This window comes from Xenopus tropicalis, chromosome 5 (genome assembly GCF_000004195.4).
Source record: "Xenopus tropicalis strain Nigerian chromosome 5, UCB_Xtro_10.0, whole genome shotgun sequence".
NCBI classification, from domain to species: Eukaryota; Metazoa; Chordata; class Amphibia; order Anura; family Pipidae; genus Xenopus; species Xenopus tropicalis.
The window spans coordinates 78,736,444-78,880,622 of NC_030681.2; the positions used below are offsets into that span (position 1 = coordinate 78,736,444).

Below are 144,179 nucleotides of genomic sequence, written 5' to 3' on the forward strand. Positions count from 1 at the left end.
GTGGACACAATTCATTTGTTTATAAGTCTTCTGTATGAAGGCTTATTCATTCTTTTGGACTTCAGCACCACCTTTATGCTGATGACACCCTAATCTACCTCTCTATTGCTGACCCAGTGTCAACCTGGGGTGCTAGGGGCCACCGGGCTGTCACTTCAAGGGCCCCCCACCCCAATCATGAACCTTCCCTCCCCAAGGGTGGCCCTTTAGTGCTGCATTTACCTAATAAGATGGGCCCCCTGCTGTTAGTGAGCTGTAGACTTGGGAAGGTAGTCAGAAGCTCAAGTGCCTGCATCTTCTTTCTACTACAAAGCTTTCAGGATGCTCATTTGTCAATTTGTCAAGTCACAGAGATTGGATTTCGTCCTTTACTAAGTTACAGAATGCCTTTCTGCTATCTCCACCTGGAAGTGACAGTGCCACCTGAAACAGAATTCATTACAGTTCGTCCAGCATCTTCCCTTGTCCCTCAGGTTTCACTCAGGTTTAATCACCTTATAACCACACAGGTAAGATGCATAGAAATTATCTTAGACTTCGCACGTCCAAACACTTGCCAAATCCTGTATTCATCTGTGCAGTATTGCCCAAATACCACCTTATCTCAGCTTAGATACAACTAACACACTAATTTAGTCTCTTATAAAGATGAGCGAATCTGTCCCGTTTCGTTCCCCATAAAATTCAAAGCACATTTGTTGCCCAATTTTTTTTGTCACCCACATCTTTTTTTTTTGTTGCCCGCACTTTTTGACACGACAGCGCCCTTTTTGACGCAACTGTGCCCTTTTTTGAAGTGACCGTGTCCAGTTTTTATGTGAGACTGTTGTGCGATGGATTTTGTGAAAATTCGGTTCTTCAAGTTACCAATGGCGACTTTTTGCCACCCCTGGTAACTGGCTGCTCTCTGCCACCTAAGGCAATGTTCTTACATTGCCTCATGGCAGGAGCGGCCCTGCTCTGATTGATCAGACATTAATTTATCATAAATCACCAATAGTTTCCATATTCCTTATGTCCCAAATGCACCCTAACCCTTTAGATAGTAAAATGTTGTAAGAAGAACCCATGTTCATTTTAAAAAAGCACTGCATAACTTGTTGGTGTTATATAAACAAATGACGGTGATGAAGATGTCAATATTATAACTCTCATGTCACATGTAACATTTCATATTATATTAGTAACAATATACCAGAAGAATGGAAAGTGACTTAGACCAAAATCGCACGGATAAACTATATGTTAAATAAATTTGTCTGTTGAATTGTTAAGCCATCTTCCCCCAATTTTTTAGCATTTAGTGAAAAAGCCCCTAACTTCATACTTTAATTGATAGCAACATCATGTTTACAAGAATTAACTTAAAAAAAAGAGAATATTAGTATATGACTGTAGACTCTTTGTGGGGTTCTATAGAGTATTCTGGTTTTGTGGAGTCAAGTCTCTGGTTGCCAATATTAGGTAACCACACAATACACTTCTACTTAAAGGCTCAAGAAATAGGAGAGGGAGTGATTTATTATTAATATTAGCTTCCATTGTTTATGTTTAGCTGACAGAACTTTTCAGAGATTGTCCATCATTCACATCTGTTCCTATCCCAATGGAGCTTACAATATACTTAAATAGGTGTTTAATGTAACCCTTAACAACCAATTAGAGCTGTGCTTTTGTTTTCTAACTTGTAGGGGGGGTAATCAGAGTTTATTGCTGATAGGTTGCTATGGGCAGTTTAAATTCTGAAATTTAGCATCTGTGCTAGTAAATTAGCTGTGGAGATTTCAGCGGTAAGCAATACTACTGTCCACTATTACTATGGAGTTCAAGGATCTGATAAGCTAGACAAAAGCTGAAAACAAAAGTGGGTACCAGTAGCACCGCATAAAAGGTATTTTGCTCTTAATAAGCATTTATTTACATTATATGGTCTCTTTTCCCTGTAAGTAAAGATCAAATAGTCTTCAGTCATCAGCAACTTTTTATTATTAAGAAATTCTCGGGTAGACCATACTATATTGCTGCCTGAGCTAAATTCGCTGACAATTTATTGTGCCAAATAGCTGCAGTGCCATAAAAATATTGAATTAATTCTATTAAATGTTTTTATTGCTTGATTTTTATTTATTAGTGCCCTTTCATGTCATAACAGTGCTTAAAATGGATTAAAGTGTAATTTCTCCAAAAGTGTTTTTGTTTCCCTATTAATAGAGAAATGCTGTTTCTATGTAAAAGTCTCTAAGTTCCTGCACTCAAAAATATCATACAGTCTAAAGTATGTAAAAATGTATGTAAACATCTATGTAAACATGTATGTATAGGTCACATCAGCCAATTAACGGAAAAAGTTCTGTCTTTTACTCGCACACTTCTCCCTGTTACAATTGGAGATGCATTATTTCCTGTCAGGTGATGTCCGAGGAAGAACACAGACCATCACAAAATAGTGGTTGATATGGTAAAATTATTTAATATGTCACTTACTATGATATAAATGATCTGTTGGTTAATATTAATTCAGAAGTTACAATTTTCCTTTACCATCTATTTTAAAAAGTAAGTGAAAATGGATTGCGCCACTTATGCCAGAAAGAGTGGTGGTCATGCAGTAATGGTTAACATTTTTCAAAAAGAATATTACCCAAGATTCCTGTTTGTTCTTGTAGTAATATGTAGTATATAGGATCTCTGTGCAAATTTAGAAGGCTGTCACAAAAAGAAAAATGTCTTGCATATGTGAAGAATGCCAAACGCTCTGCCTGTTGAATATTTATTTTATATTTACTAAAAATGTTTCACATTGAAAATGAGGAATCAGCATTTTCTTCCATCCATCTCAGGCACTCACTGTTTTAGACTTCTATTTTCGGCAACTTGCCTCAGGAAATATGAATTTACAAAAGTTGATAAATAGAAATAAAATATGCCTAATTTCTGGTGTTGTCAGGCAGGTCCTTTCCTTAGCAAGAACTGTCTCTAAACACACAACTGGCGCATACTGCTGCATCTTCATTGTACCTTTAGGGCAGAGAGGCATCTGGGTAAGAAGGTAGGTGCTGGAAGTGAAAGTACAGTATAAAAGCCAGGGTTGCCAGGTTGGTGGGGTTTTTTGCCACACTGAGGTACTATTTTAAGGCTGCAGTGCAGCCAAAATACAAACCTTGCAAGGTACAGATTTGTTTTTTTCCCCTAGTGTACCTGGCCTTCTCTACCTCTCTTTGTATGTTGGGAAATGTAGTTTTTGTTTTTATCTATTTGTAGGGATCCCCAAGATTAGGGCCCCTTAGGATGGGTCCCCTTAGAATAGGCCCCAGAGGGTGGCACTGTGGTATCGGGACACCTAAGGTGGTCTGGGATGTTATTAGTTAAAAAGTGGAGTTTCCCTGTAGTTCAGGAAGTAGCCACTGGGTGGTGTGTTAGGTTATAAAAGGGGAATGCTCCCATGTTCAGCAGGTTTTCTAGCCCGGGACCTCCCTCTGCAAAGAGGTGTATAACAGACCAGTGCTTAGTTAGCAGTGGATGATAAAAGGTCATTCTAGAAGTGACAGGCAGGGTTAACTAGCCGGACAGATATAGCCCCAACAGGAGCAGGAGGGGTTAAGATCCCCCAGAATTACATCGCTGGAGTTCAGGGGGTATAGAGGTCAGTTAGGTGGAGATCCAGGGGTTAGGTGGAGATCCAGGGGTCCTCAGTCGTGAGTACCGGGGTGAGGTCTCAAGGGAGTGTCCGCCTGGCGGGAGAGCCCTATAGAGGGTCTTCTGGCGAGAGTACTGGGGGGAGCTCCCAAGGAGGGTCATCTGGCGAGAGTACTGTGAGTAGCCCCAAGGAGAGAGGTTCTCCAAGAGAGAAGAGTGTACCCTGACTATTACGTGCATTGCTTCTGAATATCCTGCCTGTCTGCAATAAATAAGTTCTACTGGTTCAACATCATACCAGTGTCCTGGTCTCTGCCTGAACGAGAAGATCCTCAACTGCTCGGTAAGCAGTTACCCCAAAGGGAGGGGCAAGGTACCGGGAGTTGCAGGGAGTCCCTGTCCAAGGAGGACATTACAGAGTTTCCCAGGGAGGGGAGTTATAGTTCTACCTATCCCTACCCTGGGTGGAGGCACGCCATTCAGTAATATTGTACCTGTTCCCCCATAGTAAGCGGTGGCTCAGGGCTCCTGTAGCGCCAACAGCATTAGAAGTAGCAGCACTGCAAAAAAGTGGCCTACATACTTCAAAGGTAAACTATGCCCAGCATGCAATGGGACTGGCTGGAGTGTAAACTTTTCTTTTTCTTGCAGCAGTTCTAGTGTCTCTGCCCCAACCTATCTACCTACAACCTTTTCTTGCTGGCATCTCTGGGGTTAATTCATTACTTTGAATTCATTTCTTGGATACCTGGATGTTTTATTGTTTTACTGTCAGTTGGAGTTGACAGCATATGTTGAAGTAAAACTACAATAAACTGCATCCTAGTATGACACTGGAAAGTGGGCTTGGGAGGGCTAAAAGAAGACATATTTTCACATATATATTTTTTTAAGATTTTTTTTCATGCTGTGCTATTTCTGGGCTACTTTTAAAATGGCTTTTGGTCGGTTTAAATGTGTCTTAGGGGTTAATAACTATTTTACTGATATATCGAGAAGCTGTGCTGTGGGTTAACATGCTGACACTTGGAAGGGGGGTGGGCAGAAAAGATTGTTCCAATATTGATTAAATGGTCAATCCAGCCCAGCAAAAGCTTCAGTTCCATTACTTCCTATATGTATTTGGCGAAATACTGAATCCTCTGGAAAAGATTAGTCCAAATCCCAAACCAAGTTTATACATGTATATGTATACATTCAGTCTTCCAGAGCCACATTAGTCACATAACTGAAACTGTTAGGATTCAGGTCAGCTAAACACAAGGGGGTTATGTAAAATAAGGTGCAAGTTTTGCTTCCAACCTAACAAATAATCAGCAGGTAGAATTTCCTGATCATCTGTTTAAATGCAAATGCCCTATTGATTGCTATGGGTTATTGCATCTGGGAAAACTTTGAGCCTTTAATTACATTACAATCACAAGGGTTAGGTTTTGTCCAAATCAAATTCAGTAAAAACTAAACAAATTCTGCTGCATCTGTATTAAGACTAGAAGGTTTAGGGAGGGTTTATGTCACCTTTAAGAAAGCAAATGCTATCCGTTAACATCTCCGTTAAAGTGGACCTGTCACCCAGACATAAAAAGCTGTATAATAAAAGCCCTTTTCAAATTAAACACTTAACCCAAAGTCATTTTTTTATTAACACATCTATACCCATTATATAAGCATTTAAAAATCCCAGCTGTCAATCATATATTGCCTGCCCCGCCTCTATGCCTTAGGCATAGGGGTGGGGCAGACAGTTACTTTCACTTTCAGTTCAGAACTTCTTAGCTATCACTGCACTCCTCTCATTCCCCCTCCCTCCTCACCATGTAATTGTGTAACCAGTGTATGGATATGGGCATCAGGTCCCCCCATACTGGCACAGAAACAAGATTTTAGCAGGATACACAGCTTGCCTTAACAGTGTCCACAAAAGGGAGCCTGCCTGTTTTCTGCAATTGTGAATTCCAGTGCTGAAGGAAATAAGTTTAAAATAATTTATATAGTGTAATTGAAGTTTATTTTGCTTGATAAACACAATAGAAAATAATTTGTAATTATTTCTTAGGGTGACAGGTCCCCTTTAAGATTTCACATCATTATCTATAAAACTAGGACATTGATGGGCAGATAATACTTGCTTTTTTGAGTAATGTCACAATTGTGTTATAATATTGTTATAAAATGTTGTCGCTCTGACATTGAAACTGTACGATTTTACATATGTTAAATATATATTACACAATGCGCCATGTAAAAGGGACCACTTATGACTTCCTAGGTAGTTGGCTAAGTAAAACAATTGGTGCATTGCTCCTCCTTTTTCCCCACTAATAAAAAACTATCTTTCAATCTTGTAGAATTGCCTCAGATATCTGCACTGGGATTAGCACTATAGTCACTATATTTGCACCATGCCTTGCACTTAGTAAATAACCCCTAATGCTCTCAAAATGTATGATTAATGAACAATTCCATTTGGGGATACTGATCTTGTGTGATTTCTCAGGTCATACATTTTGGAGACACAATATGACTGAGTAATGCAATGTTTTCCCATTAATAATTAATAAAAGTGTTTTTAGATGGGTTAACACTAGAGATGTAGCGAACTGTTCGCCAGCGAACTAATTCGTGCGAACATCGGGTGTTCGCGTTCGCGCAAATTCGCGGACTTTTGCCGATGTTCGCCACTTTGGGTTCGCCGCGGTTTTTTTTGGCGCCGCATTTTTTTGCCTTGGTTTTTCCGCCGCGTTTTTCGCTTCGTTTTATCGCCTATGCATATACATAGGAATAGCTTGCGTTTTTTTTTTTTTTGCGTTATTTTTTTGCGTTGTTTTTTTTTTTTTGCGTTTTTTTTTTTTGCGTTTTTTTTTTTTGCGTTTTTTTTACAAGTATTTTTCAGAGAAGTTTTTGCCCTTGATCCCCCTCCTGCATGCCCCTGTCCAGGTCATGGCACCCTTTAAACAACTTTAAAATCAGTTTTCTGGCCAGAAATGGCTTTTCTAGGTTTTAAAGTTCGCCTTCCCATTAAAGTCTATGGGGTTCGCAAAGTTCGCGAATATTCGCGAGTTTTGGCGAAAGTCCGCGAACGGGTTAACACCTATGTTGTTGTGGTCCAATCTAATAATTATTTAAGGCATAGGTTTCATGCCCTACAAACTGGACATGGCTTTAGTATTCCCTTCTAGTTAAAAACATAATTAAAAACTGATAAAGAAAATGAAACCTTTGGACCCGCATACCCACCCTGTATGTGCTGTTTATAGTTTTCTCCAGTCTGTCTTTTAATCAGTTTGTAACCATGTAGATAAAGATCTCCCTTAATTTATAAAGAAACCTCCTATGTGGCAGCATATCAAAGGTCTTTGCACAGTCTCCAAAAACCACGCTGACCACACTACTAATGTCTAAATTACAACGTGTATTTATAAACAGCAAGTAGATCAGTTTGGCCTACTCCAACTGAAACCACACAGATTCCTACTGCTGCTAGTTGGCTTCTTCTTACAGTGGACTGTATCACCTCTAAATAGGAGGTACATTTACATGGCATTTTTTCATATTAAAACAAAAAATACATTTATATAAATTAATTTTAATACAACTTTTACTTTTTTATAAAGAGTAGCTGTATGTTGTTGGCATTAAAAAATGCCAAAGGGTTGTAACCCTTTTAAACTCTGTTGTTCTAGTAATTTTCTATATTAGGCTACCAATTGTCCTCAGTCAAACTGGTTAAACTGGTTGTTAAACTTTAAATTAACTTTTAGGGGCTGATTTACTTACCCACGAACGGGTCGAATGGAGTCCGATTGCGTTTTTTTCGTAATGATCGGTATTTTGCGATTTTTTCGTATGTTTTGCGATTTTTTCGGATTCTTTACGAATTTTTCGTTACCAATACGATTTTTGCGTAAAAACGCGAGTTTTCCTATCCATTACGAAAGTTGCGTAAAAAGTTGCGCATTTTTCGTAGCGTTAAAACTTACGCGAAAAATGCGCAACTTTTCGACTAAGTTTTAACGCTACGAAAAATGCGCAACTTTTTACGCAACTTTCGTAATGGATACGAAAAACTCGCGTTTTTACGCAAAAATCGTATTGGTAACGAAAAATTCGTACAGAATCCGAAAAAATCGCAAAACATACGAAAAAGTCGCAAAATGTTCGTTTTCAAGTCGGAACTTTTCCAATTCGGGTCGGATTCGTGGGTTAGTAAATCAGCCCCTTAGTATGATATAGAGGGCCTGATTCACTAAAGTGCGATAAAATTTATTGCACGCTTTTTTGCGTAAAATTAGTCGCGATAATTAGTGCACGATTCACCATAGTATTATCGCGTGTGTTAAGTCGCCATATCGCATGCGTTATTTTTCGCGCGACCGCATGTGCTAGTTTTAACGCATGCGCTAATTTTGGCGCTGAAAAGAATACGATCGCATGATTCACAAACACTTAGGCGCACTAAATATCGCATTGGTCTATGCGAAAATTAACACCTACTACAGGCAGGCGATAAATTATAGAAAAGTACAGTAAATGAGTTTTTGGCAATAAAATATGGACTTACAGTGTTATTTATTCAAGTATGTGTCTTTTTACTAAATTTTACTAAAGTCTTGGCATGTATGGAATTTCGCTACTAATATACAGTACTATAGCGGTAAATATTTAGTCGCCATAATATACAGTACTATAGCGGTAAATATTTAGTAGCCATAATATACAGTACTATAGCGGTAAATATTTAGTCGCGATAATATACAGTACTGTAGCGGTAAATATTTAGTCGCGGTAATATACAGTACTATAGCGGTAAATCTTTAGTTGCGATAATATACAGTACTATAGTGGTAAATATTTAGTCGCGATAATACAGTATACAGTACTATAGCGGTGAATCTTTAGTCGCCATAATATACAGTACTGTAGCGGTAAATATTTAGTCGCACAAAATACATTACTAGGTATAATAATTATAGAAAAGTACAGTAAATGAGCTTTTGGCAATAAAATATGGACTTTGCAGTGCTATTTATTCAAGTATGTGTTTCCCCTAGAGTGATTCAGCCGCCAGTTTGCAGGGAAATGGTCATTTTTAATACAGTAATTTTCCACAAGTATTGGCGTGTATGGCTAATATGGCGTGCGTTTATTCGCTAAAAGTGATGAAATGTTTCGCCAGGCATGGATTCGCAGCGAATTTTTGGATGTGCAGCAAATTTTTCCGCAGCGAATTTTTTCATGCGCTTCGCAAAACAATCTGCCAATGGCAAAACGCATGAAAAAAGTTGCCACGCAAAAATTCACCGCATGTCCAAAAATTTACACAGGCATCAAAAAATAATAGTCGCGGGCAAAAAACAACATTTTTGCCGTTTCGTGGATCTTTCGAAAGATTCGCTAATTTTTCACCAAAGATAACCAGAACACATTTGCTCATCACTAGCGGCTAATATTTATATACACTATTTATATGCGGCGACAATTTATACAGTATACACTATTTAAAGCTACTATTTATATCTGGCGACTAAACGCGAGCGTTATTTAGCGCATGTACCGGCAAATACCGCATTGAAATAGTCTTCGCGAGTTAAATAACGCATGCAATATCGCACGTAAAATAGCGCAAGTATGCTTATAGTGAATCGTGCGAAAAGTTGCGAAAATTAAGACGCAATAAAATTTTTACCGCGCGTTATTTCGCACTTTAGTGAATTGGCCCCAGAGAGTGCTATTCTAAAACAGCTATGAATAGGGGAGAGCTGAATAGAAAGAAAAGTAATAAAAAGTAACAATAACAATAAAACTGTAGCCTCACAATCATTTTTGGCTGCTGGTGTCAATGACCCCCATTTAAAAACTGGAAAGAGTCAGAAGAGGAAGGCAAATAAGTTAGAAGACCTGTTATTCAGATTTTGGTCATTTGGATCTTTATACCTTAAGTCTACCCAAAAATAATTTAAACATTAATTAAACATTATATGATTGTTTTGCCTCCAATAAAGGTTATGCATATCTATGTTGGGATCAAGTACAAGGTACTGTTTTATTATTACAGAATAAAAGGAAATCATTTTTAACAATGAGAATTATTTGCTTATAATGGAGTCTATGGGAGATGGCCTTCCCATCATTCAGAGCTTTCTGGATAACTGGTTTTCAGATAACGGATTCGGTGCCTGTAAATCAAAAACAATACAAAATCTAAAATGAAAACCAAATGAAAAGTTGCTAAGAATAGGCCATTCTATAACATACTAAGGGGCCGATTCACTAAAGGTCGATAAAACGAGTGCTATTTATAGCATGCGTTAAAAATTATATCACTTCTTATTTTTTGTGACTTAAAGGGCAAGGAAAGGCAAAGTCACATGGGGGTGCCAAAATGTTAGGCACCCCCAAGTGATTTTAATCGCTTACCTTGTACCCCGGGCTGGTGCCCCTGTTAGGAGAAAACAGCACCAGCCCGGGGTACCTGTAGGAAGCGCTTCCTCCTTCCTTTCGCTGCGACTACACAATAGGCGCATGCGCAGTAGAGTGAAGAGCCGACTTCTCTGTTAAAGTTCGGCTTTTCTCTCTACTGCGCATGCGCGCGCGAGCGATCCCGGAAGTAGGAAGCGCTGCAGGTACCCCGGGCTGGTGCTGTTCGCTCCATATAGGGGCACCAGCCCGGGGTAAAAGGTAAGCGATTAAAGTCACTTGGGGGTGCCTAACATTTTGGCACCTCTAAATGACTTTGCCTTTCCTTCTCCTTTAACACTTGATTCACTAAAAGGACACATCATAATTAAGAAGTGATGTTCTTTGCATTATGTAACTCGCGATGAGCGTTTTTCTTGTGTTATTTTCCGCCGCGTGCGTTAATTCCCACCGCATGCGATATTAGCGCACGATATTATGCACGTAACCATTACTTTCAGAAAACTACTGTTCTGAAAATTACCATTTCCCTGAAAACTGGAGGATGCATCACTCTATGGAAACGATCACATACTTCCGACTGCAAACTCCATGTTGTGTTGCCAAACGCTCACAAACCGCAATGTTCTTAAGTACCGCCTACCCCAAGTAGGTGTTAATATTCGCACAGATTAAAGCGATATTTTGTGCGTTTAATGCTTAAAATGTGTTTGTGAATCATGCGTTAGTACTATTTCTATTCGCTAATTAACACAATGCGTTAGAAATAACTATTTGCGATAATGCGTTTTTTTGCGCATGAACCGGACAGCCCAGTTTTTGGAAGGCCTGTCCGGGTCAAAACCTCCTTCCCAGTTTCCCAAATTAGGAATTTGGTCAGGACTCAGTAACATTGTGATGTTACGGCCCACCTCTTCCCCACCCCGCGACATCACAGTCCCTCCTCTACATCAGAAATGGTGTTATCATGAGATTCATTAGGTACAGGCAGTCTGTTGTGTATGTAAGTGCAGCGTCCAGATAGACCCCTGTATTATATCAAGACAGGAGTTTATTTAGGCCTCCCTTGCACCTCCCCGTGCTTTACCTTATACCTAATACAGCAAAGGGATATTTTGCCGCAAGATTCAAGGAACATGTATGATGCAATATCTTTGAATAGCATTTTGATGAATCTTCCATGGTACCCAGTGTCATTTCCACCATAAGGCAAGACAAGGAGCTCAGGTCAGGCAGCATTTTACCAGGGGTGTGAAACAGTCAACCCCCGTTAACCTTTAGAGACACATCACTATTGTTAATTTTTTAATGGTAGAGGGACATGATCCTCACAGAAAGGAGGTGTTAGAATGAAGAGCAAAACAGGCTGGTTAAAGTATGCACTGGTATTTATGAAACAAAAGGGTATTCTCAAATGTACAGACATCCAGGAAATGTACCCCAGCCCACTTTCCAAAATACAAAGAAATGTACAACATAACAATATCGTTCTTGTGCCTTAAAATTCCCAAGTGGCCTGTGAAAGCTGACTTCCCCAGCGCTAGAAATGTCATGTGACCACACTAGCACTAAAGTGGTTAACTGCTTTCCATGCACATGATGGCACCTTTCAGACTGTGGGACTATAAGGAATAAATGCAAGTCAGGATATTTTCTGAAGAATCATGGGTTATCTTTTAATTCTGGAAACATTTTGGATATATCTTCTGTTCCCAGCAAGGATCAACATTACAACCTTGGAAACATGAAACATGAAAGAAAGATACTGTCATTTGATATAACAAGCCATGAAATCATAGTTGAAATCATGTTAATAAATAAAGAATAATTTCTAAACAGTAGCTTAAACTGTTAAGTGATTTTTTTTTGTACAAAGAAAGCTATAGAAATACAGTATATACAATAGTAATAACAGTACACATACACTAGAAAAGCTTTTATGCCCAAAGTCTTCCTGCACAGAATGCCGTTACATTGAATTCACGTCTTTTATAAAATACACGTCTGCTTCAAACAGCAGACACTGTGCAGAATTATGTGAGCACATGCTTTATTAGAATTGGTAAACATTTACACTGGATCACAATGTGATTTTTTTTCTTTTAATGAGACTTTTGAAAACCTGTATCTAAAAATAAAAAAAGTACATTACATCAGCTCCGCTTTTTTTTTTTCATTTTCTTTCAGTTTTTTAATGTTCAGTGCCAGCATACATGCTCTAAACTAGTGTAATTTTGGACTCTTGGCTACATCTGTACAAGTGCACACAAGTTACTGTGAATTCTACCCTGTTATCCTCTGACCAGTGACTGAGGATTGAATTGCACATTTCTCTTAATCAAGACAGAAGTAAGCAAACACTGAAACAGAATATCCAGCAGGAAAAGAGAGTGGGTTGCACCACAAACAGGGGTGTCTGGGGAAAAAAAATTCCACTTTGTCCCCCATTCCGTCACTGGCATGCCCATACCATTCCAATTACTATGAAAGGGCTCTGTATATGTGGAGAGATTGTCTTGCTGGTTTCCTGGATCACTGAAAACTATCAGGGGTGAAATTTCATCCATATCTCTTATGACGCTCGGCAAATATTTCTCCCTTCCCCCTTGGATTATTTTACACCTTAAGGGAATATTGGTCTTTCGCTTAACGCTTTTTACTCTGTTCCTGATTGGGGTGCCATTTAGGGGGAGCTTGCTAAAAGAAAGTGGAGGAGAATAAACATTTGCAGATCTCTTTTGCCATCTAGCCTGTACAAGAAACCACAATATAAACTATTCATTCTACTCTGTACTCTGCTAAGAATTCAAATCCATACAGTCTAACACTGAAAATATGGCATTCAGTTTAAAGGTGGCCTTTCTTTGAAAAAAAAGAAAAAACATACAACATTAGCCAATAAAACGTTTAAAATAATTTGATTAAAAGTGCATTTTGGGTAAGAAAGAGATGACTTTGAAGTGTTCCTACTTCAGTACAAAACCTTTTACCCTTTTAAACAGTTCCATTAACTAATGCAAAGTACAATTTTCATTGTAGCAGCAAAACAGTCTTTAACAAAAAAAAATTTGAAAAAAGGCTGACGTTCACTTTTCTTCCAGTCATATGTTTGGAACAATGGCATTGAGAGGATGGGTACTGTGTTGGTCCATATGCTTGAGAAAAAACACAGGGTAACATAAAGGCAGGCTCACTGGGTGGCTAGTGTAAAATGAGGAATGATCATCCTATGAGTCCAGATTGAATGGTTCTTCTTGCAAAAAATCAGGTGATAGGCAAAAGCTGCAGAAAGCTTTTTAGGCAGAAGGAAAGAAAGTATGGACCAGCTGGTGATGTTTGGTGGAGTTGAATGGTTGCACTGCTCCCTTTATGTATGCAAGATACTCTGTCAGTCAGCATCCTAAAAGACACAGACAAGTAAAGATTAGCAAAAAAATATATTAAAAAATAGACCTGCTAAAATAAATATGCAGCATTTCTTGTATTAAATGTTTTAAAATGTGAAGGGCAAGTTTCACTAACACAACATACTCAGGAGCTTTAGTAAGAAAGCAGGTTGCTTTTAAGCTCCAGCTCATTAACATACACCAGTAAGTAATTCCTTGTCCTAAAGGCTGAATGGCAGCTAAAAGCAATATATGGCTACAATTGTGCACAAAACAAAAAAAAAAGTCGCCAGCTCTCGGTGTAACCCATTTTGTGATGTTGACCAGCTGCTAGAAGCACTCTTGTGCCAGGGCCCGGTCTAACCCACATTCTGGAGTTGACCCACAGCATAGGTTAGACTAATCGCTGGCAATTTCTCTTTCCAACTGGATGCCCTCCATAACTGCGCCTGCTTCAAATACCAAATGCTCCACCCCCAATGCTAAATACTAAGCCCCAACTATTAACCCCTGTCTGGCAGTTTGTCCCACCCAGTCATGAGCCCTTTTTCAGCAATTGCTGTATCGGGCTTCCCTTTCTGTGCTTTGTATACAGAACTTATATGCAGTATTTTGAAAGCATATTAGAAACACTACTTAGTACCAGTGTCTATGTAACAGTATATATATGGTTGCCACTATGTCCGGACAGGGGGCTGGTGTTAGGGACGTAGCATAACATTAGGGGTAGGACGATGATATTTAAACCAGACAACCCGTGTCTGTTCATTCTGTCAGGTTCAAACACACCTTACATATATTATATAGCTCACTCAGTTGCTAAAAATGATTAAACAAAAGGAATGCAGGACAATGCAATTGCAATGCAAATGTTTTGTACATGTTATTAGTGCAATTGTGTTAAAGCTTATTATAACATGATCAGACAAACATACTGTACACATCTTTGCTTGCCTATGCATTTTTATGGGGGCAGCACACTATTGCAAATTCAGAGATGAGTAGAAAGCAAAAGTTAATATAGTGTTAGCTTTCGCCTTACAGTTATTTCTGGGGTTAATGCAGCAAATAGAATCCAGTACAGTACAGTATATCCATATCTTACTGTGGTATAACTAGCATGTATGGGATCAATTAAATACATATGTAAATGTATTAATGACATGGCTGGATTTAATGCAAAGCAGAAAACCCATTTCCTGTAGTAGTATTACTAGTGTGACACATTTTTCATATTTAATGCAGTGCACTGATTCAACTTCCCTTAGTCAATAGTCAATAGGCACTAGGCAAACTTTTCTGTATCAGGTAAGCCAGGTATTGGAATTTTAAAAATGCAAGAAACATAAGCTGCTCTGAGAAGTACCTTCAGTTAGTTTATATCAATTATTTTTTTTGGTGTATATCCACTTTAAAAAAAGGGGTTCACATAAAAAATTAACTTTGAGAATGATGTAGCTAGCAATATTCTAAGACAATATTAAACTGGATGCTAGGGAAAAAGTAATAATTTTGTATCACTTATCTTTCTGTTTAGAGCAATTCCTAAGCATCTTCCAGTCTACCATTTTAGTAACTACCTTGAAGGACCCTAGCAACTAAAACATTTTAAATTTGGAAAGCTGCAAAGGAATGCAGCTGCTATCCTGTGGTATCGTACTATAAAAAGGTGCCCCCAGCTTTAACTGGGCCAAAGCCAACTTTGCACCTAATATTATATTACCCAGTAAATGTCCCTAGGGACCCAGGCCCTGACTACATATGAACACAGCCTGTCTGCAAAATGAAGAGCACAGAGCTTAGTTTTAAAGATATAGGGGCACATTTGTCAAAGTACGACAGGTCCGTAATACAAAAAAAATTGTATTTTTTTTAAAGGTTACAACTGTTGCGTATTTCCTGCAACTTTTTCCTACATTAGTGCAACTTTTTCATACAAAATCATATTGTTGCGCCGAGTACGAAAGTTTCGGATTCATTCAAGCTTCGATATTGTGACTTTACTTTGGCCAGGTTGGAGCTGCAGAGTGCCATTGAGCCCTATGGGAGACTTTCCTTGGGCCAGGTTGGAGCTGCAGAGTGCCATTGAGCCCTATGGGAGACTTTCCTTGGGCCGGGTTGGAGCTGCAGAGCGCCATTGAGCCCTATGGGAGACTTTCCTTGGGCCGGGTTGGTGCTGCAGAGTGCCATTGAGGCCTATGGGAGACTTTCCTTGGGCCAGGTTGGCACTGCAGAGTGCCATTGAGCCCTATGGGAGACTTTCCTTGGGCCGGGTTGGAGCTGCAGAGTGCCATTGAGCCCTATGGGAGACTTTCCTTGGGCCAGGTTGGAGCTGCAGCATGCCATTGAGCCCTATGGGAGACTTTCCTTGGGCCAGGTTGGAGCTGCAGCATGCCATTGAGCCCTATGGGAGACTTTCCTTGGGCCGGATTGGAGCTGCAGCATGCCATTGAGCCCTATGGGAGGCTTTCCTTGGGCCGGGTTGGTGCTGCAGAGTGCCATTGAGGCCTATGGGAGACTTTCCTTGGGCCAGGTTGGCACTGCAGAGTGCCATTGAGCCCTATGGGAGACTTTCCTTGGGCCGGGTTGGAGCTGCAGAGTGCCATTGAGCCCTATGGGAGACTTTCCTTGGGCCAGGTTGGAGCTGCAGCATGCCATTGAGCCCTATGGGAGACTTTCCTTGGGCCAGGTTGGAGCTGCAGCATGCCATTGAGCCCTATGGGAGACTTTCCTTGGGCCGGATTGGGGCTGCAGAGTGCCATTGAGCCCTATGGGAGGCTTTCCTTGGGCCGGGTTGGCGCTGCAGAGTGCCATTGAGGCCTATGGGAGACTTTCCTTGGGCCGGGTTGGCGCTGCAGAGTGCCATTGAGCCCTAAGGGAGACTTTCCTTGGGCCAGGTTGGAGCTGCAGAGTGCCATTGAGCCCTATGGGAGACTTTCCTTGGGCCGGGTTGGAGCTGCAGAGTGCCATTGAGCCCTATGGGAGACTTTCCTTGGGCCAGGTTGGAGCTGCAGAGTGCCATTGAGCCCTATGTGAGACTTTCCTTGGGCCGGGTTGGAGCTGCAGAGTGCCATTGAGCCCTATGGGAGACTTTCCTTGGGCCAGGTTGGAGCTGCAGAGTGCCATTGAGTCCTATAGAAGACTTTCCTTGGGCCAGGTTGGAGCTGCAGAGTGCCATTGAGCCCTATAGAAGACTTTCCTTGGGCCAGGTTGGAGCTGCAGAGTGCCATTGAGCCCTATGGGAGGCTTTCCTTGGGCCAGGTTGGAGCTGCAGAGTGCCATTGAGCCCTATGGGAGACTTTCCTTGGGCCAGGTTGGAGCTGCAGAGTGCCATTGAGCCCTATGGGAGACTTTCCTTGGGCCAGGTTGGAGCTGCAGAGTGCCATTGAGCCCTATGGGAGACTTTCCTTGGGCCAGGTTGGAGCTGCAGAGTGCCATTGAGCCCTATGGGAGACTTTCCTTGGGCCAGGTTGGAGCTGCAGAGTGCCATTGAGCCCTATGGGAGGCTTCCAAAACCATGCACAGAAGGATCAAAGTCAGAAAGGTTTTCCCTCCGCTTACGATCATTCGGATATGAAAATTTAGTGACTTTTGGATCGCCAATGCGATATTATTGTGACTAATACGATTTTTCCGTAAGCATTTTCGTGATATTTGTGATCATCAGAAATTATCATATTCAATCCGAATTTTACCCAATTCGAGATTCGAACTCGTACTTTGATGAATCAGCCCCTTAGTCTACTAGTAATGTACTCAGCATCCAATGTATATATATTATAAATTTTAGGGGTTAGTTCTCCTTAAATTCCATATTGTTTATTGAAGTATCATACTGTCATTAACGGTGTATTTTCAAAGCAATGTTTAAATAAACAGGTAATCCATTATACAGGTATGGAACTTGTTATCCAGAATGCTTGGGACCTGTAATTTGGATCTCCATAACCTAAGTCGGCTAAAAATCATTTAAATCGAATAAACCCAATAGGACTGTTTTGCCTCCAGTAAGGATTAATTATATCTTAGTTGAGATCAAGTACAAGGTACTGTTTTATTATTACAGAGAAAAAGGAAATCATTTTAGAATTATTTGCTTATAATGAAGTCTAGGGGAGATGACCTTTCCGTAATTCGGAACTTTCTGGATAATCTTTTAAGACCATAATGATTCATAAACAAAGACAAATGTGTAGAAGTGGAATCATCCAAAGGATGCTCAAAAGGAGGAAGATTTACTAAATTCATATATTATACTGCATTGCATAGGCTGAAAAACGTTATATGTTTTCCCTTTGGCGCAGCAGTGCCAACAATAATATGTGACAGTCAAGGTCTGGAGCTTCTGGAAAGTCTTGGAACAGAAGGGCTACATAAATGTTATGTTTGATAAATGAGGGGTGTCTGAAATGACCTGCAAACTGATTAAATAGGAGGGAAAAACTTTTTAAAATGTATTACTGTACTTCACAAGAAAAGAGAATTTAAATGTGGTAGGACAGTATTCTAAGTTTGTTTTACATTTCAGCAACCATTTCATTTACTCACCAGTACAGGCATGTGAAATGTTATCCAGAATGGTCAGTACCTGGGTTTTATTATATAAAACCAATAGGGCTGTTTTGCTAAAAGTATATCTTAGCTTTGATCAAATACAAGTTACAGATTTATTGGGGGATGGCCATGCCATAATTCTGAGCTTTCTGAAGTTTGAATAATGAATAATAGATCCCATACCCATACTTTAAATACATTTAATGCTGTATTTATTGCTTAATAGAATTTACAAAGCTCTGTATAATAGGGCTGCTGTGGCTTGGGCTATATACCCTGGTGATGAAACACTATCATATGGATCAGTATTCTTTACCTGTACAGTGTTTTTACATTGACAATATAAAAGAAGAATATCTACCAGATGTATATGTGTAGGAGCCATTAAAGAATGGATAGACATAAAATATTAAAATGTGAACTGGCTTTTTGTCATTAAGTAGAGAAATATTCAGTATTGGTATTTTAAAATTAAATTTTAATTATTTTATTACAATTAAAATTTCTTTCTTTGTGTCTGTTTGGGACATTGGCCCACCACGTACCTATCATACAATCCCAAAATGTTTCCTGGTCATTACAGGGAATGGATTATCCCCCCGCCCCCCCCACCAAGCACATCCCAAAAATAATTTTAAGCTAGATTTTCACTTTACAAGTGATCCTGATTAAAAACAGATTCTCTCTACTACAGAAAGTTAGTCAGTGGTATTTCAAAATGATTATTATCTAGAAACAATGCTTTGCTGTTTGCCAGCCTGGCACAGTTTCTTTAAATAGATGTTAATTAGCTTTAATTGCTTCATTATGTGTATAACTGGAAAGCAACATTGTATAATGCTGGTAAACAACAGCAATGTGTAATTGCTGCTATTTTTTTAAATAAGTAGTGACAATGCATTGCCCATTATTACAGAGTGCTTTGTATAAATACATGGAAATGAGGGACCAGATTATTGCTTCCAGTAGATTCACGCCCTCCAAAAACTATATGTGCTTTGAGGCCATCTTTGTCTAAGCTAGGCTTGGCTAGGCCATAAACAAATCCTGATTTCCTAATTTTCTGCATTAACCAGGGCATAATATTAGCAGCAAACAGAATGATTAAGTTATAAGCTCTGGAAGATGCTCAAACTACAAACTGACATGAGCAAATGCCATGTGTAATGCTATCTCTTGAATGTATTGAGTGAGACTGCCCATAAAAAAATATTTGCTGTAGCTTAGGGGCACATTTACTAATCCTCAAATCCAAATCCCGAATGGGAAAAAAACGGATTGGAAACGAAAATTTTGCGTTTTTTTTATCGCTGTTGCAATTGTTTCGTATTTTGCGCAACTTTTTCGTCACCGTCACGACTTTATCGTATTTTGCGCTACTTTTTCGTCGCCGTCATGTTTTTTTTCGTATTGAGCAATTGTAAACGGCGGAAAAAACAATCCAAATTTTTCGCAACAGCGACGAAAAAGTCGTGGAAAATATACAATAAAGTCGTACCAGCGACAAAAAAGTTGTGCAAAATATGAAAAAATTGCACCAGCGACGAAAAAATCGCAAACATACCGATCATTACGAAAAAAACGCATTCGGACACTTTCAGACGTTCGTGGATTAGAAAATGTGCCCCTTAATGTATGTTTAGAGAGAGTTTTTTGCTGCCCACGCTGCATGAAGCCATCCGTAAGTGTATTCAATCTTAACACTGTGTTCATACATCTGAACATTTGAAAAATGGATAAAAAAAAGCAGTGCATAGTGCAGTGAAATTGTTTTTAGACACATCCATTGTTGTGGCCACACCCCCTAAATACCACTCCCATTTTCCAAAATTTGGCAGGTTATATAAAATTTGAACACATTTCTAGGGGTTTGGGGGTCTTGTTTTATGCTTTATTATAGTTTTGCTAATGAAGGTGAAATTAGGATGTTACATTTTTGCTTCCTCAAAAATGTTTCCCAATTATGTGTGAAAATACTCACAAATGGGAGATGGTGCCCAAATCTGCAAACTCCTTTGCTCTGGAGCCAAAGAACTGTCAACATATATCAAACTGTATCAGAGGGCACTCAAATGAAATCAATGTGCTAATAACTTTCTTGTTTATTGAGATCTCTGCACACAATGTTTCGGAGGATGCTCCCCCTTCCTCAGGTGCTCTCACAAAAAGTTCAAAAAGAAACAGATATATAAAGGGAAATCCCCACCCCTTAGTTATGCCAATAAGAGCACTGGCATAGGACATTCATTACATTAGCATATTGGTAGAAATAGCATATTGAATCTCGCACTTACATCAATGAGCCATTGACTAGAAGAGGATTTGTCTATAAAGTATTGTCTTTGTTTGCAGGGGCTCTGTACTGCAATTTCAAATTGCTATCAAAACCCTATACAGGTATGGGATCCGTTATCCGGAAACCCGATATCCAGAAAGCTCTGAATTACGGAAAGCCTGTCTCTCATAGACTCCATTTTAATTAAATCATTCAGATATTTAAAATTGATTTCCCTTTTCTCTGTAAATATAAAACAGTGCTTTGTATTTGATCCCAACTAAGATAAAATTAATCCTTACTGGATGTAAAATAATCCTATTGGGTTTAATTAATGTTTTATTGATTTCTTAGTAGACTTAAGGTATGAAAATCCAAATTACGGAAAGACCCCTTATCCGGAATACCCTTGGTCCCGGGCATTCTGGATAACGGGTCCTATACCTGTATATCAAAGTGATAACATAAATATTTTGCAGCCCAATACGGCTGATTGGTTCCTTCAAATACTTTATATACAAACCATGTTATTTTATCAAAAATGCAAGCTTGAATTTTAAGAGTTGTTTTTTTTTTTTATTGCAAGGTTGTGCACTATTGCAGTGGAATCTATTGTATAATAATACAATAAAGTCTGAAATATCATGTATAACTACCATGGAATTCTGTGAATTTAACCACTGAATTTGCATAATTTTCTTAGTTTTTTAAAACCACTTTTACAGCTGACACTGATAAAGTCGCTTATCTGTGAAGCACCTAACAAGGGCATTCTGCCAATAAAGCATCACAGACGGCACAAAGAAGTTGATTTATTTCTCCTATGTAAAATGTCTGCAAAAGGAGAGCAATAGATTTGTCACAGAGAAACGTCCTGTTGTTCTCAATCTGTGAAGTCGATTGGACTGGGATTATAGCCAGTGGGCTTCACCGAAAATGAAAACATTTTGCCTTATTATTGATAAAAGTACATGCTTTTGTACAAACAGAAGTAAATTTTGCCTTGATAAGTTCCTTGTGGGCTGTCTATTCACTGAGACACCCCACATATTACAGAGACATTCTTACAGGACTTGTCTCACATTAATTTTATTATTACTGACCACCTACCCATAAAGCACTACTTTAGCTCCATTTTTAAATGTTCCCTGCATATAAAGTTTAAAAGTTGCCTGCATATTTATTTTAATTTTTCTTTTGTTTTTTGCAGGATTTACTGGCTTAGCTTGTCATTTCATTGTAGTGAAGAATTCTGTTAGATAAAAGCAGTGTAGAAATCTATTTGGGTCAGAACAATTATTTTCTTTATCATGACTATGTAGGTAACAAGAAAGAATGATATAAAATGGTGTAAAAATAAAGCCAGCTCAGTGTTTATTTTGGGGGAGAAGGTTGTTAGTAGGGAATTTTTATGTACTGAAAAGGTTAACTGAGCACACAGTACATACATAGTTACATAGTTACATAGGGTTGAAAAAAGACCAGAGTCCATCAAGTTCAACCCATCCAAGTAAATCCAGCACACACAACCTATACTTACCAATCTATAGACTCACATACATAAACTATATCTACAACCACTAATACTAACTGTAGATATTAGTATCACAATAGCCTTGGATATTCTGATTGTTCAAGAACTCATCCAGGCAGTACTATATCTTGTACCAGGAGCATAAATGGTACATTATTCAATTACACCTTAATTAAATATCTCAGCATTCTTAAAGAATAAGCTTGCGTGGCATTAGCCTAAAGCATGCGGGGAGCTGCTTTCCAGAAGTATCAGGGTTGTACCCTTAAAGCAATATTGCTGATTATACATTTCTTGGGTGAGCAACCTTATCAATGTGCAACATAATCATCCAGTTTAGCCGAACCTGATCTCTGTTAATTGGGCTCCATGTTCTTTGTTCCTATAAATGGAGCTGAAATCATTCAACTTCCTAACAACTAAGCAACACTGGGTTTCAGCACTGGGCAGTAACTCAGCTTTAGGTTAATAAATGAGCACACACATTTAATTGGTTGCAATGTTTTACAGCTGATGTTTACATTTGCCCAGAGTTGATTAGTTCAATATAACAAGAATGACAAAATAACATGTGTATGGCACATCAAGATGACTGACATAGGGCAGGTAATCAGCATTCTCTGTGGTAGGTTATTATGAATCTATAATTATTTTTTTTCAGTAGATTTCTCACTAATGAATTATCTTGCATGTTAGATAATTATGTTAAAATAATTAATATTTTTGCCAACTGCTATAGAGAACTAGGGGGCGCAGTGGGACAGGTTTATGGTTGGATATAGATCCCCTTTCAGTTCCTGTCATCTTCCTTAGAGAACTAGAAGGGACAGTGAGACAGTGCTATGAAGGGTTTAGATTCATTTTTAACATTGTTGTAGCCTTCCAAAAAAAAAGGAGAATTAATGCCAATTCACGATTGGAATGATGTTTGTCTCATACTATTGAATGCCACCTTTTGGATATTATTTACCTTTAAAGCGGACCTGTCATCCAGACATAAAAAGCTGTATAGTAAAAGTCCTTTTCAAATTAAACATGAAACCCAAATTCATTTTTATATTAACACATCCATACCCATTATAAAGGCATTTAAAAATACCAGCTGTCAATCATATATTGCTTGCCCCGCCTTTATGCCTTAGACATAGAGGCAGGGCAGACTATAACTTTAGCTTTCCGTTCAGCACTTCCTAGATGTCACTGCACATCTCACTTCTCCCCTCCCTCCTCCTCATCTAATTGTGTAGCCAGTACAAGCATGGGCATGGGCATCTGGTCCCCCATTCTGGCACATACACAAGATTTTGGCATGATACAAAGTTTGCCTTCATAACAGTGTCCACAAAATGGTGCCTGCCTGCTTGCTTTGATTGACTAATTCCAAGACGGAAGGAAACAACATTTATATTATTTATATAGAGTAAGTAAAGTTTATTTTGCTCAACTAACAATATAGAAAATAATTTGGAGTTATTTCTTAAGGTGACAGGTCCCCTTTAAAGGAACAGTAACACTAAAAAATGAAAGTGTATAAAAGTAACTAAAATATAATGTGCTGCTGCCCTGCACTGGTAAAAGTTGTGTGTTTACTTCAGAAAATCCACTATAATTTATACAAATAAGCTGCTATGTAGCCATGGAGGCAGCCATTCAAAGGAGAAAAGGCACAGGCACATAGCAAATAACAGATAAAACACTATTGTATTCTACATAGCTTATCTGTTATCTGCTATGTAACCTGTGCCTTTTCTCCTTTTTTCCAGCTTGAATGGCTGCCCCCGTGGCTACACAGCAGCTTATTATATAAATTATAGTAGTGTTACTGTAGCAAACACACCAGTTTTACCAGTGCAGGGCAACAGTGCATTATATTTTTATTACTTTAAAGCTCTTTCATTTTTTGGTGTTACTGTTCCTTTAATATGGTGTGATGGTCCCATGGTTGTTTTGAATAACCCAGCAGAAAAAGCTTTAGTCTGTTTGCTTGCCATATCACAATAAACACAAAGGTACAAAAATCAGGTTCAGACTGGGTAAGGGCTATGCAGATGTGGAGAGTAGTCACCTAAGGCAATTTTGGCCTACTTCGAAAGCTGGAGTGATGCATATGTTTCCCACTGGCAAATTACATTATTGCCAGTGAGAAAACATTTTCAGGAAATTAGTTGCCTGCAGCAGAGGAGATTTATTGTGGGTGACTAATCTCCATGTGTGCTATCTCCATGGCATGTGTGCCATCACCCTTATAGTATAGGTCCCTGATAACATTATCAGTTAGATTTTTAGTGCATAGCCTGTAGCACACTCAGTGCATCAACCCCTATCAATGCAGTCCTACTCTCAAACATAGTCAACCATGAAAACAAGCAAGGGGAAACACTAAACAGGCAAATAGCTGTTGCACTAAATTGCAAATAGCTGTTTATTTTAAAGTCACACACACAACATGTTTTAGGCCCCTCAAATCCTATAAAGCAATAAAGGTCAATTGAGGGGCCTAAAATGTTATAAGTTTGCCACTTTAAAATAAACAGCTATTTGCAGTTAAGCCCCCCCCCTGCCAATTTTGTGATTGCCCTGATCAGAGCTGGGCCAAGTCATCTGGGTGCCCCAGGCAACCCAGCCAGCCTCCTGGTGCTGCTCCAGTGCATGCTCCCCCCCTGCAGCATCATGGCATGTATGCATGCTCTTTAGTGCAAGTGGGGTGGGGGAGCATACACTGGAGCAGCGCCTGTTGTCTTGTGGGAAAAGAGGCAGTGGCAGTAGGGAATGAGGGCGCAGACTAGGGGGGAGGTAAAGAAAGCTGTACATGCCTAGCACATGCTTCTTCTGCCTACCCCTAGTTCTGGCCCTGATAACATAATGCGTTTAATGACATAGTTGTATGTGCAAGCCACCAGGAGCTACATATAATGTACAGCTACATATGATGCACTGCTCTTAAAAACTATTATAGGAACATGACAATATTAGGAAATTAATAAATTATTTCCACAAACCTTTACTTATTTTGATTTCGAATACGGAGACACCTCCTTTTCAATGGTGGCTCCAAATCCTCTGTCCCTGTACTGAGAATTGGTGTAGAGACTATACACGGAGCCATTCCTGTCTTTTCTGCTGGTTTTGGCACAGGCTGAATAACACAACCTGTTTTAGGCAACATTCGCAAAGCATAAGCATGGTCCTCATCTGCAGGATTATTAAGGTTGGGGTCTTGCTTGTCACCGGTTGTGAGGGACTCTTCCACAAGACTCTTCTTGCTGGCATCAATTTCTAAATGACAGTTTGAACTACAATTGTTTTCTTTAACAGATTCCAGCTCACTTACAACTGGTTCCTTGTCTAGCAGTGTCTTTTTTTGCTCATGATGTTTTTCATAGTTCTTAGTGCCTTCTGCACTCTTTGTACCATTTACAATGACATTACAAACTGTTGCACTGGGTTCATGCCCAGGAGTGCTTGAGGCAACGGAAATGGGGTCACAAAAAGATGGATCACTAGATGGAAATGTTTTTGTTTCTCCTGGGCTACGACTGTCCCTGCAGTCAGTACAGTTGTTTTTATCCATTTTACCAAAGGCCAGGTTAACAACACTGTTAGGTTCATGTTCAAGTTTCAAGTGAGTATTAAGGGCTCTATGAATTACATTGTGAAGTCTAGATCTGTGTGCCATGGTTAAGTCTATAACTCCATCCTGGGGTACCTGAAGTGTATTATGGAGGCTAAGCTTGTTTTCTGGGCTTGCTGTCCTCGTTGTCAAATCCACTACTTCAGTTTTAGTGTGCTCTTGAAGCATAGGGGCCTGGTGAGAAGATTGCCCTGAACCACCAGATGAGGAATCAGAACTCTTCATAGACCTCTGCTTAGAATCCCTTGAAGGCAAAGTTGTATCCTTTGGCTTTGCCCCAAGAGTGTCATTCGATGAATTTGGAATGATGCTTTCACCATTACTGGAGAAGTCATTAGGGGGTTTGGAATCAACTACATGAGGAATGGGAATAGGAATAGGTATTGGAACAGGTAAGGGGACAATGACAGGGTATGGCACTAAAAGGGTTGGTGGTGGCACCAATGGAGCAAGTGATGGTAAACCAAAATTTACCATCTGTGGCATATGCATAGGGCCATTTGGCATCATGCCCATTGGGGGGAAAGGAAGACTGGGTAAAGGACCTCCAGGTGGATGTGGTGGAAGCAACCCTGGGGGGTTTCCAGGAATAGTAGGTGTTGTAGCTGGATGGATATGAGGTGATAACATTGGTCTATGCATAGGGCTAGAAGTGGGGCCCAAAACTCTGGGACCACCTGGTGGTGGCCCCATACCAGGAATCATTGGATTGGGCAAAGGGCTGTTAGGATTTGAGCCATGAGGACCCCTAAGAAAAGGTGGGCGAATTTGCTGCATAATTTGCTGCTCCATGAATATAGGCAAAGGAACTGGTCCTCGATTTGTCATTATCATTGGAGGACTTCTGGGTGGCAAGCCCATAGGAGGCACAATACTGGCAGGTGGTGGAACAGGAACTGAGGGAATATTTGGACAATCATTCATAGGAATGGATTTGGGAACTGGTGTAGGGATTTTAGTAACAGAGTTATTGGCAGTTTCAGATGGGGAGGCAGTGGCAGATGCTGATGATCCAGGTCCTTGAATTTGGCCTGTTACAGACACCGGGGAAGGAACCTTTCTGCGTACATCTGTCAGCGGTATATTCCAAGAATCTGGAGTCAGCAACTGTACCCCGGTGCCTTCTGCTTTATTATCAATTGAAGGATGTAATGAGTTACACAGTCCAGCTGGAAGGTTAGCTTGTGTCTCTTTATAAAAAATGTCCATTTTGTATTGATTTAGACACTTTGCACTGCAGAACTGAAGTCTTCTTTCCCCGTCCCCAAAATCCAGATATTCTTTAGTATGCCTTATATGCTTACACCAATCACATACCTAAAACAAGAAAAATAAATGTATTTATTGCATAAATTACAGAGTGCAGAAGATATTCATTGCAAACTGTTTTCAAATACATTACAGACAGTTAATTTGGAAATAGCCGTTCATTTAACCAATACTTCTCTCCAAAAGCACATAGATTTATAAATGTGTGTATTTTAATTTCACAAATTTTCAAAATTTAGCTTCTATTGTAAAATAAAAACAATATAAGAAGTAACAATGCAATGATTTGCATGGCTATATAAAGGCCACAGGCATTACAGACATTTCTAAGCACATTAAGGGGCAGATTTATTAAGACACGAACACTCCGAGCGCATTTTCACCAAATTTTCCGTGTCTTGCGCAACTTTTTCAACGCCCGCGAGACTTTTCCATACACTTGCGTGACTTTTCCGTACGCTTGCACGAAAAAATCATAAAGGTTTTCCCACTGTTTACAATCGTTTGGTACGAAAATTTTGTGACTTTTGGATCGCCAATACGATATTATTGTGACTAATACGATTTTTTCGTAAGCATTTTCGTGATATTTGCGATCTTCAGAAATTTTCGTATCCAATCCGAATTTGTCCCATTCGGGATTGGAACTCGCATTTTCATGAATGTGCCCCTAAGAGTAGTGATGAACGAATCTGTCCCATTTCGCTTTGCATTAAACTTTTTTTTATCGCTTGGCACAAATTTTTTCTGTGGAAAATTTTTGCACCATTTCACAAAAAACGTGGAAATTTGCTGCAAATCCATGCCTGGTGAAACATTACACTCATCACTGATTAAGAGTTATTTCAGCATATAAAAGCAAGAACTGTCTATATACATTCCAATACCATTTCTAAGATTTAATAAGAGAGCTATAACTTCTAATATTACATGCTTTGTGGTTTGGATGAATAAAAAGAACATGTTTTGAAAGCTGAATTTAAATCCCTTAAAACATTACATATTGCATAATGTACCATCTATAGAAAAATATAAGGATATTAGGTGTAACAGAGATTTTATTGCTCCTATATCCTTGTATTTTTAACAAGAAGGGGAATATTATTACTTTATAATAGACAAGTAGTAATCAGTGAAATTTTTTACCGATTATGGATTCATGCCAAAATTCTGCATTTTGCCGTCAGTGAATATTTTTAGGAAACCAACAAAACGTCCATAGACCCCAATGTATTTTGCACAAAAAAAAGTTGGCTCAAAAATGAGGCTCAACCTATGCATTTCTGATAGGAACCTAATAATACCATCAGCTTGAAAGAGAGTGGTGTTTAATAAGTGGAAGTCCTTTAATGTCAGGTGCATGTGGTTTCCAAAAGGATACTTATGGCCCATATATTAGCACAAAAGCATAGTAAGACATCTACATTGCAATATTATATTGCTCACAATCATGACATTTAAATTGCCTGCTCACTGCTTGGAAAAGTTGAACAATAATACCCACCTAGAGTATCCATTTTGTTTTGCTCTGTGGTGTAGAGTTGTCCATTTAGCTACATTTTATTTGCCATAAACAAGCTAGAGACCCTGGGTTAAATCCAATTCCTTGTAACCTTGGACAAGTTCTTACATTTTGACCTTTTTATCCTTCATGCGGCACTTACAACTATAGATTGTTCTACCTGAAAAATTGGCTAACTAATTCTAAATGCTCTGTTAAAAGGTTATCAAATACAAAATACCATCTATCATTTGTCTATAAGCAAATTGTTAACATTTCCGCCACTGTCATTTAAGCTGCTATTTTATTAGAGTGAAATTATTATGATTTCATTAACACATTACTTTTGACACACCATCAGTTCCCACAGATGGCGAAAGCATGATCTACAATTCAAATAACGCTCTTGTTTGCACTAAAGCTTTTCCCTCACATGGCACTTTGAACAAGAACTAATCTTGCCATTGCTATAAACAGATAAACAGATGCCAGCAGTTCCCTTGATACCTTCTATTTTTTGCATAGGAAATCATTTCAAGAATAAGAATATTATTTCACAACTACTTTCACATTACTCTCCTAAGATATAGAAATATATGTACTTCTACCCTCAATAGTGTGCAGATAAGTTTGGTGCCAAAGGAAAGCTAGGCAACTTTGTCAGCCCCAAGAAAGCCCTGGGAGACATTTATCTTGCTACATTTATTTGCATACTTGAATAAACTTAAATGCAAGTGCAGAATTTATTGCATACAATTTAATTTTGCTCTAACACATAGAAGCTTATTTGCACCACACCATATGTTTCTAGACTTCAAACCCCAGCATCTCCCAACAGCCAAAGGCATATAAAGAGGCAGGGAGTAACAGTTAAGATCAGCTGGCAACCCACATACAGTAGGTTAGGTTGTTTGTGCAATTTATAGAAATGTGTGTTTTAAAGTTGACATTTTGTATCCAGTGATGATGAAATATTGATTGTATAATGAATTAATCAAATCTACTTCTCGGTTATCTGTTATCTGTGAATAGGCTGTCTATTATTTTAGGTATTGATTTCCATTATCTTAGTATTTTAGTGGCATTAAATACAGTAGGGTAGCAAGAATTTATTTTTATTTTTATATTGTGCTGTGTTTTTATATACTGTAACTAATCAGATTATTACTGACTACTCTTTATAGTGTTATAATTGGTTTTTAATTTTTTATTGCATTGGATTCATTTTTGAATGAAAAAACACAATTTTAGATACACTCTCTCAGACGAGGACATGAGATTAGTGTTGCCTAATGGTTAAATTACATTATATCTATGGTTTTTACTGCTTACACTTAGGGGCAGAGTACGAATCCCGAATGGGAAAAATTCGGATTGGAAACGAAAATTTCTGAAGATCGCAAATATCACAAAAATGCTTACGAAAAAATCGTATTAGTCACGATAATATCGTATTGGCGATCAGGAAGTCAAGAAATTTTCGTACCGAACTATTGTAAACAGCGGCAAAACCGATCCGATATTTTCACGCTAAAAATATGGAAAAGTTGCGTAAGCGTCAAAAAAGCTGGAAAAGTCACAGAAAACACGATTGGACCGATCGAACGAACACTCGGAGCATTTGTGGAAAAGTAAATGTGCCCCTTAACATGGCAAAACTTAAACCTTAAATATTTTCATCTTCCAACTTTCAAGTCCTTCAAGTAAAATGTGTTGGAGGAAAAGGCACTACTTCTCACAGAGACCTTTTATACTTTAATGAAATTCTCCCCATCTGTAACCTGAGACACGGGCTGCAGCACGGGTGGGGTTTATTTAAACTTGTTAGTTTTCCTTATTACAGATGGTGAGAAGGGTAAAAACTAAGCAATGATCTCTAAGTGTTTTAAAATAAAAAAAAATAACAGAAATGTGGAAAAGACAGGATACATTTTCACAAGACCTGCAGTATTAAGTGTGCTGAGATACCTGGGTGTGGAGATTGGGAGATTGGTTCCGTCACTTAAACTAGGATGGAGGCAGCACTGCTAATGTTTGTACTCTAGCCTGTGGAAGCATTGCACTGCTCATAGCCAATTTTAGTAAACGGACGCCATGAATTGGTATAGTAATACAGGTATAGGTATATTCAGAATGTTTTCTGGATAAGGGACCTGTAAATTTGGTCACCACACCTTGAGGCTGCTGAAATCTTTTACATGTTAAATAAACACAATAAAGCTGGCCATACACGTGGCGATCTCACGATGTTTCGTACGACCGTCGGTCGCACGAAACATCGTCAGATCCGCCACACACCATTCAGGGCTGAATCGGCAGGTAAGGAGGTAGAAACAATAGGATTTCTACCTCCTTCTGCCGATTCAGCTCTGAAGGGAGAATTTTGGTCAGGCGCCTTCTATGGCGCCCGATCAAAATTTTCTAACTTGGCCGATCGGCGAGCCGACCGATTTCAGCAGCTTCCTGCGATATCGGTCGGCTCGCCGACATGCCATACACGCACCGATTATCGTACGAAACGAGGTTTCGTACGATAATATCGGTGCGTGTATGGCCACCTTAAGATTGATTTGCCACCAATATGGGTTTTTGCAGGTTAGTTGGGATCAAGTACAAGGTACTGTTTTATTATTACAGAGAAAAAGGAAATATTAAAAACTTCCCCAAAGATTTTTAAAACATGATAATTATTTGATTTAAGTGGACTATATGGACTTCCCGTAACATGGGGGTTTATGGATAACAGATCCTATACCCATATTGACTTGTTCCAATCAATTATTAAAACATGTTACCATTTCTTTAATTTGTTCAGATGACATCTCCTGAAAATCTCATATAATTTCCTTTTTGGAAGGGGTTCCTAGCTAAAACCAATCTTTAATAGATAACTATAAATAAAACACTTAAAATGTACAACTACGTAATTTAATTGTATAAACGAATCCAATTGACATTGAGGCTATTTATATTTTAGTGGCTTGTTGCCAGTGTAGTACTTATAAGCTAAATGGGTTTGATCTCATTCAGTTTCTTTTCTGCAGCAGATTGTACTCTGTTAAACCACATGAAAGGATGGCATCAGCAGAAATAATACTCTCTTTTGATAGGAAAAATCTAAATCTATGCCCATATATTTTTCTTTCCATCTTGTATGGCTTAAACAAACAGATCTTGCAGTAATTAATTGTTTCATCTAGATATTATTTAATGGTCTGGCTAAAAAGGAAAGCTTGGATTACTTCTTAACACTTTTTATTTTTTTAAATATTAAATAGACTGTTTTGTAGTTTTTACAGAAATCTACAAGGGACTTACACAGGGATGGCAGTGGTGACCTCTCATATATATAAGGAGAGCTTTACTGAGCTAAAGTACTGAAACAACAGATATCCTTTATACAAAATCATCTATTTGGGAAATAGAAGAGTATTTAATAAAACATTTGTAACACTATTTTGGCTATGTAGGGGTTAAACCAGGCTAGAAATGATGTAGAGCAGTGCTGTCCAACTGGCGGCCCGCGACCCCCCTCTGTGTGGCCCCCCACCTGTCTGGCTGCTTTGATGGCTTACTCTTGTGTAAGCTTTAAATGGTATCAGTACTAACTGCCCCCCCTGCATGGTTCTCACCTCAGATTCAGGCTGTAATCAGGCTGTATTGTTTAAACATGTAATCCCCTGTGTTGTTCACACCTTTTAATCTCTGCATTGTTCACCCCCTGCAGTGTTCACACCTCAGGCTCAGGCTGTAATCACCCCCATTGTTCCCCTGTTCACACCTCAGGAGCAGTAGAAACCCACAAATAATCCCTGCACACTACAAAAAGAACATATACTGAGGTGGTACTGCAATTAAAAAGTTTTTTAATATATAGTTATTGTGCAGACTGTAGGAGCAGTGCCAACATTGTGTCACTGTAGGCTGCCTGTGTGTGCCATACACACAGGCATCATAGGGCAAGCAGAGTATGGCACACACAGGCAGGGTAGGGAAGGCAGAGTATGGCACACACAGGCAGAGTATGGCACACACAGGCAGAGTATGGCACACACAGGCAGAGTATGGCACACACAGGCAGAGTATGGCACACACAGGCCAAGTATGGCACACACAGGCCAAGTATGGCACAAACCAGCCAAGAATGGCAAACACAGTGAAAGTATGGCACACGCAGGCAGGGTAGGGAAGGCAGAGTATGGCACACACAGGCAGAGTAGGGCAGGCAGAGTATGGCACACACTGGCCAAGTATGGCACAAACCAGCCAAGTATGGCACACAGGCAGGGTAGGGAAGGCAGAGTATGGCACACACAGGCAGGGTAGGGAAGGCAGAGTATGGCACACACAGGCAGGGTAGGGAAGGCAGAGTATGGCAGGTTTTTGCTGTACTACAACCATTAATATGGGTATGGTCATGTGATAACATGGGTGTGGTTTCAAGTGGGTGCGGTTTCAAAAAGGGGAGTGGTCAAAACTGGCTTCCATTATCGGCCCTCCACCACGTAGGTCGGAAAAATTCCGGCCCTCGGTACAACAGAAGTTGGACAGCACTGATGTAGAGCATGTGTTACATGCAACCCTCTTTCTTAAGATGGGCCTTCGCTAAATGGAAGAAACCTGGATAGGAGCTGAGGGTGTAGTTGAACTACAACTTGCTGAAAGTCTGGGCAGGGAAACACACCTTTCAGCCAATACCCTTTTGGAGATAGTCTGGGTAGTATCTGCTCCTTCAGGTTGATAACCTCTAGCATATGAGTCCTCCGGTGAGTAGGGATCAGGGTTATTCTAGCCCTACACTGAGGCAACATTGCCGGATAGGAGAAATACTCCTGGATCTAATCTCTCCTTGATGGGGCTATTAAGACTGCCCTTGCTTGCTAGAGCTGACTTTCCTGGAAAGTCCTATTAAACAATCCGCTGTGCTGGCTAATTCCTCGTTCACGGGGCCCTGTCCCCCAAGTGGATGTTATCACTTCTGGGGCCTACTGTCTGCTCCCAGACTCAATGGAGTGTTGCTTGGAAGGCAGACTTCAGCCAAAGAGGAAGTCACACCCTCCTGCTAGACACTATATCAGTCTGCAGGGGGTGTGAACAACCTAACTAGACCAATAGGGACAGTGGTTCTAAACTGTGACCTGAGTACAGAGGGCTTCGCCCAATAACAGTAAAGGTGTGAAGCGGTAGGTATAAAGCCATAGGGAGCTTAACCCTATGGGTCCCTACAAATTTTTGGAAAATGCAGATGTAGATCACACAAGAATGGGGGCTGGGTTCTATAATTTATCATGCTAAGCTTAGCCATGGCAACTGTATTAAAGGGAAGCATAACTAGGCAAGGGTATAAGCCATCCCCTCTTTGGCAATTTGAAAATGCAGCATTCAAAAAAAGGTATAAAAAAGTATAGTTTTGGGGTGAAACTGTTATACAGCAGTCTGACTCCTAAATATGTTTTGTTTTTACAGGATTCTTAAGCATAACCTATCAAATACAGGCCTTCCAGTCCCTCCCCTAGTGTGCTATTCTCAGGCTCATATCACACACAGTAAAATATTAGTAACTGTTGAGCAAAAGGAATATAGGAATAAGAAATATAATTTTAAAAAGAAATGGAGATTCTTCCCAAATGAAGAAAGAAAACATCTCAAAAGGTGGTAAAGGAATGCATTTATACAAGCTTTAAGAACAAGGACAGCAAGATGGCAATTGGCAACATAAAATAATGGAGTTGGTTTGAATAATGCGCAAAATAAAGCAGGACTATGTGTATCGCAATGTAAGAATTCAGTACACATTAAAAAAACATTTATATATATATATCTTTTTTTAAAAGATACACTTTAGCACCTTGTATTGCACAGCAACAAATTTCAAATTCCTTTTGTACATTTTACTTCTATAAAAAGCATTATAATGTTTCTGTCAGCCTATGTTGCTTTCAAACTAAAACAAGCAGTTTTTGGAAACAAATATATTATTCTCTCAATCTGTACATAGATATTTATATACAGTATGTGTCCATGTAAAATCTTGTTATTGTTCCACGTTATATCCAACACACATATAATTAATGACCAAGAAAATGTTGATGGCAATTTCTCATTTAAACTGAAGTGTACTTTTTGCCTTGGGCATAGCTCGGAGTCAATGCCACTCCAGCAGGGACCAATTCCCACTAAAATACCCATGTTTCCTTTTAATCCTTGAAAACTAAATGTACATTCCACATAGTCTGTACTTAAAACTGCAGCTAAAGGGTAATTTCAAGTTAAAAATTAACTCAATGGACACTGCTTAGTAATTGGACTAAAATAATCCAATCTAACTTTTTATAATCCCTAGGGGAGAGCACTGGAGAATATGCTGACACAGTGCTGTCCAACTTCTACGGTGCCGAGGGCCGGAATTTCTCTAGCATACATGGTGGAGGGCCGCTAATGGAAGCCAGTTTTGACCACTCCCCTTTTTGAAACCACACCCACTTCAAACCACACCTATTTTATCACAATGGTGGTAGCACAGCAAAATCCCAAATGCTTGGTCCTTACTGTGGGGATATCAACCATCATTCATATGTGAAAGAATTATGTCATATTAAGATATACCCTTAAATTCCATATGCCTCCTCCTCCCCTGTGGATAGCAGAGCAACCCCCAGTACATAATTACACACCTTAGGGATCATTTAATGGCTATTTCCAACTGCTAACAAACTCCCACAACAAACCCCTGCCAGGTTCACCTCCCACAAGCAGCATAGGGCTGCCATACTCTGCCTGTCCTACCCTGCCTGTGTGTGCCATACTCTGCCTGTCCTACCCTGCCTGTGTGTGCCATACTCTGCCTGTCCTACCCTGCCTGTGTGTGCCATACTCTGCCTTCCCTATGCTGCCTCTGTGTGCCATACTCTGCCTGCCCTACCCTGCCTGTGTGTGCCATACTCTGCCTGTCCTACCCTGCCTGTGTGTGCCATACTCTGCCTTCCCTATGCTGCCTCTGTGTGCCATACTCTGCCTGCCCTACCCTGCCTGTGTGTGCCATACTCTGCCTGCCCTACCCTGCCTGTGTGTGCCATACTCTGCCTGCCCTACCCTGACTGTGTGTGCCATACTCTGCCTGCCCTACCCTTCCTGTGTGTGCCATACCCTCCCTGACCCTATGCTGCCTGTGTGTGCCATACTCTACCTGCCCTATGCTGGCTGTATGTGCCATACTCTGCCTACAGTACCTATGTCTGAGGTGTGAAGAAGTGAACAATGGGAGTGATTACAGTCTGAGCCTGAGGTGTGAACACTGCAGGGGGTGAACAATGCAGGTATTAAAAGGTGTGAAAAACACAGGGGATTACAATTTTAAACAATACAGAGGGATTACAGCCTGAATCTGAGGTGAGAACCATGCAGGGGGGCAGTTAATCACAGTACTGATACCATTTAATGCTTACTCAAAGGTAATCCATCAAAGCAGCCAGACAGGTGGGGGGCCACACAGAGGGGGGTCGCGGGCCGCATGCGGCCCGCGGGCCGCCAGTTGGACAGCACTGTGCTGACACATTAAAAATGTATTGAAAGGGACACTAACAAGTTATACTTTATCTCGTCTTGTCCACAGGATCTGATACAATGGGGATGACATTTTCTTTTTTTAAATCCATTTTCTCAGGGGTACATCTGTCTTACATTTATCTGCTGTGGGAAAAAATTGTGTCCTGGGGATGACAGCATCATGACAAATCTAAACTTGTCAGTTTCCTTTTTTAAAGGGGCAGTACACACCTATATATACATTTGTTCAACATGATAAATTGGACTTTTGTTGTAAATCCGTTTTTCCTATTCCTTTAAATAAATCTATATTTTTCTAATTTTTTCTATTAGAAAACACAGAGATCATTGTTTTCTTTGTAACTGTATTTCCTTCACCCCTCTCCCGCTGCTGTAGTGAAGAAAGTGTGTTTAATTAGAGATAATGAAATCTGCATAAACAAACCCCTCCCTCCTGCAAGCTGCAGCCTGTGTCAGGATTTCAGACACAAAGCATTTTATCATACAGAGGGTTTATCAATGGACTGGTAATTTGATTAACTGTATTTTCCTCCACCAACATTTGCTAGGAAGAACCACACGGAGCTGGAAAGTGAAACTGTCATTTTGGTGCAAAAAAAACAAAAAACCTGAGACATTTTTAATTAAAAAATCAATTAAATAGTTTAATTATTATTAGTTTAATAATACATAGCTGCATAATTTCACCGTATTTTAATGATCAATATTTTGTCTGTGGAAAACACAGAGTGCATTACTGTCTTTTTTCTTTTGATCCTACTTGGGTTTGGACCCAGAGCCGTGTGGAGAACAAAGTTTTTCTAGGCTTCTTTAAAAGCAGACATTCTCTAACCTAATGTATCTCTTATTCATATTAGCTCATATCACCTAAAATAAACCAGCTCCCTACAGGTGTGTAATATTTTGCATTTTGATGGGCCTCAAAATACAGGCATGCTAAGGTTATTATTACATACTGTTCAGCTATAACTGATTCATTAAACACAAATGTAAACAGATGCTAGGTCAGGGCTTTTTCTGCTTTTTAAAATGAAATAGTATGACTTCCATCTAACAAGTTAGCCTGCTTCCTAACAGTAAGGCACAGTTTAGGCAGATAAAGTGTATGGCAGTAAGTTTTCCACATCCACAATGAGATTAAGAACACAGCCATACCAGTTAAAGACAATTAAATGTATCCTATTTTCTTTAATTCTGATTATCAGCACATTTAAATGGAAGGCAACTAGGGATGCGCCAAATCCAGAATTCAGTTCGGTATTCGGACAATATTCGGCCTTTTCTAGCAGAATTCAGTCGAATCCATGGTCCTGGCTGAACCAAATCCAAAAACTCATGTGTCTTTTTGTCACGTAAACATGGAAGTTGAAATTTTTTTGCCACACACTGCACGCGACAATATTTGGATGCACGGCAAATGGTTCCGCCAATGGTGAAACGCGGAAATTCACCACGAATCCATGCCTGGCCCATCAATAGAAATAACCCTTTTCGTTTCCAGCACCTGCCTTTTTATTCAGGGGAGGAACTTGCATCAGTAGTCCCACCCTTTTAATATAGCACTAACTATTTGATTCAGTCTAAGTCTGAGTTTAAACCAAGAGGGACATTCACCCTGAGTTCAGGATACAATCCTAGAATGAACTCTTGGAACATTGTTGGGATTTAATATATTTTGTCATCTTGTGCATAAACATTTGACACTATACAAATTGAGTTTGCAAGTTGTAGAATATGTTCCATTCAGTTTTGTTTCCAAATTAGTGCTTTGCTGTTGCATCATAAATACCCCCAATAATCTGTTGGAAATTTTAGTAAGTTTACAAAGAACATTTAAAAAATAAAACTGCAACAGTTTTTAACAGCACAGTTAAATGCAGCTCCAAATGCACAGCGGAGAAGCTAATAAAGTAGCATATTTTAACAAACGATTTAAGGGGGATTGTAATAAAAACCGCACATGCTGTGTAAAATGACATTTTTGCGAATATAATACTGTTAACTATACATTTATTACATTACGAATGTTTAACACCTGCTTGAAGATAGCCGTTAAGAAGTTTTATTCCATTCACTGTGCTCATGCACAAACTAAAAAATTTGCACTCACAAAACACAACACAAACTTCTGTCGCAAGAAATTAAGTAACTGTTTATTTTTGTCGCACAAATGCAAAATTTGTTGCAAAGCGACATTTTGGACCCATTGCAACCATTTTTTCTGTTAGAGATACATGTTACAATCTGAGGGTTCTGTAAGATGCCATAGGCAGTCACTATTTATTGGGCTGGCGGGGGCTGTTTAGGTCTCTGTGTACTTGAAATGCCAGGGCACATTTTGCCTCCCTGTCCAGACATTTACCTACTTGCCATTTTAACCATGATTTCATATGACTGTTTGGATCCCCTAAAAAAGGTTAAGAAACCCTGCTCTAAATTAAATGGCAGAATCACTTTTTTGATCCAAATATTGATTTAGAACTAGATATGTACCTTGTCTTAATGACTGTCTCCTAATGTAGGAGGCAATTTTACTGTATTTGGGGGGGGGGCATGCAAACCAACTTTAACAAGTATAGGGACCCATTTTGGGGCCCTAACCTATAACGTAAGAATCACAGGACTGATTATCACACTGGGGTTAGTTGATATCTCTGCCATCTGCCTCTGCCACTTCTGGTGACATCCACTCCTTGGGCCAAATGACAGATCAGTGCTTTTCACTAGGCATAAAACTAATTATCAGCAAATGGTGTCTAAACAATTAGTGTAATGGCAAAACCAATTATTGCCCACAAACAGAAGAATAATTCTATGGCTCAGACAAATGAAATGGTTTTCTGCAACTAAATATCTATTTAGCTTGAATCATGTAGTTTAATGTCAAATGATTTTGAAAGCAATAAAATATGATGACTGCTAAGTTACAAAGGGACGATAATGCTATTGTGATTTGTATTCACTAGCATGGCAGAATAGAAAGCAAGAGAATACAATATAAATATATATATATATATATAGAAAAGACTGTTTCCTAAAATATCAGCATGAGTTCTGGCACTATAGGGAGTTCCCCAGACTACCGCTGTGGATCCCCTCTATCCATCCTGGCAGCTGCCTCAGAGCACATACATTCTGAGAGGCAGAGGCTGTTTTTCTTGCAATAAACAAGACAGCAAAATAACCAGCCAAACCCCGAAGCTAAGAAAGCACTTTGTTTCCTCTTCGCTTGAAATCTTGCTTGACAGGCCATTAGTACAAGTTCTCTGAATTGTACCAGGGAGAGCCTCTATGGATTTAATAGACCTCCAAGGAAAAACTGAATCAAGTTTTTAGCCCTACTTATATTTCAGAACCATACTCCTTTCCTTGTGAAAGTCAGGAAAGCAAAATATGCATGCAACTAAACATTAATTAAACTATGGGCCAATACATAGGGGTCCTAATTAGGGGCAATTGCCCTAGGCTCCACAAGTACTGGTGTCCTGCATTAGAAGCAGCTGTAGGTTGAAAAATGTATGCACAGAAGGGCAACCTGGCATCAGTGACACATTACGTCAGTGTTTCCAACATGTTATGGGCAAATCCCACCACCCACCAAACATCCAAAGCCTGTTACATTTCAGTTGAAGGGCCATAGGTCATTAAATATTTCCCAGTCATCACTACAAAAATCCCTGTTTTATTTCTTCAATGACAGGGTCTCCTTATGAGGCCCAAACATATATATATATATATATATATATATATATATAAAACCCTCTTTTCTTAAAGGACATGTAAAACCTACATTTTCCTACTATGTATATAAGTTGGGCATATCACCCTCACCCAAACCACACCATTTCTACCAAATATATCCCATTAGTTCACCAGCACCATCACATTTTCGTAAAACAAATAGCAGCTTTCACCCAGCTGCCATTCTCCCTCTGACCTCATCAGCGACATATACATCTGCAAACAGAACAAGGCGGCTGTAAATGCAGGCTCACACAGAGAATTTACTATGATAAAAAGTTAATTGTGCCCTGTAACATATTTCTCCAGTGCACAGCTAGAGCTGAGTTCCTATGGAAATCACCAATACCATCTCTTCATTGACTGCTACAATGGAGGGTGTGTTTAGAAACCTTCAGTTGAGAAGAACTGAGCATGCCCAATATCCAACAGCCAAAGTAAATTCTTAAAGGAGGGGGCTGAGTGGGTTAGAGGAGAAGAAGGAATCCTAAGGGGATGCTGCTGCTGCCTTACTATTAAACTTTTAACAATTAATGTGGCAGGTATTTAAAGATTTAAAAGAGAGTGTTCACTGTTTCAGGTTTTTTTGTAGGGTGATCTATATGTCCTTTAAAAACAGAAAAAAACTGCTTTGATGGTGGCATTAAACCACAAGTATAAAAGATTTTGTATCAACCTTTTGTGCGTACTATGGGTGTGCAGAGGGTTTACAAAATATGATTAAGCCAACATTTCATCTGCAAAACAGTTACAGGGGTTTAAAACTCCAAAGGCAGTTGTAAACTTGCCAAGCACTTTCGAGAAAACATATAGGTTATAGTCTGGATAAGATTAATGTTGCAACCCTTCTGTCCTAATCCATGGGGTAAAGTAAAAGAAGTGTTAATGTTTTCCCCATGTCTGGTAATCCAGAGCAAACAAGCAGCAAATTTAATTTACTAGTCACCTGCTTAAATTCAGGTTGTCAGGTTGCTATCAGTTACTAGACTTTGGGCCTGAACTGGCTGTAGATTCTGGAAAATGCCAGGGGAACTGCTGTTATATGCGATAGACAGTCGCTTATTGGGCTTGTGGGGGGCTGTTTGGGCCTCTGTGTGCTTGAAATGCTAGGGCCTATTTTGAATTCCACTCTCGGTCTGCCAGACTTGCTGTAAACTTACTGCCCTTACCCCTAGTAATTGCAATTATTAAATATATATTTCTAAATGGACCAACATACCCAGTGTATTACTGTTTGAAATATTCTAATCTGTTTAACAAGACAATTATTTAACAAATATCATTTTGATCTCAGGGTGCTTGCAGGTTAGAGTTAAGATCAGTATATGTTGTGGTAGCCATAATTTTAAAGAAAAGTCTGAGGACACCCAGGGAGGAGTGGCCATATAGCATTTAGAATAAAAAATGCTATAGGTCACACCAACTATTTCACCACTCCCCTTTTAAACCACATCCACTAAATGTCATAGCCCGAATTAAATGAAAATCGGTTTGTGTATATTTTATCCAGAGAGGTTAAAATGATCTCAATTTAATTTACAGTCCCTATATGGTATCTTTATATTGTACCTGGGAGACATTTAGTGATCTGCCTGACATTGCCTACCTATCCTATTGCCTACTGCTTCCCACGCAATCCAGCAGGAAGAATCCCTAATAAAATGAGGTAAAAAGAGGAGAAAAAAATATAAGTGAAAACAAATTTGACCTTACAAATTTGGCCCTTTAGTAATATCTAGGTCAGTAAATAAGCATTTACTTCAAATCTCACCTTAAAGGAACAGTAACACCAAAAAATGAAAGAGCTTTAAAGTAATAAAAATATAATGTACTGTTGCCCTGCACTGGTAAAACTGGTGTGTTTGCTACAGTAACACTACTATAATTTATATAATAAGCTGATGTGTAGCCATGGGGGTAGCCATTCAAGCTGGAAAAAAGGAGAAAAGGCACAGGTTACATAGCAGATAACAGATAAGTTCTGTAGAATACAATAGTGGTTTATCTGTTATCTGCTATGTGCCTGTGCCTTTTCTCCTTTGAATGGCTGCCTCCATGGCTACACAGCAGCTTTTTTATATAAATTATAGTAGACTTTCTGAAGTAAACACACAACTTTTACCAGTGCAGGGCAGCAGCACATTATATTTTAGTTACATAGTTACATAGGGTTGAAAAAAGACCATTGTCCATCAAGTTCAACCCATCCGAGTAAACCCAGCACACAACCTATACTAACCAATCTATACACTCACATACATAAACTATATATATACAACCAGTAATACTAACTGTAGATATTAGTATCACAATAGCCCTGGATATTCTGCTTGTTCAAAAACTCATCCAGGCCCCTCTTAAAGGCATTAACAGAGTCTGCCATTACCACATCACTAGGAAGGGCATTCCACAACCTCACTGCCCTCACCGTGAAAAACCCCCTACGCTGCTTCAAATGGAAGCTCTGTTCCTCTAATCTATAGGGGTGACCTCTGGTGCGCTGATTGTTTTTATGGGAAAAAAGAACATCCCCCAACTGCCTATAATCCCCTCTAATGTACTTGTACAGAGTAATCATGTCCCTTCGCAAGCGCCTCTTTTCCAGAGAAAACAACCCCAACCTCGACAGTCTAACCTCATAGCTTAAATCTTCCATCCCCTTTACCAGTTTGGTTGCACGTCTCTGCACTCTCTCCAGCTCATTAATATCCTTCTTAAGGACTGGAGCCCAAAACTGCACTGCATACTCAAGGTGAGGCCTTACCAGGGACCTATAAAGCGGCAAAAATATGTTCTCATCCCTTGAGTCAATGCCCTTTTTTATACAAGACAGCACTTTATTTGCTGTAGTAGCCACAGAATGACACTGTTACTTTTATATACTTTCATTTTTTGGTGTTACTGTTTCTTTAAGAGCTCTTTAGATGTTGCCCTGTTATCTAAAGTATTGGCTACCCATAGGGTAGCAACTTTGAAAGTTTGAAACCAGTGATCTAGGCAACTATTTCTACCATGTTGTAGTTCCATAACCTGAATATTTAGATCATGGGCGGTAAACATAGAGGACCACATCCGGCCCATAGGTTTTTACCAGGACGACCCTATTTTTTCTTTTCATTCAAAACCTTTCTACATTTTGTGCTGTGACAGAAGCCACTGGGCTGTGGTATATACTGCCTTCTATAGAGCTAAGCATAAGAAATACAGGCATATGCATATGTATGTATATGCATACATATGTATGTGAGTGTATAGATTGGTTAGTATAGGTTGTGTGCTGGGTTTACTCGGATGGGTTGAACTTGATGGACAATGGTCTTTTTTCAACCCTATGTAACTATGTAACTATGTAACTATGTAATATGAAATTTAAAGGGACAATATGAACCTGTATTTATTATGTGTTTAATAAATAGGGCTTGTAGTGGGCAAACTATGTGTAAATTAAAATATTTTTTCTTGCACTCAAATGTGCATAACAGTAAAAATGAAACCACTTTAGTTTATGCTGAGTCCTACCTCCTTTTATCTTCAGAATAAGAGTGGGAGGATGAGAATATATATAATCAACTTACCCTTCCTAGTTGAACTCCTTGTAAAATAATGCTTCTGTAAGCCTGACACTGACAGGAACTGGAGAAGAGAGGGGTTTGTTAATACAAAGCTCATTATATTATTTTACACTAACTCTGCTGCCTCCAGGGGGTGGAGAAGGAGGTAGTAAGGGTAAAAACAAAACAACAATCCATTCATTTTTTTAGAAAAAATAATAATAAGATAATATATTGCTATCTTAAATGAAATAATAGGCAGACGACATACAAGCCCTATTTATTTGTCCTATTTTGAATGTGCAAATTAAAAAAACTTTTTAGTAATTGTCCCTTTAAGATGTCCTACTTGGCCACTCCTGTACAAGTTGGCTTCCTATTGGTCCATGTATGGGGCTTATATGATGGTATCTTAGACTGATATGTGTTGAAGGCTGAACAATCAGATCAGCCTGATTTGAGACATCACATTTCCTTAGGACTTGGAATTTCAGCTGCTACTATAGATGTTGTACATGTCAGATATGTAATCTATTAGGCTGGTGAAAATTATAGTGTATAGTGTAGGAAGGAAACTTCTTTCCTCTAAAACATAAAGGTAATGTAGAACTCACTACTAAGAGCTAAATTGTAAAAGCAATATATGCTGGTTGGTTTTTTAATCCACTCATATTTCTTTTTGCTCTGAATTTCTTATTACCACTGAAACATATCCTGAATAAGTCTTATTGTACTTTTTTAAATGGAAAAATACATGCATGAAAGTTCTTCTGCTATTAAACAGCATTTATGACACTGACATCCATTCTATATAAATAGGTTATGATGCCCAGAAATTACTATTGCAGTAACCTTTGTAATCTGAGTTTATTCGTTAGTATAAAAACACAGAATTCATAATGACTGTGTAGTCAAATTTTAAATCTACGTAGAAGAACCACAATTTTCATTATGATAAAGTGGAAAAGTATTGAAATATATAACCGTAACTGTTACAAAGATGAACATTTTATGTGAGTTTCCTCTCCTGGAAAAAGAAACTTTCTAAGCACAATCAATAAAAATCAAAACATATCAAATACATCAAACATAAAAAGCCTCAACATCTGTCTCTCATGCAGGAGTCAGAGTCTAATAATTTAGTGGAGGGACTCCCTTTAACTAGAACAGGGGTGGGCAAACTTTTTGGCTCACGGGCCACATTTACTTACCCCCGGGCCAGACCGGCCCAGGGCGGGCAGGGCCAGGCCAGCGTTACGCCCCCTTAGTCTGTTTAATTCCGGCCCGCCAATGACACCAAGTCTCGCGTGATGAGACTTGGCGTCGTTGGCGGGCCGGATTAAAAAGGCCAAGGGGCCGGATGTGGCCTGCGGGCCGTAGTTTGCCCACCCCTGAACTAGAAGATACATTAGAGCTGACTGCTTGAAAACTACTCCAACACAGATGCAGAGTTTTTGTCAAATACATCTTTTAAAAAAAGAAAGGCCCCAGTTATGTATCTGACCTAATTATCCATCAAAATCTCACTCTGAATCCTGCATGGAGACTAATTGCTGAAAGGGGTATAATGTAGAGTACTTATTTCAGAAATGAAACGGAATTATTGATTATATTTATAAAGTTTCTTATTTACATGAGATGAAGCTCATATTAATTATTTTGTCATGATAGTTCCCCTTTAACAGTAAATTATAACAATCTTCCCCTTATAATAACAGCACTGTATTTTTGATAAGTGGGGGAGTAATGTAGGCACTCCCCTCTAGCCCCCTAACTTGAGCATCATTCAGACTTGCAATTAAGGAACACCTGTGGGTGCAGACCACAACAGAATCCTCTACCTCCTGCCTGCTCTATGGCAGGTGATAGGATGCTGTTACTACACTGCTGATGTTTTTATCCACCACGAGGTACATAGCTCAGCCAGACCCACAGAAGTGCTCTATGAATGAGCTCTAATGGGCATGCTTTTGGGCACCTTAGTGTTAAGTAAATTACCCCTTTAAATCAGTGGCGCTATCCTTTACCTCAGCAGTGCATACCATTGGGGCAAAGGTTAGGCCATAAAACCACATAAATCCCCCTGGATATATGTGCTGCTGACTGAGGGAGGCCTGACCTAGCTCAACACTACACCAAAACTGTGAAGAAGTGTGGCAATTTGAACAGCCAGTTCTCAGCCAAAAAGTCTTATGGCTCTGACTGGTGAAGCATGATTATATAATGCCCACTTAAAGCATGCCAACTTAATGTAAGCACAAATAATTGGGCTCATTTACTATTCTTGTTGCAGTGCCAGATGCTAAAATGAGTGCTGAATTGCAGACAATAAATATCATACATAAATCACTTGCACAGGCAGAGCTCTACGGTGTGAGGGGGCACCATACCTACCAGCTGTCTTGAGTAGGTGGTAAATAAAGAAACCTTTTTTTGCACTGTGGCCAGACTCTTTATACTTTGCATCATTAAAATAGTGCACAACGCAATCCATCCATGTTAGTGGATATCTCCAAAATGCATTAAATGCAGCAATATGCATAAAACATATGTACTGTAAGTTACAAACCTGCACAAATGTACAGTATGTGCTTCCAGTATCTGAAACAACAATTTGTGCAGGATTACAGCACCTGCAGTATAGCTGGAATTCTGGGAGAGTGTAGAAAACATGTCAGGCTTCAGCAATATTATGAATACCTCATTACTTTAGATTTGGCTGTATACCAAACTGAACCTGAATCCTAATTTGCATATACGCAAGGTAATAATGTGACAGAAAGTCACAATTTTAAGGATTCTGATTCAGTTTGGGCAAAAGCATGGATTCAGCCAATTCCTGCTGAAAAGGCCAAATGTTGGGCGGATCCCAAACCAAATCTTGGATTCGTTGCATCCCTAAAATCAACCCTAAGTTACAAATAGTTACTCTTATTTGCCTAATTATCTTTTTTACCTCTAGAATATCCTGCTAAATAAAGATTTCACTGATTTCCTTGAAAAAGGTCATAATGTGGACAAAAAGTCAGATAAAATTTTAAAAAAACAATATATATACAGTATATAATATATTATACACATAGATTTACTGCATATGACAGATGGATGGGATGGAACTAAGAATTTTCAAACAACTTGATAAGTAAACATTAAAAGTAAGCAAAATGATGCAAAATATGCAATGGTGCTATATTTTTGCCTTTAATAAATCTAAGATCCAAACAAAAAAAATACATGGTGCAATATATTTGTGCTAATAAAAATAATAGCTTCTAAAGGGCCACAATACCTGATTTTTTATTTTCCTTTTCTATGTGTCTAGTTTAAATATTAAAAGGTGACTGTACAATTATTTTCCACTTGGTTTTTCTTAAATGTGTAGGTGTTGCTACCTTAGTTTGCATGAAGATTAGTTCAGGTCACAACTTTCTATAAAGCCTCACACAGCTCTCTCTTAGTGTCCTGTAATGCATTTACAAAAAGCCGTAAGGGACATGGCCTTAAAATCCAAGGGGTATGGTGTAATGTACTTGCAAAAGCATAATTAAGAGTATGGTGGCCCTTTATTTAATAAAGATGTTTAATATGTCTAAAAATTATGTATGTCATAAATATATTATACAAAGCAATATAAGTGCATACAGTACTAGAATATCAATATAAAGAAGTGCAGACATTTACACTGTGCTAAAGTAACAATCTCGACTTGGTTAAATACTGTTATTCTTACAAGTAGTTCGCAGTTATTCTTGAAGGCAAGTCTCGGAGTTTCCTTAGCATAGTGCTGCTGGGGAAAATTTTCACCATGTCCATCTTCATCTCTAGCCTGAAGGGAAATATAATGGCCTATTTAGGGACTTCAAAATAATAGAGCTACAATCATAACATTTGCAAACAGATAAATGTAAGATACAAAAATATAACTATATATACAGCATACGCACATTAACATATATACTGCTACAGCTATATCCTTGTTGTATATAAATGTACATATAAAGAGGCATGGGACCTGCTATCCAGAATGCTTGGGAACAGGGGTTTTCCGAATAAGGGATCTTTTTCGTTATTTGGATCTCCATACCTTAAGTCTACTAAAAATTATTTAAGCGTTAATTAAACCCAATAGTAATGTTTTGCCTCCAATAAGGAAGAGTTGGGATTAAGTACAAGATACTGTTCTATTATCACAAATAAAAAGGAAATCATGTTAAAATGTGAATAATTAGAACAAAATGAGGTCTGTGGAAGATGGCCTTTCCGTAAATCAAATCTTTATGGATAACAGGTTTCCGAATCCATTACCTGTACCTGTACGGATCCTATACCTGTTCTCCATTTTGTTAACACTGATTTATTATCAAAGCCGTTCTTTTTTCCAAAATTTATATTTTGTCTTAAAATACATACATTATAAAATATCTTTGCCATTAAGAGACCTACTGATAAACATTCAAACTAGCAAAAAGTGTCAAAATGTATTATTTAAATGTATTATTTCCCTATAAATATAAAATATCTTATTGACTATTTACAAAAATATTTATTGACTATTAAAAATTCACAAATTTGAACTTTGATAAATAAACCTGTGTGTTTACTGGTAGATTTTTCAATTATATCTCCTATATACTCTTCTTGCCCAAATACTCATGAACATAGTTACATAGTTACATAGTTACATAGTTACATAGGGTTGAAAAAAGACCTGTGTCCATCAAGTTCAACCCATCCAAGTAAACCCAGCACACCTAACCCACACCTACCAATCTATACTCACATACATAAACTATAAATACAACCACTAGTACTAACTGTAGATATTAGTATCACAATAGCCTTGGATATTCTGATTGATCAAGAACTCATCCAGGCCCCTCTTAAAGGCATTAACAGAATCTGCCATTACCACATCACTAGGAAGGGCATTCCATAACCTCACTGCCCTCACCGTGAAAAACCACCTACGCTGCTTCAAATGGAAGCTCCGTTCCTCTAATCTAAAGGGGTGACCTCTGGTGCGTTGATTGTTTTTATGGGAAAAAAGAACATCCCCCAACTTCCTATAATCCCCTCTAATGTACTTGTACAGAGTAATCATGTCCCCTCGCAAGCGCCTCTTTTCCAGAGAAAACAACCCCAACCTCGACAGTCTCACCTCATAGTTTAAATCTTCCATCCCCTTAACCAGTTTAGTTGCACGTCTCTGCACTCTCTCCAGCTCATTAATATCCTTCTTAAGGACTGGAGCCCAAAACTGCACTGCATACTCAAGGTGAGGCCTTACCAGGGACCTATAAAGGGGCAAAATTATGTTCTCATCCCTTGAGTCAATGCCCTTTTTTATACAAGACAGCACTTTATTTGCTTTAGTAGCCACAGAATGACACTGCCTGGAATTAGACAACTTGTTATCAACAAAAACCCCTAGATCCTTCTCCATTAAGGATACCCCCAACACACTACCATTCAGTAGATAGTTTGCGTTTATATTATTTCTACCAAAGTGCATAACTTTGCACTTATCAACATTGAACCTCATTTTCCAGTTTGCTGCCCAGTTATCTAATTTTGTCAAATCGCTCTGCAAAGCGGCAGCATCCTGCATGGAACTTATAGTTTTGCACAATTTAGTGTCATCAGCAAAAATAGAAACAATACTGTCTATGCCCACCTCCAGGTCATTAATAAACAAGTTAAACAGCAAAGGCCCAAGGACTGACCCCTGCGGTACTCCACTAACCACACTGGTCCAATTAGAAAATGTTCCATTTACAACCACTCTTTGTACTCTATCCTTCAGCCAGTTCTCTATCCAATTACAAATATTATGTTCTAGGCCAATATTCCTTAATTTGATCATTAACCTTCTGTGAGGTACTGTATCAAACGCTTTAGCAAAGTCCAAGTAGATGACATCAACTGCCATTCCAGCATCAAGGTTCCTACTCACCTCCTCATAAAAGGCAACTAAATTAGTCTGGCAAGATCTGTTACGCATAAAACCATGCTGGCACAAACTAATAGTATTGTGAACTGCAATGTATTCAAGTACCCTATCCCTTATTACCCCTTCCAAAAGTTTTCCTACTACTGATGTCAGACTAACAGGCCTATAGTTTTCAGGCTGAGAACGGGATCCCTTTTTAAATAACGGCACCACATTAGCAATCCGCCAGTCTCTTGGCACCATGCCAGACCTCAATGAATCCTGAAAAATTAAGTGAAGAGGTTTGGCAATCACAGCGCTCAGCTCATTTAATACCCTGGGATGAATCCCATCCGGCCCTGGACCTTTGTTTACCTTTACATGTTCAAGTCTCTTTTGAATTTCCTCCCGAGTGACCCATGCGTCAGTAGCTAAATTACTAGCACTGGGCATATTACAAGGGAAGCCTTCATTATCTGGCTCCTCAGATGTATAGACAGATGAAAAATAAGAGTTCAAAATTTCAGCTGGGAAAAGATTGATTAACAATGACAAAAGGTTTATATGCTTTTTTTGTGAAATGCTTTGTTCTATAAAGAAAATCTTTTTTATATCTACCGCTTTTATCTAAGAAAAGATTTTATTTTTTTTTGTTTTCATGCAATTACAAATATAAAAATAACTGTCTTTTCTGAATGAAAAATATATTTTCCATCTGCAGAAACATTTCAAGACACTAATTACAAAGCTAGACGGCATGTCTTTTTTTCTTGATTTTGTCAGTAAATTGAGGCTACTGTCTTGTGCAGTACCTTACAATCCTAAGATTAGAAATAAAGCAAGAAGAACTCTTCTCTGATGTGTGCACGTAACTCCTTTTTTATTGGAATGATGTATTTCACGTGCATGTTATTTTGATCTACAATGTTAATTTAAAAAGCTGCAATTTAAATGGAGGCATTAAGTAGGCCCATTAGCAGCATTGCTTGGATGGAATATGTTTTTCCCCTAATCTGCATTACTTTGTGCTTCAGAATGAGAGACTAAAAAGAAATAGGTGAGAGGAGTGTTGGTAGCTTGCTCATTAAAACATTAATTTCCTTGACATTTGCACTCTCTTCTGCTCTTTGCTCATCTCTCTCTCTGAGTTTCTTTCTGTGCCTCCTGAAAATCACAGCTGAGCCGTCTAAAGCCCATATGGCTTGCATATAATTATATAGCTTCCTTTTTATACTGCATTAAAACGATGACTTTCTGAAATGTAGCCAACTAATTTAAATAAACAAGAGGAGACTTAGCTTAAAGGAAAAGGAATGCAAAGTAGAAAACTGGTGCTGCTTCTCTGCAATGTGCTGGTATCAGCCAATCCAATATTATATGCATAGTATGGCATTCCTTTTGTCACAAACAAATTATTCTTGTAGCACCAATGCATTTTTAATATACACCTTACAGTGACATATAAAAGTGTTGATTGGTCCATTAACATTGGTACAGATAACTAGAATCCTATAATACCTGTACAGAATAGGTTAATTATACTTCCTTCCCCCTATTCACCTCAACACCATGTGCACTGGTATAGATAAAATATATTAGATATGACTCACTATTGTACTCAAGTAAAAATAAATGTTTGTGGGAAAAAAGACACGACTGTGGTATTAAATTATATACAGTGGTGTGAAAAACTATTTGCCCCCTTCCTGATTTCTTATTCTTTTGCATGTTTGTCACACTTAAATGTTTCTGCTCATCAAAAACCGTTAACTATTAGTCAAAGATAACATAATTGAACATAAAATGCAGTTTTTAAATGAAGGTTTACGTTATTAAGGGAGAAAAAAAACTCCAAATCTACATGGCCCTGTGTGAAAAAGTGATTGCCTCCCTTGTTAAAAAATAACTTAACTGTGGTTTATCAATTTCAATTTTCAATTTCAATATCAATTTCTGTAGTCACCCCCAGGCCTGATTACTGCCACACCTGTTTCAATCAAGAAATCACTTAAATAGGAGCTACCTGACACAGAGAAGTAGACCAAAAGCACCTCAAAAGCTAGACATCATGCCAAGATCCAAAGAAATTGAGGAACAAATGAGAACAAAAGTAATTGAGATCTATCAGTCTGGTAAAGGTTATAAAGCCATTTCTAAAGCTTTGGGACTCCAGCGAACCACAGTGAGAGCCATTATCCACAAATGGCAAAACCATGGAACAGTGGTGAACCTTCCCAGGAGTGGCCGGCCGACCAAAATTACCCCAAGAGCGCAGAGACAACTCATCCGAGAGGCCACAAAAGACCCCAGGACAACATCTAAAGAACTGCAGGCCTCACTTGCCTCAATTAAGGTCAGTGTTCACGACTCCACCATAAGAAAGAGACTGGGCAAAAACGGCCTGCATGGCAGATTTCCAAGGCACAAACCACTTTGAAGCAAAAAGAACATTATGGCTCGTCTCAATTTTGCTAAAAAACATCTCAATGATTGCCAAGACTTTTGGGAAAATATCTTGTGGACCGACGAGACAAAAGTTGAACTTTTTGGAAGGTGCGTGTCCCGTTACATCTGGTGTAAAAGTAACACAGCATTTCAGAAAAAGAACATCATACCAACAGTAAAATATGGTGGCGGTAGTGTGATGGTCTGGGGTTGTTTTGCTGCTTCAGGACCTGGAAGGCTTGCTGTGATAGATGGAACCATGAATTCTACTGTCTACCAAAAAATCCTGAAGGAGAATGTCCGGCCATCTGTTCGTCAACTCAAGCTGAAGCGATCTTGGGTGCTGCAGCAGGACAATGACCCAAAACAAACCAGCAAATCCACCTCTGAATGGCTGAAGAAAAACAAAATGAAGACTTTGGAGTGGCCTAGTCAAAGTCCTGACCTGAATCCTATTGAGATGTTGTGGCATGACCTTAAAAAGGCGGTTCATGCTAGAAAACCCTCAAATAAAGCTGAATTACAACAATTCTGCAAAGATGAGTGGGCCAAAATTCCTCCAGAGCGCTGTAAAAGACTCGTCGCAAGTTATCGCAAACGCTTGATTGCAGTTATTGCTGCTAAGGGTGGCCCAACCAGTTATTAGGTTCAGGGGGCAATTACTTTTTCACACAGGGCCATGTAGGTTTGGATTTTTTTTCTCCCTAAATAATAAAAACCCTCATTTAAAAACTGCATTTTGTGTTTACTTGTGTTATCTTTGACTAATAGTTAAATGTGTTTGATGATCAGAAACATTTTGTGTGACAAACATGCAAAAGAATAAGAAATCAGGAAGGGGGCAAATAGTTTTTCACACCACTGTATATATGTGGACCCCCTAAATATCTGTTGTAATCTCTAATTTAAACAAACAACTTGGTTTTATATGCCATCATTATATTATATTCATTGTATGGCATATAATATAAAAGTGTTCATTGGTACATTAACATTGGTACATTACAAGAAAAGCATCCCAAAAGGTAACCAGAATCTTATAATACCTGTACAGTATGGAAAGTTTATCCTCCCTTCTCCCTGTTCACCTCAGCATTATGTGCACTGGTATAAATGATATATACAGGTATAGGATCTGTTATCCAGAATGCTCGGGACCTGGGGTGTTCCAGATAAGTGATCTTTCCGTGGTTTGGATCTCCATGCTTTAAGTTTACTAAAAAATCATTTAAACATAATAAACCCTGTAGGATTGTTTAGACTCCAATAAGGTTTAATTTTATCTTAGTTTGGAGCAAGTACAAGGTACTGTTTTATTATTACAGAGAAAAAGGAAATAATTTCTGAAAATTAGAATCATTTGTTTAAAATGGAGTCTATGGGAGATGGCCCTTCCGAAATTCGGAACTTTCTGTATAACGGGTTTCCGGATAACGGATCCCATCCCTGTATTAGATATGCCTCACTATTGTGTTCAAGTAAAATAAATGTTTTGGGGGAAAAGACCCCAAGATATCAATTTCCATCCCTGATTTAAACAGACAATTTGGTTTTATGTGCAATTGTGTATTTGCCAAATGTTTAAATGCACGGATAACAATAACTGTTTCAGTTATGATCAGCATTATTATCCTTAATGAAAGATGATGGAAGCTTAGAAGCAAGTTTGTGAGATGTATTACAAAGCTAAAAGACTGGAGGCCTATGGAGAGAGGACACTAGAAAGAATTATATTGACCATTAGAATTGAAGTCCATTTGTTTCTGAAATACACCTAGTTTTTCACGCTTAGAAATATTAAAATGTGCCTGTACTTTTTGAACACATAAACAAAAGCATTTCTCAAATGCATTTTTTCTTCTATTACATCAACTATACAGACTCTTGAGACTGGAATACTGTAAATAATAAGTGCACACTCTCGCCTGGGAGTTCACATTACCAGAAACCCACACAACTATAGGGCTAAAAATAATCACATAGCAATAAAGTAAACAAAAGTGAAAACACACACCTAGGGGCTGATTTACTAACCCACGAATCCGACCCGAATTGGAAAAGTTCCGACTTGAAAACGAACATTTTGCGACTTTTTCGTATGTTTTGCGATTTTTTCGGATTCTGTACGAATTTTTCGGATCCAATACGATTTTTGCGTAAAAACGCGAGTTTTTCGTATCCATTACGAAAGTTGCGTAAAAAGTTGCGCATTTTGCGTAGCGTTAAAACTTACGCGAAAAATGCGCAACTTACGCGAAATACGCGAAAAGTTGCGCATTTTTCGCGTAAGTTTTAACGCTACGCAAAATGCGCAACTTTTTACGCAACTTTCGTAATGGATAGGAAAACTCGCGTTTTTACGCAAAAATCGTATTGGATCCGAAAAATTCGTAAAGAATCCGAAAAAATCGCAAAACATACGAAAAAATCGCAAAGTACCGATCATTACGAAAAAAACGCAATCGGACTCCATTCGACCCGTTCGTGGGTAAGTAAATCAGCCCCCTAGGGTAAACCACCCTTTTCAATTGCAGGTAGCATTTATCTGTTGAAGATGGTCCTACTACCTAAAATTCAATATGTCATAATGCACTGCACTATATTTTTCTACAAAACTTTTTCCAGGATCTTTACATGCCTTAGCTTGGGAACTTGACCCAGATTATTGGTCCTCTTGAATCTCAACTTCTATTATAACTCAATACAAATTACACAATACAATACAAATTGTGTAAGTAGCCTATCTGGTTTTTATAGTGAGCCTAGTGAAGAAAGAATGGGCATATCTGGGTGAATACAATGAAATAAATGTATCATCATCTCCTTGTAAATTATAACTAGCTGAATCTCTTTTGTCACCAAATAAAACATTAAGGCATAAAACAAAAACTCACTAAATATAAGCTCTACGGTATGCTTTTAGGTCCCCATGGGTTGAGGGGAGAGGGGCATTGACATAGTTTGGAAAATCTAAACTATATATATATATGGCTGTACAGCTAAACTAAATATGAGCCATGTCTTCTAAATACTTGGACCAAAGATGATTTTTTTCAGATCACCCAATTTTTGAGTGGCCAATTTCAATACATATGTAATATATTTTATAGGTATGGAATCCCTATCTGGAAACCAGGTATCCAGAAAGCACAAATTACTGAAAGCCCATCTTCCAAAGAGTCCATTTTAAGCAAATGGTTCTCATTTCCTATTGTTTTTATTTAGTTGATTTTTTTTGCAGACTTCAGGTATGGGGATCCCTGATTTGGAAAAACCCAGGTCCCAAGAAATCCAGATAAGTATAATAGATAATAGAATACCTGTATATAAATTGGCTTTTGATCACAGTCTTTTGTGTAGTATTTGTCCAAATCTAAATAGATTGTGTCCAACAGTCAGCTATAATCAGAAATAATTCCATCCAGTCTCGTTTCAGAAACAGTTAACAGTCTAATGAACTCCTTATACCTCTGAAACTAGTAACTTATCAGGGAGATAAATCTTTTTATGCCTGTAGCCACTGCAGTGTCTTCTCTCATCTAGCTTGCAACAGTCAATATCCAATTAAAAAGCAAAACTATAATTGATGGAGGGGATAACGAGACACTGCAAACGATGAATTGCATTAATAGCTATCCATGCTGTGCATGCACTTAATCAGTCTGCCACCCAGAAAGAACGGATTATTAACTCTTCTTACACCAGGAAGTATTGTACAACATTTGCTGCAAATCAACAGACTTTGGCAGATTTCCCTTATGCTTTCTACTTATAATCTATTAGCTTGCTCTTGGCAGTTCTGGCAAGTGAATCCAGCGTGTGGTAAAAAAGCAAAGGCTTTCCATCTCCGAGGTCTGTATACACATTCTGTGTTATCACCAAGTGCAGCTGTCATCTGCAGACACGCACACAATGATAAAAGCTACTCTACAGCAGCAAGCCATGAAGCGGAACAATAAAATGATTTTCCAAAATGAAGGAAGGTTAGACAATGAGTACTATATATATATATAGAGAGAGAGAGACAAAGTACTGCACACGCTGGGACTTAATATACACAAAAAAGTTTTACTACAAAAAATCTGTATTTATATATATATATATATATATATATATATATTGGATTTGTTGCCTGTGTCTGTGTTGTATGTGCTGGGGCTTCCTTGCTTCTAATTCAAATGTTTGCATTGTTCTGATGTACCTTATATTCTTTTGGTATATCTATTCCTGTCAGATATTCTGAATTTTGTATTTGTGGAATGTTAAATTGTTCAGTACACCACTGTAATTAAACATAAAATGGAGCGAACATGCTGGAATATGTATATAGTAACAGGAAAATGCTCTAATAATTCCAAATTCCTTTGTGTCTTGTCCTTTCTTCCTACCTTTGTCTGAGCTCTTCATTGTGTCTGAAAAAAAGGGTTCAAGGCAAAAGGAACCTGATGTGCATTCAAAGCTTTTGCAGAGTAATTATTGTTGGCACAGAGGACTGAGTTCAATCAATACGAAGCCTTTGGAGGTGTCAGTACAAGTCACAAACACTATAACAATCCTCTGTTCAGCATTAATAGGTTTTAAAGGGGTTTGAATTATGCTATAAAGTCCAGGTTTTCAATGCTCCATCTAAGGGATCCTGTTAAAGAGCCACACACTATTTTGATTTATTTTAATTATATTTCTCAATTATATTTTCGTCCCCTAGTTTCTATGAAGTTGTTTCTTGTTTTAGCTTTTCCTTGTCTGCCTTTTTCACCCAGACTGGCTAACCACAAACATTCTTATCACTTCCATAGGCTCTCCTATCATGTTATTATTCCCTTACTGGTGTCCACAAGGGGGCATGTTGAAGCAGTCTGGGGGGGATAATGTGCAGTTTCATTAATGGCTCGGACAAACATCTAGGCTTTCTCATAGCCTTTATGGAGAGGTACTATAAAACTATACTAACATAGGTATGTCTAGTACTGATAAAATGCATTCAGTCTATGCATACACACAAAGAAACGTATCTATATCAGAATCATCCCACTGTATTTCTTCTGTTTTGTTGTGGAATAGCGGAAAAACATACATGCTTCGGCAAACAATCCTTTTCCCTCATGCTGCGCTAGCAATGAGTTAACAGGCCACAGTAAGATTAATTGCCTTCATTTCATGTAAATTGTTTCCAAACCATGGTGCAAGGGAAGTATCCACATCTGTGTAGCCAATGGATTTTGCAGCAGTTCCAAAAGCAGAATGGCAGATTATCAGTCCATGCTTGCCTCTAGCATGTAATGCATTTTGTTATGATACCAGATTTTTGTTCTTATTGAAGCATCTGTGCTTCTGTGTTGCCAGGTGTGTGTGTCCATTTTGATGACAAGCCAGGCCTAGTTAAGCCTAGCGGCTGATGTCTGGAGTGTTGCTTTAGAGCAGCAGAACATATTCCAGTCTGCTATCAATTGTTGGCCTCTGTAGATAACAGCGATTTATATGGCACTGTGCAGCTACAATCGGGTATTTAACAAAGCTGCTGTGACAGTACCTTGCCAACTACAGTTCAGTACTCAATGGGAACGGTTAAAAACAGAATACAAAACTATATGGCAGTACAAAGGGAAGTAAAAGCAAGCTCTGTAAATGTTTTATAGGCAATTGGAACCCTGCTGCCTCATGACAAAGAAATCTAGCTCTTGAACTAGATTGGGCAGTTCGCTTCCAGAGAATAAGCTGCATGATCATATACATCCATTTATATGGTGCTCCATTATTCATATGCATTTATAACTATCACACAGAAATTCTTCTCAAAAACATAACATTTTAATTCACAAGCCTGGGGAGTTTAGTGCAGGCTTCGGAAATATGAGGGCTCATTACTATACGCAAGTGCAACTGCAAAGCACTAAAATAGATGCAAAATTGAGCACACGTTGGCACTATTTACTAAGCTACTTGTGCCCACACATGCTGCAAGCAACTTAGAGTGAGCACCAATGCACCCAGTGTTCTGATGAACTGTGTACCACAGTGCTGTAGAACATGTTGGCGCTTTATAAATAAATTATAATAACATTAATGAAGCACATGTTTTCTGGTAAATAGCGTTTATATGTCCATGATAATCCTGATGCTGGTGAAGAGATCATGCTAAATGGGAAATTTACAAACCTAGTTGTAGCAATTACACATTGCTTTGATCACTTTAAGTCAGATTATTAAAGCAACAAAAGCTCCTTGCCTGCTGCTGTGCAAGATAGCAGCTATTTGGGTTAAGTAATAATAGCAGAAACATTAGTCCTGCTCCAGTAAACCAGAACAACCAATCAGCAATTAGTTTTAACTTTGTCTAATGCAGTCATATAATGAAAACAAGCATCTGATTAGTTGCTATCGGACACTGGTGTCTAGAAAATCTTCTATGCCTGTTTATTTTCCCTTAATAATTAAATTTTAATGACACCTGAAGTTATGAGCAAGTCAAGAACAACAAACAACCCAAACGCAACCAATTATATCATTGGTAATTGCTGACTGGTTGCTAAAGGTTATTGAACCATGTCCAGCTTTATTACCTAGCACCCCAAATCATTTACAACTGCAGCAGAAATAGTCAAAATAAGACTCTGGGAATAGTTGTTGTTAATACAACCTACCTGTGCAGCCATCCATGTTCTAAAATACATCCACATATTCTGCTGCATATAATACTGTATCTATTATTACTGTAATAACACATTGATGGCTAACTTTCCTTTTTAATGTAACTATAAATGTGCAGCCCTTTGACAAGATGCAAAACCTTGTAATTATTGTTATAGCTTTTCAAATGACCCTACTCATAAATACTTTTTATAAATTTTAAAGAAAAAGGAAAGGCACAATCGCTGGGGGTGCCAAATATTAGGCACCCCCAGTGATTGTAACCACTTACATAAGCATAAAACTTGCACCAGCCTGGGGTACTGCAAATGATCCTCTTCCTTCCGTCTTCTCATTCGCAATCCTCGAGGCTGATGCATGCGCAGTAGAGCAAAAAAGCTAGCTATTTTGTTACAGTTCTGCTTTTCACTCTACTGCACATACTCAAGTGGCGCAAAGAAAGAAGGAAAAGGATCGCTCATTTGCAGCTACCTCTGGCTGGTGCAGTTTCCTCCTAACAGGAACACCGGCCCAGTGTATAAGGTAAACGATTAAAATCACTAGGGGTGCCTAACATTTAGGCTCCCCCAGTGATTGTACCTTTCCTTCTACTTTAAAGTTTTCTTTAGTTTTGTCACAAGAAACAAACCCAAGATGCCATTTGAGCAGAATATAGCCTATAGAAAATATCTTAAATTCTAGTTTATAACCCTAGAAGTGGTACATGGGGAGATTAGTTGGCGTGATAAATCTTAACTACCGCGGGCAACTAATCTCCCCGAAATGCCATCCCACCTGCAAGAATGTAAATCGCAGGTGAGATGGCATACACGTCACTTCGAGTTGCCTCGCGAGGAAACTTTGGGCAACTTCAGAAAACCAAAGCAACACTTGTCCCCATGTCCCATGACTAATCTCCCCATGTGCCACTGCCCTAATGTTGCAGTATACCCATTTGTTAAACATATATTTAATGAATAGGACTTGTGCTGAACATATTTTGTGTGCATTGTATTAATTATCAAAAATATATATTTGTTATTTCTTGAGATAAACAGGGCAAACTGGGAAACTGAAGCTACTCCATGTAGTTAGTTCATGTAAGGTAGATAATTAATTGTAGACAGGCACGGATTTGTGGGAAGGTCACAAAGGCCTGGGCTTAGGGTGGCAACGTTTTAGGGCTGGCAGTGTTTCCCACTTGTAGAGATAAAAGAAATAAAGGAGCTGCATCATGTGGGTGGGAGATTCAAACAACTACTGAGTTCACAGTGCAGCAATATTATTTCCTTTTAGCAGTGTAGAGGGTGATGGCAGGCAGGGAAGGGAGTCAGCAGTTTTTGAGAGGGATGCAAGGCATGGAAAGTAAATCCAGTAACAGGGAAGGGGGAGACAGTGCTGTCAAGGGGGTGGAGACAAGTGAGCATGGCCACAGGGATTGAAGACAAATGAGCACCACCATGGTGGTGGGGGGGGGGAGGCGTGATGGGGATCGCTACCCTCACCAGCAAGATCCCCACTTTATACTAGTCATAATGAAGTGAGCAGATCCATATGTCTTGCAAGGTACATCCTTATAGCACACAGTGTCAGATCAGCTCTCACCAACGAAAAACTCACCAAATTTCAATACATTCCTATGGGATTTTTAGAAGTGTATTTATCAAATGGTGAACTCTAACTTTCACCCACTGATAAATATGCTTCTAGAAATCCCATAAATTTAGAGAGTGGGTACATTTTTCTGTGGTGAGCACTAATTTCACACTTGGATAAATCTGCCCCTAGGCATTCATGTTCCCTTAACAAATGGAAATGTGGTAAGAGTACAGTATAAAACATCATCAAATATATACAGGGTGACTCAAAATCTACTAAATAAAATACAAGGCATATTAGCATATATATTATAAGCAGTCACTTAAGACCATGTTTGCTGATGATTGGATAAATTATAAATGCATAAAATCAACAAATCATATTACACAGGACCTCTGGTTTACTGTTTACTCTTCCCAAGTCAATCTTTCGCAATCTGTTTTGTCCCACTCTGCCAACATCAAAATGAAGTAAAATGGCAGATGCCATGGGTTTTTTTTTAATTAATTTAATCATGTGACTAATTGGCCTCTGTTGGGTTTCTGTGGTAACTGCTTTTTCAGAGCTGTAAGGCAATTGTGTTAAATGTAGCTTGGAAACTGCACGTAGTGAGCTATGCCTTCCTTAGAGCAAAAGGGATAGTGCAGCTGCGCCCAGCAATAGTGGCCCGCTGAGAAGCTTTGATTATCTAACAAACAAAACCTTTATAGCTGTACAGCACTCTCTGCAGCAATGTAAACAGGATCAGGCCCGTTAACATGGCTCAGATGGTAACCTGCCTTTTTTCATTCTCTACTTTCATTCTGCACGTACAGTACATGTATTCCATGTGTTCTACAATTTCTTGCTAGCCCACAGATCAGTCAGAAAAACACAGGTACAGCCACATTTTACAACTAAATGGAATGCTGCAAATAATGCCTTAGTACCAGGCCTGCAAGCAAAATAGCAATTAGTCTGTATTTTGTCTTTTTTGTGTCAGTATAAAAGTACAGAGAAATGTTGCAGTTGCCTTCCAATATCAATCAATGGGAATGATTATGGTACATGGGCATGATCTCCTTAAGTGCCCCTACCAACTGCTTGTACATGTGTAATAATCACAATACAGCATGATAAAGGATTCTGTTTCTCTGCAAATGAGTTCAACTGTGTTTAGTAAATCATCAAATAAACTCTGCAGTACCTTCATTTGCTGTTATTTTAGCATCACATTTTATCTGTTTCCCATCATTTTAAATGTAAAAAACTTCTCAGTAGAAGTGGATTTGATATTATAGGCAGAGGATCTATTATCCAGAATCCTCAAGACCTGGGGTTTGCTGGATAGGGGAAGATCCCTTATCTGTAATTTGTATCACCATACCTTAAGTCTGCTAAAGAAAATTTAAACATTAAAGAAACCCAGTAAGATTGTTTTGTCATCCATATGGATTTATGCAGCATAGTTATGATAAAGTACAAGGCACTGTTTGATTATTACAGAGGAAAAAAAAGTCACACAATCACACAAAAATTAGAATTATTTGCTTAAAAGTGAGCCTATGGGAGATACCCTTCCTGTAATTCAGAGCTTCTGGATAATGAGTTTATAAATAACAGATCATATACCTGTAAGAAAAGATCCTTCAGCAATATATTGTTATATGTTATAAATGTCTTAGAACCCAAATAGCCTTAATTGTCTTAACAGGAATCCACAGCATATTGCAATTTTGGGTAAAGAGATATAGATGACTGCTTTTATATGAATGACACCGTTAAAAATCGGAAAAATGCAATGCATAAGAAAATGAATTACAACCCCTTTTTGGGGGGAGTGGGAGATTTTGTAATGAACTAATATTTCTTCTTAATATATTAATATCTAAATATTTGCATATATGTAATTACTAAAACAGGAGTGTGCATTGGCTACACAAAAACCATTCACTGTGAATGTGTGTTCTTTTCTGTCCAAATAACATGAAGAATTCCCTTAAATGCCTGCCAGAATTCTCTTATAATAGCCGTCTCATTTGGTTATTGTCAGTGTGTGGGTGCGTGGGCGAGCAAGTGGGTGGTCAGCCAGTTTTAGAGAGAAGTCTACTGCAAACAGATGGAAGCACAAAGCATTGCAAATCCCCTGTGCTAAATTGTATCTGCTAGTGTTTAATGCGCGTCACTTCAGCACCTGTGCAAGGATGGAGACTGCAGCTTTTAATGATAGCGAAACATCTTACAGCTACTGGAATAAATTTGGGGGGGGTTATAAAAGCACAGATATATGCATGCAACTGAAAGTAGCAGTGGCATAATCCTATATTAATATGCCTTTATTTACCCCACAGGAATTTTTGATAAGTTTTTATTTTATTACCTCATTCTATATGACTTACCTGCAGTTTTTGCAATGTACATTAGCTCAGGTATTTTACTTGATATGATACATTTTACTGTTATATTCCTTTGCTCCTCTAGATCATGGATACAACATAACTTACTTATGTATGTCCAGTATAAAGTACACAGGATTATCTTTATCTTTTTGTATCCCCATAGTGTTCGTTTTAAGCAAATAATTCTACTTTTAAAAATGATTTCCTATTTGTCTGTAATAATAAAACAGTAGCTTGCACTTGATCCTAACAAAGCTGCATGAATCCATACTTCTGGCAAAACAATCCTATTGGGTATATTTAATTTTAAATGATTTATAGCAGCCTTAAAGCATGGTGAAAACCTGAGTTCATTTTGTGAGTATAAAGTAAGAAACGTTGATAATTAGTACATATCTAGTGCAATATATATATATATATATATATATATATATATAGTCTGCACTCCAATATATACATATATACTGTATATAGTGTCTGCACTCCAAAGCTCATAACTTGACGGGGTTCACAGTCAAATTTTGATAATCCAACAAAAATTATTCCGTGACCAGCACACCGTTTTAAAATAGTCATAACTTTATTTTTTTTTAAGTTTGTTTTATATAAACTTATGACTATTTTAAAAGGGTGTCCCAGTCACGGAATAATTTTTTTATATATATATATATAATATATATATTATATATATATATATATAATGTAAAACACAACCAGCACCAAAGGTCTTATAGTTCAATCAATCAAGTGTATTGCATGTATAACTGACGTTTCGGTCCCTTTTGGGACCTTTTTCAAGGGGACCGAAACGTCGGTTATACATGCAATACACTTGAGATTGTTTGAACTATAAGACCCTTGGTGCTGGTTGTGTTTTACTTTGTATTTTGAATTCCCTGCAGTGGAGTGAGGTGCTGTCGTGAGGACTTCTTTATTGAAGTATTGATGGCAGGGTGGTTGAGTCCGGGAAGCTATGGTTATGTTAGGGAGGGAGTTGCACGTTTGATTGGTGGCTGGCACGCCTGGAACCTCAGGGGTAAGGAGGCATATCAGGAAGTGAATTTTGTTGGGGAGTAGGTGGTTTCGGGCAAGGATGGCAGCTGGCGGCACAAGTTGCGTTGAGCAGTTATTGGGTTACGGTACATGGTTGTTTGAGAGTTCATTGTCACATTCATGTTACATTGGGCTATGTTTATGATATACCATTTGTTCTTTATGGTACATTTTAAATTAAAACTTCAGCTGATAATAAATCATGTGCAGCCCTTTTCATCCCAAAACTGGTGTCTGTGTATCTTTGGGGATTTGAAGTATAGGAGGGGTGGGGGTTTGGTTAGCAAGGGGCAGGGCAAGTCCCAGAAGAGTTCAATGACCATATAAAGATACAAGGCTGAATGTTGAGTGCTTTTATACAGGTCATGGAACTCCAAGGTCAAACATCTCAGCTTTTGCTGGTTTTTCGTGGGTCATTTGTACACCTTAATGTAAACAAATCTAGTGCCCATGTCATTGAACATACCCATGGGATGGACAATCTTTAGGCATAATATTTCAAGGAGGTGGGAATGATCTTGGTATATTCTGATACCATGGGACAAGTTTAAAGGATCTTGTGAAGACCCTGCCCCCAAGATACTTCTAAAGGCTTAGGACTTAGCCTAGGCCCTTGTGATATGTCTGCTAGTGTTGAAAATATTTGTTATATGCAAAAAAAATATATAAACTGCGCAGTCATATGTCTTTTCACCTATACAGTTTGCATTTGATAAGTCGGATTGAATTTAACATTAGAATTTAACAATTTAACATTAAAAAGTGTCTATTTACAAACCTAATTCTGATTTGAGTCAAATTAAAAAATCAAATGCAACAGTCCTGCGATAAAATCAAATTGCATGAACTTTTTCTCTGTTTTACAGAGCTGGGAACTGCTGCCCAGACAAAGCAAATAAAAGAAACTGCACTTTTGTGAGTAGATGGCATTGGCCATGAAAATGCAGTGCCTACTCTGTTCAATGGGCAAGATGTAAAGTATGTCCCCGTGGCCTTGATCTTATATTTAAGGTACAAGTGTATCAGTTCTGATCTGCAACAGTGCACAATACAATTATAGGAATCAACTGAGCTCACCTGTGGTAACAGCAAGAAAAAACAGCATGGTGGAAGCTGGGTTGACAAAGCACAACCATTTATAACTAAAAGACTTAGAAACATTAAAATCTATTTGAAAAAAATAATTACCAAGCAGACACCACAGTTTTATTCACAGTTCACCTTTAGCATCTCACTCCCATAATGGTAAAGATTGCAAGAAGACAATATAAGTAGGGAATATTCACTTTGCAATAATATTTGTGCACTAGGCCCAGGTATGCATGTATGTAGATATGTATGTATAACATTATTTATAAAGCAATGCAAGGATACGCATTGCTGTACAATGCTAGAATATATAAAAGTACACACAGGGATGAGAAGTATAATATTAAATACAATAAATATGTATAAATGGTAATGTGGTAATAGAGACAGTAGAAAGTAGGTTCCTGCCCTGTAGAGCTTACAGTCTAAGTAGGTGGATAACACACAGGCACAAATAGGAGGGCAAAAGTGCACAGTGTTAAGGCATTGTCACTTAAGTGCAGGACTAGAAGATGACCCCCAAGCAGCATGCCAAATTAATAGGGTTTATAGTCATGCCAATTCTAATAATAAAAGGAGGAAAGGGACTAGGTTTGATCACTGATTGGCCCTAAAGGCAGCCTTTCACTGCATAACTGTGTGTGGCTTAACTCATCAGCCTGTTGGAGGAACTGACAAATACTATATGAGGTGTCAATTATGTCTGCCTTTCCAGTTATACTGGCAGACAGTCTGACCTATTGAAAAGTTCCTTTTCACTTCCTCATCTGTTGATGCAGCAAGTAATAGTAGATATGGTGCAGCAGAATATTAGATATTTAAACATGCCTGGTTTTTTAATGATTTTTGGAATGTGTGCGGCAACCTGCCCATCCACATACTATTGTTCTTTAAAATTAAAATGGTACATGTATTGCTCCCTTAAGGGTTGGCTGCCTAATTAAGAAAAGGTCCTTTGTGCCTCTCCTTTCTCTCTTCCAGAAAGATTTCCTAATTGTCAGAACAAGATATACATTATAATAACTGTTTCATCATAAATAATGCATGTATTCCTTTCTTTCATATTTCTGCTTCTTTGGCCTGCATACTGTTTTACACAACTTTTATGTGAGTAAATTATTATTACTGGCATAAAAGGTGTAGTTACAGTATATAAAGCCAACATAAAGCAGAGCTGTACAATAAATAAATCATATTACTTGTATTCAAATTTAAGGGGTTCTTCTCCTCTGAGTTAACTTTTTGTATGATTTAGAGGATAATATTCTGAGCAAGTTTGCAACTGGTCTTCATTTTTTATTATTTGTATAATTACCTTAACAACCAGGAAGTGGTTTTAATATATATATATATCTATATATCTATATATCTATATATATATATATATATATATATATATATATATATATATATATATAAATAGACAAGGATCTGAATAGATATAAATATGAATATGAAAATATGAATAAGTTATAAAAAGTAACAATAACAATAAAATTGTACCCTCACAGAGCAATAGTTTTTTGACCCCTATTTAAAACCTGCATAGAGAAGAAGAAGGCAAATAATTAAAACTATAACAAATAAATAATGAAGGCTTCTAAAGCAGTGATCCCCAACTAGTGGCTCATGAGCAATATGTTGCTCGCCAACCCTTTGGATGTTGCTCCCAGTGGCCTCAAAGTGCTTTTTTTTTTAATTTCTGGTTAGGAGGCAAGTTTTAGTTGCATAAAAACCCAGTGTACTTGCCAAACAGAGCATTCTGTAGGCTTCCAGTCAACATAGGGGCAATTAAATAGCCAATTATAGCTCTCATTGGAACCTCCAGGAACTATTTTCATGCTTGTGTTGCTCTCCAAAACTTTTCCATTTAAATGTGTCACAGATATAAAAGGTTGGGGATCCCTGTTCTAAAGGATTAAATCTGCTCCCTATATTGAAGGCTCTGGACTCAGTTACTGTATATACACTGGAAACCTAATAGTTTAGAACTAAAAAATAAAATTATTTTATCAATATGGCTGATAACATGAATAGTGTTCACCTACACTGATAAACTAATCTGTTCTCCTTACTGCATACATTTTTTCCTTCTCTAAACAGAATTATTCAGTCTGGTGTGGGCACAGTGGGCTACAAACTGAATCAAATAAGCAATGCATACCAGTAAAAAAAACTTAGATAACATCTTTTATTATCAGACAACAGCTGTTTTATTCTTAATTATCATATTTATAATATTCCATTAAATTTGGTTTTACCTAATTAAGCCTTTTACATTTCTTTGTGAAAAAGCCACATGCTATCATTAAATTTCATATTTCATCCTTCCTGTTCCTAATATATGGTACCGTCTGACTTTTGCCTTTCAGGAGGAAGATATTTTCTGTGAAGCTCACCAGGCATAAAGCACATCTATTGCACCATAATTTATCTATTCTTATTATACAGCTGGAAGAAGTATTTAAGAGATGGTAGCTATTGTGTAGGGAAGACAAAGCAAATGTATTAATAGTGTGGTGCATAATAGTGCATGTTTCAATATATATACAGAAAACAATTAGCAAAACAAAGTCTCATTAGACTGTTAAGTTTCTTAGTGGCAGAGAAAACATTGAGCAAACAACCCACTTGGGCATTGTAAAGTGATAAACGGCAAGCTTAATTGTGGCCTTATGTTTCATATGCAGTCACAAAAATAAGATTAGAAATTAAAAGACTGATGCTTTAAGGTGAGAGAAAAACCATGTGTGTTTCTACATGCCCCAGAGGCTTACAGCTTATCAGCAGAGCATGTAAGGACATTTATGTATGCAGTTAATAATTTTATGGAGTTAAGCAATAATTCCTAGCCATTTGTTCATTAACTGCAGATATTAAATTGATCACAAGATTTGTAATAACTAGAGATTTTATCAGTTAAAAGCATTGGATAAGCCTTGATTTCCGTGCAGAAATAAATTTCACCCCCAACAATAACATACAATACAATAACTTACATAAATATCACTGCAAGTAAGTGGGTGCTGTGCCATAAATATGGAAAGATTGCTTACACCTTATTCCCATTTAAGGCATTGATTCTCTGAAATAGGGAGGCATAGATCATCCACTTTAGAGCAAATTATGAATGAGCATTTAAATGCTGCATGTTTAGGTGCACCTTATATTTGCAAAAAGCTTTTTATTTTTCTTGAAAGCCATGTATAGCAGAATTCTATAACTCTTTAAAGGGGCATATAATGTTAATCTTGGTGCTCTTTGCCATGGTGGTTAGCAGAAACAATAAAACAGGGGCCTTCCTATATAAATGACTGCTAGTAAGTGCTACAAGAATTAAATTCAAGACAACTCCCATCTAACTTGTATAGGCATTTTGCAGGTAAATCTTATTGAGGTAGGGAGAAATTATGTGTTTGTGTGTGCAGTTCAACCGAAGTTGTTTGTGAGGTTCTGATAATTTATAATAATTCAGATTTACCTCATCATTCTTTTAACTTGAAATTCATATTCAACTAAAAAAGTAGTGATACAAATGTACAGCAGGTGTAAATGTAAAGTGTCTATAGTAAAGCAGCAATATTAACTAAGCCAACATTATGGTCAAATACAGACACACCATCTGACAGCAAATAACATCCCATTATTTTCCCCAGTGCTCTACTATCTGGTGCTCTACTATCTAATACATCAGACATCACTGATGTATGAAATATGTTTCCTGTTAAAAAAAAATTATGTATTACAGGTAATTTTAACAAATCTGTATTACCACCTGCAGAGAAATTATTTTATTTATCCAATGGTTGAACTATCAAAAGTGTATCCAATACGGTCTTAATCAGAGCCAAATGAATTTTGGGCAATTTTGGAGAAAGAATAATAGGAAGGTATTGCCTTTTCTAACAAACTGCAGGCAAAAGAGGGTTCTAACCATAAGCTTACACTGGGGCTGCTAAGGTCTTCTGTTCTGTTAATTATACCACATTAAGCATTTGACAAGGGAGTGAGTAATAATATACAACCAAAAAGTTTCAGCATCTCAATAGCAGCAATGATCCAGGACTTTAAACTTCTCACAGGGGGTGACGATTTTGGAAAGTGTCTGCAACACTTACATGCTTAGTGTACTTGTTGTGAAGCTGAGATTAGGGGTTGTCGCAAATTATCAAGCAGAAAATGAAGTTTAACTATCATGTAAGCTGATGTAACAGGCCTGATTGTTAAATTCTGATGTTAATTGCACTGGTGGTTTAAGAGCTGCCATGTAATGTGAATCTTAATAAATCACTAATCTGCCATATATTGTGACATTTATGCTTTGTATATACAGTATATTGTGTGTCTGCCCCTGAGCTCAGAAACTGACAGCAGTACAGGGCATGTGCAGAAAATCAGCAGAAAAAAAGATGGGGAGCTACTGGGGCATCTATGGAGGCACATATCTTCCCTGCTAAGGGGATGTCGTTGCCTAGGGCATAATGTACAACATTTGTAGCCTACTTCTTCAGCTAAGCTCTAGTTCCACTTTAATATCTATGGTGAATGCCAACAACTGCGCAATGATTTCCTAGTAAAGCCACAAAGTTAAATGGCATTTTGCTTATAATGGGAAACCAATGGGAAAATAAATTGGAAAATTTAAGCTACACATAATACAAATCTGCATAATAAAAACAAATGCTGATATCATTTTAATACTTCCACTACCTTTAGAAAAAATCATCTTAATCTTGCAACATGACTTTATTCAGTAATTATTTTAAATGCAAACAGTAAAGGGAAAAAACCCTCTTGCTCTTTCAGTTTGCCTAGATTTCTGTCTCCTGTAAACCTGTCAGTTTTATGGTCTCCGTGGCCATAAAAAGCACAGTAAATCACCTAAAGTGCTCCAGAGGAAGTGATCATCTCAAACTAATATTCTAAGGGTCAGTAAATAAAACACAGTGAAGATGCCACTGTTGCCCAAAGAGATATGAAATCAAGTTTATAATGTAGTGCTGCTGGGAAAAAGAAAAATAAAATTTCTGTTACACTGTTGATAACGCATACAGTAAACATACAACTGGGACACATACCATTGTCAATTACCATTAATAGTGCACATTAAATAAAAATAATTTTATTCTCTTAAAGTCAAGCAGAAATTTGCGCTGGAAAACTTGTGCCTCAGTTCAGAAAATCTGTACAGTAGTAATATGGTTAGTTTAAAGCCTTCTTCCATGTGGGGCCATGTAGGGCCACAGAGGTCAAGCAAGAAAAAGAAATTTAAAAAAAAAAAGGCCTGTCAAAGCAGGACAGCTTGCACAGACATATAGCAAAAATAATTACTAGCAAATGATAATTCTTTGCAAAGGAATAATATGCATTTTTATAAGATTTTTAATAAGATCTTTTAAAATAGAAGGCCTGCAAAAATGACCCCCATAATATTCATATTATCTTATAAGTGGATGTGAATTGTAAAGTTGTTGAAGAACAGACTGCAAAACTGCAAGGAAAGGGTGCTATTCATAATTATGTCAATTTGTATAAAATTCTATTCTTTCTTATTGTTGCATTACTATTCGATTTGCATTTAGAAAATCATGAAATGGCATGGTAATCAAGCTGGTGCAAACAATAGAATCCTCTTAGGCTTTCTAGAAAGAGCCATTACTAGTGCAGCTCCATGGGGCCTGCCATAAGCATGATTGCTGTTCACTCAAAAGGAAGCTGGGTTACACAAACGATATTCCTCCATCCAAGATAAAAAATTGAAATTGCTGGGCTCAAAAAAAAAATGAACTGAGGCTTGGGAAAATTCCAAACAAACTCAATTTTGATTACCTTTAGGGTGCAGTGTGTTGTAGGATAGCAAACTGTTCATCTCTGATACTAAAAACATTAAATAATTATAGCCCTGGGCAGTACTTCCATGGGGCAATATGTGTTTTACCTGGGAGTTTCTGGGAATATATAAAAAATAGTTATAAGACCACAAATGCAGGAATCTCTAGTATCTTAATTCATGCTGTAAATATAGATTATCCATGAGTCCAGTTTTTAGATTAAAAAATCAGGACAAAATCCTTAAAACCGGGTGCTCTGATCTATGTAGAAATAACAATAGCTAAAAGTAAAGCTCCAAGGACATTCATCAAATCTGCAAACAACCCTCTCAGTTTGATAAGCTCAACCTTAAAGGGGTCGTTCACCTTTAAAGGAGACCTAAAGCTTTACTAAAAAAGTAGGCTAGAAATGTTGCACATTATGTTTTGGGCAACAACAGGGAAGATCTGTGCCTCCAAAGATGCCCCCAGTAGTTCCCCCATCTTATTTTCTGTTTATTACCTGCACATGCTCTGTGCTGCTGTCGCTTACCTGAGCAATTATCATCAGAAATTAATAAGCAGCAGCGCTGGATTTCTGATCCAGGCACACTGAGGCCGCCCCCATTCTGCACCCCCCTACTTGTGCATGCACATTTGCCATGACCCCCCGCGCGCACGAGTGCACGCAGGTGCACATTTAAATTCATTGCTCCGTATGGGAGCAGCATGCCGCCCCTAAATCTTTGCCACACTAGGCCCGGGCCTTTGTGGCCTCACCACAAATCCGGGCCTGATAAGCAGCCCTGTAGCATCTGCTTATACAACAGTTAAACCTCAAATTCTGCTTGATAATTTGCCACGACCCCTAAGCTTAGCTTCTGCTGACTAGACACACTGAGCAGTTGAGTGTCACAGACACTCTGCGCTGGATTTCTTACCTGGGTACACTCTGCGCATTACGCCAGTTGCTTCTAATATAATCAAAGATGGGGAACCCCTGAGGTCCTGTATCGTTACTACTATTAAGATACTGAAACTTTAGCCTTCAATTGTGTAGGATGAGCAATTCTCAGCAACGTTTCCATTGTTCTTTATTTTCTGGAGTTTAACATTATTTGCCTTCTTCTTCTGACTCTTTCCAGCTGTCAAATAGGAGTAACTGACCCCAAAAGTAAAAAAAAATATTGCTCTGAGGTTTTATTGCTATTTTATTGTTACTTTTTATTATTTAATTTTATTCAGCCACTCTCATATTTATCTTCTGATCTCTCATTTAAGCCACTGCCTGGCTGCTAGGGTAAATTAGCTCTATTTGCCCCACCCCACTTGGCACATCTCTGCTACTAACCCAACAGGTTTTAGGGACAATGGGGCAATTCTACTTCAACTATCAAACTGCCACTGAACTATTAAAAATGAAATTCTCTTTGCATGGCTCCCCTCAAGACAGGAAACTAAGCCTAATTCTTTCTCAACCCTATTCTAAAATAAGATCCAGGCAGAATACATTTTGAAGACACATTGTAGGTGACAGCAGTTTCTACTGTATAAGACTTAAAAACAGTTTTCATTATATTCCTGCTAGAGCTTGCAGCTTAATAAAATTGCAATTGTACAGGTAAATCCCCTTGCAAAATGCCAACAATTTGGAGTATAACTATATATATACATATATATATATATATATATTCATTCTTACCAGTATCATGAAGATGACATGATCTAGCCAAGAAATACAAGCCTTTTCAGTTAGTGACCACAAAGTCCTATCTGTTAGCATAATTGCAGCAGTCCTAGATGTGCCTTGTAACTCAATCCTAAATTGTTGTTGGGGCTCCCAGTTCGTAACATGCATGAGCAGGTGAAATGTGACAATTTTACCCTTGTTTGAAAAATGAGAACGTGTTGAGTGGCATAACTGAGATATAAATAAACAGAAAAAAATCTTGATAAGACAGGTACCATGCTGGTTTAGCACTGCTGCGTTAAAAGTTTGTGGTTTAAATATGTCAGTGCTGCTGATGTTTCAGAGACAGCGGCATATTTGCAATCCCTGTGAAATAAAGCTTAGCACAGAGTACACTAACAGAGCATGACAGTGTAGAAGAAAACAAGCTTCAGTATTATTACTGCTATATGTTCAATTTAGCCATATATAAAAAGATACTGACATTCTATAATTTAAAGGAAAGTGTTACCAGGTCCAGATTGGCAATCTGTGGATTCTGGCAAATGCCAGGGGGCTGCTAGAAGATGCCATAGGTTAAGTGCTAAGTGTAGAAAATGGGTTATGTCCCTCACGCTTGGATGGGTACAGCATGATCCTTCATTTGGCTGGAGTACTGTTTATATCTTTAGCTATAGTACATCTATCCTCCAGTCTACAGAAGGATTACCTTGGGAAGCAACAGAGTGTGAGACAATATAAGGGCATTTGGACTAGCATTTGGGTGGGTTAGGGAGAGATTTAGGGTTGGTTAGGGAGTGATTTAGGAAAAATAATTATGGTTATGCATTAATAATGATAGTGACACAGGTTACAGGGCCCTGCAGAAAATTCTTTTTATGCCCCAATCCTTTTAATAAACTATGGGGAATATCAATCTTACAATCATATATTCACACATAATCACACACATACAGAACTATTATAGGGTCTCTTAATCACAGGCACCCCAGCAGATGCAGGGTTTTCTATTTCTATTGTTACCCTTCTGGCCACCAGAAACATAAGCATTCCCTACAAAACAATACAGCAATTATAATTTCACCAGGACTAACACTGAACACATGGATGGGCCAAATTACTGGCAGAGTAATGCATGCCATCAGCCCCACACAGATATTAATAAAATGTGGCCTTTAAGTCTCTTCAGCTTTTGGAAACATTTATTTAATGATTCAAAAATGATTCAAAAAACATCAAAGTTTGGGGAATACTGAAAATGTACGAAAACAGTGCCACTGCCACAGTGTTACTGTGTGAGGCACTGCACACAAGGGTTTTTTTCTTAACATCTGTTAAGTACATTTTCTGTTTGGGAAAGAAAACCAAAAAAAAGGGACAAAATGACATTCAAACACATAAATGCCTGAATAGCACCTTTAAGCTATTAATTAGACAGGCTATATTTTATTAACCTTTTTCTGTGTATTTTATGGTATACAAACACAATCAGGTTGAAACCTGAGGAAAATATACATAATAATTAAAGTTCAGCTTAAGGGTAATTATATAAAGAACTGCAAAGGCATCACTACACTGAGTACGTACACACATACAGTTTTGCATAAATTGAAAAATTGATTTACACTCAGGTTGACAAGTTGTAGATCTGATTCAAATGATGTTGTGCCTTTTCTGGGGGCTTTTACATGACTTAATGAAAAACAGGCTGTAATAAGTACCACTTGACACTATCAGTACCAATGGTTCTTGACCTCTAGCGCAGGTTTTTTTGGCCAGCACCACCTGCAGTATTGTTGCCTGGTGACTGAAGTCAGTTGGAGGCAGTAGTGCAGGATGCTTCCCCCCCCCCCCCCAAACTACACTGCTGCCTACACACACACCCGTGTCCACAGGATGAAATATACTAATGGAGAAAACACTTGTGTGCTAAAACCTTAAGTGTGCCTAACTGACAAGACATTGAATTTAAAGATAACATATGCCCAAAATGCAGAAGCTTTCCTTTTGATCCATAAACACAGGTGTTCTAATTAGACATAACCAGCCATACACAAGGTTACATTTAGGGTAGTTACTGTATTCTTACTGTTTACTATTCCTTACCTTGTTCCTTTTGAAGTATGCTCGTCGGCAAGCAGCAAAGCACTTTTCACTGCAAAAGCTTTTCACTTCACTTCCCATGCTTAAGGAGTAGCGTTTAACTCCAACTTTCTGGCACCAAGCACACATGATTTGCACATTTGACACATCATCCTCTGAAACATAAATAGTAGAAACATAAGTTTATTACGTGTCATAATTAATGCTATTGATATATAAAAACACACATTTTCCTCATCTACATCTGAGTGATCTGAAAGTCTCAATTTAATGGTATTACTTTTATTCCAGTGTCAGTAAGGTGCAAAATGTCAAAATATGTAGTAGTGAGTTCAATTTTCTTTTTTTCTGTTATTAGTTTGGTTTCAGTAACAATAATATAGAATTTGGAAATATCTTAGTTATATATAAATGTTGAAATTCTGAGGGAGAGAGAGAGAGAGAGAGAGATCATTATGGATATAATTGATAATGGATAATGGACCAAACCACCCCACCACACACTGCTGTATTTACAAGCAAGGCCCATTTGTGATTGACTTTTTCTACAAAGGATCATATTTTCCAAGTCTTCAGGTTAATGATTCCTTGTCCTATATACCAAACAATAAAACATTTGGTCTTAAGACATTGTCTTTTAACATAAATTACCACCCCTCACATGAGAAGCAAGCTATTTACTCATGAATAAAAATATAGTTATTAAGGTAGCTTATAAGGGGGGGTCGGTGGTGGTACTGGATGCCATAATATATGAGAAGGAGGTTAATACAGCTATTAGACAGTGAGACCTATACCCCCCTTACTGGGGATCCCACACAGATGTTCCAGAAATGGTTAGGAAACCTCCTATTGGAGGGTTTCAGTATGGGGATTCTGGATAAGAAAGAATATGAATATTTGAATTGTATACATCCGGTTATCCCCATTTTTCATGCTCTGCCAAAAGTCCATAAGTCCCTTGAGGATGTGATGGGTCGCCCTATAGTGGCAGGGATTGGGGCCCTTAATGAAGGTCTCTCTCGATATGTGGATAAACTACTGATAATGGTATTACAATTACCAACTTTTTTTTATTAATGTGTATTAATAAATTTACTGGTTTTGATTGGAAGCCCACATACAGGTGGTTTACAATGGATGTCACAATTGCAATCTATACAATATATAGCTGCAATCTATACAATTTTGGTTGAATCAGGGTGATAATTTTTCCACTAGTCAGGCTGAGTTCATTATGCAGTCAGTTTCCTTTTTGCTACATACTAATTATTTTCTCTTTAGTGGTCACTTTTATCTCCAGAAGTGTGGAGCCGCAATGGGGGCTTTCCTTCGCTCCCACCTACGCTAACCTCTTCATGGGGTGGTGGGAGAGACTCCACGTTTTTGGAGATCAGAATGTATTTCGGGGACAAATTATCCGTTTCTATCGCGGTGTTAACCAGTGCAATCAAGCTATAGATGGTATTAAGTTTACCTTTGAAACAAATAGAGAGAGGATCCCTTTTCTGGATGTGGTTATGACAGATCTTTATCGTAAACCTATTACGCGGAACACACTTCTACATGCAGAGAGTGGACACCCTAAAGTATGCATGAGGGGAATCCCAGTGGGACAATTTTTGCGTCTTAGACGCATTTGTTCCTCCTGGGATTCCTTTCATAGTCAGGCTATGCAATTATGGGACAGATTTACGCAGAGAGGGTATGACACTTAAACCATTAAAATGGCATATGAAAAGGCAGTGGCCACCAGAAGGTCCGATTTGTTGAGTTGTAGACACAAGGATGTGGGCCGGGATCATGATTTCAAGTTTAAACCTAGATTTCGTACGACCTATGGGAGAGGAGCCTTTGAAATACAGAGGAGTATGTGTAGGCACTGGGGGGTGTTACTACAGGACCCAACCTTGTGCAAGATTTTGGATAAGAAACCCTGGTTTATCTTTAAGAGGGGAAGGAATCTAGCCTCTTGGGTCTCTAGGAGCCTGTATACCACCAGGACCAGTGAACAAGGGGCAGCTTGGATGTGATATAGGGGTACCTACAGGTGTGGCAGGAGCAGATGCAAAGCCTGCAGCGTAATCAAGGTTTCTAAAACCTTTGTAAGTACTCACACAGGATATACAAATTCTCCAATATTTTAACTGCCAATCGAAGGGTATTGTCTATCTTGCCCCATGTGAGTGTGTAGTGCAATATGTTGGTAAGACCATTAGTTAACCATGTATTTGGGGTTATGCTGTTTTAAAATGTTTTTGTTTTTATGTTTTGTTCCTAAAGGGGTGTGGGTAAACATGCCTATTTAAAGAACTGGTGGGTGTGAGGCACCGTAGTAGCTTCTGATGAAGTGGCGAGAAGCCATGAAACGCGTTAAGCTGGATGTGTGTTCCTTGAGATGTTTTTAATGGAATAAATAAAAGAGATTTTTTAATGAAAAGAGGTTCCCAAGTGCTCCATCTACATACATTTTTTCTGCACCGGTTGAGCTACACCTGGATCGGGGGCGTTTCCTGACGTGATAGCACGGGACTCTGAAGCAGTGGATCGGTCCAGTGAGTGCTCCCCATATACTACCTTTATTTACTCATGCTGCCTTCAATTGAATCTACCTCTGTATAAATAACTATTTACAGGTATGGGATTTGTTATCTGGAAACCAGCTCCAGATAACGAAAAGGCCATCTCCCATAGACTTCATTTTAATCAAATAATTCAAATGTTTTTAAATGATTTCCTTTTTTCCTGTAATAATAAAACAGTACCTTGTACTATGGGGACACTTCTTTGTGTCTTTGTCATATCAGGGAGATATAATGGTTACACGCCCATTCTTCCATTGTTCCAAATGTGGAATCAAAACATTTTCCCACTTCCACATTTCTCAGAATCATTTAAAATTCATGAAACACCAATATTTGTTTTGAGCAACTCTTCAAGGAACCAATAATTTCTCTTAATTGACCAGTGAATAACCATATTTGTACCCATGTTTTAATTTTACAACTAATTTTAATTTGTTTGCTACTAAGTCCTAGTGTGCACCAAGTGGGAAGTTATTTAAATGAGAATAAAGCTATGCGGAGAATGCAGAGAGCTGTTTAATTACAATGACTTGACTGTATAAATAGTTTATCAGAGAAAAATGAGATGAGAAAGGGGTATCACCTAGAAGAGAAAGAAGGTCACATGTGAGACTGATAGTGGGTCTCAGAAAAGAGAATCCAGTCACCAAAAGTCTGCTGATCACAGTGTGTAAAAGAAAAGCATTTTTATGCCCTGGCAAAGAGCCTGCAAGGAGAGGAAATGCGCAAACATTGATAAAATACAAAGGATATCTAATCACACCGTACATTGTGATAAATTAAACACAGTTTATTCAAGAAATTCCATATTTATCAAGAAAAAAAAACATTCACACTAATATGTTACAGAATCTGTGATTAGGTTGCTAATATGTCTTTGAATACAACAGTTAGGAATTAAGAGATTCCTACTGTTTAAAATACCTTTGCATCAATAGAAATAGGCAAACTTTGAACATATTTCTTTAGAATAGGCAGAGTGAGAACTACTTAGCCCAGTGGGCTATACACATAAGCAACTTTAGATGTGATCTCTGTTCACATATGCAGACAGATATATATTCCCACTATTGTCAGCTGTTAGGAGAAGATCCATCTGCTCATTGGCCTGTGGTCATTGTGATTTGGCTCAAAATGATCAATCACATCTGGTGCTGCTGGGGACAGCAGCTGTGACATCCCAGAGGTTATGTTCTCCCGATTGCCCTTTCTCTATCAGTTTTAACTTTGATTGCATTCAAACAATAAGACCTGCATCAGATTTTTTATTGTCTCTCCTTTAAAAATGTGAAATTTTAGAATTTAGCAACATCGTAAAATGACAACATATACCTGTAAAAATTATCCAACTAATTTAATCAGTAAATATTTTACAGAACAAAAGAATTATCAGTTTTCATTACATTTTGCCAAACGGTAACTATTCGCTGCAACATGGAAAATAATTGCGCATATACCTTCTCCCCACATACAGTTGCATCTATTCAAAACTGTATGTTATCAAGTTAAAACAAAGCAAAGAGCTATATCTTCACTTACTCCCACTAACAAGGTTAGATGAATGCAGTTTATTGTATGTATTACATAGGAGGGCTTATTTACACAGGTTCTTAATGGACTTATTTACCTTTTAGTTTGTTATAGAATGGCCAGTTCTTAGGAACTTTTCAACTAGTCTTCATTTTTATAGTCTTTCATTATTTGCCTTCATCTTCTAGCACTTTCCAGTTTTCAAATTAGAGTCACTGACCCCAGCAGCCAAAAAACCTGTTGCTCTGTGAGGCTACAATTTTATATTACTCTTTATCTTTCTTTCCAAGCCCCCCCTAATCATATTTCAGTTTCAAACCAATGTCTGGTTGCTAGGGTACCCTAGAAACCAGATAGCTGCTGAAATTCCAAAATAGAGACAAGTAATAAGAACTTAAAACAAATAGCAAAGTATCTCAGAATAAGATACTAAAAGTTCATTTAAAGATTAACAACCCCTTTAAGTGTAGATAACCAATCGCAATCAATGAGCAGTTAGTCTCGATTAGCCTGCTACAAGGTAAGAAATGAAAGCAAAGATCTGATGGGCTCCCTATATTCTATAAAGTGTAATGCCTAGTTTTGTATATGTCTTAAAATTAAAGGATGGAATTTACAGGCATTCCGAAAAGCCATATAGATCAGATCATAATCAAAAGGATTTATGGGTTTAAGAGGTGTGATTCAATTTGAGAGTATAAATCATGTTTGAGAAAGGGACGTGAGTCCTGAAATGTCACACATATGTACACATGTATCTACAAATAAATACAGTGGTTCTTGAGAGTTTGTGAACCCTTTAAAATTTCCTGTTTCTTTATATGAATGTGACCTAAAACATCATCTGATTTTCCAAGTCCTAAAAGTTGATGAAGAAAACCTAGTTAAACAAATGAAACAAAAGTTATTATGTTTGGTCATGTTTTATTACATTTGGTCAGTTTTCGAGTTTGTAAACTTGAAACATTTGAGGTATTCAAGATTTTTATTCAAACAATTTTTCCTTATTAATAAATAAGCCCAGCATACAATATGCGAGTTTATTCGATTTAGAAAAACAGACTCAAATCCAGAAACTGGAAAATTTATATATCTAAGTCCATTAGTGTTCCACAAGATTTTTTAGAAAGCACATTGCACTAACATCAACTACCTCTGTAGTCTGAGGAGCTGACAGTGGTAGCACATCAGTTTTGCAGCTAACAGTTAAGACCATGTAATTTCACTTTTTTTTGCTTCAGTAGTATACAGCAGACAAATTGACAACTTACAGATTTGAGTTTTCACATTCTGAGCACCAAATTTGGGGCAGAACTACAACTATCATCATCCACTTTGTCCTAATCTCCTATTCTGTTGAAAGATACTGGACAACTGCTATCCAACTAATTTCAGAACATCTACACAGAGTGCCATTAATGCCTTCCTCACGTTTTTGTAATATTTGCATTGCATACTTACTGATACATATTCTCTAAAAAAATGTGTCTTTTGTGCAAGACAGAAAGTAGCTAATTGATAGGATTATACACTGTCGATCACTATATCTGAAACCCTGAATGTTTCAAATAAGCAATTTTTTGGTTTTATATATATATAAATCTAAGTTACTACAACGACAAACACTACAAAGTGTTTGTTACTACAAAGACAAACACAGACAAAAAATTTAATTAACATCTAAAAGTACAGTGAGCAAAGTGCAATTTCGAGAGCAAATTTTTTTTTTTCACAATGCAGCAATTTTTCTCAGAATTCCATCCATTCATTGCGGTTGCCATAATTTCTAGTATTCAGCATGTAAGGGACATCTACACCTGATTCTTTAGGTGCAAGTATACTACACCTGGAGACATTGGGTGCAAAGGAAACCCAGGAGCTACCACCTGGTCAAGAGGTAGCAGTAGCTCTAGGGTTCCCCGCCTTAGTAGGTGCAGCACTGAATTTGGAACAGAAGGCAGGAAGAACTGAGCAGTGCCAAGTGCAACAATAAAGAAGTGCAAAGAGTGCATTTTGACCTAGTGGTTTTAAGTATAACAGACTGCTGGGAAATTACGGGGACCGCAACTGCACTGGTGAACATAATTGAGTCCTTTCTAACTGTGCATGTCAAAGTGTTACAATTGGAAGTGTTACTAATATAGAGGTCCTTTATGGGAAGGGCTGAAAATGTCATATATCATATATTTTTAAGACCACAAAAAAATTATTTTAATATTTATAGAAAGGGACATTTCTAAGTTAGTTCAAGCCTTGAAGCCATAAATGGTTTGCTACAGTTTGCTTTAAAAGGCATATATCTGGGCTTAGCTTCTTGCAATTAATGAACAAAGTAAGAATTTCAGTTTTTTTAATTATTGAGAACAAGGCACTGGGCCAGATGGAATACATCCACTTAGAGAGCTTAGTTCAATTTTAGCCAGAACTCTCTTTCTAATTTTCTCAGACTCACTTTCATCTGGTATAGTACCTATGGATTGGAGGAAAGCTGATTCATAATTCAAATTTAAAAAGGGATTACAATCTCAGCCTGGCAATTATAGACCTGTGAATTTAATCTATTGTGGACAAGTTACTTAAAGGTTTGTCCACATTAGGTATCACATTAAAAATTATGTTCTAGACAACAATGAGCCGTAATCAGCATGGCTTATGTAAAAAAAGTCAGACTTATTTGATTGATATTTATAATGAGGTTAGTAAGAAGTTGGACAGTGGGCGTTGCAGAAGATGTGATTGCTACAGGACTGTGTACAGATGGTAGGTGTCAATTGTACATTCTCTACTTGAAGTAGAGTTCTTAGTCGGGTAATGCAGGGTATTGGGTCCTTTTTTATTTAACTTGTTCATTAATTACTTAGGGACTGTATTGTATCAGCATTTGCAGATGACATAAAGCAATGCAGCCCACTTAATTTAATCAAGGATGTGTCACCCTTGCAGCAGGATCTTGACAAACTGGAAATCTGGGCAAATGAGATTTAATGCTGATAAATGAAAGATCATACACCTTATACCCTTTACTTGACTGCATCATAATGGATTCATCATTATGGAACAATTGATAATGAAGAAGGACCTTGGAGTCTTTGTAGATAATAAGCTTGGCTGAAGCAAGCAATGCCAGGCAGCAGTTGCAAGGGCAAACAAGTTTTTGAGCTGTATTAAAAGGGGCATAGATTCACAGGTGGAAAGGGGTTATTTTTCCACTTAACAGAGCTCTGGTAAGGTCCCCCCTGTGCAGCTTTGGTCTCTAACGCTCAAACTATTTATAAATATATAAATGGATCATATATTAATCTCTGTAATGCTTTATTCTCCAGTAGGTCATTCTAGCAGACACGAGAGCATCCATTAAAATTAGAAGAAAGAAGGTAACTTAATATTCAGAAAGGGTTCGTTACAGTGAGAGCTGTGAAGTTGTGGAATTCTCTCCCTGAATCAGTCGTACTGGCTGATACATTAAATAGCTTCAACAAAGCGTTGGATACAGGATTATTAAAAAAAGGAAGGAATTTTCCCAACTCTGAATCAACTAGCAGTTAGGCAGGTTTTATATAGATGTTGAACTTGATGGACATGTGTCTTTTTTCAACCTGACTTACTATGTAGATCAAAGATCAACAGAAAGCTAGAATCTGGAAGCCAGATTTTAAAGTCACATATTATATATTTCCAAATGAAAATCAACAGTTTGTATACCTATTATTAACATTTAAGTAAAGTAATGTCTATTTACCTGCTGGTGGTTTCATGAAGGGTGGAGGAATCAAAGGTACCACTATGGGCATATTTCCATGATCCTTTGACCCCGCTGGTAATTCTGCCAGCCCATTTCCTGTAGCAAGCCCTGAATAGTTTATATTTGTATTGAATGGTGATATAACACTGTCCTCAGGTAATTTTGGTTTTGGCAAAGAATTTTCTGAAATGAAAACAGAAGGATTTAAAATAAAACATTCTTTAGGCATTTTATATCCTTTTCAGTGCTTCTTTTTATCCCTTCCACCCATCTCACAGTAAAAAGCGCAAGGATCTTCAGGCTAAATCAAGGCTACGTGAACAGCATTCTAATCTGCAGTAAATGAAAGCACCGTAACAAAAAATATGCTCATTATAATGATGAGATCGGGAAAGATGTTGCAAGCTAGATATCTTCAGTTTGTCACGTTAACAATAATTTCAGATTTTCCTTTTATGCTAAAATATTTTTTACCAATGTAAACATGCCACTACATGTCAAATTCATCTATGGGCTTATTTATCAATTTTCAAGTTAGTGAATTTGAGTTTGTTATTCTAGATTGAATAAACTAGCATTGAATGCTCGCTTATTTATTAAGAAGAAACTTAATTTAAAAAATCTCAGATACCTTAATTTTCGAGTTTACAAACTCGAGCAAAAAAATCAAAACTTGAATATCTCAAATTAAAAATATGACTTGACCTTGCCTAGTACAACTCCCATTGGCTTCTATAGAAACTGGCAAAGTTTTAGATGGCTTTTGGTTTTACATTCGAGTTTTCAGTTTTTTTGCACTTAATAAATACCAGACAGTTAAGTTCTTGAACCATTTTTTCGAGTTCAAGTTTTTTACGAGCAAAAATTTCGAATCATGAAAAAAAAAATATCAAGCTCGAACATTGATAAATCACCCCCTTAGTTTGAGTTTGCGAATGTGAAGAAGGATGATGTTTTACTTGCTATTTTACATGTTATTAGTAGTTATTTTTTTAAAAGCTATAATTCCAATGCAGACGTCAACCTTCCAGAGGTGATTACTGACAGGGGTTTTGGTTACATCCCTGGCTACACCCTTGGCTACACAAAGGTCCCTTGTTTCCTTCCCACTGGCTAAAATGCTAATCGCCGGTGGGGAAACACACACAGCAAAGCAGTCCGAAGTTTCCTTCAGAGGCAAATTTGGGCTACTTTGCAAAGAAGCCGTGCCGGTGATTTATATTTTAGCTAGCGGAAGAGAAGTGAGATTAGTCACCCTTGGTAGAGGAGATTTATTGCAGGCAAATAACCTCTGGCGTGTCATTGCTCTAACCACAACTAGTTTTGCCCTTGCAAATATTAAAAGTGCATCAAGAAAAGTCAATGCATTTAGACAAGATGTATTTAATGCAATTGACAAAGTTCTGCCACCCAGAAAAACCAATGAGTTTATTATTATCATTATTATTATTATGTACAATAAATAGATGTATACACTGATCAAAGAAGATAATGCACAAAAACAACCATTAACCAATAAAACTACAATATTTTAGTAAAAGCTAACTGCTTATTGGTTTCTATGGTTTAGTGGTCTGTGAAAAACTTTGTACAAGGACAGCTATTACAGTTGGAGCAGAGGCATGAATGAAAGCTGTCAGTGGAAAAAATGTGAACACTTTTTCCTCTGTAAAGTTTTTCACGTATGTTTTCAGAGCCAGCAAAGGTATTTTACAAATCATCTACTGACAGAAATGAATTGTGCATTTATTTTTAATGTGTGTGTAATAAAACTTCTTATAGGAAAAGTTATTTTTATGACAAAAAACAAGCTTCTCTTAGGCAAGTCTTGAAAAACACCGTCTGAAACAAAATGTAAAAAAAGTTTTCTTTTGGAATCTTACGACTAAGTAAATCCTGTCATCAAATAGTTTGTTGAGGGGCGTTTCTGGCCAATGAGCCGCTCCCTGTGCTTACCTTTACAGCACTAGAGGGGGACCGCCTCAGTAGTGTAGAGAGCGCAATTGCACTCTTGCACTAGCAAAGCCAAATTTCCATTTTAAAAATCGGAAATTCGGCTCTTAAAAGTATCAGGAGTGGCTTTTTGCCACCCCTGACAACTTCTGGGGCACCCCTGGGTGTGTCTGCTCTGGGTGAAGACTAAAAGGGACAGTGCTAAAGCACTGAGAGGATTAGAATCATGCCCCATATTGCTCATTCACTAAGCAATTGCATCCAGCTACGTGTATATCTGCATTCTGCACAAGAGGAGGGGGTGGGGGGATTTGTGGGTGTGCTGCAGTCCAGTGTCTAGGGTGGCACTGCACCAAAATATACAAACTCGTAAGCATAAACTTTGTAGTTGTGTTGCTGTAGCTTTTGGATAGTGATGCATTTTACATTTTCAGCAGCTGTAGTTACTGTGTACAATTTACAATTTTTACAGTAAAATCATTGCCTTTTTGTATACTGCAGCTAAATGTGTCTTTTTACATCGTACAGGTATAAGACCATTTTATCCGAAAATCTATTATCCAGAAAGGTCCAAATTACAGGAAGGCCATCTTTCATAGTCCATTTTAAGCAAATAATTATAATTTTTTTTTACAATTCTGTTTTCTCAGTAATAATAAAACAGTACCTTGTACTTGATCCAAAATAAAAAATAATTCCTTACTGGAGGCAAAACAATACTATTTGGTTTATTTATTGTTTACATTACTTTTTGGTAGACTTAAAGTATGGTGATCCAAATTTCAAAAACCTTATACGTAAAATCCCTGGCTCTGAGCCTTCCGGATAACAGGTGCCATACCTGTAGTACACTTACCTCCCCTTCACCAAAATATTTAGAGAAGTGTAGCCTGCTTTTTGCAGGGTGGTATAATTTGCAGACTCTCCAAAAGGATGAAAAGAATAAGATCACTATATCACCTACATAAATAAAATACACAAAGACTGAGCAAAATGTAACATTTTCATTCTCTTTGATAATTCTGTGCTGACAACATTATGCTCACAGTGAACCACTTGCATATGCACATTGGGCAACTTCATAGCTTGCTAACACACTGCAGGCAGAACTAGCAGTGTCGGGCCAAGGTCGGAATATCATTTACTGCAAAGGGAAAATGTACACGAGCAGCAGCTCTATACTGTGTTAAACACAAGCAATAATTAGTAAAACAAAAGGCTTGGTTAAAGAATAGAGGACTGGAGAGCAAATCTCTGTAGCAGCAAAGAGGACACGCAAGTATGAATAAATCAGCCAGTTATTTCTTTTCAGCTCTGGACTTTATATCGCTATTGGTTAGACATGAGCAAGAGAACCACAAAGAAAATTTGCATTGACTTTATAAGCAAGGGCTGGAGAAAGAGATATGCAAAGTAGCTTCTGGAAGTCACTGGGGTGGCAGCTTGGTGCCTGGCTGGGTTCCGTAAATGAAGCCTAATGCTTAAAGGAACAGTAACACCAAAAAATGAAAGTGTATAAAAGTAACTAAAATATAATGTGCTGCTGCCCTGCACTGGTAAAAGTTGTGTATTTACTTCAGAAAGTCTACTATAATTTATATATATATATATATATATATTTAATACATTATAGTAGTGTTACTGTAGCAAACACACCAGTTTTACCAGTGCAGGGCAACAGTGCATTATATTTTTATTACTTTAAAGCTCTTTCATTTTTTGGTGTTACTGTTCCTTTAAGCTCACTTTTTATATATGTGATGGGGTATTCTGTAACATTCATACATATTTATATTTTAGTTTGTGTTCCTTTGCAGAATCTAAGATATTTGAAGCCAAAAGGCTGGGGTGTCATTAAATAATACAACAAATCTCAAAAAACAGTGCTAAGGCTGACTTCTTTAAAATACACCACCAAAGTTTTTTGCTGGCATAATATATTTTACATATTATCATGCCACATGTGTACTGTGAATTCTAAAGCATAAACCCCAGCATTTACTAGGGCTACTGCACTAAGCATACGACTGTTCTTCATAATACATAATCCACTATAAATGGGAAAATGATTTTAGAGAATTTAATAATTGCTCAGATTAATATTCTGCATGTCTTGCAATAGGATCCTTGGAGATGATTTGTATTCTGATTACGAAGAAGCAATGTACAAAGGAAATATACTACTCTTACAAAACAGAAATTACAAATTCATATATATTAATTCCTGTTCATTTATAGATAATAACCATATATTTCTGACTGCAGTACTTTAAGTATGCATGGTATTCATGGGCTATGAAATGCATGTATGAGTTAGCCACACCTGATATCCAAATAATAATTCAATTTATTTGCATATATTATTTTTTTACATTTGTGTACTCTGTTTACTAGAAGAATTTTTGTTAACCATCATTCACAGTACTTTGATTATCTATACTGTAATGACCCCGAGATATTCAAAATATCAGGCTGGCCCTTTAAAACAAGCCAGAAAGTGCACCATCATTCCTGCTTGATCATTCATGCCCAATTAAACACTCCTCAAGAGACCCTGTAGCAGATTTAAATCAGAGAAGATTTTACTTAAAGGAGAACAAAACCCTAAAAAAGAATATCGCTAGAAATGCCATATTTTATATATTGAACTTATTGGACAAGCCTAAAGGTTCAACATCTGTATAGTAGTAATGGTCAAGGCTTTCAAAGTTGTCACAGGAGCTCCCCATCTTGGGAGTGGCACTCACATGCTAAGTGTGCTCTGAGCAGCTGTTGAGAAGCTAAGCTTAGGAGTCATTGCAAGTTATGAAGCAGAAAATTAGGTTTGCCATATTAGGTGATGCTACAGGGATAATTATTAATTTGTAATACTGATTTCACTGATTTCAGAGCTGCCATGTACTAATAATTTGTATTATTTCCTAATCAGTCTACATTTATAAAGTAAATTGTGAGTTAGTCCCTAAGCTCAGTAACTGACAGCAGTGCAGAACATGTGCAGGGAATCAGCAGAAAAGAAGATGGGGAGCTACTGGGGCATCTTTGGGGTACAGATTTTCCCTACTAAAGGGCTGTGGTTGCCTTGAGCTGGTACAGAAACCAAAACATACATATGTGTATAACATGTCTGCCATACTTCTTTAGTTAAGCTTTAGTGCTCCTAAAAACAAGACCCAGACTTTCTCGATAAGGTACAGCTTAGTGGTATGATGTTGGCTGTTAATGCTTGTTTACAATACGGTCATGGAAATAGGTTTTATTAGCAACATAAAAAAATTAAAACACTGAACACACCATCATTCTTTATCTGTGCAAATTTGTGTATGCTGTGCAAGTTACTAAACCTCCCCTGAGCAGTACCAGCCATGCATAGGTTTTGCACACTATATTCACTTTAATTAATTATCCTCCCCTGACTTTAGAAAGCATAGTATTAGAATATTAGAATACTTTTTATTGAGCCACAATGTATGTGTCTGTGTAGGTATATTCATGCCTTCATAGAAATGTGCCTAAATGCAAAACTACACATTGAATATTTTTCATGTAAACAGAATCCTAGCATAGGATCAGGGCCACCATCAGGGGGGCACAGGGGGTACAGTCGTGCCGGGCCCGGACGATTTTAACTTTAAAAGGGGGCCCGGCCGTGCTACAGTTTTCTTAGTAGCTCGGGCCCCCTTTAATCAATTCTGGGCCCTGTCATTGGTGGTCAGCGGGTGATCCTATTGGTCGCTCCCCGTGCATACATGCACGTCAGTACGCACGAGGTACCTCGCCGGAGGAGCGCAAAGCCACCGCTGAAGACGCCAAGACGCGGGGGGCTGTGCTGTGCTGGCTACCAATGTACTGGAGGGGGGCCCTGCTGGCTACCAATGTACTAAGTGGGGCACTGCTGGCTACCAATGTACTGGGGGGGGCCCTGCTGGCTACCAATGTACTAGGGGGGCACTGCTGGCTACTAATGTACTAGGGGGGGCCCTGCTGGCTACCAATGTACAAGGGGGCCCTGCTGGCTACCAATGTTCTAGGGGGGGCACTGCTGGCTACCAATGTTCTAGGGGGGGGCACTGCTGGCTACCAATGTACTGGGGAGGGGCCCTGCTGGCTACCAATGTACTAGGGGGGCCCTGCTGGCTACCAATGTACTGGGGGGGGCACAGCTGGCTACCAATGTACTAGGGGGTAGTACTGCTGGCTACAATGTACTAGGGGGTGGCACTGCTGGCTACAGTATACTAGGGGGGGGCACTGCTGGCTACCAATGTACTAGGGGGGGGCACTGCTGGCTACCAATGTACTGGGGGGGGGCACTGCTGGCTACCAATGTACTAGGGGGGGGGGCACTGCTGGCTACCATGTATTAGGGGGGCCCTGCTGGCTACCAATGTCTCATGTCTGTGAGTCCTTTGTACTGGTGGGAGGGGTCCCGTGATTTCTGATGGCGGCCCTGCATAGGATAGTTTTTATATTGTAAGATCAGCTAAGATTTTACAGTTTCTAATAAAGTTACAGCATTACAGAAATCAACATGGTTCATTTGTATAAAAATCTTCTACTATATGGTACTCAAGATGATAAACTGACAAAACCATTTTCAGAATTCAATGCACTGAAAACATTCATATTAATTAATGTGAAGTATATTTTCTAGATGCTCTGCACTATAAGCACTAAGAAGACAGCCTGATTGCTTTTCAGATCCCAATAAATTTACTGATGTGCATTGTACATAAGATCCTGCAATACTGCCTTAGAATAGAAAAAGCTAAAAAAAAGTTGTCTTTTTTCCCTCTTAGCCACCTTTCTACAGAAATTCTTATAATTGTTTAAGAAAGTAGCTGATAATTTAAAAATGAAAGTTCAGATATGACTATTGCCTAAAACATAACAATCAATATCTATATTTATTGACTGAGTTAGGATGTCTATATCTGTCTATATCTGTAATCTGTCTATAACTGTAATTGGAGGAAAATTAGCTAAATGTTTTTTTCCAGGGAATCTTGCCCACTGCTACAGATGGTATACAGGAGTATGAAATTGATACTTTTTTACATTGAAGGGCTATTATATCTTATCACCAAGAAGTATAGGCTTACACTGATCTTGACTGCAACCGAAAAGAAGAAAATTGGTGGCAGTACTTGTAGTGTAAACAAATTATTGTTACATAACTCTTAAACAATTATAAGAATTATTACATTGAAGGGCTATTATATCGTAGCACCAAGGAGTATAGGTTTACACTGATCTGGACTGCAACCAAAAAGTAGAAAATTGGTGGCAGTTCTTGTAGAAACATTATTGTTAAATAGCTTAGACAATTATGCTAAATAGCCTGACCTGTATTGTGCACAAAACGTGTCAGCCTATTCATCATGACTGTCTATGATACAGTACATAGCAATAAACTTAATTTTTTACACTGGAAGAACTGCTACCAATGTTCTACTATTCAGTTATGGTCTGGATCCGTGCCAGCCTATACTCTTGGTGAAAGGCTGAAGGTCTGGGGCTTGTGCACCTGCACCCAACATTGTTAGTGGTAAGCCTACCCTCCTAGTGCATCTTTTTAATATGTATGTGATCTACTAAATCTTTACCTATGAAAATCTTGGAAAGTATATGCAAATGTTCCTTCCGCTTTCCCCTACATCTTCTATAAAGGTATTACTAGTACATCTTTAAAGGGGAAGTCCACTCAAACACAACTTTGAAAAGAAAACATAATTTCAAGCAACTTTGCAATATACATCAATTACAAAATATGCAGCCTTTTTATGTAATAATATGGTTTGGAACCTGTTACCAAAGCCTGGCCCCCTGTTCTCCTGCTGAGACGCAAACATTTTTTTTACAGCAGTTGACTGTTCTCAGCCTACCTTCAGCCTGCATCCTCCAAATCCCACAATGCGTCATCAATAAGAAAAGGAACATCTCATTGAAATGCAGTATGGGTTATGTAGATAGTTACATTGATAACTATATTTAGAGATTTCTGTGTTGTGTGGGTCTCTTTAACAAATTTTGGTTCATACCTAGTAGATATTCCATAAAAATGTGTGGGAAAGGTATGTAGCAACAATCTTTTCCAGTTTATACATCTATCAGTAGTGAGTTTATTTAATTTTTAGATTACCACATAAACTCCACGTTTGAATTTAAATGCCATTCTCCTAAACAGTAATTGCTTTTTCATGTTTGCTTAGATGAACAGGGATATTATTATATTTTTCCACAGAATTATGCACCAGCTACTTAGATTTATATAGTTAAAACTGTGCATCAAAATTGTGAGATAGTTGGCCAGTTTTTGAGCTTTAGACGGAACTGACTAATTGTCATGCATCTGGGCGATCCTTCACCAAAATTGGGAGAGACAGTCTGGCAATACAATTAAATAAATCTTGTTACTATGGATGTAAAATTCCATTAGTTAATTCCACCCACTGGCATAGAAACAGGTCATGAGCCAGCAGGAAGAGACATGGGCTCACAGTGTAACCTGACTAAACTGGGCAGAATATGTCATATGAATAATCCAGTCTGTTGGGGCAGGGGCTAAGCAGTAACCATGTTTAAAAACTAGACCATGTAAGAGTAGTTTCATGCTGTTGTGAAGGATAATGTATTTTAGTACATTGGCAACAGTAGTTTTAGAACCAGGTAGGGTTACCTGAACTTTCCATGGCAATTAATAAAAAGTGTCCCACTGAGATCCCTAGAGTTTGGTCATGATGGTACTCTGCAGCCCTTAGGCTAATGTTAAACATGTCTCCCAATCCAATGCCATTCACTGCACCTGTCAGTGCACACATTGGGCCAATTTTTACTCAAATTGCACAGTATTTATGTTGGTGAAGAAAACAGCTACATAACTATTATAATGTCTCTGTAGAATATTTTAGCCATGGTGAGTAGCATGACAGTTCCCCTTTAAATCTATAGATATTAATATGTCCAGAATGCTTTTGTACTATTAAAGGAAACAAAAAATAGAAGCTTAACCCTGAAGACAAAAAGGTAATAGTTCTCTTTAAATACACGATACATGCCGGATGAAGAAGCACAAAACTTTAAGATCTTGAAAAACACCCAGTCCAAAACACTTTAACCTCATTCAATGGCTATATAGCCTTCACAGACAAACATACAATACCATGATATTAAACTCCTTCCCAAGTTAATAGTCATACTTAGTGCACAACAATAATATATATATATATATAATATATATTATTGTTGTGCATATTTATATATATATAAATATTCGAATGTAGATTGGTGCACACCGGGAATCCTTTAAAATATAACTTTTATTAAATAATTAATACATCATAGGACAGGCCAACGTTTCGGTCTGCATCTAAGACCTTTATCAAGATGCAGACCGAAACGTTGGCCTGTCCTATGATGTATTAATTATTTAATAAAAGTTATATTTTAAAGGATTCCCGGTGTGCACCAATCTACATTCGAATATTTATTTATTTATGCTCAATTGGTAGCACCCGGGTCTATTGGCTAAGCTTGGGAGCGCTGGATCTACAAGTTTTATATATATATATATATATATATATATACAGGTTTCTGGATAAGGGATCTTTCCATACTTTGGATCACTGTTCCTTATGTCTGCTAAAAATATTTAAGCATTAAATAGACCAAATAGGATTGTTCTGACACCAGTATGGATTCATGCAGCTTAGTTACCATCATTATCACAGAGAAAAGGGAAATCATTTTTTAAAAATTAAACTTTTACTTTAGAACAAATAACTCTGTTATCATGAAGAAAAATGTTAGTTAAATTATACTTAAAGACAATATATTGCTTTAATGAATTGTTTTACAATATTTATTACATCTATGTATAACTGGTGTCCAGGACATTACCTTTGAGAACAGAAATATGCTGACGATTCTCCCCATCTGCATGGTAGTTCCTGAATTCAATATCTTCTCCATCCTTTAATTCTACTTTATCATAGCCATACCATCCAAGAAGCTCATTCATGGTGTTTTCAGCAAAGTTCTTAAATAAAAGAAAAGAATGGCTTGTTCATTTTTATGCAATATATACACATCTTGTAAGAGTATGAGCTTATCATGCCTATGATTGCATAACAATAAATCTCCTCTTATTTGCACAAGTAAGATAAAAAAATAACATATGAGTACACAGCTAATAACCTTTCAAATCTAAAATAGAGAATAAATATCAATCCTCCCTCCTTTCCCATTTTAGGCAGTACAGTCCAGAATCTTAAGACCAGAAAGTCTGTGACTTTTCAGAAAGTGGGTTGGATTTCAGCATTAGGCATTCCCATGGCAGAATAGGCCTGGAATGTCCTGGTTTTTAAATTGGGAATTTCAGGTGGCATGGAATAGGTAACATATGGATCTCTGGCTGCAACCTCCATTCGGGGTGATGATTTGCTCCTCAGAAGTTATTCCTGTAAATTCCGAAATTAATTTGAATCCTTATTTGTATATGCAAATTAAGCCACAGAGGGATTAAATGGAACCACACACTTTAGTACAATGCAATGTTTTATATTAGCACAAAAAAAGAAAATCAGTCAAAAAATAAAAATTGTTTGCTTAAACAGGACTCAACGGAGAAAGGGTTGTTTTGATATTTTGGAGCTTTCTGAACAACTAGTTTCTGGGTAATACACCCCTTACCTGTAACACCCTAACTAAAAAAATCCTCCATTTATTTTCTTTAAAAAATGAATAAAGGCAATTATCCAATATTTCTTTAAGCCCCTAAGGATTCTTAAGTTTTCTTTCTTTAATCTATGAACAATAGAGTTGGACATGGAACAATAATTAGCTTATGACTAAAATGCTTTTATTTAGCTTTCAATTAAATCGGTAGTATTAATGAATGAAGTAAAAACATTTAATTCAACAAGAATGTAGGAAAGACTGTAATATGAAAAATGGGAAGCTTGCACTTAATTTCTCTCCAAACAGCAGTTTCAATAAACAAGATATAACTTTTATTAGAGTATTATTGATATTAAATCACACAAATCACTAGGAAAAGAAAATAAAACAACATGATTATTCCTGATACCATCATGTATTTAAGCAAGTGAAAGAAAAGTACTTCATAAAAAAACTCACTAAAATATTGTCACAGAGTATTGGCAACGCAGTAAACATGCTATAATGATATATACTTCCTACTGCATTTTAATACAGAATTTACATTTCCATTTCCATTGATGTTCCCTACATTTCCATTGGTATCCCATAAAGCAATCTGTTCATACATGTAATGGGGTATATTAACAACCCAGCAATATTGCAAAAATAGATAGAGATAGAGATAATATTATACCAAAGCGTGAGTAGGTAAGACAAAAACATGCCAAAGGAAGGCACTGCAGTGTAATGAAATAACAGGAGGGATCAGGGTGGCAGAAATGTTTTAGAGAAGGTAAGCGTGTAGAAATGGTATGGCAAGACGTAGCATATATGCTAAATGGACACTACGTAGATAAAAGACACTAAAGCTGGGCATACAACTTTTGCTGGAAAAAGACTAAAATCTGAACATGTATGGCCACCTTAAGTGGTGGCAGAATAGCAGAAATTTATGTTAAGGAGAATCATGCTGGAAGTCAGATATGCCAAGGAAAGCAGATTAGGAAAAAGCGAAAAGATAGGAGAAATAAGCAACAATATGAATGGAGCAAATTGCAGACATAAGATGGGCTTGAAGACCTGAGCTATCATCAAACATAAGTGCTAAAAGTAGTTGAGGAAATAAGGCAAAAGTTTCAAAAAGCTGTAAATGAGGATTGGACAACCTACCCTCTATACAATGTGGTGTCAACATTTGGGTGAGCCCACCGTAGTTTATAGAAAAGTTTTTAACATATAAATAAATATATAATAATCACAATGCTAGATGTCTAATGTCCATGTACAACAAATGAGCAAGCACCTTAAATCTCAGACTGGGCAAAACAGCCTTAGCCTTAATGCTCTACTGGCACCAGACCCATAGTTTGGGAATCTCAGCTCTACACCATTCAATCATGTTCCTTTTATAATAATTGGTCCTACCTGTAAGACTGTCACAAAAAGTCAGTATTCAGTAGTGACTATGTTACACCCATCGGATCAGCTTATTGATGTGGTCCTCATTTCAATGGCTCCTATTCCTGTTGTTGTAATCCAAACGTTTAGCCTAAGGGCCAAAAGAATGGATTACTCTGAAATCGCCCCCTTTATATGGGCATATTGGTAGAAAAATTTGCTTGTTTAGTGACAAGCAAATATTGCCATGTATGGCCAGCTTTATACTCCTTGAACAAACGAAATGTCAGCACAATTAAACAAAAAAAACAGATGGGCTGTTTCAAGTGTCAAGTGGGTTAAATTAATCATTCATTAATCAGCCATATAATAACAAACGATAGGCGCAATAAAAAAAAAAATAATAATAAAGGATATGAAAATTCATTTCCCAGCAGAACTATTTAAATGAAACTGTTACAAATGTATTATACCAAGTAACATTCTTATTTTAATTACATTAATATGTGTGAGTTCTAACATATTACAAACGTGTAAAAATAACTTGTTACAGATGCTGCTTTAATTACATTTCCCTTCTTTGTCAGCTTGCTTGAATAAGATGCTTCATTAAGTCTTTTTGTGATTAAAAAGATGATGTTGTTCCCTAGCAATTAACTCTGAAAGAGGTTACAAGGTACTTCCTATAAGTTAATTATCCCCATTAATGAAAGCCTGTGCTTAAAATCTCTCAGATTTAATGTGCTCTCCTTTACACAGTTTATTTTAAACAGGTGGATTCCCCTGTTGCTATAAAAAAAAAAGATAAATCAATGGTGGAGCTTTTAACTGAATAAACCAAATTAGCAATAGCCATGAGCCCAAAAACTAGCTAAAGCATTTTGTTTCTTTTTTGAATGTTACCTATAAAAACTATAGTTTATAAATTATATCAAACTCCCTACTACATATTATAGAAGAGCACAATGATATAAAGCAGGAAATGGTCAGGATAAATAAAGGTTTTCACTGAGATCCAAATACATAAAACATATAGAAAGAATCTTTTCATATTAAAATTCTGTTTTTCAGACCTTTGTGTTCAAGACCTCCTTTATGGTTCATATTTGCGGAGGGACCACTAATCCTATAAAAACAAGGTGCAACTAGAGTAAATATTTGTACCCAAAATGGCCTAGCTACAATCTCTAGCTACTACAGTCAAGTAAGAAGCTTATACATGAATTCAATCAAAACTCTTACAGGGACAATTTTGGGAGAAGATGTAAGCTTCATCTACACTTGTACATTGATCAAGGACCTTGAAAAAACATAGTGCTGTAATGGAAATTCTTATGTTCATACATGCTCTCGTCTGAACCATATTCCCATTCATCCCTTGTTTTTATTTTCATACAAAATACTGAACAAATATTATAACAATGGGTGGAATTAAAAATATTAACCATACTCACAAGTGTTTAACTCATTCAAATAAGCAGTATCTTTTACCAGTTTTGTGCATTTAGGCTTTTGTTATTTTTTCTAGCACTGCACTGGAATTGGATCTAATGGAAAATATCTAATGTATGTTTTGCAGAATAAATTGCACACTTATAAAGGAACTGACCCTCCAGTACAAAACGCAGAAGCAGGACGTGGATGAGCCAATACACAGTATAGATATGCTCTGTATTTAGACCTGAGAAGTGGCCCAGCATTTATTGATGACACCCAGTGTGATACTGATACCTATCCCTTTATTCATGCATAAATAAAAGTAAGCAATAAGTTTCTTTTCAACAAAGGAAAATATTCTCCTTACAAATCTCAGCTGAGATGAGATAGTGTTCTGATAACATGCAACTAGGAGTATATCACTTAATCTGATGGGACTTTTAAAAGGGGAGTGTTAACCAAAAACTAAAAAAGCATGACATGGAAATCTAAACTACTGGTGACGATTAACTTTACATGCTGCTCATCATTTTCATTTGCTGATAAAGCTACAGCATAGATGAGTACTTGATACTAGGGGAGCCAAGGCTGTCGAGCACTGGTGCCAAATCACAGGAACAAAAGGTCATGAGGACCCTGTTCAGTAAATCTTAAATTCAGAAGAGCACTAGGACTCCAAACTAAAGTTAATGAAATAGAACTTGCTACAAGTGAAAGTTCAAATTATCATATTTCAGTGCTGATTCCATACATAGATACAATATTAAAGAGTACAGAAAATTATATTCCATTCCATTGCAACTGCAATTTTTCAAAAGAATGAGAAAGATATTCTCTGCTTCCTTTGATTCCTGCTGCATGTTAAAATTTTACACCATTGCCATTACCTGTGATACCCTGTGGCTATACTGTTAACTAGAACTGCCACTGTCCTCAGCAACTGGTATGTTAACATTCAGAACAGCTGAAACTCTGAAATCTCTGCACCACAGCAACATCAAAAACAGGAGCAAGTATATGTAGGATGATATGAATAAAAGTAACCATAGCAGAGAGTAGGAAAAAACATCTTTTGAGTCAGTGGCTAGTGTTGCATTATGTACAGAGTAGATACATGATTGATGTAAAATGTCAAATTCTGTATCAGAGGTCCATACTTCTTAATGCATTATTCTCGGAGTCTGAGTGTGTTTAATAAAAATATTACACTTTGGGGCTGATTTACTAAGACACGATTTCGAATCCGAATTGGAAAAATTCCGATTGGAAACGAACATTTTGCGACTTTTTTGTATTTTTTGCGATTTTTTCGGCGCCTTTACAACTTTTCGGAAATTATCGCGAATTTTTCGTTACCAATACGATTTGCGCGAAAAAACGTGAATTTTTCGTAGCCATTCCGAAAGTAGCGCAAAATCTGGCGATTTTTTCGTATAGTTAAAACTTGCGCGAAAAGTTGCGCCTTTTTCGTAGCGTTAAAACTTAAAGGGCCTGATTCACTAAAGTAAAGTGCGATAAAAATTATCGCACTTTACTTTAGTAAAAAACGCAAAATAATTTGCGCGCGATTCACCATAGAATTATCGCGTGCGAAAAATCGCCATTTTCGCATGGTTATTTCTCGCACAAGTTTTAGCGCATGCGTTAATTTCCGCACTGAAAATACGATCGCATGATTCACTATATCTTTTGCGCGCTAAATATCGCATTCGGCTATGCGAAAATTAACACCTACTACAGGCAGGCGAAAAATTATAGAAAAGTACAGTAAATGATTTTTTTGCAATAAAATATGGACTTACAGTGTTATTTATTCAAGTATGTGTCTTTTTACTCAATTTTACTAAAGTCTTGGCATGTATGGAATTTCGCTACTAATATACAGTACTATAGCGGTGAATATGTTGTCGCCAAAATATACTGTACTGTAGCGGCGAATATTTTTTTCGCGCAAAATACATTACTATGTATATTTTGGCAATATTTTTTTTCCGCGATTTTGTAATCTCGCGAATTGCGGACATTTTGTGGCGATTTTGTAATCTCGTGACATGTGCGACTTGGGGCCATTTTGTGTCATTCAGCCAAACTGAGAGGATCATGCCTGGGGTTTCTGACTTGCTACCAGGGGAGAGGCGCTATATAATCAGCGTGCTCCTGCGTGCAGGATATGACCACCCACCTCCGGGGGACTTAGGGGTCCACGAGAGGAAGAGGGCAATCCTGGCCGAGCTAAGAGAGGGTTTGCTCGGCAGGTTTGCCCTTGATGTGGGCCCCCACCATCTCCGGCGGCTGTGGTCCGACCTTAAGCGCAGGAGCCCAGAACTGGTCGCTGAAATTGCGGAAGGTAATTATTGTACTTTATTATGCTTTTACAGTATACGTTCAGTAAAAGATTTAGCAAGTAATTTGAACTAAAGGTACAAATGTAAGAAATGTCAGGGATGATGAAAGTAACATAGTAACATAGTAAGTTGGGTTGAAAAAAGACATACGTCCATAACGTCCAACCATAATGCCAGTGAGGAACTGAAACGTTGCTCACAATAAACCTCTGAATATTATTTCACATCTTTGTGACTCCTTGTCAAAATCCTGTGTGTGCTGTCACCCCATGCCTGTCTAGATTTTGTTTTGCCACAGGCACCCAGGTGTTATTGTTCCTTATGGTGTGCAGCTTCCCAGCACTTCCTATTGTATATATATATATACACATCTATTTTCAAATACATATGCATAAATAAGTTTAAAGCAGGGGGGAAGCAGCAGGGAGCGGCCCATAGTGTGAGTCATTTGGGGGAAGGGCCACAAATGTTTTAGGGGGCCCTGGCTAACAATGTCTGTGTGTCCTTTGTATTGATGTGAGGGTTCACAGGGGGAGGGGCCATTGGGGGCGTGGGAGGAGGGGGGCCCAAAAAATGTTGTTGTGAGGGGCCCCGTTATTTATGATGGTGTATGAATGTATATATATATAATATATTACACAAAATAACATCTTGCAATATTATTTTACAGAACTTCAGCTGGCGCCTCCTCCCCAGGCCCAACCCCAGGCCCTCCAGCCTCTACCGGCCCCCGAGGCCCGACCTGCGGCCCCTGAGGCCCCTGAGGCCCCCGAGGCCCGACCTGCGGCCCCTGAGGCCCCCGAGGCCCGACCTGAGGCCCCCGAGGCCCGACCTGCGGCCCCTGAGGCCCCCGAGGCCCGACCTGAGGCCCCCGAGGCCCGACCTGCGGCCCCCGAGGCCCGACAAATGGCCCCCGAGGCCCGACCTGCAGCCCCCGAGGCCCCAGGGTCCCCCGAGGACCCAGCAAACTGGCAGGCCCCCGAGGCCCCAGGGTCCCCCGAGGCCCCAGACACTCCCCCCCTTGATTTCTCCCCCACTTTCCCCCCACTTTCCCCCCCCGCCCTTGAGTTCTCCCCCCAGGCCCAACACTCTCCCCAGGCCAAGCGCTGGGCACCAGGTTCTCCTGCTGATGAGGGTACATCACGCCAGACCGAAGATGTGGGGACCCAAACAACACCTGGGAGGACTGACCCCACACTTCGGTCAATGCAGGAGGGCCTGGAAACTCTGATGGCCCAGGTGGCCGAGCTGCAGCAGGACATGAGGGAACTCAAGGGCAGCAAGCCCTAAGTTTTTCCCCCCCCCCTTTTTTTTATTTTAAATAAAAGTTTTTAGTTTTATACATTTGAACTGAGTAATGTGTCATTATTTATCCTTCCTTGATATGGTATTCTATACTTTCATGTAGTTTCCCCTACACTCTTACATTTATCAGTAACAGCATCAATATGCTATATGGGTTAAATGTTTGCAAATATTCTGGCATCAATTTTGCCTTTAGCCCATTTTGCTGAATAGTAAAACTTGCGCTAATTAGTACGTAGCGTATTTTCTGGCGAGTGGGATAACTGCCAATCCAATTTTTTGTTGCCAGAATAATTGCAATTTAATAAAGTGCCCATAACATATTTGCCATTTATTCTGTGTGTAAAATCTCCCACTTAATTTAAGCCACTTTAGCAAACAGACCCCTAAATATTTGGCTAAATATTCTTAAATGCCCCCCCCCCCATTTTATTATCTCTAGCACTTTTTTTTTTTTCTTACTTAGATTTTTATAATTTTTGGGGGGGTTTTTTGCAAATAAACTTTTATACAGCACCTCTCTAGCACTCTGTGCTCTCCCAGGGCAAAATATCACAACTTTCTTGCGCAAGTTTTAACGCTACGAAAAATCGCAACTTTTTGCGCAATTTTTAACGCTACGAAAAATCGCAACTTTTTGCGCAAGTTTTAACGCTACGAAAAAAATCGCAACTTTTTGCGCAAGTTTTAACGCTACGAAAAAATCGCCAGATTTTGCGCAACTTTCGGAGTGGCTACGAAAAACTCGCGTTTTTTCGCAAAAATCGTATTAGTAACGAAAAAGTTGCGTCAATTTTCCGAAAAAATCGCAAAATACCGATCATTACGAAAAAAACGCAATCGGACGCATTCGGCCCGTTCGTGAGTAAGTAAATGGGCCCCTTTGAGTAACAACTGTGAATCAGTGCCATCTGGCTACCTTTATTCCTTTGTCCAGATACAGTTTGTAGCTTGTATAAATATAAACAGCATTCATTAATGCATAGATATATTTACAGCATAGCTAAATATTCGAAAGTAGAGCAAGGAATTTCTTTACCATGCATAAACTCAAATATCAGATTAAGATATCTTTTTTTCTATTCAAATAAGGACAACTAGATATCCTAGCAGAGCTGTGCTTACTATAGGGAAACACATGTGCTGATTTATTATAATATCTCTGTGTACAGGTTATGAAAAAACATTAATATGGAGACTTGATTTATGTTGCTGTTTGGATGAACATGCCTGCAGGAACATCAGCCTCATGCTCTGAACATCTAGGCCATGCCTCTTATGTGCATTACAACTCAACAGGAGGTCTGTGAGAGATAATAAGAAGATTGTGAGGAGACTGGGAGGTTATGGTAATTTAGGCAAGGCTAAAATCAATGAGCCAGAAATACTTTCATAGATATTAGGGGTTAACAAGTAAAGCAATCATTATTAATTATCTAGGCACCTCTTAATAGCTTCATTTGACAAATACAGACTTGTAAAAAAAAGCTGAACCCATTCTATGCAGTACTGTAAATCTTATAACTTTTATATAGAATTACTAACAAGGCTTTTTTACAATAACTATAATATGTACTAAATATACCCTAAAGTACCTTGGGGAATTAATCCAAAAATGGTGTGGAAAATTTTTTAGAGTGAATCATTTAAATTTTTTAATCACATTAAAAATTACACACTTTTCCAAAAGATGACACTGTTTTGTTTTTTTTTTTAAAAAAAACAGACCATAGTTCAGAGACAAGACTGTAAGAACAATTTATGACCTGAGGTTGAGAGTGCTGCTACAATATCAGTCGTCAGTCCCAATAATAAAAAGTATTATCTGTATTTAAAGATTTAATTCTTTGAGGACTTTTTTTTATCCTTTGCTGACAGTTTTAAGATCCTCTTTACCTTCACAAAGTGGTTTCACAAAATGCTCTGCCTCATGTCTTCACAGAGTTTTAGGCAGCAGAGCTATTATTTGCTTTTCTGTACAGTGAACCTGTCACAGAGAAATGATTAGGGACAGGTAGCTGGAGGGAGGAAAATGTCTCCATCATATAAGTAAATGTAGAAGCAGGCAGAATTGTGGCAAGCACTACTTCTGTTCTGTTTAGCTTTGCACTACAATTGTCTTTTTTTCTGTTCATTCTGAGCAGTATGGGATGGGGTTTATAACCCACTCTGCCACAGATGTAGATGTCAGCCTGTATTACTCTCCCATTAATAAGGCTCACCTACATAGCTAGGTTAAAATTATAGTAAGGACTGTTTTTCTTTTTGTTTTGTATTTAAAAATGTGGCAACCCTAGTTTTCAAACATTCATTGAGTGGATTTGTGAATGCCAGTCTGAGTACGGTCTGAGCTTTGTGAGAGTTTGATTTGGAATAGAATTGCAGTACCTACAGCTGTTCAGAAAAAGGTTAAATCATCATTAGAAAATACACTTTTTAAGATGCCACTTAGAGAGCAGTGCAAATACCCACATGTCATAAGCCATGCTTTATATCTGTAGTAATTTGCAACAACATATGCAAAACCCAAAGTCACGTGACAAATGTAACCTTCCAATGATATGGGCCTCAGGAATAAATATAGTAGGAACAACGGCTCAATATGAATAGAGACCCAGTCTACATCACTTTCTCTTCAGCTTATTTTTATGTGTAACCCTAGTTTCTTAGTGATTGCAAATCTATCCTTCATGGCTAGTGGAGGAATAGGCCTGCTGGCTAAAGGTTACATCAACACCAGGTTACATCACAGGTGAGCCAGTAAACTGAACCAGATAATAAATGCATATGCATCTTATCTCCACTTCATCCTATGCTTAATGCAGAACTGTGTATCTAGTGTATAAACAAAAACATAATTTAAATACTGGTTAATATACATTGCATTTAGTAATGTATAATGCACATATGCTAATTTCCCCAATTTATTTTGCTTATACTGTAAAGGTACATACAGTAGTTAAGAGCTTGTTTGTATGGTAAGTTAAAGTTAAACAATGACTTACTACACTATGCATTTTTTATACAGTGTAATAATACTATATGAAAATTTTAAGGCATGAAGTATATGTATATATATTCATGTATATATCTAAAGAACACTGGAAAGCATACTGAAAAAAAAAATTAGTAATGAAGTATGAGTAATAAATACATTAAAATCTATCAAGATAATATCAGTTTGTGGTTGTTACACTTCTGCTTTAAATGTTTTTGCAAAAAACAAAGAAAATCTGTATGTTTTGAATGTTGAAAGCAGCTTATACTGTGCCACTGAAATTAAGATAAAATGAAAGAGTAGTACATATGCAGAAATGGCCTATAAATGTGAATTCAGAATTACCTGATCATGCTGCTTCAGTCTGTGCCAATAACAATTCTGGGGAGATATTTTCTTAAAGAATGCATCTTTATGGTCACAGACTATAAAACACCAGATAGACTTTTTTTTTGTTTGCTTAACTGAATGTCAGATAATATGGAAGTTATCAGTGATTATTACATAAGAGTTTGTTTCTGGTATGCAAAATTAAATACTACTTATTGTAAGCTTTTTTAATAGTGCTGAAAGATGTCTCAACTGTGCCCCATATTTTCTATAAATTGTCATGATATACATAGTTATTCAAGTCACTTTTTGTCTTTTGGTAACTTAACTACCCAGTTAGTCTTGGAATCATATGGCCATAATAAAGTATGTTTTGATATCTGCTAATTAGTTAATAAATTGAGCAGTAATATAGAAAAATCATTTTTAATGCACCTACCTGTCGTGATTCAAGTCCTTAGGACTAATAGAATATGGTAGAGGTTTTCAATTTGTTGGACTAGCCCTTATAGGGGAATATCGAAGGCCCAGCCTTAAAGGGGACCTGTTACCCACACACAAAAGGTTGTATAATAAAATCCTTTAAATATATTATATATATTATATATTAATATATGATACAAAACTTGCCTCAATAAGAGGCACCCCCCTGCTTGCTGCATGATTGTGAATTCTAAGAGTGAAGGAAGCTAAATTTTAAAATGCATTTAGTATAAGTAACGTTTTTTGCTCAATTAACATTATAGAAAAGGATATGGAATAAAGTTTTAGGTGACAGTCCCTTTTAAGATATAGGTTTAGAGGTTATGTAATAAAAGGAACTAAGTATGTCCAGGAGCAGTAACATAGCATAACATAGCAACTAATCAGCAGGTAGAATTTACTGGTCATCTCTTTAAAAGCAAATATCTTGGTTGCTATGGTTCACTGCTACTGGGCAACTTTAGTGCCTTTTATTACATATGGGGGATAGAATAAATCCGGAGGCCAATTAAGGTGAGAATTTGAGTGAACATTCCTTTTCAGATATACTTCAAACTATAGCATAATTACTTTTTTGTTAAGTTTTCATTTTAACCTTATGATGAGATTGGGGTGTATCCTGCACTGATGTCACATTGTTTGCTGACCCATTGTGTGTAATGTTTTGTTTCTACCTGTTTGTTCCCCTCAATACAGGGTGAGGAATATGTTGGCACTTAAAGGAACAGTAACACCAAAAAATAAAAATGTTTTTAAGTAATCATAATACAATGCACTGTTGCCCTGCACTGGTAAAATTTGCACATTTGCTTCAGAAACACTTCTATAGTTTATATAAATAAGCTGCTGTGTAGCCACGGGGGCAGCCATTCAAGCTGGAAAAAGGAGAAAAGGCACAGGTTACATAGCAGATAACAGATACAACACCATTGTATTGTACAGAACTTATCTGTTATCTGCTATGTAACTTGTGCCTTTTCTCTTTTAAATGGCTGCCCCCATGGCTACACAGCAGCTTCATTTACTAAACTATAGTAATGTTTCTAAAGCAAATACACCAGTTTTACCAGTGCAGGGCAACAGTACATTATACTGTAATTCCTTTTATACATTTTGATTTTTTGGTGTTACTGTTCCTTTAATAAATAAATGATAAAAGTAATAATAACAGGATGACAAAAAGGATGCTGAAATGATTCCAGCTCCACTGCCCAATCTTGCTATAAACTTCAGTCACCAATGCGACAAATTCAGTATACAGTACTGAAGTATTGCAGTTGCATAAAATGAATATAATGAACATTTCTGCAATTCTGTGTCACAAGAACTATGCTACACTGTTACCCCATTAATAAATGAGCCAGGAATATCACTACAATAAAAAGTAACTCAAAGAGGTATTTTACTATAAGGTAAAATAAGGATATGCATTTAATGTGGAAATAGAAAGTACAAACCAACAGGTGTCATTATTAGAGAGATCATTATCTCTTTTTATATTATTACAGGGATAACTAAGGCTCCCTGTAACATATCTTTTGACATATATTTGATTATATTTTAGCTTTAGCTCTTCTGCTATTATAATTCCAGTATCCTTAGAACTGCAGACACAACAATTGGAATGCTAAAATGTAGCTATCCTTGATTATATCACATATACAGTATTCACAACAAAGCCCTCTGCACCTTACACTGCAAATACTGTATAAAAGAAAAGGCCAACTTACTGCCCTCCTGCTTTTTTAATACTATAACTGCCATATCCCTCCATAGCCTGTTTGACCTATAACTCCCAGAACCACAACAGTCAATAAGGAGATCTGGGAGATGAAGTTCAACCATAGCTGGAGGGCAGAAAGTAGTTTATCCTTACTGTATTCCACTGTACAGGTATGGAACCCATTATCCAGAATGCTCGGGACCTGGGGTTTTCCGAATAAGGGGTTTTTCTGTAATTCAGATCTCCTAACTTAAGTCTGCTAAAAAAATTATTTAAACTGTAATTAAACCCAATAGGATTGTTTTGCCTCCAATAAGGATTAATTATATCTTAGTTGAGATAAGTACAAGGTACTGTTTTATTATTACAGAGAAAAAGGAAATCATTTTCAAAAATTGGAATTATTTGCTTATAATGGAGTCTATGGGAGAGGGCCTTTCTGTACTTCGGAATGTCTGGATAATGGATTTCCGGATAAGGGGTCCGATACCTGTACAAGACACAGTACTCTGAAAAAAGGGACATATGTAAAAATGTACAAACCTTCAGGATTCTTAAAGGGGATTACGACAAACTGATTTCTTTTGGGAATTAATCAATGTGTTTAACACATAACACCAATTTTCTCCTTATCATCATATAAAAGTTAGAACTGTCATTAAAAGGGTCCCAACAGTGAGACTGTTGATCTTTATGGATATGTAACTTTTTTCAGCCTCAAATAAAGATATGTATGGTCTGTAAAGTAAAATATTAGAAGTCTAAAGCTGGCCATACACGCACCGATAATATTGTACGAAACCTCGTTTCGTACGACATTCGGTGCGTGTATGGCAAGTCGGCGAGTCGACCGATATCGCAGGAGGCTGCTGATATTGGTCGACTCACCGATCGGCCAGGTTAAAAGATTTTGATCGGGTACTACAGAAGGCGCCTGATCAAAATCTGCCTTCAGGGCTGAATCGGCAGAAGGAGGTAGAAATCCTATCGTTTCTACCTCCTTATCTGCCGTTTCAGCCCTGAACAGTTAGTGGCCGATTGTACGATCTTTCGTGAGACCGATGGTCGCACGAAAGATCAGAAATCGCCACGTATGTGGCCACCTTAAGTTGAGACCTTCCTGTTGAAATGGCCACAGATTTAGAAATGTTCAGTCGCTGCAGAAAAGCGTTTTCTTATCAGGCTGGCATGCTTCAGAAAATAAATGCATTGTGGAGGAATAAATAACTGAAAGGGCTATGTTAGAGAGCCAATATACAATGGTATTGATTTATCCCACTTTCTGATTCTGTATTTGCAAAAGAAAAAGAATGGGTGGTAATACAGAGAAGAAGAGATAGCTAAGAAAAAGAAATGTGATAAAGGTCAAGGCAAGGCAAACAGACTTTTTTATGTTTCTGCATAGAAATATAATATTGAGAAACTATGCAGAGTCATGTACTTTTTTTACACAGTGTTGTATTGTATCAAATTTAAATTTGCTACAACTGTCATGTACATTATACCAATGATAACAAAAATGAAACATGATATCTGGCATCATGAAAGAGCAACAAGTGTGAGCTTCCAGCCATGCAACTTTGGACCTGAAATGTATTATTACAGATGTAGAACTGGGGGGGATAAGCTTTCAGACAGCAGGGATCTTTACATTAGAACGATCAACGTCATGCAGAGACCGTATCATAGGATAAAATCTGTTTGGGTAACAACATTTACTTGTCATAATGTCCCCAAGCTAATATCATCAGCTGTCTCCCACATAGCGCCACATGAATTTCAGAACTGCCCTCCACAATTTATTTGTTATAACTTTTAGCAGCCTTCTATACATGTGATAGATATTTACACATTCACAAAATTAGTAGCATGGGCAGAGCTATACTTGGCAGATAAAAGCAGAGCTGTCATAGGGGGAGGCAAGTGGGGGGGGGGGGGGCTGCAATAGGTTTTAGGTATCGGAAGATTAGCAGCTGTATACTAGCTGGAAATAATAAGCTATATGCTTATGGGAAGTAAACTCCAGTGCATTACCAGGTTTATACCTGGGAAGGGATAGCAACTAAATCTGTACTGTGTACACTACAGAGGGAGGTATCTTAAGCACCACACACCACTTTAGTTGTCATTACAAGTACCTGGATCCACCAACAGCCTAGGGGATGCTGGTGGTTGTGATTCAGAATAACAGTAGCAGATCTGCATTTTGGATTATAAATAATCAGGCTCCATAGAATTATTTTGCACTTAGTTAGGCCATCATTAAGGACAGCCCTGCTAAATGGATAAGATAATTAGAGGTAGAGTTAAGGTTTTGTTCTGGTCCAGTAAACCATATCAACCAGTCTAGAATTTATCTTTAATTGGGCTGCTGGAGCTAGGATACAGAAAGCAAACTTCTAATTGCTAAGGGCTTCTAGACTTGGAGCAAACTTTGAACATTTTTCCCAAGGAAATAAGGAAGAATAGAATTCTACAATAGCAGGGCCAGGAAGTTGTGGCTCGCTGAGGATGATGGGAGCTGCAATACAACAACTGTAGAAGCAATTCTTGCTTATCTTTATACAAAGCATTGTCAGTCGTGTTTTAATGCCATGCATTCCTGTCTGAAAATGTAATTACGGCTACACCCTGCTTGTCACTTTGAATACTACTGGCCTGTCAGTCTTTCCGCAGGAGGCTCACTAGATCACCGCAAGGCAGTTGCTGTGTTCTTCCCATCATCAATGCCACCGCGTTTAGTACAGTAAAAGCATGCCTCTTTCTGCAAATACTGGAACTGACTCACTCTAAAATTGATTATTTTAAGAGCAATCAAGTACCAGACACAGCAGGGTGGTAATATAGTTCCATAGGGACCACCAATTAAACCTAAGATATTCTGCACATTACCAGTTTAATGTGCACTCTGGGCATTGTTTTTGTACTGTTTCCTTAACTCTTTCACTGCCAAACCCACAGTGCAGTGGGGTAAACAGCCCTTGATATCAAATGCATTGCCTTTTAATTGCTGTGTGGAGATTGGGGGGGGGGTGCCTGCACACCAGTTCTTTTTCTTCTGTTAGCAGAGAGAGGCAACTCAATCCAATGTGGTTTGAAACTTGAGTAGGTCACTGTACACCATGATAAAATTCCCTAATCCCTGGGCCAAATTTCCCTCAGGGGGGCCTCCTCCTACCCCTTTACTTTCCAAGCTGACTTTTCCATTCCCACTCTCGTGTTTCCCTCTTCTTCATTTCTTTCATTTCCCCTACCTTAAAGCCTTGATACCCGATCCTTTGCCAATGCTCAGGTTACAGTTTTTACAGCTTAGACCGTCTATTGCTGTATACATTCCTTTCTTTCTGCTCTGCAGTGATTACTTACCAGGGCTTATTTTACACTAGCCCAGATGAAAGCTGTTCAGATGAAGGGAAACATAGCCAGGCTGTTTGAACATTACAGATATGAAACTACACAAGAGCACATTGTGTCCCTCTTGACATTTTGTCTCAAACTCATTTTACACTGTTTCCACTTTGCTGTTACTGTATTCCAAGCCCCATATAGATGGAGCCTTCTTGCATTACTTGATTGGTCAGAACAAAAATAATCCCCTTGGTGGAAAGTTAACTGTTTTCTTGGAATTGTGGCTATGCATGATGAATCTGAAACAGTGCAATTCCAGGGCAGGGGAGAGAGATGCAGTGAGGGCAATGGTTAATCACTAGAAATAATTAAGCAATATTTCTGCTGGGCTATTTTTGGTAGTAGTAGGGTCCCAGTATTTATACAAAACAGGACTGGCCAACCTATACTCCTTCAAATGTTGTTCAACTATAACTCACTCAGTACTCACTACCTGCAGCTGGAAGTTGTGCCTTTAATAAAAACTGAAGGGCTGCAGGATGGACAATACCAAAGCTGTCTCCATCTTGCTCTACTGCTGCCATATTGCTCTACTATACCTGTTTTCCTACATTGTCCCTACCTATCCTAATAGCCCTACTATGTGCAGTAGGAGGTAGCCTTCCCCTATTAAGACCCCCCATACAAACAGCTCTGATTTCTATCACATCTAAAGATGTCTAATGCAAAAATATTGTTACCCTTTCTACTGTATGTTTTAGCAACCCAAGACCAGAACACTGTAAAAAGGAAATTCTCAGAGATACTGTTAAGTTTAGTCCTTAATACCAAAGCATCAGTTCAAAATTGTGTAATTTTCCCTTCACACAATGTTGTTTTTGTTTCTACCCCACCAGTTCAGACAAACATCTGCTATGAAGAACAGCTATCTCCCAAACCACCGAGTGTGCCTGCAGCCAAAATAAACAAAACAAACCCAGAGGATCCAGCACAGTCAGCCTTTATATCCAGCCAGGATAACATTTCACATGTTTTGATTAAAATTAGCTAATTTGTAATTCTAGAACCTATGTTAAAAGCTGCAATCCATATAGATCACATTAAGCGATGGCTCAAAGCTGCCAATGACAATGTGATAGATTGGGCAACTTGGCGGTGATGAAAGTAGGTAGGTTAACCAACAGCTAAAATTAACCATTTCTATTAATATGTTCTCATATGAGTAAAGTTTTGTTATATATAAGTAATACAAAAAAATAGACCCTAGTACACCAGGAGTCATGATTGTGTTCATTGATCACCATACAACTGCCCATGTCTTTACAACCTGGCAACATGTGTGAATAGCATGACAAGTAATCTATTTTCTTTTCATTACTATGTAGCAAACCATTTCTCTAAGAAGAAGAAATGGTACAGTATAACATAGACATACACCATCAAGATATAACATAGACATATACAGTAAGGGTCTGTTATATGTAAGCAAGCCAACGTTCCACATGGAAGTCTCTTGCCAATTAGCTGTTAGTACATCCAGTAGCTTATAAAAGCAGCAGGGTGAAATTAAAACACTGGGTCTCACTCAGGCCTAAATTGGTTTAATGCCTGTACAATCAGCAGAAGAAAAGCATAAATGCTAGTTAAACGCCTTCACTTTTAGATTTTATTTCAAGGGATACTGCTTGCTGAGCTGGATCGACACAGATTTCTGAATACACCATGGCAATCTTCTGCTATGTAGCAGCACAGTGAGCTTAGTAGGACCTGGTGGGATGCAGGTTCCACACTAACATCTGGAAGACCAGTCTCATACAACAGGATCTCATAAGCAACCCCTTTTGGGTTTCCAAAAATAGCTGATCCAGTCCATGACAGGTATCTGACTACCAACAGAAAGGATCATGTAGCTTCAACTTTCATTTACAATACATATACACTTATTGCAGCATTCGCTTTAAAGGCACTACAAAGGTACAAACCTGTTGAAGAACTGCAACTCTCAACTTCAGCCGACGCAGGTATACAACAAATGCACAAGAACCACTCTAACCCCCCATTGACAAATGTATGCACTAGACAATTTGATAGGAGGGCGAGAGGAAGCAGGGGTTCTTAATATGGAAGCACAACCTGCCTGTAAAAAAGTCTTTGAATAAAGTGACAGGCTGGCGATACAATAAGCAACGTGTTCCCGTGGAGCAAAATCAGCGCTCCGGACTGTGAATCTGTCTCTGTTTTCAGCCCAGGAGGCGGGGCTGTGCCATTGAGCGCATCTTACAGAAAATGACAAGCACTAACATTATATACACATATATTATATGTTCCCGGCGTTTATACTGCAACAAACAACAGAGGAATAGAAGGAGCCCCATTCTAATCTCACAGTGCCATCTCTTACCTTCATCTCCTCGTTGATCTCTCTTTTCACAGGGTGGGCAGGTTTCCTGCTTCTCTTATTTTCTGGGGGTCTCCCCTCTTTTTCCATTTCTGCCATTTTTTTTAGTGTGCGTGTTTCTTGCTTCTACTGCTGAAATGGCTGCTAGATTATAAAGTGTATGGGGGGATTTGGGGGGAGCAGTAATGGGAAGTGGCGATTCCCCCCCACCCACCCAATGTGTTCAGAGGTGAAAGGCGTCAGGAACTGTGTGAGGAGGGAGCTGTATAGGGAGGGCTGGTGATGCCAGGCTGAGGGGCTGTGAGTGCCCTGCTGTCAGCTCAGCCATCTTCCGCCTATGGCTCAGTGTGCATGAGTGTCAGGCTTGTTGCTTTGTGTCTATGGCAGTGTGTGTATGTTTGTGTGACTGTAGCAGGGGGAGAGGGAGGAGAGACAGAGAGAGAGCTCCTTGTGTAGAACAGTAGAGGGGGTTTGTCCCTCCCAGGCTGTGAGAGAGGAGGAGGAGCGCCTGCCAAAATGTTCCTCTGCGCCTCCTCCTACTCACACACTGATGGAGAGAATGTGCCAGGAGCGCTGCTGGACACATCTGGGAGAGGTGGGAGTCAGGCTGGGATAGTGCCACGAGTAGCCTCCTTCCTCTCTTCCTACTCACCAGCCCCATTTGATGGATTCCCTCATCAGTCTATGGCAGTATAGTAATGGCAGTCCAACCACACCACACTGGTTTTCACACAGCAGTAATAAGGTTGAAATAGATTTTATGCACTTTTGAGTAAGACTCTCAGATCCTATTTTTATTCGTTAGGGCATTGTAATAACACAGATTTTTGTAAATGTAAAACCCTGCACAACCACCTATATAAATAAACAATAATGGAGACAGTAAAACCAATATGCACTTCAGTTTCATGCCCCTTCTGGGGTGAAATACCCCATTATACGCAGTGACATTTCCAATCTCCCCATTCCTGAGCACAATTACACATGGAGCACAAGTTGTAATTCTATAACGTCTTTACTTTTTAAATGCCCATAGATAGAATGTTTTATTTCAATGCTTATAAATGCAAGGGGTGCTCTGTGTACAGAAGTGCTATTCCCACCAGCAGGGACTTACCTACAAAAATAGCAGGTCCTATGAACACTGAGAGGCCCAGGAGATATTGGGATCAGCGTCGAACAATTTTTAGGTAATGTTTAGCAGAATTGTGTTATTCCTGGTGTTTAAGGTTCCCCTAATATGATTTTATTCTGGTTATGGCACTGCTCCCCAGACAGATGCCATTGTTTAGCTCTCCACCTGAGTGTACAAAAGCAGAAAAAAATCAGTGAGAGGCATTACTATAATAATGTGTGAGTTGCTAGCGTTTCTATGAGTCACTTGCACTCTGTGACTAGGCAAGAGATTCAGCCCTGGCTGTGGGATCAGATAAGGGCAAGTAAGAGAGCGGCATTCTCCTGCCTGACAGCTGGATGGAGAGGAGGGGGAGTAGGAAAGACGTGCTGAGCATACCAAGCGCCGCTGGTCATACACAAAGGTGTCAGAGTGATGATGCTGATGATGAAGAAGAAGCACTGTCCTAAGGGATTTGCTTGCCAGAAGCAGGGCTACTGGGAAGGAAAATGGCAATAGACTTCAATGTGTTTAGTGGGTGCTGTTTTTCAGAATACATTAAGAGATAGTTTGCAATATACATTGTGCTGTGCTCTGCCCATATTCCTAAATATCATATTGTATATTTTATGTTCATGCTTTATTCTTGCATTCTAGGCAAGGCATTTTTGGTGACCTTACATAGCAGGATATGTGGTATGCATGATTAAAAATATTAGTTGTAATAATTGTCATATATTTATATATATCTATATAGCACCAGCTTTTGACTTTCCATGTTCAATAATACTATTGTTTAATATATTATAATATACTTTACTTCATTTTCCAATAATATTATGACAAAGAGAAGATATACAACTCATTTACAGGGCTCTGCTCCTAAGAGCTATCATTATTAGGGGAATACCTTTAGTCATGCCAGTCCAGTCCACAACCCACCTGCTGTTGTTTACCTACAGCATCTATTTTGCCTTACATTGACTTAGTAGCTGAAGTCTGTTTCTGGTCTGTTTCTGAAAGTAGTAGTTCACCCATAAATGTTGCAAAGATTCAGTTTATACTTCCCTGTAAATCTGTTGTAACCAGGAAAAATAATTTATTGAGGCAGTTTGACAGCATATTGCATATTTAAAGATAAGAATGACTAGATTTCTGAATGGGTTTGGTATTGTCTTTCCAAGCTTCTCCTCAAGAATATATTTATGTGGCTTATGTTAACCCTTCCCTAGAGAAAAACAGTCAGTTGATCTCTTTTCTCCTTAAGGAGTCCCTTCTGTGTATTTCACATAATGTAAACTGGCAGTTAGTATATTTTCATTAGAAATGTGTATATACTATTTGAAGAAATAACTGATTAAAGTAATTTTGAATTAGAGATATGCTCAAGTAACACAGAACTGAATAGGAAAGATGGTACACAAATGTATATCTATATCTATATTTTCCATGCAGTGTGAAAATTCTCTAGAGAATTTTGGCATAAAGATATGATGTATGTGGATTAGCACGGAGAAGGTGATGTAGATAATGAGATTCAAAAGTGGCTGCTCTATCCTTATAATGGCAATTTACAAAGCTGAACCCCGAGAAATTTCTCTTGGCGAAAAATTCTTCTTGTGCTTTTAATTAATTGGAGACTAATTTTAGGAAAAATTTCACCTGGAGAAGAGATGTGAATTAACCTCAAGTTTTTTTTTTCCCAAAACTTGCTGTATTCTCCTTTTTTTTTTTTTTTTTTTTGGTGAAATTACTCCAATTACTCACTTTCACACTTATGTTCCATAAATATGCTTCATTGTGGCTACATAAAAAAAAATAGTAGTTGCCTGGCTTTACCTTTGCTTTTTCCGGGGGGTAATTTTCCAGATTTTAGTCTTTATGCAATGGATGAGATAAATGTGAAGCAGAATGTCAGGGCCGGAACTAGGGGTAGGCAGAAGAGGCACCTGCCTAGGGCGCAGCAGTGGGGGGGTGCCAGGCAGGTAACTCTTCTTTCACCTACCATTAGTTCCAGACCGTTTCCCCCCACTGCAGTACCTCCCATCAGCAGCCCAGGCAACCCCATCGCCCTGTGTGTGTGCATTGTGTGTGCGCTCGGTTGCAGATGTGCGCGTGACGGGGGGCTGGGTGGTGCTGGCGGGTGAGCGGTGGGGGCGGGCCAAGCTGACCAGGTTGGCTGGCTTGGCCTGGCACTGCACAGCATAGCTACATAGATACATAAATACTTATGAAGTTGGTGCTCTTTGCATGTTAAGGTGGCTGTGGTATGGTTGGGCAGTTTTGCAACATTGGCCTTACTACCCAAACATTGGTGCATCCCATTGCTAATTGTTGGTGGGGAATATGACACCTGGATTTGTGTGAAATAAAATTGCTGCATGGTTGAAATCTCTAGTATTTGCTTGTTAGGAAAAGACAAGCGACTTGACGCAGCGACTAAATCTCCCCATGGGACATTACCCGTACAGTTTAATTTGATTGATTTTCTGCTAGGACTGATAACCTGATCTGTAAATGCTTCTTAGGCTAATGTCCCAAGGGGAGATTTAGTCGCTGCGATTTTTAAAAAGCGTGTTCCAGCGAACATGCTTTTCCTAAGTTGCTCGTCTTTTCCTAACAAGTGATTACTAGAGATTTTAACAACAGAGAGATTCTATTTCCCACAAATCCAGGTCTCATATTCCCCATCCACAATTACAAATGATATTCAGTGCAATGGGGAAATCGCAGCGACTTCCCACTCAGCAGGTTTTGCTGTCAGCGATTCCAATAGTTTTGAATGAGAATGCTTTCTTTGCAAAATTGCAAATTGAAAGGGTCTCATAGCAATTTGAAGCGATAAGCAATTTGTAGTATCATTGGTTTAGGTACTAGTGTTTTATATTCTTCAATATGTAGAAACAAAACAAGCCACTTGTCGCTGAAACTCACTTCACAGAAACTAATCTCTCAATCGGACATTAGCCTTATTACTGCACTCTAAAAGGGCAGCCTTTTCTGCAATAACATTTGTACATATGTTTACATGTATTTTATAGTGCTACTAGGATATGCAGCACTTTACACTGTTATTCGAATGAGACACCAATAACCAAAAAGGTCACTTCTGATTAGAACCCTGTACAGGTATGGGACCCGTTATCCAGAATGCTTGGGACCTGGGGTTTTCCAGATAAGTGGTCTTTCTGTAAGTCGGATCTCCTACCTTAAGTCAGCTATTAAAATATTTAAACAGTAATTAAACCTAGTAGGATTGTTTTGGCTTCAATAAGAATTAATTATAGCTTAGTTGGGATCAAGTTCAATGTACTGTTTTATTAATAGAGAGAAAAAGGACACCATTTTTAAAAATGTGAGTTATTTGATTAAAATGGAGTCTATGGGAGATGGCCTTTTCCCCGTAATTCGGAACTTTTTGGATAATGGGTTTCCGGATAAGGGGTCCGATACCTGTACTAACCTTCACCCCATTGTTAATGAAATCAGGTAAAAGCTTGGGCTTGGGCTCACCTATCCTCCCAACTTTTACCCCTTGCCCAGGGTCCACAAAGTTCCTTTATAACTCTGCTGTGATGTTTTAGGTAGATCTGATTTGTATTTAGTCTCAAAGAAAGACTACTTTGTGTTTGGCTAACATCTTGCTGCTGCCTTTAAATTTTTTCTAAATAACTATATTTGTAAATAGATAGCAGCCAGTCACTGGGGAGATATGAAACTCCTCATTTAGACATTCAAGCATGGTACCAGCTACCATGCTGTTATACATGAAACAAATTAATACATATACATAAATTCATGTGTGGTGTTGTGTAAATGTAAAATTTTGTATTTAAAATATTTTGATTTGTGTACTTTGATCTTTATATTTCATGTTTTATAAATTCTTATTGCAAATTATATAGTGGATAATGTACCCCCTACTGTAATTTATAAAGATATTAGACGTCACCATGAATTTACATGACCATGTATACACATAACTCCAAGGTGATTTCAGAAATTTTAAAGCGGGTACATTATCCACTATATAAATTACACATGTAATATAAACAACAAAGGTTAAAATTAGATTACCTAGGAGGTACATTATTTTCTATATAAATCACAATAAGCATCTATAAAAACATTTCATATAAACAACAAAGGTTGTTAGTACTCAGAATACCTATAAGAGGTATAATAACATTCAGTCATGACTTTTTATGCAAAGTCCATAAAAAGGTGACAGTTGGTCATTTGTTTGCACTTTGCACAATGCGTTCTGCTAATTTCAAGTTTCTGTAGGCCTCTGCTGTCCGTTTTGTGCATAGAAACCTTGGGCTTAAGGTGACCGTACATGGCCCAGGGTCAGCAGCTTATCGCCTCATTTATGGAGCCCTCTGATGGCCCCCCTGATGAGCTGACCAGCCACTTGGGCAGGTTTAAAAATCCTGTTGGAGCGAGGAGCACATCAGCTTGTTGATACGGTCCCCATCCTGAAGGCCATTCAAATATCGCCCACCTCAAAGTGGGCATATTAGGGAAAGATCTACTTATTTAGCAACTTTGCCAAATGAGTGGATCTTTCATTGTATGGCCAGCTTTACCTGCAAAGCAAGAAGGTATTATGTTTTTGGAGGAAAAGGCTTTACCTGCCAAGCATGTAGTACCTACGTTCATCACAGTAAAAGCTTTCTCTCTGCACCAGTGGCTTTTGCTTATTTTAAATTTATCAGAATGTATACTTTTCAAAAATATATGGTTTTCTGGGGTCCTTGAACAGTTAGGGGGTCTTACAGCACATAATATACTGGCAGGGGCATAATGGGCATCCAGCTGTTCAGTAGATCTATGGCATTCATATTTACGGTGATGTGTCATTGTATGTAAGAAATGATGAGATAAATGCTGCAATTTGCATCAATTTTAGGTGATTTTCATAAAAATAATAAAAAACGCTAACTTTAGGAAAGCTTTGCAGGTTGATACTTTGGTGTATACAGGAGTAAATGTAAGCAAGCACAAGGTATATTTTTGGGTCTCAAAATGCCAAGTACTTTGAAAACCTATGCACATTGGGCATCAAACTATTCAGTGGACCTCTGCCGTTCATATTAAGAAAGTTTACTCTTGGTACCTAATAATATGTAGGAGATAAGATGCTGCAAAGTGGAAGATCTGAGGTGATTTTTGGAAATGTCATAAAAATTGCCAATTTTAAGAAAGTTTTGCGGCTTGGTATTTTGGAGTAGAAAAACAATTTTGGACTCTGGGGAATGTGTACTTTTAGAAAATATATGGTTTACTGGGATGAACATACTTTTTGTAGCTTTAGCTAACTTAACAGGATGTGTTGATTTTTTAATCATTTTTAGACATTTATATCTTATAACAGAAGTGGTATTACACAAAAATTCTAGCATATATTGAAATCTTAGGTTGTCCTAAAAAAAAACCTTTATAATGTTTTCCTGGGTAAACTAAAAGCTCTCTCAAGGAAAGGCCCCTAAAGTGAAAGAGTGCAAAATGTTTAAACGTTTAAATTGAATGGAATGATAATTTACAACCATGTAATATTCGCATTACCTTTCACAGAACAGTTCATTAACATCAATATTGCATTATTATTATTGATAATTGGTTTTATTCACAATGTTTTAGGTTAGTCTAACACTATTATCTCTAACACTTTTATCACATAATGAGAGTAATTTACAAAGGGGAAATGCAGAAGTTTCTCTTCTTAATAACATTACTAATAAAGTAAATAAATAAAATAGTGTATTCTAATATGTCTTTTCCAGAAAATGTGACTTTTGCCTTCACTACATGGCCTTTTTGGTATGAGAACACAAAGCCACCTCATAAGTATATTTAGTTGACTGTGTGCTTACCCCCTGGCGTGTCAATAGTCCCAGTTATGTTACCTGCCATGAAGACTATCTGTTTGTAGTGCCCATGAGTTAATATTTAAAAATAAAAATCTCAGGGGAAACAAGTGCTTTTACATTTACATTAAAATAACTCAAACATTGTACACCTCCTTCAGAAGCCATACAGTATTCCTGTTATTATCTGTTATTGAGATGATATTAGTCCATGTACAATAGCTATGTCTTACACTCTCTCTCTATATATATTGTATATAAACTGAAGTTTTACTCACTTCTGTACATTTTTATAAAGGTCATTGTCTGTCACAAATGAGGAGGATCAGTCATAACTAATGACCCACAAGCAGCCCACACTGACTCTAAGCTTACCTGAGGGGGAGATAGGAAGTAAGTGAAGCCAGTGAGGTCTATACGTAGTACCGAGGATCAGACAAGTGGAACGTTAGTCAGGCCAAAGGTCGGGGCAGGGAAAATAGGACTATGGTTATGGTCATGAAAACTATTAGGAACAACCAGTTTAAGAAAAGCAGCATGGACAAGATACTTGCAAGGATCTTGGAGGTTTAAGCTCAAAGCACATGTGGAAAAGTCCAAGGAAGAGCTGTCTAAACTTTCTGCTGTGGCATAGATGTTTTAAATTAAAAGTGATGAGGAACTTTATTATCCACCTTGAATTCAGGATCCTTCCCTCATTGTGCATCTGTGTCAGGCTATTCGACTGGGAATGGAAGGCTGAAAACAAGGACACTTGAGTTCCTAGTGCTCTTCAGAAATGAGAGGTGAATTGTATTCCTCAGAGTTCCATCAGAGATTACCTCATATGGAACTCCATGCAAGAGAACAATGTCGCTATAAAAGGTCTCTGCTGTAACAACAGCCAAAGGGATCTTGGTCAAAGGACTAAAATAAACTGTTTTTGTAAGATGATCAACACACACCAAATTAAGAGGTTGTTTTAAAGGAATAACTCTGTAATGTAGTCAAGAAAAACAAATCCCCAAAGCCTGGAGGGAACTAGCAAAGGTTGAAACAGACTAAAAGGTTTGGTATGGGAATCCTTTGCTCAAGTGTATACTAGGCAGGATTTTAAATATTTCTCTCAGTCCAGAGAGTTTAGGCCACCAAAATGTCTCTTGGCTAATACAATTGTTTTCCTGACCAAGGATGACCTTGAATGCGGGCTTTAAGTCATGAACAAATGTAAGGTCTCAAACTAAGAGGTTCAGAAAAAAAATTGCCATTAAAAAACAAAGACCATCCCTATGACTGAAACCAGGAGTAGGGCAAGCAAAAACTCATTTAACTGGTTGAAATATGTTGTTGAATGAGGCACAAATTGTTTGACCCAAGAACAGTCTCAGTGACAGAACTAAGCAGTAACATACAAGAAAGGGAGTCTGCATCAAGATTCTTTGATCAAGGCCTATAAAAAATATGGAAGTTAAAATGCATGAAAAATAAAGCTCACCTGGCTTGCCTGGACCTGAGTCTTTGTAGGTATTGAAGATTTTTGTGTATAAGTAATTATAGGATGAAAAGAACCTTCAAGGAGATATCGCTATTGCTTAAAGGAGAAGGAAAGGGTTTTACTCATCTTTTAGTATGTAATAGAGGGCCCCTGCATGTACCTGAAAACTGAAATAATTTTTTATAAAAATGCTCCTTTGACCAGTACGGTCCTCCCGAAGTAAACAGTATTTCTCCTGTGTCTGCCCCGCCATGTTTTTAACACTGACGTCTGCAAGATGGTGCCTGCAAACTAAAAGCCCATGCGCTTAATTTATTCCTCCCGATCCGCTCGCCTCCCCACTTGCCTCTCCCCCCCCAGCACCTGTCAGCCTGCGTCCTCTTGTCACCACCCGCGCTGCTCCACTCTGCTCCTCTAACCCCTCCCAGAACCTGCATCCTCTTGTCACAAAACCTGCCCCTCTCCTCTTCCCGTTTGCCCCTACCCCCCTAGCACTTGGCTTCTGATCATCTGAACTGGAGAAATATTGGGAGACTTAAGGGCACTATTGAGACAAATGAAGGTAAGCCTGCATTTTGAGATTAACTCTTTATTAGCCTTTCCTTCTACTTTAAGGTCCAGCTTGGTGGCTAAAAGTTCACAGTCTGCCACATCATATTTTTGCTCAGATTTATTTATCTTCCAGAAAAAGAACAAAACCAGATGAAGTTTCCGAAACACACTGAGTGAGCACTGCACCAACTGCCAGTTCAAAAGCATCAATGTCAACTATGAATTGTTTGGAAAGGTCAGGATGATGCAAGACAGGGGCAGATGTTAACTGATTCTTTAAAATTTTAAAGGCTGTTTAAATTTTTGGGGACCAGGTAAGCTTTTTGCCAGCAGAAGTTAGGGAAAATATAGGCAACATGATGCGACAAAAATCTTTAAAGAAGAACTATACCCTCAGGGCTATAAAAGCCCCCTTACTAGCACTGCCTTGACCCCCCTCACCTCTCACTTATTGCATAGTTTCTAACTATAAAAACTGTCCTTATCGCTAACCCCGAACTAAAAGAGCAAGTAGCGCAGCTGCGTACCTGGCCGACATTTTCCCTGCAAGCTTGTCTTCGGGCCTCTCCGCTGACATGGACTCTCCTTGTGCATGCGCAGTTGGAGGTAGCAGGAAATCTGCTTAAACTGCGCATGCTCAAGCAGGGTCTGTGTCGGCTCCAATTTGCAGCTCAGCAGTAAAGTGTAACTGAAGTTTATCAGATCGCAGGGTCACATGGCTGTGGCACCCTGGGAAATTAAGAATATGGCTAGCCCCATGGGAAATTTCAAAATTAAATATAAAAAAAATCTGTGTTTTTTAAAAATGGATTTCAATGCAGTATTCTGCTGGAGAAGCTCTATTAACTGATGCATTTTTTAAAAAAAAAACATTTTCCCATGACAGTATTCCTTTGAATTGATTTTTAAATTACATTTATAAGCTGAACTTTTAAATTGAAGGGAAGTACACTAAAGGGGATGTTTGCCTTTATATTAACATTTAGTATGTGAAAGAGGGGACATGTTCCAGCCTTGCAACCAAACAAGAGATCAGCTCTGGGAGTTCAGTTTTATTGTTTTGCCAAACACATACCCAGCCTATTGCTTATTCCCTTTGTCTCCTCTTTGTCCACATGGGGAACCTTGTGATGTTGAGCACAGCTGGGGAGCACTTACATACACACGTATGTGTCCTATGTATGACAGTTACCCCACCAGTGAGGACTACATATATCACAAAAGTGAGATAACAGAGTACAGGTATGGGACCTGTTGTCCAGAATGCTTAGGACCTTGGTTTTCTGAATAACTGGTCTTTCCATAATTTAGATTTCCAAACCTTAAGTTTGCTAAAAAATTGTATACATTATACATAAAACATGACATTAAACCCAATAAGATTGTTTTGCCTCCAATAAGGGTTAATTAATATCCTAGTTGGGATCAAGTATATGGTACTGTTTTATTATTACAGAGAAAAAGGAAATCATTTTTTCAAATTTGAATTATTTGATTAATATTGAGTCTATTGGAGATGGCCTTTTCATAATTTGTAACTTTCTGGATTATGGGTTTCCAAATAATGGATCCTATACCTGTATTATCTGGTATGATCCAGTCACAGAAAGATGACAAAAAGTGACAAATTGACCTGTACTGCAATATCATATGCATTCTCTCATCCTCATGTTCCAACACTCAGCACATTCTAAAAACTGTGACTAATTTAACTTGTAATTAGACAAGTGTTTTGGTTGCAAAGGGCAATTAAACTGCCATGTAATTATCAATTGTCCATATTAATAATATTGCAGAGGAAGAATACCTAGTTTTTAGCAATTCTTTCACAGTTAATGATGTGATATTTATATCACTTACTGTTAAAATGAAACGGGGGAGGAGAGCTTGCACAGTAAGGTGTAAATATGGAACATCTGTGTTTCTGAAAATTTGGAAGCAAACCATGAATCAACACAGTAAAATGTGTTTCAACTGAAAAGTGAGAATGAGAAAAACAATTTTTTAAAATTAATTTAAGCTTAAATCTCATTAAAATAACAAAATGTATTGCAGCATTGTTGTTTAACGCCAAACCACAAGGTTTTTGCTATCACAGCTGTCAATTAAGTTGACATGATAGAGACCCAAAACAACTAAAGAGAACAGACAAAAACCTCCCAGATACTGTATACTGTAACACGTTTTGATTTTATGATACATTAAATGCAGTATTTTGTAATTTAATTAGTAATCAGCACTTAGTGGTGCCAACTGTCTCACACAACTTACTAAACTTGTAGTGCCCATTGAATTTTGTACAAAGTACCAAACATGTTTATTTTATATGAGAACAAAGTTTCCCAGTGTCTGCTGGCAGGTTGATTGGGAGCTTTTTCCTTACAATGAGGCTACCACACAAAAAATAAATTGCAGTCCAAGCAGCAGTACCTAACAGAGGTGAGTAGTTTAAGGCTAATGCCACACTGTGCTGTTTCTTGGCCTGGGTATAAAATGCCACTGCATCTGTACCAACACAGCATTAGCCCTTTAAAAGAAAAGATAAAATGATGCTGATCAGTGCAGTGTGCTAACCTTCACATATAAAATAACAGAGATGAGAGACTACTGTGAACAGTGGTAACATTAAAAAAATATATAAATGCATGTATACATAAAAGCATTGAGTGCAGATATGGTGTGAATGGACAAAATATGAAAAAGGGTTAAAAGCCTTTAACCCCAACCAACATTAATATCCTGGCATATATCTAATTAGATAATAGTTGAAACCGATAAAAGTTGAAACTAAGATTTTTAGTATCTTTTAATAATTCACTTGTTATTTAAAAGTAAAAGATTAAAACTTTTAAGAACCAGACAAAATAACAAGTATAAAAATTGTACTGCTTCACTACAACCTGTCTGGAGGAATATGCATTATGTAGTGGCAGAGGAAATATGTTGTTTGACTATGTGTTAATAATATATTTGGGGTTTACTATAGATGAAGCAATCCCTGAGGCTGCAAGTGGGCCAAGGTGTGTAGCAGGCCCCATTCTGGATGTTTGACAGACCCTAAGTAATTTGCTGTGGAACATATGGAATTAAATGATGGGTGATTTGCTAAAACTGGCTGGAACATTTAAATAATCTCCTTTATGGTATATGAATATCATTTTGCCCTGAACATGGTTCTTAAGCTTGCCTTTGTTATTGATTTATTTATTGGTGGCTTGTTTAAGGTATGCTGATCGTAAAATCCATTACTTAAGATAAGATGAACCTTAATATAATTCTGAGTATCTTTATATATTGCAATAGCTGCAATCAAGTGCATAACTACAGAAAAAATGGACTCTGTGGGGGATGGGGGGCAGAGTGCTGAGAGCCCAGTGAGATTCTTATTAATTAGTAACTTCAATATATCTTGGTAGAATAGGTTAACTACCAGCATCAATTTAGGGCACTGGCTGCAATGGTTTGCAATAAGTTTGTATGAAGTTTATATGTTGGCCCCATGTCTGTCTGGGTTACTCCACGCATCAAAGCTTCAGTTTCCCTGTTTGCCCCTGTTTTGCTCAAGTAGTAATAAATAACATGGATTGGATTTTTTGTGATTAAAACAATAGGCAAAAGGATATTTAGCAGAAGCCCTATTTACTGAATTTACATTAAACAATGGCTGTCCCTGTGGCTACACTGGTGTGGCTGGTGCTCTTCTTTTCTTGTTTTGTACGTACTGTCTATATAAGATGTGCTGGTGTTCCATTTACATAGCACATATTGCTAAATAATGTCATAGCCCAACATCATCAGTGGGATCAAAAATATCACCAGTTTTTACAAGCTAATGGGCCTATTTAAAAAAAAGCATAGTGTGGTGTTTACTGAAGTCACAAAAACAAACTCTGCTGGTGGATAAACATTTAATAATTGATGTAATGTACACATACAGTTTTCAAATTATTTATTTTGTCATTTGCTAACCTGTGCTGAGAGCAGATAAAACCTTTATTGCTTGGAATGATAGCAGTTGTCTTTTGATAAAAAACAGTTCATCACTGGCATCTGACAGCAGGAGGGAGAGGAATGTAATCTTTTAATGTAAAATGCTTTGTGGTCTGGATTAAGCAAGCTTTGATAAAATGTTTACAGCTTCTTTTTTGCTTAATCCTTTTGCATTGGTGTTTGGCATATGCTTTAGTAGCTGGCACTGGAACAAAACACGATTCACATATAGCATACAATATATTAGCCAACTGTACAGATTAGAATAAAACTCCTATTTATATGATTATAATATAATGTGCTATCTAAATGAATAAGTCAAGCCACATTTGTAAATGCTTAAAACAGAAATATTTTTTTTCAATTTTGAATTAGCATCAAAGTCAATTATCTTGTGTTATTGTATGTTGTTGTCTGTATTAGAGTTCCCTTGCTGTACACTGCTATGCATGTACTCTATAATTAAAAGAAAAGGATAATACATGACTGTCTGTCATACATTATCCCCTAAGACAAATGTCCCACAGAGCGAATTAGTCACCTGTGATAGATCTCTGCTACTGCGGGCAACTAACCTCTCCAAAATGCTTTTCCACCGGCAACAATAGTCGTCAGAGGAAAGGACTACGCATCGCTTTGGCTTTCTAAAGTTGCACAAATTTTCTCCCTGCAGGCAAAGCCAGAAAGCCGAAGCGATGCGTTTCGGATGCATTAGTTGCTTGCAGTAGCAGAGATCTATCACAGGCGACTAACTTGCTCTGTGAAGGTTCTTTACAGAGAGGACAGTGAGGTTGTGGTATGCCCTACCAGGTGATGTTGTAATGGCAGATTCTATCTATTAATGCCTTTAGGGCTCTGGCACACGGGGGAGATTAGTCGCCCGCGACAAAACTCCCTGTTTGCGGGCGACTAATCTCCCCGAGTTGCCTACCCCTGCCATCCCACCGGCGAACATGTAAGTCGGCGGGATGGCAGATGCGGCGGCGCGATTTCGCGCAAATTCCTGAAATCGCCCCGCCGCGTGTGCCATCCCGCCGGCGACTTACATGCTCGCCGGCGGGATGGCGGGTCATGGCAACTCGGGGAGATTAGTCGCCCGCGAACAGGGAGTTTTGTCGCGGGCGACTAATCTCCCCCGTGTGCCAGAGCCCTTAAGAGTGATTTGATGATTTCTTGAACAAGCAAGGCTACTGTGATCTTAAGATCTACAGTTAAGGCCCCCATACACGGGACGATTTTTTACTGTCAAACGACCGATTCCTGAACGATCCGATACTATCGTTAAGTTATCGTGTAGTTGATGGTGTGCGAATGATCGTTGGCCCACTAATCGACCCGACATTATTGTCCCAAAAATCGATCGCCCAGGTTTAAAAATTTTAGTCGTTTAACGATAAAATCTGCCAGTTTGTGTGAGTGTCAGACATTTGTCTTCGAACGATTGTTCTCTGTGCATGTCATGACTGCCAGCAGCGGAAGTCAACGGACATAAACGGAACAACACGAACGTGCATAAACGTTCGTTCTTTGCAGAACTTAATGGCTCGTATACGAAAACTTTTGGATCTGTAATAAAATATTTTTTTATACTCAGCGAAGAAGAATGTTACATCACTTCATGTTACATCACTTCCTGTTTCCTGTAAATACCGCTTCCGCCATGACATTGGATCGTATGTAGATGTACGATCGTATGTATTTTACGATAATGATACGATGAAATCTTTTGCAAATTATCGTTGCCCGTGGATGGCATATCTTATGGAAACCCGATTGCCATACGATCATTTGTCGATATAATCGTTCGTCGCACAACGAGTGAAATCGCCTCGTGTATTGGGACCTTTAGTTTAGTATAGGTATTGTTATATATAGATATATAGTAAGCACAAACAAACCACGCTCACAGAACTTGTAAGAAGCAAGAAAATGGTGTTTAATTCAAGTTCAACTCAAGCCGTCTTCAGGACGCGTGTCCTAGAAACAGCAGTTAATCCACTATGGATTCCTGCAGGTCTATTTCAGTAGCATCATATCTTCCCCTGAGTTTTTCCGTAAATCCTTTATTCTCTGACCCATAACATAGATGCTTGATAGCTTTTTGCAGGGTTTAGATGGAAGCATTTTTGCAATCTTGTTCTCCTGTAGCTATTTTGTAGTATTTTGTTCCAAGTATGAGAATTTTAAGGATGACTTTCTCTTTATTCAACCAATATTAGCGATATGTAGTCTTCAGATACTATGGGGCAGACATTGGTTAAATTGCATCTATCACGCAAAAATGGCTTCCACCGCCAGAGGTACGGATTAATAGAACTTGTATTCTGATTGGGGGAAACAACGTTCTAACATCTAAGATCGTTAGAATGCCTGGGTGCAGTATTCAAAAATGGTATAGAACAAAAAGGAAAATGCCGCACTCACAGGTCTTTTTTTTAAATGTTTATCTAACGTTTCGGCTGCTTCCACAGCCTTTTTCATAGTAATAAACACACTGAAACACCCACTGATAAACCCTAAATGGCCCAAATTAAAGCTGATAATGTCATCCTGTGAGTAATCAGTCAACCCCCACTACAGTGTACATATATGCAAATAAAAACAAACAAACAATAAACAAATAACTATACCAAATTCAAGCGTGGTAATACCAGAAATCAATAGATCAAAAGTAAGGGCTCTGGCACACGAGGGAGATTAGTTGCCCGTGGCAAATCTCCCTTGTTGCGGGCGACTATGAAATCCCACCGGCGAAAATGTAAATTACATTTTTGCCAGTGGGATGTCATATCAGGGAGATTTGTCGCGGGCGACTAATCTCCCTCGTGTGCGAGACCCCTAAAGAAATAGTATACAAAAGAATCTAAGGTAGAGGGAAAAAGAACCAAGATCAGGAATGCACCAACACCTGTATAGCTGAACTGCAACTCCCTTATAGTGCTGAGCGATATCAGGAGCGAGACGCAAAAGTACACTAATCAGCAAAGAGAAGGACGTGTCAGCGCTCATGCCCATCCCATATAGTGACTTTATATGTTATGACTGTGTGCCGCATTTCCCCATTTTATTGGGACCGGTATCTATGGACTAAGCCACTGTCTTACCGTAAGCTGCAGGTGCACATACGGTCCAAACCGCCTCCTCCAGAAGCGGTCCCGTCATGGTATAGCGAGTCACACGTCAGTCACTTGCTGTTGAAGCGATTCAGTGCTTGCCGTAGAGACGCTTATTGGCCACATATTAATATTAACAGCGGAGGGAAGAAGCTTCTCATATACACCACTGGACCTGGCGGCTCCATTCAGGATGGGAGGGCATAGCAGGACAGAAGCAAATAGTTACGGTCATAGGGATGAGCACCTTTGTATTATGGCTCGTATCCCCCAATTCTTAATTGCAGCTTAATGGAAAAATTACATAACATAGTGTATTAAAAGTGCACGATTCTAAAAAACATGATCATTATCGTCTCCTATTCGCCCCTTCTAGGGTTGAGGCACTTCTATGTGGTCGTTATCTACAGCACAGTGTGTAGAAGTGTGAGGATTAAAAGATGTGGTGTGTGAACCAACTGTAGAGCAGGGACAGTAATGGTAGGCAGAGGGAAATAATAGAGCAGAAGGACAGAGAAACATTAGAGAAAAGGAGAAACATTATTGAGGATTACTGCGAACAAAGTACAAAATATCTTTTAACCAGTCAGTGGTAACAATTAAGTTGCTAAATACAGGATATGGTAACAAATGTTATGTATCGAATAAAAAATTTTTGTTCAGAAGCTCACAGTGTCCTGTGTTAGGTCTTAGGTGCCTGTAGTGGAGAGGAATTTTTTAGAAACACAGAACAAACACCACACTATTACCACCAAATCAAGATAAACATAAAAGTTGATAAAGTCAATTCTTGGAGTGGGTTGCTTCATCTATGGAGTAGCCGCCAAGCAAAATTATAACACATAATGGTAGTGTGAGTCTCTCTCCAGTAGTTGAAGCAGTCTTATTATTATTAGAGATATAAAGCAGAATAGGACCCCACTTCATTTAGTCCATTGGGACTGTATTTTGTAGTTTGTCACGGTTGGCACCCCGGAGGGGTAGTGGTATATGGTCAATTACCATACATTTCAGGCTGGCTAAGGTGTGTCAGTGTAGTAAAAAGTGCAATGTGACAGGGGTATTCGCCTCACCGGAGGCTAATGCTGTACTGATAGCCGATCTGTGGTTGGCCATCCGATCCCTAAAGGTTGTCACAGTCTTGCCTGCATACATCAACCCACAGGGGTATTTAAGTAGATGACATATTTGGAGGTGCATGTCAGTATATGTAGGATCTGGATCACCCATCCCGTGTGTGGGTGATTAAATTAGGGTCCCGTCATTAATGAGTTGCTGGTGGTACAATTCGGACATTTGTAACAACCCAGTCGTGTGGTGGGAAGCCAAGTGGTGGTCACTGAAGATTGATAACAGTGACTGGGGTCAGTTTTTACTAGTAGATCCCTCAGGTTGTGTCCCCTCTTGTAGGCAATTCATGGGGGGGTGACAAAAAATGGGAGGTAAAGTACGGTCTTTCTCAAGAACCGACCGATGGTAGAAGATGGCATCCACAAGTGTTTTTTTGTCAGGTGTAAAAGTCGTAGTAAAAGTCAATCTTTCGTCACTCGTTTGCTATTGTGGTTGGTCCTTATATTTTAGGACTCGGGTCTGGGTGAGATTTGAAATTTCCTCCATATCAGAATTCAAAGTTTGTGGATTGTAGCCTCTTTGTATAAATCGTGCTTTCAAATCTACAAGTTGTTGTAGTTTTATCTGGTCGGAATTGTTCTTTACCATCAGTATAATCTGTGAGTATGGAATGCTCTTGAGGATGTGTGGAGGATGACATGAAGAGTGATGTAATAACGTGTTCCGGTCTGTGTCTTTCCAAAAGGTGGTAGTAGAAAGTACTGAATCTGTAACAGATAATGTCACATCCAAAAAGGAAATAGAGTCTGTGTCAATTTGTGCTGCGAAATGTATAGAAGACGGGAGCTGATTCAATCCTCTTATCATGGTCCAAAAATGTTCCATAGAGCATGTCCATAGCAAAAACAGATCATATATGAAGCGGAATAACTTGTGTATGAATTTGCCATATGTCGGAAGGATGTATGTCTGTTCATAATGTGACATATAGAGGTTGGCAAAAGTTGGAGCCACATCTGAACCCATACTGGTCCCACTGATCTGTAAAAAGTAGGAATGTTTGAATTTAAAATAGTTCAGAGTAAGGCAGTGGGTTAAAAGTTCAATCAGTGCCCTGTGATGTACCTAGCTCCTAGCGCATCAATCATGCTATCATGATCATAAAGGTGCCTCTCGTTCTATGCCAGTGGATAAATTCTTTTCACTTGGAAGCATACACAGACCAGAAATTTTTGCTGCTTGACAGAATTTGGTAATAAAAACTATCCCTAAACGCAAAGTTTGTACATGGCATATCTACCACTGCCTTTCACAAAGTTACATATTTAATGTATATTCTAATTCTATGTACATTCCTATGTATGTTCCATTTATTTAGCAAACATGTACTTTTGGTAATACTATAATCCAAATTGCCTCACAAAGAGCAGTTAGTTCTAATGGCACTAAAAATGGTTATAAAGTGATATAATTTTCATATTTTAGAATGTTCATATAATACTTATATGTAATATTAAAGGGAGATTCTGAACACCTGTATTCCCCAAATGCTTGTCGAAAATGTCATTGTACATTTTAGGTATATCAGCTAATTCAGCTGAAAATGAAAACATGTAAAGGAACCTTGAAGCAATACCAGCAACAATAAAGGTGGATGGTACTAGAAAAGTTTTGTATCCCTCCAAGAGGGGGGGGATCAGATTGCTTCTGTTGCAAAGAGAAGCATGCTGAATAAATAGGTTAGCTTATATCCCAAAGTCCAATACTTACATTGTCATTTTAAATTTCCACAGATTTTGAAGGCTTAATTGAATAATCCTACTTTCAGTTCATACTGATGTAATTTGAAGCCAATTTTCTCACAACTCAAACGTTTTCAATATCTGAATCTTAGTTTCTATGATCTTTGTGCAATGAAGTGTTTGTCTTACCATGTGCTCTCCATACTGTACTCTTTAGTAGTTTATTATAAACTCCATTATGTTAAAGTTCACTTCCAACTATGACTTTTTTGTGTTTGTTCCAAGTGTGCTTCTATTCCTGGCTTTATTTATTAACTGGTTGGGCATATGAACCTGGAAGATGCTTAAAGGACATGTAAAGCCTACATTTGCCTACAATGTATATCAGTTAGGCACATTTCCCCCACCCAAATGGCATCATGTGTACTGCATATATCCCCTCCGTTTTCTAGCACCATCACATTGGTGCTACATTGAAGTAGACAGCTAGAGCAGAGTTTTTATGGCAATAAGCAACGCCATCTCTATACTGGCTGCTAGACTGGGGGGCGTGTTTGGTAATCTGAGCTTAGAACAACTGAACATGCCCACAAGCCAACAGCCAAAGCAAATTCGTGAGGGAGGGGGCCGAGTGGGTTACAGGAGGAGAAGCAAATCTTAGGGCTCTGGTACACGGGGAGATTAGTCGCCCGCGGCAAAACTCCCTGCTCGCGGGCGACTAATCTCCCCGAGTTGCCTTCCCTCTGCCATCCCGCCGGCGACTTGCAGCCTTACTATTAACCTCTGGATAACCAGTGTGGCAGGTATTGAAAGATTTCAAAGAGGCTGTTCACTGATTACATTTTTGTGTGTGGGGTTTACATGTCAGGCAAATGGACAGGCAAATGTTTTGTTACTATAATGAGGAGGATTAAGTGAAAGCTGGTGACACGATTAGACAAAGAATAAGAACATATGAACCTGGTGTCAGGTCAAACTTATCTGACAACCTGTGATTGTGTATTTTTGTAATGTAGAGTTACTGACAGCATTTTGCTGATGCCATTCAGAAATGTCAGTGGGATAGGAAAACTTGTCCTGTAGGTCAAGCAACTGAGTTAGTTTATTGGAATATTTCAATGTTGTAACACTTAGAAATGCCACTTCTGTTTTTACTAAATGGCAATGCCTAAGAATCCCTGATGAAGAAGAAAAGATTTACTGAAAAATGCTGTATATTCAGTTTGAATTTGCATTAATTAAAATCAATAATTGAATTGTGATTTGCAGCTTATAATTATAATAATTATAATCATTAGCACACACGTTGGGATAGAAGAGGATTGTTGATATAACAACATAGCCGGGCACCTATGGACTCCACAGAAAAGCAGCAAATTCACTTTGCATCTCCCCATTAGTGGAATTCAGGATGCAGCACCATATATGAAATAACTGAGGTTAATTAAATGGGTAGGGTGGGGAAAAAATTGTTACTGGTCCTTTAGAAGGAAAGGCAGTCATTCAAGCCACGGTTCCCCAGTGGATTTCTCCATGGAGAGGTTTACTTTTTCTGGGTCTTGAATGATGACATTGCATGAGTTCAAAAGTTGCCCTAAATATGCCCCACCACAAAATACTGTATATTTTATTGATGAACAGTGATCATTCTTATAATAAAAATCTCTTGATTGATCTCTTTACCATTTCTAAGGGTCAATTAAAGACCAACCACACAGCTAAATTTATGAATAATTTGGGATTCTGTTATTTCAAGTGGGACCATAACCCAGCACTGCAGCAGCCCAGAAGCCGCCCCTTCTCTCCGGCTTAGAACTTTAGCGTCAGAGCGGGTTGAGAGAGGGCCATATTGAAAAGAAAAAAAAGCATTCTTCTTTTGGTCAAATATTAGGAGGGGGGGTCTGGGGGAGGGGAGTATTGTCGCAAAACAGGAATAAGATGACTTTTGTTTGTTTGCTAACAAGCCCAAGGTCTGAACAGAGATAAAAAAAATTATACTTTTTAGCCAAATACTGGGAGTGGAGGCTCTTGTGGCAGTGGGTATTTTTAGCACCTAAAATGTGCTGAAAAATTAACCCTCGGCTTATACTCGAGTCCCTCCAACTAGCACCCTCTGCTACCTGATTCCTGTGTGCTCTTCTGTGCTCCGCTCCTTCCTGGTTCCTTGCCCCCCGGCGTGACATCACACGCTCCGTGCTTTCAGCTCCGGTGTCTGTGTCTAATGGGGAGGATGATGGAGAGCCTTTACAAGCAGGCAGGAATGGAACTGTTTGAAGCAGGCAGGCAACGGAACATCAAGCCTGCATGCTATTGAGGTGAGGAGGGAGGGAGAGGGAGGGAGCTCCTGGAAGTGAACCTCAAGCTGAATCCTCTCAGTTTATGATGTGCTCCATTTGACAGACAGGTTGAGGAGCAAGGCATTAATGAGTAATTACTTCTCCAGGGGACCCTGCTAGAGGAGGCAGTAGGGGGGAGCCTGGCATCTCGAATACTCATTCCCTGCACATATTTGTTCAGTAAGATTGCTAGATCCTAATTTTATTGGAATTTATTTTGATTATTGAAACTTAGAAGCTGCTGCATTTCCCATCCTAGGCTTATACTCGAGTCTTGTTTTCTTAGGTAAAATGAGGTACCTCGGCTTATATTCGGATCGGCTTATACTCGAGTATATATGGTAAGTATCAAGAAAAAGGTGACCTTTTTTGTTCCCTGACACAAGTCTGTAGCAGAAAAATCTTTTACTCTTTTGGACAAATATTGGGAGCGGTGGTGGCTCTGGTGGCAACAAGTACTTTTCGCAAGCAGGCAGCAGTATTTTTTTTGTTCCCGGTACAACTGACAACAAAGTAAGTAACAGTTTGCCATTTATTACAGTGGTCTTCTTTCAGGAAAATGTATAATAGTTTAATGATCACATAAATAAAAGTACATGCCATTGTCCAATAAAGAAAAATTTAAAGGTACCTTTTACAATTGGTTTCAGGTTTCTGTAATTCTCTTGTTTAGGGCTGTGACAGACAGGGAGATTAGTCGACGCATGACAAATATCCCTTATCGCGGGCGACTAATCTCCCCGATATGCCATCCCACCGGCGATTTACATTCTAGCCGGTGGGACGGCATATCGGGCAGACCCTGCGGCCCTCTAAATCCAGAGAAAAAAAAAGCCCTTGATTACTTTTAGCCAATTCCCTCATTGCCATCTACCATCCTAAATTAGAATTGTTTTGTCCCTAAGTAAATCAATGCAATTTAACTAACTACTGGAAGCAGAGACACCAGTGCCAGCTATTGGGCTATTGCCAGCTCCCACCATAGAAAAAACAAAAGTATCTTCTGCTCCCAAGTAAGTGTAAATGTGGCCACAAAAGTTAAGATCCCCTTGTTTGGCAATGCCAAATGGGTGAATCTTCTCCCGATATGCCCACCTAAGGTGGGCGATACCAGGCTAATTAAAATGGCGGGTATATGGGCCATCGGACTGCACCAACAAGCCAAGGCGGCCCCCGATCAGACAGGAAAATCAAACCTGGCCGTTCGAGATCTGGCCCGTCGGGGTTGCCCATATACAGGCAGATAAGCTGCCAAATCGATTTAAAGGACACAAATCTGCAGCTGAAATCTGCCAGTGTATGGCCACCTTTAGTTATTAGAGCTGTCAGCTTTTAAGATCATGGCAGGGGAATCCTTGCGGCATGCACAGCATTGCATAAAGCTGTTGATTTCCACCCCCCACATACATATTTGCACTGCATGACACTGTTTTATGTCCACGTGCACAGAGATTTAAATGGCACCTTTGCTAAAAAATCAAGAAAAAAAACTAAATATTGGGAGAGTGCTGCAGGATGGTGGAAAATCAGGGGGGATGCAACCAAAATTGGGTAGAAATAGGGTGAGTTGACAGCTCTGACTTATAACAAGCAGAAGAAACAATGGATTACTTAGTTAGTGGCCAATACTGAGCTGAGGCTCTGGTGAGGTGAGAGCATGGCGGCAACCACCACAAAAGTTGAAGGTACAAATAGACAATGTAGAAGGACAAATGTAGGAGGCTCACATTCTGCTTACCACAGACCACTGTGTATAGCTAGATGCTTATCTTGTTACAATAAAGTACTCCATCCTTGTTTTTCACTCCCCCAAGGCAGAAACGTGCTGCATCACATACATGTAAAGCCATATATATATTATATATATATATATATATATATACACGCACCATTAATAGTGTACGAAACCTTGTTTCATACAATATTGCAAAAGGCTGCGGATATCGATCGACTCGTCGGCCAGGTTAAAAGATTTTGATCGGGTGCCATTAAAGGCGTCTGAGCACAATCTACGTTCAGGGTTGGATCGGCAGGTGGAGGTAGAATTTCTATTGTTTCTACCTCCATATCTGACGATTCAGCCTTCCACGTCAGTGGAGGATGGGAACAATGTTTCGTGTGACCAGTGGTATGGCCATCTAATTGTGAAACTAGCCTCGCAAGTAGAGACTAGTGAGTTTGTAATTTGCTGTCAAGCAACTGCTGAAGATCAGTGGTGTTGTGGGATGTTTAAGTATCTGGGACTGTGGGTCGTGTTAAGAAAATCAGATTGTTCTGCAAAAAGTGGAACTACTGGGTGGTATTCTTACATTTCTTTTATTCATCCTCCGTGTACCTTTCTGATATGCATGTTTGTATTCAAACTTCTGGCTGGATCATATGAGTAACTATTAGTTTGTAGTTTCTATGGGGCCATGTGCCACCATCTCAGCAATTAGCTACTCATGTTTAATTTGTTAACAGTACATTTTAATTAGTAAACCTTGATTCCAATATTGATGTTCCCTGGGCTCCTCTGCTGGAGGGTTATAAGTAAAAAGAGAGTTAAATAGCGCTCCATCCAAACCCTTTCAATACTTCATACATACATACAAATACTTATTAGGTGTTTAAAGTTCCCAAAGGACTCTTGCCATTAAGGTTTGAGTGGAATAAACAGTCTGTTGGTTTTCACTTCCAGATGACCACAAAGTGTAAATGCAGTGGTGTATGAGTAAATACTGCTCCTTCGCTTGTACTCCCTTCAAAACAAAATCAGACAGAGCTCACAGCATAGCAGATTTCTTATAACCACCCCTGCATTATGTCTAGCAACTTACTTTGAGTTTGGAAAAATCCCATGTTGTATAAGTTACCAGCAGTCTCAAGTTTCCTTCATGCACCTATTCAGAGCTTGCTTCTCTTCCGCCCATGTGATTTTCCTCCTGGTGCCTGCAGGGTCCTAATGCTATCTGGGACTGGATATAGCGCAAAGGGAGATATGTAGAGCTGCCACCTCTTCTGGCCAGGAACTCGAGGAGGGAGGTGGAGCGTGACGTTACTGGTAGGAGCAGAGATGACATGGGGGCGTGGCTATGAAGCAGTGATCTCCAACTGACCAATCTCCATGTCAGTCTTCTAGAATCCTGCCTGGTTTTCCAAATTGGGAATATTGGGCTGGCAGTTTTGACTTGGACAGCCCTACAGGCTGTTCCAGGCTGTTCGGGTCAAAACCTGACAGGTGGCAACCCTAGAGATTGTAAACCCTCAACCGCACGCCCCAGGAAAAGATCAGGGAAGAGAGGAGGTAAAGTTAAGGAGAAAAAAATGATAAATAAAAAATGGATGGGTAAGGGGAGTGTAGATAGATATAAAACCTTAGTACCCATATCCTTACAAAACCAGAAAAAGGTTTAAAATATGCTCCAACACAGATGAGTAATACATTTAATATTGATGTACATAAGTATATGTGTAAACCATACCAAAAAGGAAAGAGGGACAAAAACAAAATCTGGGCTCAGTGTGGCGAATTTACCAGGTTTGAAAACGTCTGGGGGTTTTGGGGTCCTGTTTTATGTGTTCCCCAAAGAGACCTGTTTAGCTTATTAGTTACAATTGTATCTCAGTGCAGGTGTGGCTTTTTAACTTTCTGGGCTCTCTGCCAAAAGCCCACTTATGTAATTAAATGTGAGAAACAATGTTTCTAAGTGCAGGTGACACTCATTAAGATTTCTGGGCTCTCTGCCAAAAGCTAATTTTTAATTAAATATAAGAAATCTTTTTTAGCTTCAGTACAGGAGATCAAAAGGAAATGATGGATTTTTCAGTAAGAATCTGGGACTGCAGATTAAGCTGTCAAAGAGGGACTGTCCTGCTAAAATCGGGACAGTTGGAAGCTATGGTAAACTATGTATGAAAAATACTTTTTAGGCAAGGGTCCCAGTGAAAAGGGTAATCAGGTGGCAAGTGAATGAATAAAACATACAGGTTTATTCAATAATAATATTTTAACCCCCTGTATATAATGAGCCACCAAATGACTACCTTCAAAGATCTAGTATTAAAGGATATAGACTCACTTCTTAGGAAAAAAAAATTCCCAAAATCTCTCAAGGGAAGAAACCAAGGGATTGGAAGATTTGTGAAAAAATAAAGTGATTATAATTAAACTGACTGATCAGGATGAATATGCCTTGGGTTTGCATGTGTGCTGACTTTTTAATATGAAGACTTCAATAAATGTATTTTTTATGTACTGGTTTTTTTACGGAATACTTTTTTCCTATGGTTGTTTATTTAATATGCCCTTTGGTACTGGGGGCTATATCCCTGTTCTATATATCTTCCCAAAAAATCACAAGAGTTTCGGTAATCCTCCTGGGACGGGCTCTATTGGTAGCAATATAACGTATTATGTGGACATCATATTGCAACCCCTTGTAAACAATATACTTTTTTTTTTTTTTTTTTTTTTAAAAAGATACATTGGATACCATATATTTTTTGGAAACTGTGACATGGCAGCCACACTACTGCTTAGTGTCAGTGGATGTTTGATCAGTTTACACTATCATATAACACAATAGAGGCTTGGAACCAAGGATATAGGAATACCAGAAGTGCAGAAACAATTTATACATAAAAATATGGAATTTATACTTCAGAAAAATAGCCTAGCTATGCCAGTCATTTCATGGGGTTTTGGGAGGAGACATACTTTATGTGAACCATTTAGTGGGAAACCCTGAGGGCTTGCTGGTGTGAAAGAGATATATAGATGATTGTCTCTTCAATTGGAGTGGGTCGTTTGAAAGGCCTACTGTTCATATTCCAGTCTCTCATTTGAACTCTATGTTAGCAAGTCCCTGGTTGCTAAGGTAATTTGGACCCTAGCAACAGATAACAGGTCTCACTCTCTACATCATACTAAAAGTTAACTTAAAGACTAACAACCCCTTTAAGAACAAACTAGGATTCGCCTATTGTAAGAATTGTGTAGCATGTAAAACAACTAGCTGCACCAATAAAGTAGGGAAAGTGTTCAGGGCATCCTCAAATGGAAAAACATATACAGTGAGCTATTGAACTGTAATGTGCAGCGGTGACTCTGGGGCTGCTGCTGTCTGAGGCTGTCCTCCTCTCTCCCGCTCTATGCTTACAACTTTAGCGTTGAAGTGGGTCCAGAGGGGGCTATTGCACTCTGCATTTTAAAAAATGAAAATTCGGCTCTTAAAGTTACCAAGCAGCTTTTTGCCTCCCCTGGTAACTAGCCGCTCTCTGCTTCCTAAAGTAAGGTTCTCATCTTGCCTCATGGCAGGAGAGTCTCTGGTAATATGAATAATATAGTCTACTGCCTACAATGCCCCTGTGGAAAACAATATGTGGGGTATGTTTAAATGCAACTATCTAAAACTGACATTCAGACTGAAATTGTAGAATAAAACCCTAAAAATAACAAATCATGTTTCTGAACATGAAATAGTTGGCAGACACCAATCATAGGAAAGTAACCTCCTGAAAATGCATGTAGGTCCCCTTAAGGATATTGTCAGATATACAATACATGTGCATATTTTATCGTTATTCAACCTACATTTTCTAACCTGTCCCATTGACTAAATGACCAACACCATGGTACGAAAATTATTGGAAAGATAATTAGAGCCCGCACACAATTTCAAAACTATGTAAAAAGGAGTCTCTCCAAGAAAGTAACAAAATGGATTTATCAGCTGGGGACACTGGGGCTTAAACATTGATTTTGACCTAACATGCTTCTTATGTGTATTGTGTCTTTTTTTTAAAAAAAAAAATTAACATTTGTAACTGTGACCTTAATAGTTCAAATGGTTTTAAGAAGTATGTATTTACTATGTTTTATCTATTTATGTATATATTTAAATTTGGCAATACAACATGCCCCTATGACCTCTAACCTATAAATACTAGGGGAGGGTGCTAAGGACACACAAGAAGCCTCTGAGGAAGTGTACTGTATACATGAAACATGAAACATGAAACATGAAACATGTAGGCTGTGTTCAGGATTCTTAAATGCAAGTCAGGATTTTTAATTTTGTGTTAAACTGATTAAAATTCTTATCAGTGCATTCTGATTTTTGCGCTCTCTGTAGTTGTTTGGGAGCGCTGTGAATGGAGTAACTAGTTGAGGGCATTAGGACCCTGCAGGCACTGGAGGAAAATCACATGGGCGGAAGTGAAGCAAGCTCTGAATGGGTGCATGAAGGAGACTGAGACTGCTGGTAACTAATACAACGTGGGATTTTTTCAATCTCAAAGTAAGTTGCTTAATAGCACGCAGGGGTGTATAGAAGAAGTCTGCTACGCTGTGAGCTCTGTCTGATTTTGTTTTGGAGGGAGTAAAAACGAAGGAGCAGGATTTACTCATACACCATTGCATTTATACTTTGTGGTCATCTGGAAGTGAAAACATCTTAATTGCAAGAATCCTGTTGGAACTTTAAACACCTAATAAGTATTTGTATTTATGTATGAAGTATTGAAAGGAGCGCTGTTTCTCTTTTTGCTCACTTTGCTTACTGTGGTATATTACTACATTATATACTTTGAGAGTATAAGCGAACCTGATATTTCTAAAAAAGGGGAGCGCACTCACTTCTTAGAAAATATATATCCCCTTTCTGATACCTACCCTAACTTCCATTTTCTGGGACATTTTTTGGGTGTGGAACACATCAATATGGTAATGCACTTCTTATTTAAATCTGCTAGAAATTGATCATTAAGTCCCTTCCGAAGACCCAGTACCCAGTCTTATTTTAGGTAATGAAGGTTTAGGTGAAATGATATTAAACTGTGCTAAGGCTACCTAGCTAGACACATTGGGTCACTTTGGGTCACTTTGGGTCACCTTGTCAATGTGGCATATTAGATAACAGAGCCACTGCATGGGAAAGGCTTGACAGGCTTCTACTCAGTAATTAAAGTGTACATTCCAATTACAGAGAACATTAAGTATATGTAGAAAAAGTATGAATAATACAAAACATATTAAATGGAATGTCATTGTCTTAAATATTGTTATTCTGCCTTTTTTTTTTTAGGTGTATATTGTAACAATGGCTTTGATTTGCCAGTGCCTGCGCCGAACATGGCTTTCGAGAGGCAGCACCACTAGCTATAGTGCACTGAGAGAAATCAGTCTGTTCTCAGGGGCAACAGCAGCGTCACACTGGAACAAAGTCGTTTCAGATGCAGAGAAGATTGTAGGTTATCCAACTTCATTCATGAGCCTCCGCTGCTTACTAAGTGATGAACTGAACAACATAGCCATCCAAGTCAGAAAGCTGGTGGGAACCAAACATCCTTTGTTGAACACTGCCAGGTACTGAAAGCTACTGACAAACAGTGATTGAGAGCACCCATTTTCTATTTCTGCTTGCCAGTTTTATTTTCTTCGGAGTAAATGTAGCAATCTCTATCAAATTAATGTTCTTGCCAAAAAATGCTATGGATTTACAATCGGTGGAAGAGGTGTGGTGTTAAAGGAACAGTAACACCAAAAAATGAAAGCGTATAAAAGTAACTAAAATATAATGTGCTGCTGCCCTGCACTGGTAAAAGTTGTGTGTTTACTTCAGAAAGTCTACTATAATTTATATAAATAAGCTGCTATGTAGCCATGGGGGCAGCCATTCAAAGGAGAAAAGGCACAGGCACATAGCAGATAACAGATAAAACACTATTGTATTCTACAGAACTTATCTGTTATCTGCTATGTAACCTGTGCCTTTTTTCCAGCTTGAATGGCTGCCCCCGTGGCTACACAGCAGCTTATTTATATAAATTATAGTAGACTTTCTGAAGTAAACACACAACATTTACCAGTGCAGAGCAGCAGCACATTATATTTTAGTTACTTTTATACGCTTTCATTTTTTGGTGTTACTGTTCCTTTAAGCTTTTGTGTCTTCATGTACACACAGCAAGTTATTATTCTTTTAGTATATTTTACAGCACAGTAATGTTATAGTACATACTCTCAAAATTATGTTTTAGCTTTGAAATCACTAAGGAATAATATGGACTTGAGTACCCCAAACAAATATGTAGGAACATGGCAGGGATGACCAGATGGCTAAAATGTTTAATGGTTGCAGAACAGCTGCTTTCAGACTTGACTGGTAAATTTGATAGATTTGCCATAGAAAAACACATACATATCTTTAAAAGCTTATTTTTAAAAAAAATATTTTCTTTTACTTTAAAACTAACATGCTTGTGTAACAATTCAAAAAAGGCGGCACATTACAGGTCACTGCTAATGTGCATTACATTTTAGGTGTTCTTGGCCAGTGACGCTTTGACTTTATATGGTCATGGAACTTCTTGGTAAAATCCTTAACAGTTAGTCAGGGTTGTGCAATTCCATTTATTTATTAATAAAACATCCTAGGATGTATGACCTTAAAAACTTGTTTTTGCTGTATTTATTTAATTGCTGTTAATGTAATACTTTAAGTGGCAGCAGAATTTTGGTTCCCCTCAGTGCCAAACATTTTGTAAACATTCTGTGCTCTCTAATTTTAGGGGCATTTACTATGTATTGTTTTATGTAGATTTCTGACTTCTATAGATCAAAAACTCCCAGCAGTAAATTATACCAAATTTTCAAAGCATTACAGCAGAATACGGCATACTTTAGATTCCAAAGCCAAAAATCCTGGTACGTTAGGTTTACACATTCTGCCGAGTCTTTCAACTCCTAAGTACCAAACCGCAATGGTTTTCTGAATTTAGCAGTTTCTATAAAAAAAAAACAAAACTGAAAATTCTATAGAATTGTCTCAAAGCTTCCACTTTCAAGCACCTTAACTCCCACATAACATTAGATAAAACACCCTAAATATGAAAGCCAAGGGTCCACTGAACAGTTTGATGCCCATTGTGCATATAATTACCAAAGTATCAGACATTTAGAGACCCCAAAAGGAATTTAGTGCATACAAATTCCCTGGAGATCTCTTTATCTACTGAAAATTCAACACATTTACTGCATTTTTTAAACACTGAACAATACGTTGACTCCCCAACAAGCACCTTAACTCCCACATAACATTAGATAAAACACCCTAAATATGAAAGCCAAGGGTCCACTGAACAGTTTGATGCCCATTGTGCATATAATTACCAAAGTATCAGACATTTAGAGACCCCAAAAGGAATTTAGTGCATACAAATTCCCTGGAGATCTCTTTATCTACTGAAAATTCAACACATTTACTGCATTTTTTAAACACTGAACAATACGTTGACTCCCCAACACCATATATAATTTGGAAAGTACACATCTGGGTGAATTCCAAATGGACACCCAAGTCTTTCTACTCCAAACTACGGAGTCGCAATACTTTCCCAAAACTGGCAGTTTTGATGAAATACCTGAAAATCGCATCAAACCTTCTACTTTCTAGCACCTTATCTCCCACATAACATTAAGTACCAAGATGTATCAACATATAACATTGTAAATATGAACGACAGGGGCCTACTGAACAGTTTGATGCCCAATATGCATAATTTACCAAACTATGTGGCATATAGAAGCACCAAAATGAAAATAATACATATGAATTTTCACGTCATGCTCGCTGCAATATAAGCTCCCAGTATGTGTATTATGTGCCATAAGACCCCCCCTAACAGTACGGAGACCCTTGAAAACCATATATTTTCCAAAAGTACACATTCTGACAAAAATGGGTAAATTCACCTTTCTATTTTATACTTCCAACTACAAAGCTATACTGAAAATCATCACAAAGCTTTTATTTTACCACATTATGTACCCCAAATTTTGTAACGTATCAACATAAAACATTCTAAATATGAATGTCAGGGGCCTACTCAACAGTTTGATGCACAATATGCATAGATTTACCAAACTATGTGGTGTACAGGGGCACCCAATTGATATATAGCAAATAAAAATTCAGTGGACAAAGACAAGTAACAAAGAACAATGCCAAATTCAATAAAATCGCTAAAATCCCCAAAAAACTGCCTAGTGTAATCTGCAGTCAGAATCACAGTTAGTGTATTTTGTCTTGGGCAAATTAGTTTTACGGACAAAGTTAAGTAAACAACACCTATGCAGAACTGAAAATGCAATAAAATGACTACAAATGCACCAAAATCACAGAAAATTTAATAAGAATAACAAAAAAAAAGGTATTGCGCAGAGCGGTTAGCAAATACGCTATCCGCAATGACAATAAAAAAAATTTGCAGGCAAAAAAAAAAAATTTGTGTGTACATTTGGCAAATTCATGTTGTGTGTAAGTAAGTGTGAGTGCTGTGAATGTGTGAAACCCCCCCCCCAACATGTGTGTGTGTGTGACACTAAACTGGGGACAAGCAGGCTGGAAATCCGGAGGAGGAGGCAGGAGGGCCCCAGGAACCAGAGGATCAGCACCTTCCTTCAATCAGTGAGTGGAGCTGTGCAGGGGGTAGGCAGGAGAGCAGGAAACGACAGCCACGTAGTAACCACATGCCTGACATTTCCTAGGCGGCCCCTGGGCGATCGCTTCTCCGTTCCCAAACCCAGAAGTGCAGCACAACGTAAAATCTACGTTCTGTGCACTTCGATACTTTTATACACAGAACGTAGATTCTTCATTGGGTGGCACTTAAAGGGTTAAACATTAAATCCACTTTATCCCTTAGTTCTAACCTTCAGTGCTGGTATTAACAGTGCTGCCGGATATTTGTATTTTTATGCATATTGCAGCATTGTAAAGCCAGGGAATGCAGTATTTTGAGTGACATAAGGGAACAAAAAAAATCCTTTCAATTTCCAGCAGTTCTGTCTGGATTTAACTACGCTGTCCTATTAGTGCAATTTGGTGTCCGTTCACAGAATGGAACCATATTAAATTAAAAATCATGAAAAGGCTGCATATTTTCTAATTAAAAGTTGCTTGAAATTACGTTTACTTTTCAAAAAACTTAAAGGTGCCCGATATCGGACCTTTAGACCGATTCGGCAGCTTATCTGCAGTTTATAGCCTCCATTCTAATTCGAAATTAGCCTGATATTGCCCACCAGTAGGTTGGGATATCGGGAGAAAATCCGTCCACTTAGCGACATCGCCAAGCGAGCGGATCCGTGTATGGCCACTTTAAGTTGCATTTTGATGGAGTTCCTCTTTAAAGGAGAACTGAAGAAAAAATAATAAATATGACTGAATGAAAAAATGAATATGGCTGTAAATGCGGTGTATACCGAACTTACTGTACCAGCCCAGAGGGTCAAGAGCCCTATAATAGTAATGACCTATGCTTTCAAAGTTTCAGTCTTTTTTAGGCATACTTCGATTGTCCGGGACACTGCACATACTTAGGGCCAGATTCATTAAAGTACGAATCCGAATCACAAAATCCGATAGCTTCTGATGTTTGCAAAAGTCCGTTGGAAGATTTTGTACATACAATCTGAAATTTTCATATTGAAATGATCGTTTGTGAATGGCGATCAGATAGTCACAAAATTTTCGTATCTGAACGATCGTAAATAGCGGGAAAACCTTTCTGACTTTGAAACTTCATTCATCACTGCATGATTTTGGAAGCCTCCCATAGGACTCAATGGCACTCTGCAGCTTCAACCTGGCCCAAGGAAAGTCACGATACTGAAGCTTGAATGAATCCGAAACTTTCATACTTGTTGCGACAAATACAATTTTGTCATGCAAATTGTCGCAAATTAACGAAAATATTACAGGAAATACGCAAAAGTTGTAAACTTTGCAAAAAATAAAAATTTTTTGTATTCTGACCTGTCGTACTTTAATGAATGTGCCCCCTAGTCTGTTCTGGGCTGCTGTTAAGAAGCTAAGTTCAGGGGCTATATGGAATCACCAAGCAGAAGATGAGGTTCAGCTGTCACAGGCGCTGATGCTACATGGATGTGTTAATATTATGTACTCTGTATCAGAAAAATATAGTACGTGGTTGAAACCTGGCCACACACGTGGCGATTTAACGATCTTTCGTGCGACCATCGGCAGATCCACCACACACCGTTCAGGGCTGAAACAGCAGATAAGGAGGTAGAAACAATAGGATTTCTACCTCCTTCTGCCGATTCAGCCCTGACGGCAGATTTTGGTCAGGCGCCTTCTATGGCCCCCGATCAAAATTTTTTAATCGGTCCGATCGGCGAGTCGACTGATATCAGCAGCTTCCTGCGATATCGGTCGACTCGCCGACATGCCATACACGCACCGAATATTGTACGAAACGAGGTTTCGTACGATATTATCGGTGGGTGTATGGCCAGCTTAAAGCTTGCCTCCAAGCTGAATTCAAAAATAAGCACCTGTTTTGAGGCCACTGGGAGCAACATCCAAGGTGCTGGGGAGCAACATGTTTAAATTATTCCTTTAAAACCATTGAATATTTTATTTTTCTCTTCATATGTTGATTTTTGTCTGTTAGAATATAGAATGAACTACAGTGATTAAAAAATATTGTTTTAATATAAAAAAACCTTAATTGGTGGTAAATCTATTTTGGCTACACAGTTACAAATGTGTTTACATCTCAACATGACTGCTGGATATATTGTGGATGTGTAGCTTGAATTTAGGATAGATATAAAGTATGTGACCTCTTGTGTTGACTCTTCTATTCTTTTAATGATTTGAGTTGACATTGGTGGCGACAGGTTCATGTTGCCATGGTTACTGGAATGTAGGATGGATTTTCTCCTTTTGAAAAATCACCATGAATCTGTATCCCTAGCTTCTGTATGCTGTGTGCTAGTGTGGATTTTTCAGTCAGTTAATTCCTTCAAAGCATATACATTCTGCTGAATATACAAGGAATAAAGATCCAGGCACCTTGGAAATGTGCTATGCAATGACCTATAAT

The 144,179-nt window shown here is 38.3% G+C and overlaps 2 protein-coding genes across 6 annotated transcripts in view; one reads left to right on the forward strand and one right to left on the reverse strand.

Moving 5' to 3' along the window:
• Nucleotides 1–11,426: 11,426 nt before the first annotated feature.
• Nucleotides 11,427–110,474, reverse strand: sobp (sine oculis binding protein homolog). 5 transcript variants are annotated; one of them, XM_012962644.3, is made up of 8 exons: nucleotides 110,024–110,474; nucleotides 91,494–91,632; nucleotides 81,639–81,824; nucleotides 73,788–73,939; nucleotides 46,792–46,887; nucleotides 43,086–43,143; nucleotides 24,802–26,750; nucleotides 11,427–13,453 (listed from the first exon to the last, which is right to left on the reverse strand). In XM_012962644.3, the coding sequence occupies exons 5-7, from the start codon at nucleotides 46,878–46,880 to the stop codon at nucleotides 24,804–24,806; spliced, it is 2,094 nt and encodes a 697-aa protein (XP_012818098.1). In that variant the 5' UTR covers nucleotides 46,881–46,887; nucleotides 73,788–73,939; nucleotides 81,639–81,824; nucleotides 91,494–91,632; nucleotides 110,024–110,474; the 3' UTR covers nucleotides 11,427–13,453; nucleotides 24,802–24,803. The 5 variants fall into 5 exon arrangements, with proteins under 5 accessions (XP_012818098.1, XP_012818097.1, XP_031757320.1 ...); XM_012962643.3 differs by lacking the exon at nucleotides 43,086–43,143 and having other exon boundaries at nucleotides 110,024–110,472; XM_031901460.1 differs by lacking the exons at nucleotides 43,086–43,143; nucleotides 110,024–110,474 and adding an exon at nucleotides 109,605–109,802.
• Nucleotides 110,475–137,481: 27,007 nt separating this feature from the next.
• The window catches only part of pdss2 (decaprenyl diphosphate synthase subunit 2), a 114,501-nt gene continuing 107,803 nt past the window's right edge, over nucleotides 137,482–144,179 (forward strand). Inside the window, 2 exon segments of the mRNA NM_001008169.1 lie at nucleotides 137,482–137,563; nucleotides 138,350–138,630. Of these exon segments, the coding sequence (NP_001008170.1) occupies nucleotides 138,365–138,630 (266 nt within the window). The 5' untranslated portion in view covers nucleotides 137,482–137,563; nucleotides 138,350–138,364.

Bases quoted from the DNA above. Each gene is read 5' to 3' on its own strand.
- sobp (XM_012962643.3), bottom strand. From the start codon at position 110,119: ATGGCAGAAATGGAAAAAGAGGGGAGACCCCCAGAAAATAAGAGAAGC. The intron at 81,825-91,493 runs GTAATGTCCTGG...TTTTCATTTCAG, and splicing joins GCATATTTCTGTTCTCAAAG to AAAATTCTTTGCCAAAACCA. The intron at 46,888-73,787 runs GTAAGGAATAGT...ATTTCCCTTCAG, and splicing joins CATACTTCAAAAGGAACAAG to GCTAGAGATGAAGATGGACA.